General features: G+C 45.3%; 4 protein-coding genes across 10 annotated transcripts; 3 read left to right on the top strand and 1 right to left on the bottom strand.

The window, feature by feature from the left end:
- Nucleotides 1-9,650: 9,650 nt before the first annotated feature.
- Nucleotides 9,651-30,927, top strand: CPA5 (carboxypeptidase A5). The gene is made up of 11 exons (XM_036327036.1): nt 9,651-9,766; nt 10,932-11,013; nt 12,084-12,218; nt 21,862-21,960; nt 23,136-23,237; nt 24,662-24,763; nt 25,106-25,216; nt 25,597-25,687; nt 29,449-29,648; nt 29,935-30,019; nt 30,434-30,927. The coding sequence occupies exons 1-11, from the start codon at nt 9,651-9,653 to the stop codon at nt 30,619-30,621; spliced, it is 1,311 nt and encodes a 436-aa protein (XP_036182929.1). The 3' UTR covers nt 30,622-30,927.
- An 11,469-nt stretch (nt 30,928-42,396) lies between these two features.
- CPA1 (carboxypeptidase A1) lies at nt 42,397-48,810 on the top strand. 2 transcript variants are annotated; one of them, XM_036327035.1, is made up of 10 exons: nt 42,397-42,461; nt 42,887-42,968; nt 43,398-43,631; nt 43,834-43,935; nt 44,424-44,525; nt 44,736-44,846; nt 45,472-45,562; nt 46,048-46,247; nt 46,655-46,739; nt 48,598-48,810. In XM_036327035.1, the coding sequence occupies exons 1-10, from the start codon at nt 42,397-42,399 to the stop codon at nt 48,783-48,785; spliced, it is 1,260 nt and encodes a 419-aa protein (XP_036182928.1). In that variant the 3' UTR covers nt 48,786-48,810. The 2 variants fall into 2 exon arrangements, with proteins under 2 accessions (XP_036182928.1, XP_036182927.1); XM_036327034.1 differs by having other exon boundaries at nt 48,512-48,810.
- Nucleotides 48,811-51,125: 2,315 nt separating this feature from the next.
- On the top strand, nt 51,126-51,733 carry LOC118666406 (polyubiquitin). Its single transcript, XM_036328683.1, has one exon. It carries the CDS (start codon nt 51,183-51,185, stop codon nt 51,642-51,644), a length of 462 nt encoding a protein of 153 aa, XP_036184576.1. The 5' UTR covers nt 51,126-51,182; the 3' UTR covers nt 51,645-51,733.
- A 2,643-nt stretch (nt 51,734-54,376) lies between these two features.
- Nucleotides 54,377-95,435, bottom strand: CEP41 (centrosomal protein 41). Of its 6 annotated transcripts, XM_036328679.1 has the most exons (12): nt 95,315-95,433; nt 87,053-87,116; nt 76,447-76,494; nt 72,290-72,351; nt 70,948-71,017; nt 64,899-65,043; nt 63,074-63,225; nt 62,615-62,682; nt 61,204-61,318; nt 60,343-60,558; nt 55,428-55,515; nt 54,559-54,726 (listed from the first exon to the last, which is right to left on the bottom strand). In XM_036328679.1, exons 1-12 carry the CDS (start codon nt 95,345-95,347, stop codon nt 54,708-54,710), a joined length of 1,080 nt encoding a protein of 359 aa, XP_036184572.1. In that variant the 5' UTR covers nt 95,348-95,433; the 3' UTR covers nt 54,559-54,707. The 6 variants fall into 6 exon arrangements, with proteins under 6 accessions (XP_036184570.1, XP_036184573.1, XP_036184574.1 ...); XM_036328677.1 differs by lacking the exon at nt 55,428-55,515 and having other exon boundaries at nt 54,377-54,726; XM_036328678.1 differs by lacking the exons at nt 54,559-54,726; nt 55,428-55,515 and adding an exon at nt 59,358-59,723.
- Nucleotides 95,436-114,337: the final 18,902 nt, after the last annotated feature.

The raw sequence follows: 114,337 nt of genomic DNA, 5'->3' as shown, positions 1-114,337 counted from the left end.
CATAATACATTGTTTTCAAGGTTGGTAACATTCTCCAATAGCTGTCAACATTGGTTTAAATAAATTTTAATTTAAGAAGTCAGATGTTGTTACCCAACATTGTTTAAGAGAAGAGGCACCAGAATAGACGAAGGCATGATGGCGTTCAGCTTTCCAAAACCAATCAGTGGCAGATCATGAGGCCAGCATTCTTCACATTTTTTCATACTGCACCCCTACAATGAGAAAATTTAGCATGTCACACCTGACGCATGTGATTATATATTTATAAATTCTGTATAAATATCATTGTGCTCATATTGGCTATTTTATAAAACACAAACAAAAATGGAAATATAAAAGGATGAGATAAAAATAGATAGCAGCAGTCTTAAGAATTTCTTCCTTTATCCCTAATAGGAGTGAACGCCTCCTTCCCTGCACTGAGCATTCTGGAGATCTCGGGATTTGATTGAAGCGTGCTTCTAACCGGTCTCTGCCTTACCTTGAGCTCTCTAGTAGATTCTAATAGTTTCATTCACCTGCCTCTTCAACGAGACAGGGGTGGGCAAACTACAGCCTACAGGCCAAATCTAGTCTCCACCTATTTTTGTACAGCCTGAAAGCTAAGAATGATTTTTCTATTTCTCCCTGTAAGAAAGAGTATTCAGTGAGAATGCTTGCTCTATCTTACCTTATGGGCCCCCAAAGCCTAAACTAGTTACTGTTTGGCCCTTTCCAGAAAGAATTTGCTGGCCCCTGGGTCACCTTTGTGTCTGGGTCACCTTTGCCTCTCCTCCAAAAGGGGTTCACAGGAGCCTCCCAGAGCTGGGCAGGTGGCTCTCCCATCCACGGGGCTGGCCCTGGCTGCAGCTACATCATTTAGCCTAGAGCAGGGGTGGGCAACCCCTGGCACGTGTGCCAAACATGGCACGCCAGTAACTTTTGCTGGCACGCCAAACCCTCTCTTATAACCTTCCATTTACAATTGTGAATCTTTGTTCTCAGTGATGAATGTTGTTAAGTCTCATAATAGGAGTAGCCTGACGGATGAAAATAGTAGCTCATGCATATCTCTGAAGGTCACGAAATATAAACCTGATGTAAAATCTCTGTCATCAGTGAAGCAGCAGCAAAAGTCCCACTGATAATATCAAACGGAGTCATAAAGTTTTCTGTCGGACTATCAGTGTGCATGTATACATTAAAAAATAAATGTATTTTTCATCATCATATACTGTGTTTTTGTCGCTCGAATGAATTTTATTATTTCTTCAAGGTTCTTCACATACGTACACCTTAAGAGATAGCAAGTAGGCATAACAAGTTCTCAAAAAATTAGGGTTGGCACGCAGAAGAATTTTGAGTCAGAGATTTTGCTGGTTTTGGCACGCACTCACAAAAAGGTTGCCCACCCTTGGCCTATAGGCACCCTCCCTTCAAAGAGTAGGAAGTGGCCTCCTTGGTGGTGGCTACCAACCCTTTGCCTCTTGGACTGTGATTGGGACACTTCACCGAGTGGTGGTCCTCGGTAGCCAGATCCTTTGCCACAGGTTAGTGAGAGCTATAGGCTGAGGGCCAGGGCATGTCACCGGGCACACCCTCTTCTCCTCAGAGCCTGGGTGGAGGTGGGCTGGAGCTGGGGCTCCCTTAGGAGGTGGCTAGACCAGTGGGTCGGGGGGTGGTGTATTGCAATTGGAAGGAGGCCGGTTGGGTGCCCAGGTGGAGGTAGCCATGTGGCAGAGGCTGGCCTAACAGCCTGTCATCAATTGCTGGGACTAGGCTTGGGATTGGACACCTGTCCGTGGGAAGGGGAGGCAAGACCTTGGTGTTGGAGGACTGCACTTAAAGACGATGCTACGTGAGAGCTCTGGCTGTGGGTGGTGAGAATGAGGTCCCATAACTAAAAATGAGGAGAGGACAGAGCAAAGGTTCAGGAGCTCTGAGCTGACGGAGGCAGAGCTGGTGAAGCAGACAAGGGTGAAGGCCTAGGAAACAAGGATTTGGTCCCTAAGCTTTAGGCAGTCATTCAAATGAGTGGGTCAATCACTAAGTAGGTCCGGGGCAATGCCCTGGGCTGTACGCAGGGTTTATGGGGCCACATGGGTGAATATAACATAGTCCCAGGCCCTGAGGAGTTTATTTCATGTCAGACTGATGCTTGTGCAGACTTAAAATCTATATAATGTGTGTTGCTACGTAGAGGGAGGCACCAAATGTGATTAGTTGAGATGTGGCTAGTAGAGTTTCTTGCAGGGGTGGGGGTCGAGGGGAGGCTTTTGAATGATGATTTTAAATGATGAAGAACATCTAAAACTCTAGTCCAGAGCATCATTAGCCCACCTTCGGTTTTCATTACTTTATTTCCTTTGCAAGAACCTGTTTGGCATATTTCTGGAAGGTGGGATAGCCTGTATCTTTGTTAATTAAATCACATTTTGAATGGATTTGGGCACTGGCTATGTTAAGAGACCGGTAAGTCTCTGTTAATCAAGGAATCCTTTAGCACTGTGAGTGATGACACTCCTGTTTCTCTCAGTGTGTGCTTTATTTAAGATTACACTTGAAAAAAAAAAAAAAGATTACACTTGATATATTTATTTCCGTGAGCACCCAAAGGGGCCTTTTGGAAATTAAACGTAATTTAGTTTGGGAGTTTTATTTGCAAATATTGGAGCGCCTCATGCAATCTCTGGAGACCCTCGGGGTGGTTCCCCAGCAGCAGTGGGAATGAATCCCTTTAATAAAGAAGGCCGGTGAGAACAGAATCAGGTTTCCTCTCACCTCCTCACCCCGCGCCAGCTAATTCACTGCTTCCTACTTCACCTCACTCAGTTCAGATGCCACTCTCTTTTCTCGAGCTTTAATTTTTTTTGTATATATAACATCAACTTGACCACTTTGATCATTTTAAGGGTACCGTTTAGTGATGTTAAGCACATTCACATTATTGTACAGCCACCAGCACCGTTCATTTCCAGAACCTTTTCGTTTTCCCCGACTGAAACGCTGGCCCCGTTGAACACTCATCCTCTTCTGTGAAATGGCCTTTCATGGTTTCCCCGCCACCCCCCAGCCCCTGGCCACCTCCCAGGTATCAAATGCCGCTTTTTAAACTTCGCTTTTATTTTAACCAGTCAGACAGTTAAATGGTTTAAAGGGCCATCTATTTCTGCAAGGCGTTGTAGAAATCAGCAGCCCTGCTCCCCTTCCTTCTTCCCACGTCTCACTCTCCAGCAATAATCATATTGAGTTCTTTTAGCCTTGACATTCACATCCATAAACCTAGATAAGGTGTCTCCATTGCTACTTCTTGATTTTTTCCGGTTTCAAATCTATTGATTTTTCACTATGAAAAAGCAAGAATTTAGCTTTCTCCTATTTCCTTTAACATGTTTTATTGTGACATGCATCAAATACACAAGAGCCAGTGTAAGACTTCTATCCCTGTTAAAAATAAAATGAACACTCTTTATCCACCGTTCAGCTTATGAACAAGAACACAACACAACCTTACACGCCTGGCCCTCAATTGCACCTCCTTCCCTTCCCCAGATAAAACCACTGATGTGTGCTAATAATTTCCTTCCTTGTCCTCATATTTATCATGTGTGTACATATTCCTAAACAATATATTGTTTCATTTTACCTGTCTCTGCACACATATCAATGGAAACATACCATGTGTGTCCTGATTTTGTTTCCTTCACTCAACATCATGGTCTTGAGGTTCATCTACTGGATGCATGTAGCTGTGGTGGATTCATTTTCTCTACTCTGCTGTATTCGGTATGAATACAACCCCAGCTCCATTAATCCAGGCTTGTTCATGTATCTTAGTGCACATGCGCAAGAGTCCCAGTCTGGAACACAGAGCTGGGAGTGGGATTGTCGGGAGTGGGATTGTCAGGGGATAGGCTGTGTGGTCCATTTTTATCCTGACTAGGTCACAACTGTTTTCCAAAGTGATCTTGTCAATTTATCAAGCTCCACCAGGGGGGATGAGAAATTCTATTGCCCCCTGTTTTTGCCAACACTGGGTGTAGACTGACTTTTTAACTTTTGCCAATTTGGTGGTGAGATGTGGTAATTTCATTGTGGTTTTCATTTGTTCCCCCCCCCTTGATTATTAATTACTAATTTGCATATGTTTATAGATCATTTGTGAGTCCTCTTCTGTGAAACGGCCTTTCATGTTTGTTGCCCATTAAAAAAAAATGAATCCACAGATGTTCTTTGTATGTCATGCAAATTAATTGTTGACCGGTTTTATGTGTTGTAAATATGTCCTCTCAGCTTGAGGTTTGCTTTCTTCTCCCTGTCAAGGGTCTTAAGAACAGAAGTTCTTAATTTTAGTGTATTTGATTTCATCCATTTTTCCCTTTATGGGAAACTTCATGTTTTTTTTCTTTTGTGTCTTATTTAGAAAAATGATTCCCTATCCCAATGTCATAGAACTATTCTCTATTGTCTTCTAAGTGTGTTATAAATCTTTGCATTTTATATTTAAATATTTTAATCTACCTAGAATAAAATTTGGTATGTGGTGTGATAGCGATCTAATTCCATTTTTTCTATATAGATCTACAACTGTCCCAGCAACATTTATTGAATTAACTGCTCCATAACGATCTGCTGTGTCAAGTCTGCACAAAACAAAATTTCCAGTGTGCTTGGGTTTGTTTCTGTGCTATGTTCTATTTATCTGTGCCAGTCCTCTGCTGTCTAAATTACTATAACTTTATAATATGTCTTACTGCTCTGGCCAGTGGTGTTAAGTGGTTAGAGAATTGGCGTGGACACTGAAAGGTCTTGGGTTCTATTTCTAACATGAGCATCTACCTGGTTGGGGTGTGTGCAGGAGGCAACCAATAGATGTGTGTCTCTCACATGAGTGTTTCTCTCTCTCTCTTCCCCTTCCTCCCTCACTTCCACTCTCTCTAAAAACCAATGGAAAAAACATCCTTAGGTAAGGATTAACAAAAAACAAGACAAAATAAAAATGTCTTGCCCTAGTTAGTGTGGTTCAGTAGGTAGAGCGACAGCCTGCGGACTGATGGGTCCCAGGTTCGATTCTGGTCAAGGGCACATGGCTGGGTTTCGGGTTTGATCGCCAGTAGGGAGCATGCAGGAGGCAGCCAATCAATGATTCTCTGTCATCATTGGTGCTTTTATCTCTCTTTTTCTTCCTCTCTGAGATCAATAAAAATATATTAAAAAATATTACTGTCTGGTATAGGAAGCTCTCCCACTTAATTATTCTTCAGGATTGTCTTGACTCTTCTCAGGATCTTTATGTTTGCAGATATGTTTTTATCAACTTGTGAAGTTTTGTGGGATTGTTGGGCTTTTGAACTGGAATCACATTGAATCTCTAGATCTATTTGGGGAGAATGTATAATTTTATGATATTGAGTTTTCTTATCCAAAAATATAGTATATCTTTGGATTTGTTTAGAACCTTAGCATTTCTCAATAAAGTTTTATAATTGTCTTCTGGAAGGATTGCACATTATCTGTCAGAATTATTCTCGAACATTTTTCTATGTTAAATATTCTTGGGAAGTTGAAAGCAGTATCATTATGTAGTGACTCCCTTATTTTTTCTGATAATGCCTTTGCCTTAAAGTTCATTTTATATTAAAAAACTGACACCTGCTTTCTTTTGGTTAGCATTTACCTAGAATATCCATTTTCCGTATTTGACTTTAAGTTTCTCTTTGTTCTTATTCTTTAGGCATATCTCTTGTGAATACATATAGGTAGGTTTTATAAAACAAAATCTATTCTGATATTTTTTTGTCTTTCACCGGAGAGCTAAGCTCTTTTACATTTAGTACGATTGAAAATAGATTTAGGTGAGTTTCTTTTTTTTAAAAAAAATGTCCTTTCTACTTGTCTACTCTTAAAAATTCCTTCTTAAACCTTTCTTTTTCATTTTCATTTCCTTTATCCCCCCACCCGCTTTTCTCATTTCATCTTTATCCTTTCTACCTGTTTGTAGTCTTTTAGTTCTTATTCTAGCAAATTTGAACATAGCAAACTAATCAAAGTCTAGAAAATTATCAGTATCTGCCTTTTCTCCTAACAATTCACAGGACCTTAAAACACTAACTCTGATCACCCACTTGCAAATAATATGCTACCATTGTCCAGGATTTAAAACCTTGGTGTTAGGTGAGCAGGAAGAACATATCCCCTGAGACTTCACAATAACAAGTAGCCCGCCCCTGCCCCATGAGCTTGTGATCTAAATTTGCGCTGACTATGTGGTAACCCCCCCCCCCGCCCCGCCCCCAACTCGAGCAAATAATTTAATTTAGGCTGGTCTCAGGTTGGCAGTGCCTCCCAGGCAACTCACAAAAGTAAATGCAAATCCTCCCTGAAGAATTCCACTTCGATCCAAGCCTCAAGGCTTCCTATAGATAAAGGTCCAAAGAAAATGACTGGCTCACAGATGAATGGCGCCAGGAGACAAGGCAGCACGAGTAAGAACCAGCAGAAACAATATACCACAGAAATAGACTTGCAACGTCTTCAGATTTTGCAATTATCTGACATAGAATATAAAATAATTATCTTTTAAAAATTTAAGGCAACAAACAAGGAGCTCTAAAATAGATAAGAAATTTAAGTCATTTGGACTTGAAAAAAATCAAATAGAACTTGTGAAAATGAATACCATATTGTGTTGACTATAAAACACAATTGACTGTAAGATGCACCAGAATGTTATGTGCCATCAGAAACACTGCCAATTATTATTGCAAGATGCCACTCATTATAAGATACACCCTGATTTCAGAGGTATTAAAAAGTGTGTGTGGGGGAATTGTTTCAGAATTGATGAACTGAAGAAATTGGAATTTAAAATTCAGCAGATTGATTCAATTATAGATTAAACTCAGCTGATGGGAGAATCAGTTAACTGGAATAAAGAAACAGATATTTTAATAATAATAATAATAATAATGAAACAGATATTTGATACAAAGAAATTGTCCAGGAGGTAGCCTAGAGATACAATGAAGTGGAAATATAGCAGAATGATTAAGAGATTTGGATAGGATGAGAAGACCTAAGATAGCTAATAAAACGTTCCAGAAGGTAATAGAATGAAAAAGATTACGACTGAGAAATTTGTGAAAATAGTGGAAAGAGAGCCATCCCCAGATACAGGAGTCCAGATGAATCTCAAGCAGAATAAACTCAAGAAATCTATACCTGGACACACTGTGGTGTAGCTGAAGAATACACAAAAATAAAACTGCGTAACATCAATGACGAAGAGATCATCAAAACAACCAGGGATAAGAAAAGCTCACCTACTAAAGAGCAGTAAATGGACCAATGATGACCTTTTGGCAGCAAAACATGGGAGCCAGAAGACAGTGGGATGTTTTCAACACGCCGAGAGAAAAATAATAATCAACCTAGAATTGAAACCCAGCGAAATAAAGGATTTTCAGACAAATAAAAAAAGAGAACTTCACTCAAGGAATGTTTTAGAAGGTATCCTTCAAGCAGAAGGCAAATGATCCTAAATCCAAGGTATATTCTTCTAGGAGGAAAGGCTTCAGGGAACTCTTTTTTATATTTTCTCCTGCAGGTGGGTGGATTTTCTTGTTATATTTATTTTAAATTAATTTTCTACTTACCCCATTAGAAATCTAAGGGCCAGGTCTATACGACTATTTTATCCCCAGATTTTAGCAAGTGCCTGGCACAGAGTAGGTAGACATTTATTGAATAAATGATTAGATGAGTAATTAATTTTGAGGGAGACACCAATATTAGGTATTAGATCAAACACAGCTGTGTGTTTCTGCTTCAAATCCACCATTGGAGGCAGTGTTTTAGGGCTGTGAAGACGGCAGCCATTGCCACGTGTGGCTATTAAAATGAATTAAAATGAAAAATTCAGTTCTTCAGCTGCTAGTGGCTAGTGGCTATCCTATTGGACAGCGAAGACAGAGAACATTTCCATTATCACAGAAAGTTCTACTGGAAGTGCTGTCACAGAATTCTGGCGAATTCTTAACGGCTCCTGTCTCTCTCTCTTTCTCTCTTGCTCTTGATCTCTTTCTCTCCAGCCCCAAACCAAGCACAGAGATAGATGTCTTGTTTCTAGTGTCTTAAAGGGATGCGTTTGAACAAGAAGATGCTGGGTACTTTTGGTGACTAGCACCATCCCCACTTTTTCTTTTAAATCCCTGAGCTGCTGTTTACGAAGACATCCTTTTATTCCGGTTTTTACTAACGCCGAGTGTTACTTGGGTGGAAAGCGTAATTGCTTTCTTTTTTAGGCCCTTAAACCCTTCGCTAATGTTTCCGTCTGAGAGTTCCCAAAGCCAGGGTTCTAGGAGAGCTTGGCATGTCTGAGCAGCTGACCCACGAAATAATGGCGTAGGTCCAGCGGGGTGTGGGAGCAGGGCATTCTGTCAGGAAAAGAGCTCCCCTCTCTGCACACATGGCCAGTTAATTGGCCATTCGGGGAAGGTACAGATGGGGAGGGGGGCTGCTGAGAATGGCTGGTGACAGTTAAGTGGCCTTTTGTTGACATCCTTCGCTGAACAACTTTGTTGGATTTCGTCCGTCTCTGCCTGTCCTCTGCCTCCTGTGGCTTTTCTGTTAGATTCATCGTTTACCATTCAGGCATCATCTTTCAGGCTCTGCTTCCAATATGACTGCTGTGTGTGCTGGCCTCTGCTTTCTTCCTGCTATTGCCGGACCATAAAGGGGGCTGTGCCGGGCTTTAGCAGGACCGAGAAATTGACTCTGCTGTCTGTTGAGAACTATAATAATGACTGCAGGGACCTTCCTGTCCAGCAGAAAACTCACTGCCTACCCCAGCATAATGGGGACCACATGAAGGCAGAGAAAAGGGACTCTTCACTGAATTCCTTCTCATGCAATACGTTTCCTTGGTTCCCCTCTCCATTCTCTTCTCTTCCCCTTCTCCGTTGCAATGGGAGCACTGACCTAAGATGCAGTTGTGACTAAGAGTTAACGTCTTTGAAATAATAATACATTCCATTTTGAGGGCTTTGCCCAGCCAATTCACCCAAGCTGTCTCTGCTAATACGCCCCTCCCCCCCTGCCAACCCACCCCCAGAACCCCTGTGAGATAGGGAAGGGAGGTGTTATTAACCCCATTTGACTGATGAGTAAACTGAGATTTAGAGAGATGAAGTCCATTGCCCCAGCTCTTTTAGACAGGAAGTGAGCACCCGTCTTTGCCTCTAAACCCAGAGTTCTCTCAAAGGCGCCCACACCCTTATGTGTAAGGAGGATATGGCCCAGGGAAAGTGTGAGTGAATGGGGAGGGAGGAGAGCAAACAGGAAAGAACTAAGTGAGGAGGGAGGAAAGGAGTGATTTCCTTGGGTCTCTAGTTACTCTTATCTTTCTTTCAAGATGGTGGATTTGACGTTCACAACATGCTGGCCCAGTAACCTCCAGGGAAGAAAGAAAGCCAAGGGCCTTGTCTTCCTCTTTCCCTCTTTCCTCCCCCTTCTCCAGGAGAGGATTTGCCCAGAAGTGGGAAGGGGCGGCCTTAGCTCTCCCAACGCCAGTGTGTGGCTGGGCCTCCCCAGAGAGAGCCTCACGCCCATTCTCAGGCCGGGCTGCCGGCCTCTAGGTGCTGCCGGGCCTGAGACCTGGAGGAGGAAGCATGCAGGGCGCCCGGACAGGAGGCTGGGGCCCTGGGCTGCCCGCGGTGGACAGATGGACGCTCCTGGTCTGCAGCTTTATCCTGGCAGCAGCTTTGGGCCAAATGAATTTCACAGGGTGAGTGGCTGCTCCGTAGCAGAAGGGAGGACTGCCAGGCGCCCGAGGGCTGGGTGTCCCAGTGGGGAGGTGGCCGTCCGCTGGGACCTGGTCAAGGCACCCAGAGTCAGGACTTCGGTTCTCGCCCTGAACCCACTTCCAACTCCGCAGTCTCCCACTGCTATGCTCAAGGGTAGGACACACGGCTGTATTATTGTCCCGCCCCAAACCTAGAATTCTCAATCTGGGGCTCTTGGGTTAAGCTTTTAGGGCTCTAAGAACCCATGAAATCATACATAATTTTGGGGGTATGTATTTTTTTTCTGGGGGAGGGTGCATAGCTTTCCTCAGATTCTTAAAGAAGTTAGTAACCCCCAAAAACTATACCCCCTACCACAGATGGATGTAGGATTATACTCCTTTAAATAACACAAGCACCAGTATTCTACACCAGGCCAGTAAGGACACGATTTCCCAACCTCCCAAAGACCCCGCACTAGAGAGGAAGGTACAAGCTTAGAGAGCAGGTCCATTGTCCACGGTCTCAGAGCCAGTCAGGGAAAAAGCCAACACCATCCCAGGCCTCAGACCCTAGAGGTCACGCTGCAGGCTGCTCAGTCCCACCGCCTCCCACTCCCCCCAGGAAGACAGGGGGGAGCTCAGTTTCCCCAGAAGGCAGAGTGAGGCCGACCTCCCCTTCCATGTCCTCAAGCTCTTGGGAGAAAGAAGTTTGGGCACCAGGTGTAGACAGACCATGGCCTTGGGACAGCTGTATGCAGAGCACTTGGGCCATCGTTTGTCCCTGTAACCCCAGTATCCTATAACCCCACTCCTTTCTCCCTCAGTCCTCTTGTTCTTGCACCTTCCTCCACCCCCCTCATTCCTTCCCCATCTTTCTTTCCCTGTCTGGTCCTTGGGTTCATTAGTAGCACAGACGGGTTTATTTGGTCCACTGAGTGGTCTGTTCTTGGCAGAGATTGCTGGCCCCAGGATGAAGGACTTGCAGGCTTCCCAGAGCTACAAGCCCTTCTGCTCAGTCCTTCAGCCTTCATGTGGCCAAGTGCCCCCCAGCCTGCCTACCAGGCCCCCTCAGCCCGGTGTCTTCTCCATGCTGCCTCCTGTAAGCAGCACAGCCTTCCAGGAACCCCTCTCAGCCGCTCCCTCTGCCCCTCCCGTGTCTTTCCAGGGACCAGGTTCTTCGAATCCTGGCTCAAAATGAGATGCAGCTTTCCCTTCTCAGGGACCTGGAGGGCCTGAAGCCCCAGAAGGTGAGGACTGCTCAGGGCTCGGGGACATGCTCTCCCTTCTCTCACAGTGGCTTGCACCTTTGGCTCCCTGGTTCCCCTCCCCAGCCCCCCACCCCCCCATCCTCCGCCCCCTGCCCCAAACCTGCTCTCTGATGGCTCTGCCAAACATCACAGAACTATGGAAAAATCAACGGTGGCTCCTCTTCAGGAAAGGCTGGGAGCACTTGCCCAGAAGGCTGGGCAGCTCTTGTTGGCTTTCCCCTCTGTCCTGGATGGGCCGCTGAGGGGACCCTGTGGGGGCCGCTCTGGATCCAGCTAAAATGTCCTGAAGCCACACGGGGTGGGGGGCACATCTGTCTCTGGGTGGGATGCCATGCAGCACGCAGACTGGGCACATCTGTTTGCCAATTGAAAGAACTGGAAGGGCTTTGCTTGGCAAACCTGTGTTTTATTTGGGCTCGTCCCTGTCAGATGAGCATTGGTTTCCAAGAACATTTGTCCTCTGCGAGTATTCCACAATGGAAAACATTTCCGTCAACGACTGTAATAGAAGGACTCTGTTTGAGGGCTGTTGAAACAACCAGCTATTTCTGGATGTGGCCCAGAGCCCTCGTTCCGATTTGTATGAGTGCCCTTACCAGCCCCCTCTCGTGACGCCTTATAGTAATTCTGTCTATTTTATAAACTGAAAAATGGACGCAGCATTCGGATGACCTGGGACTCCGGGTGAGGCCTCTCCTACTTTTTTAGGTTTGGGGGCAGCGAGGTCTCTGTCTTCTGACCACGTTCTTGTCCATGTTCATGTCCCAGAGGAGGAGCTGTCTCTCTTGTAGCAGCTGCTTTGGGCTCTGGGACCGGGGCAACGTTGCCGTGTGAGCCTGGGCGATGAAAGGGCCCCGACTCAGGCACAGAAACTCAGTGACCGGGGGATCTTTTATTGTTGCACATCTTCCTGCTCGGCCTTCGGGCTTCATCAGGGAACGGGGCCCTTTCCTCTCTGTAGGAGATCACCTGGTTTTCCAGGGCGCCTACAGGGTCATGTGTAAGGACAGGGGACACAGGCCCCCGTTTTTCTTTCGTTTGTGAACAAGGTGGACTTCTGGCGTGGCCCGGCCAGGCCCAGCCTCCCTGTGGACATGAGAGTTCCTTTCTCTGAACTGAAAGACGTCAAAGATTATCTGGAGTCTCACGGCCTCGCTTACAGCGTCATGATCAAGGACATCCAGGTGAGGCCCGCCCAGCGCTGCCTTTCTGGTTCGGGCTCAACGTGGAGAAAGAAGACCAGGGCTCAGGTGGAGAAGGGAGCCGGAGGGAGTAGCTTGGGCTTCCGTGCGGCAGCTCTGGAGGCCCCCCTTGCTTCCCGACTGCCCCTCCGGGTCCCCGTGGTGTCCCAGCCATCCCCAGGGAGTCCCTTCATGCCAGAGGAGCCCCGTGTGAGCCCTGCTGTGGCTTCCCTGCCCCCCTCCACCGCAAGGCTCTCCGTCCGAGGCCCCTCTCCCGGGCAAGATTCTCCCAGGGCCATGGTTGGCAAACCGCGGCTCGAGAGCCACATGCGGCTCTTTGGCCCCTTGAGTGTGGCTCTTCCACAAAAAACCACGTGCGGGCGCACACGTACAGTGTGATTGAAACTTCTTGGCCCATGCGCAGAAGTCGGTTTTCAGCCTGGGCGAGTGTATTTTGAAGAAGTGGCCTTAGAAGAAGTGGGGGGTGTCGGTCTGTCCCAGGATGGGAGACACGGTGCAGGCGGGCCGGGGATACGCAGCGCAGGGGAGGGGGGTGGGGGGGTGGGGGGGGGCCGGGGGTGGGGGGGGTAGGGGGGGAGGTGTGTGCAATTGATTCATGCACGAGTTGAGTGAGCCAGTCAGTCAGCAGTCTCATTGTGCAGTGGTTAGTGCTAGTCGCGTCCACAAATTGCGCGCTGGTGACAAAAGTAAAGTTTATTAAGTTAATTTTAGGGAACGTTGTGGAGTGAAAGAAGATGTAGTGTTGAGGACTGAGAAAGGTATATTGAGATGGTTTGGACATATAGAGAGGATGAACGAAAGGAGACAGACGAAACAAGTATTCAAGACGAGTGTGGATGGGAGAGTTGGAAGGGGTCGACCTCAGCGAACGTACCTCAATCAGATTGAGGACGTTTTTAGCAAAGGCCAGCTTAGGAGTACCCTAATTAAGTTAATAACAATGTACCTACCTATATAGCTTAAGTTTAGAAAATTTGGCTCTCAAAAGAAATTTCAGTCGTCGTCCTGTTGATATTTGGCTCTGTTGACTAATGAGTGTGCCGACCACTGTCCCAGGGGAACAGCTTTGGGAGAAGTGGCTGCAGACGGGCCCTTGGGTAGGGCAAAGAGAGACTTCATCTTGGGCGCCCCTTCTCCCCAGGCCCCCCTAGTGGCTGCCCCTTCCAGTGTCTTTTCTGAACACTATGGAATTCTATTTCAATTGTTTTGTCTTCGAGGATATTCCCAGGGGCCCCCCTCCTCCAGCGATGTGTTGGGCACCCTCCGCAGAGGCTGTGGGGTACCTGTGGCATTGTGTCCCCGGAGGTTCGTTCCCAAACACGCGGTGCTGCAGCTAATCTCCTCTCCCCCGAGTGTGGGAACACAGAGTCTCCTGCGGCGCACACACTTGACACCACATGCCAGGGGATAAACGCATTAGGCGGCATTCCTTTCCCAGGCGAGCACAGGGCCGGGGCACTTAGGTCCATTCAAAGACTTTTATCCTCATCAGGCACATCTGTTTCCCGCTCCACATGTGGGGGGTGGGCTATTTCTCTAATTAAATCCCCACAAACAAAAATGGGGAAACTCCCACAGACAAGAGAGGCCACCACATCAAAAGAAATCGCGCTTAGTTCTCATTGTAGCCCATGCCTGCGTTTTGAAGTTTGCATTTCCCTGCTCCCTCTCCATCCTGGAAACCCCGCAGCATTTGGCAAACAGATATGAAAAGGTCTCTAAAAAGTTCCTGTTGGTTTCTGCACATCAGGAATAGCTCCAGAGGCACCTCTGAGCCCTGCCTCCCTCCCCCTTCCCCCTTTCCCCTCCCCCAGCTCCTTTGAAGCTGGTCCATCCTCTCTCTGTCAGCCTGTAACCTCCTCCTGCCGACCCCCTCCCCTCACTGTGGTCCCCAGCTCTGGAGTCCCTGGAGGTGGGCGGTTGGGGGGAATTTTTACTCATTTTCAGTAAAATGCCCTGGACTCTCAGCCCTAAGCCAGCCAGGCAGGATTTTCACCAACTCGCTCTGTCTGCAACACATCAAGCTCTGATTGTCAGATGTGAGATCCAGTTTTGGCTTAGAGGGAGCTGGGGTGGGGGAGGCTGCCGTGCCGAGTTGATTTGTGGCGATGAAGGGAAAAGGTGTCCAGGAGGAGGAAAGCTCAGAGGCGCTAACAGGAGGGGAAGGGCTTTGCACCACTCAGGTTTCTGGCCTCCGGTCTGCTGTTCCAGCGATTAACGCAGAGGCCTGATTTCTTCTGTCTTCTGGATCTTCTCAGCCCCGGTTTTTGGCACAGTGTTTCCTGCGTGGTGGGCCCTCAACAACTGTCTGCTGAATTGCTCTATTGGTAGGTTCTGGAAGAGCATGCCCAGAGGGACACACACCTCTTCCCCTGAGCCCCACAAGGCCTGGGACCATGCTCCGTATCCATCGTTATGCCCCAGAACCTACGCTAGGACCTGCCGCCTAGCTGGGGCTTAATAAATGCTGGCTGAATGAGTTGATGGGAGAAGGAAAGGAAAGAGGGCGAGCTTGCTTGATAGAACTAGGCCTTCGCTTTGGCCAGAGGCACTGGAGAGATTTGAAGAGGGACATGTCCCCCCACCCCACATCCCCATGGTCAGAGGGATGCTTGAGATAGAAGAGTTGGGTTCATTCATTCGGGTTCATTCATTCAACACACAGGTACAGCGGTGTGTACTCTGTGCTGGGTATCGGGCAAGGTGCTGGAAATACAAAGATGAGAACTGGTCTGTATCCAGGGAGCTGAGTGAGGTGGGGGCGGGGAGCGGAGGGAGTGAAGCAGTGATTACAATGGAGTGGATGAGTGCACGGAGGGAGTGGAGCAGGTTGCTATGGGAGCGACTACAAGAGGCCCCGCAAGTTGCTCTGAAAAGGCGGTAATTACGGTGTGGCTGAAGAGCAGAGAGGGGGGACTGGGAGGGGAAGGGGGCCCCAGATTGGCGATGAGGCCGGTCCAGATCACAAAGGGCATCCTCTGCGGGGTGAAGAGGTCAAGATTTTATCCCCCAAACGGCGAGGGAGCCCGTGGAGGTCTCTGACATGGTCAGATTTGCATTGAAGAAAAATCCCTCTGACAGTGACAATGTTGAGTTGGGGACAGGAGCAGGGAGGGGGGAAGGGTGGTGAGGAAATTGCAGTGGGCCAGGCAAGAAATTATCTGATGCTGAGTGAGCTCTATTTGCATTTAATTTTTCTTCACCTCCTCGTTCTTGTCAGCCCTTTGGTTGTTGTTGTTGTTTCCTGTAGATGAGTCACCGTGGAAAAGCTTCACTTGAGCAATCAGCTCTGTGGATTTTAATGGCTTTTTTTCTGATTACAAAATTAATAAATATTCATGTTAGGTAATTTGGAAAATAGGGAAAAGCATAAAGGAGACAACAAAAATCACCCATGCTCTGAGCATCTAGAGCAAAACACAATTTAGTGTCAATATTGCTTCACCAATTCCCCCTCTCAACTGAATTGCTCCCATCAGCTTACAAACACAGAGTTATTTATCCCACCTTAAAAAAAATCCTCCCTTGATCCGTTTCCCCCACCTCCAGCTATCACCCAGTCTCTGTGCGTCCTTAGGGCAAGACTGGAAGTCTGCACCCGCCTGGGTCGGGTCGCCGATCTTACCGGCTGCTCCTTTGTAGGGTGGTTTCCTGTTTCCCAGCTTTGTCCTTTGACCTCTTCTCTGTCCCCTCGAGGCCAAGGATCATGGCATTGAATACCATCAGCCTCCTGAATACTCCCATATTCACAGCCTCAGCCAGACTCATATACCTCCCCTGAACTCCAGACTCATATTCCTCACCTGAACTCCAGACTCATATACCTCCCCTGAACTCCAGACTCATATACCTCCCCTGAACTCCAGACTCATATTCCTCACCTGAACTCCAGACTCATATACCTCACCTGAACTCCAGACTCATATTCCTCACCTGAACTCCAGACTCATATTCCTCACCTGAACTCCAGACTCATATACCTCCCCTGAACTCCAGACTCATATATCTCCCCTGAACTCCAGACTCATATTCCTCACCTGAACTCCAGACTCATATTCCTCACCTGAACTCCAGACTCATATACCTCACCTGAACTCCAGACTCATATTCCTCACCTGAACTCCAGACTCATATTCCTCCCCTGAACTCCAGACTCATATACCTCCCCTGAACTCCAGACTCATATTCCTCACCTGAACTCCAGACTCATATTCCTCACCTGAACTCCAGACTCATATTCCTCACCTGAACTCCAGACTCATATACCTCCCCTGAACTCCAGACTCATATACCTCCCCTGAACTCCAGACTCATTTACCTTGCTGGCATCTCAAACTTCACTGGTCCCAACCGAGCTTCCAAGGCCCCCCAGAGAGCTCTCTGCGGCCTTTCTCATCTCAGTAAATTCTATTTCAATTGTTGGAGTCACGCTTGACTCCTTTCTCACATCCCATAGCCAATCCATCAGCAGATCCCTATGTATCACCTGGGCCAACACTCCTCCAGCTGTCTCCTGGATAGTTATCTAACTGGCCTCCCTGTCCCCTCCCTTATCTCCTTATTGCCTAGTCTTTTTTTTGTTTGTTTGTTTTTGTTAATTTTCACCTGAGAATATTTTCTTCATTGATCTTTTTAGAGAGAGTGGAAGGGAGAGATAGAAAGAGAGAAATATCAGTGTCAAAGAGACACATCGATTGGTTGCCTCTCCCACTGGTCTGGACCAGGGCCGACGATGGAGCCTGCAACTGAGGTATGTGCCCTTGTCTGGAATTGAACCCTTGACCCTTCAATCTGAGGGCTGACACTCTAATCATTGAGCAAACTGGCTAGGGCTTTATTGCCTGGTCTTAAAACAGCAACCACACGGGTCCTTTAAAAATATTCAAGTCTGATTATATCACTCCTCTGTTTAAAACCCTCAATGCCATCCCAACTCACAGTAAAGGCCAAAGTCCTTAAAATGGCTGTAAGGCTCGATCAGGGGTGGGGAACCTTTTTTGTGCCAAGGGCCATTGGATATTTATATTGGATATTTATATAACATCATTCGAACGAAATTATCAACTTAAAACGAAATTATCAACTTAAAAATTAGCCGACTTGCCTGGCCAGCATGGCTCAATGGTTGAGCATCGGCCTATGAACCAGGAGGTCATGGTTCGATTCCTGGTCAGAGCACATGCCCTGGTTGTGGGCTTGATTCCCAGTGTGGGGCCTGCAGGAGGCAGCCAATCAGTGATTCTCTCTCATCATTGATGTTTCTATCTCTCTCTCCCTCTCCCTTCCTCTCTGAAATCAATAAAAATATATTTTTTTAAAATTAGCCTGCTAGATTTGGTCAAACATTTAATTAACTCACCCCTAATGCCTAGGTAGGACCAGACCACATGATTTCTCTGCCTTACATGGCTCATGGGTCAGGTGTTCCTCCCACCCCACCCTCCTGTTCTTCATGATCTGAGTCCCACACTCTTCACTATTCCCCCTTGCTCACTCTGCTTCAGACACCTGGACCTCCTTGCTGTACCTCAAACTTGCCTGACCCTTTCCTGACTAGATTCACACCTCAGGGCCTTTGCACATGCTGGTCCTTATAATTGGAATGCTGTTTCTGCAGTTATCTGCCTGGCTTATTCCCTCACTGCTTTCAAAATCTTATTCACATGCCACCCTTTCACCTTATTTTAAAATGCACCCTTCTTCTCCATACTCCCCCAATTCCCTCACTCCTTCTCTCCTTGGCAGTTACCGCCTTTTATTATCCTGTGTAATTGACTTATTTATCTTGTCTATTGTCTGTATCCCCTACTAGACTACCATATCTTTAGTGTTCAGTGTGCTCAATAAACACTTGTTTGGAAGAGATTCAAAAGTAGAAATGCTGTTGACTGGGGTGGGGTGGGGGTGGGGGGGCAGCTCTAAAGAGGAGAGGAGGGACCTAGCTGGTTTGGCTCAGTGGATAGAGCATTGGCCTGTGGACTGAAGGGTCCCAAGTTCGATTCCGGTCAAGGGCATGTACCTTGGTTGCAGTCTCCTCCCCTAGTTCGGGGTGCCTGCAGGAGGCAACCAAGCGAAGTGTTTCTCTCACATTGATGTTTCTCTCTGTCTTTCCCTCTCTCTTTCCCTCTCTTTAAAAAATCAATGGAAAAATATTCTCAGGTGAGGCTTTAAAAAATTGATTAAAAAATAATAAATAAATAAAGAGAAGAGGAGGACAGGTAGGGATGAGTGCAGGAGAAGGCAAGGGAAGGAGGAGGCCATCAGGGGTAAGGCCCTGAGGGAGAGGCAGAGTCCGGCTGCACTAGGGGGCCATGGACAGAAGGACTAATCCTCGGCGGGAGCAGGTGCTCACTGACTCACACAAGCGACCATTCATGAGAGTGCTCTGCCTTCCCAAGCCCTACACACACCACTCCCCGCGGGAGGAATCCAGATTTCCTGGTCATGCCTCGCAATGATTGCTCTATCTCAGAGTCCTGGAGTCACCCCAAGAGCGACTCTTGTTGTCCTGTCATTGTCACGGTCATTAGCACAGCTAGGATTTTCTACATGTTAGGTGATGTGCTAAGCATTTTAGGCGTATTAACCCTTCTAATGTTCATGAGAACATCTGCTAAAGTATGTGATAACATGACTCCCATTTAATGGAGACACAGAGCAATTAGTCACTTGCCCAAGTCAGTGAGACGTCGGGATTTCATCCGAGACAGCTGCTCCAGGCCCGGCACCTTTCGCCCTTGTGCCATCTGCCTCCTCAGAGGTTGTCGTCGTTGTTTGTGTGGTGTTTTAAGCTGCCTTTTGGGCAGTTTAGCCTAGTTTAGCCTTGACCTGTCAGGGGGTCCATTCTAACACCCCCACTCTATTACCTTCCCCCCAACCCCCCATAGGCATGGACTGTAGTTACCGCCCGCCGTGTAGCTGCTATTGCAAACGTTAGGCCTGGAAGAGCAGGGCAGGGCCCTTGAGGAGAGGGACTGCTGTGGTCACAGCGCGGGGTCAGCACCCCTCCCCCCACCACTGATTCTATGAGCTGTGTCCATTTCCTGTCTGTGGTCCGAGCCCCGCTGCCCAGTGAGTTCCCTCCGCTGTCAACTTCACTTTTGGGGGCCCTCCGTCTCCTCCCCTCCCTCTTCCTGGAGGTGCTGTTCTCTGCTTAATGCCCCCCGTCCTTCCTCACTCCTGTCATAAATTAATTCACATGGAGGTATTACTTTCCCTGTCAGGTTTTGGCTTCCAGGGAGGCAAATGGCTGCCTTCTGAGGTTTTTCTCTCTCTCCCTTTCCTCTCAGAGCAGCCTGACAGGGCTGTAATTAGGCATTCCTGAGCCTGTGGCAAGGCTGCATTCTTAGCCCTCCCATCCCCTTCCCTGGGCCCTGTGAGGGGAGCAAACATCTGTGTCTCTTTCGGGCCAGGGTAGATTAATGTTCCTGGAATTGGGGCCCGGCTGAGCATTCCCAGTGTGTGAGCGGTGTCAGATCCATTCACAGGGCTGCGAGGGTATTTGGAAAGATATTTGCAGTTTGGTGCCGACTTCCCATTTGCCTCCAAGCTGTTGTGTGGAACAAAGCACAGCCTGTGGGAGCTGTCTTCCTGTGGGTGTCCCTGGGCTGTGTGGGAAGAGGGGGCCCCTGGCCTTTTCTTTCCAATTTCTCCTTCCTGTCCCGCTCCTTCCCCCACCGCTGGCCTCCACCAGTCCCCAGAAAGTTAGACTTATGGATTCTTTTTTTTGTTTGTTTGACTTACGCATTCTTTAACTTTATTCTGCTGGGGCCCGAGCAGGGGCGGATGGGCCCTGAGTCCGGTGACCTGGACAGGCCTGCTCTCTCCCCTGCAGCTGCTCCCACAGCTGGCAGTGCCCGGCTCAGTGCCCGGCACACATGGGTCATGGGGGGCTGCTGAGATGTCCGTTGATTTCCTGTGAAGAAGACAAATTCCTTTTGTTAGGGCTTCCCAGGGTGGTGCTGGTGCCAGCAAGGGTCAGGACCCCTCCCATCACCTCTCACTCAACCGGTAGCCCCGGCCTGGTCCAGCTGGCACCGTCCTCAGCCCAGCTAGTCCCGCCAGGAAGCACGGCAAGTACAATTGCCTCAAATGTAGTCGGTGCTCAATAAGCAATAAAATGAGCCCCAAACATGGGTTTCCAGTCCTAGCCTAACCTGTGAACCTGAGCGAGGTCGTGAGCGAGCCACTGGGGCCACAGTGCCCGGAGCGCAGCAGGTCCGGGGAGGGCTCTCTCCAGCCCTGGGCCTGAGGGCTCCGTGGCTGCCACGGTATTTTCATCGCTAGGGCTTTTTTGTTTTTGTTTTAGTATTATTTATTCACGTAGAAGATCTTACTTATTGGAGTGGTATAAGAATGTTGCCCAAATGCAAAAGCAGAGAAAAGAAAAAAATTGTGTCGAATCCTAATTCTTCTATCCTAACAGCCATTGTTAGCGTTTTCATATAATTTTTAGTATTTTAGTGTCTTGCTGTTCTTGGCTCATGATGTTGTTCTCTCATTAATTTAAAACGCTTTTTAATTGCAAGTATAATAGGATGGACTTTTCACCTGTTGTTTACATTTTACATATTTGTTTGCTCTTTCTGTGTATACACACACACAGACACAAAGAGATATCTATATACATACATGTATATCTACGTGTGCAGATCTGTATCTCTATATCTATCTCTATATCATCTGTATCTATCTATCTATCTATCTATCTATCTATCTATCTATCTATCTATCTTTTTTTAATCCTCACCCGAGGATATTTTTCGATTGATTTTTAGGGAGAGTAGAAGAGAGAGGGAAAGACAGAAACATCGATGTGAGAGAAACACATCCATTGGTTGCCTCCTGCATGAACCCTGACTAGGGCTGGGATGCGGGAGGAGCCTGCAACCAAGGTACGAGCCGTTTACCAAATCGAACCCGGGACCCTTTGGTCCTCAGGCTGATGCGCTATCCACTGAGCAAAACTGGCTAGGGCTATACCTATATTTATATCTATATCTAGATATAATTAAGGGGCAGTGAAGATGGTAAGTGAAAGTCTGTTGGCACTTTAATCATAATGCTTTGGACTGGCTTTCTAAATGGCTTGGACACCAATTGTCTAGGCCACTTCCTGAGGGTAGAGTGGATGTTGAGGAGCGCTCTGCTCCCCAGTGGTCAGTGTTCATGGCTCAGTGCAGGCCTTAACTCAACCGAATGTTCACAGAGGGCAAAGGTGATGCTGGCAGTACAACATGGGCATCTTTTCCAAAACACGTCCAGACCCATGGTTACATTTTATCCCATGAGATGGGCAAGGCAGGTGTTGCTGTCCCAGTGATCACGCTGAGGAAGCGAAGGCTAAGGTCCCACAGCAAGTGAGTAGCAGTGGCAGACTTAGAACACGGCTCTCTGCTCCGTGCCCTGTGCTTGTCTGGGAAATGGCATCGTGAACACCAGCTTGCCAAGCAGAAGGGTCTCCTAGAAACCCAGCGTCCCCTCTTATCTCGCAGCTCATGCTCATGGGGGCTCATTCTCCTGTGTTGATGCTGTCTTTGTGCGCAGCCACCTGAGGCCGGGCTCGGAAGGGACATGCCTGTCCCACCCCACCCCTTCCCTCCCGACATGTGTCCCCATCACCTAGGTGCTGCTGGACCAGGAGAGAGAGGCCATGGCGAAATCCCGCCGGCTGGAGCGCAGCACCAGCAGCTTCAGTTACTCCTCTTACCACACCCTGGAGGAGGTAGGTCTGCTAGGTCAAGCTCCGGCCTCTGTCTTCCCTTGGGGTCCTCAGGATCTCCAGCTTCTGGCAGAGGCTAGTGAAGGACTCTGGGGTCTATGGGAGACGGTGAACTGGCAGTTGGAGAGTGTGGGGCAGACATTGGGTGAAGGTCCGTTAGGTAGGCAGCTTCCGAGATCCAGAAGCCAGGATTTAGATCGAGGGGACCGCGGCTCAACAGTCAGCCCATGGCGGGTCCTGGACCAGAGTGATGGTCTCCTAGGTGGGACACTAAGGCAGGACCCGCCACTGGCCAGAATGGCGCAGGTAGAGGCACTTTCCTATCTAGCTCTGGCTAGGAGTCCAGGGGCCCTGACCTCACCACGACCACTCCTGGTGTTAAGTGGCCCCAGCAGTGGGAACTAGAGTGTAGAAAGGGCGGGAAGCCAGGCGTGTTGGAGAGCCATTTTGTAGAACAGAGCTGCCTTCATAAGCACAGTCACAGCCCGTTAGGGCAGGTGTGACTGATTGTGACTTGTCTATGAAGGAGAATCTGCAAGGAGAGCTCAGAGACACTAACTCAGGGCACAGCTCCCATTTCCATAGGAAGGGTGTGACATTATTGGCCCACTTCATTACCCTCTTCTTCACTCGTCCCATTTCACAAGGCCTGTAATGGAGAATCCACGTTCTTTCATACATTTGTTAATTCATGACATGTATTGAAAGACTAAGAGAACAAAGTAACATAGCGTATCAGTGTTTACTGATATCAGAGATAAATCACCCTGCTTTCAAGTGGCTTAGAATCCAAAAGGAGCAAGGAGGCCCAAAACGACATTGCCAGGTCTATGCGATCTGTCAAATGTGGTGAATGGAAGCAAAAGAAACTTCCATCCTGAGAGAGACTTGCAGGCCGGCCCTGGGGCACTGAGTAGGGTCAGCACATGCTGTTCTTCCAGGCAAAGTCTTCGCTCTGCCTGGTGGTGAGCAGCCCTAGAACCCAGGCCCACCACAGCCTTTTGCCTTCAGCCTGGAGGTTGTCTTCTTTTAGTTTTTGATGTGGGTTTGTTCAGAGCCTCACGAGAGGTGGAAAGTAGTAAGGAGGGTGGGATGGGAGAAGGAGACTATTCAGAGAGGTCCTGGGGTTCACCCTCGTCTTGCTTAACTGCCCATCTGATAAACTTCATTCCTTTCAGATATATAGCTGGATCGACAGCTTCGTCACTGAGCATGCGGATCTTGTCTCAAAAATTCAGATTGGCCACAGCTTTGAAAATCGATCCATTCTTGTCCTGAAGGTAAAAGCTAGCAGTGTTGACCACTAGACTCTACAGTGAGAGCCTCTGGCATAAGATTGAGCTCATGTGGGGTCGTGACTGGATAGGAGGTTGTTATTTATTTATTTTTTTAAATCCTCACCCAAGGATGGATGTGTTCATTGACTTCAGAGAGAGGGGGGGAGAGAGAGAGAGAGAGAAACATCAGTGTGAGAGACAAACATCAATCAGTTGCCTCCCGCATGAGGCCCGATTGGGAATCGAACATGAAACTCTTCGGTGCACAGGACGACACTCCAATGGGCTGAACCACACTGGCCAGGGCTGGGTGGAAGTTTTAGGGAAAGAGAAGATGTGTATACTCCTGTCTTGTCTTGAAGTGACCCATAAACTTTGGGTTTGCGGTAATCAGGGACCCGCCCTTGTAGGCATGGACAGGTGACAGTGTGGTGGCCTGGCATGTCCTGGGCCAGGCAGTAGGCGGGAGGGTTGCCACGAAGGTGGACTGGCAGAGTGGCAGGTCCCACCCTGGATGTGGGGGACGAGCGTGGGTGAGTCAGCCTTCTTCCTGTTTCCTCAGTTACTTCATCTAAATGGGAAGAGAGGTACGCACAGCGAGGCCTCATTTACAAATGACTGAGGTTGTCTGGCTCAGGCAGCCCCCCAGGTAGACCTGAGTCTGTGGGGGGACCTCCTAGCCCTTCACAAGGACCCTTGGCAACAGAGCTTGAGCAAACTTAGCGGCGGCAGTGTCCTTGGTCAGGAGGGAGGCAGAATAGAGTAGAGTGTGGAACCTGCCAGAAAGCATTTCTTAGCACGTGCCCCAAAGGGCCCTCAGGAGCATGGACCGTGCAGGGCATTTGACATCCAGCCGCAGAGCTCTGCAGTGCCCGGGGGGCTCTTCTGAGGCCAAGTGATCTCCCCAAACTTCAGACCTGCCTTTGTCTGTCTCTGCGGTGACTCACCCCAGGGCCTTCCGTGTTCTTTCTTTAGTTGTCAGAAACCTTGCTACTCAAAGTGTGGTCCTCACACCCGCACCCGTCGCCGCAGCACCCGCAGGAGCTTGTTAGACATGCCCCACTTCAGACCCCTCCCCCCAGACATACTGCATTAGAATCTGCATTTTTGTAAGATGCCCGGGGAGGTCTCATACCTTTAACGTTGGAGAAGCACCAGAAGTGTCTACGATACTTACAGGCGGGGGCAATTCTGTGCTTCTGGCCGGATCACTGCTCTCCCGGAGCAGTGCTGTGCTGCCAGGATTCAAGCACGTGTGCACTTCATGGGCTCATGCACAGGAACCTGCACACACAGCCCCCCATCTCGGGCTTCTAGGATCACCCCAGACAGTGAGGATACATCCGGGGCTTCCTTCCCGGCAGCCCAGGGACAGCCGTGTAGCTGCCTCCGTTCAAACTTGTATGGGTCCCGGTGCTTTCCTCCAGTTTAGCACCGGAGGTTCTGAGCGCCAGGCCATCTGGATCGACACTGGAATTCACTCCAGGGAGTGGATCACCCATGCCACCGGCATCTGGACTGCCAAGCAGGTCAGCACGGAGGATGGGGGCTGGGGCAGGGGGCGGGGGCTGCTTGACTATTTAAAGGCACCTCCAGATGAAATATCATACTTGGTTTTTTAAAACTCAGGGTGCTCTCTGCCCTTTGGAGCAGCTGCCAGCTGGTCTTTTGCAGCACAGATCTCCCATCTAGCCTCTGCCTTTTATTTGCTTAAAACCCAAGCCTTTGCTTCTGTACGAAGGATGTGCCTCATGGCCTGGTGTCCTCGCTGCCTGCAGCACTGGCTGTGCAAATGTCCTGCCCCACCTCGGAGGAGAGCCCAGCGGGGCCTTCCGCCCCTCACCCCGTCCCACTCTGTTTTTTTCTTGCAGATTGTCAGTGACTATGGCAGAGATTACATCCTGACAAGCCTATTGAACACCATGGACATCTTCCTGGAGATCGTCTCCAACCCTGACGGCTTTGCTTTTACCCACAGCATGGTGAGGGCACCTGGGAGGGAGGGGGTCAGGGGCTCTGGGGTGTGGGGAAAAGGTCACTTCTGCTTTGGGAAGCTGAGCTGAGGTTCCCTTGGGGCCTGCCTGCCCCTCGGGTTCCTTGCGGAGTCTCAACGAGGAAGGTGGGCCGCTCAGGGCTGAAGCCGCAGCCCTTGTCCTCTGACCTCCCGCTTGCATCCTGGCTTTAACCGCAAAGAGTCTGACCTGCAGCCTTGGTCCAGCCCCATGCCCCCTGCTCCTGCCCCAGAGATTCCTTCACTTTGTCCTCCCTGTCCCACCAGACCCTCCTTCCTAGGCCAGGATGCCAGGGGCTCCCACCCAGGGAATGGGCTCAGTAATGAGGTCATCGTCCTGGGCTTTCTCAGAACCGCTTGTGGCGGAAGAACAAGTCCAACCAACCCGGAATCGCCTGCATTGGTGTGGATCTGAACAGGAACTGGAGGTCAGGCTTTGGAGGTAGGCTACCTGCCGGACCTGCGGGCGGGCCCGGAGAAGAACTTGGTCCTTGATGCGTCTCCCACACAGTCAGATTATGGTGACCCTGGACTAGGGAGGCAATGTAGTTAGCTCATACAAGTGAGTCATGGCCAGGGACAGGCGAGCGCGTGCCTAGGGCTGGCTGTGAGATACGGGCACAGGTTGCACACGTGTGGGAAATGTACGCATGTGCTAAGCCCTCATGAGAAACATGGAAACAGCGTAACTGCAAAGGCCAAATCCGAAATACGCAGAGAAGGGCTTAAGGAGGTACCAGGTTATCCTGCTGGTTGTTTAAAATTCAGAGTTTATGATGCCCCTGAAATGCCTCGAGCCTTTCCTGAAGAGAGCAGGCCACAAGAAAATGCCTCCAAACTCATTTCCTGAGAGCTGCACCCTGAAATTTGCCCTCTGGGGAGACCGGAACAATACTTCAAATATAGAATAAGCCAATTCCTTATCATCAATACTACTTGAGCCTGTTTTTATTTCTTTATTTTTGACCCAATGACTTTGTAACCCTGAGCTGCTGGCGGGGTTTATCTGCCGGACTGTATGAGTCCAGGGAGGGGTGGGCAGCTTCCTCCCGGTTCCCTGGTATTCTTCCTGATTCTTCCCTTACCATGCCAGGTGCATGGGGACCAGATGAGGAAACTGAGGCCTCCAGAAAGCCCAGAGACGAGTATGTGGACCTGGGAACCCAGCACTTTAATGGGTGGGAGGCTGGTTCTAGCTAGGACAGTGTCCAGGGGAGAGGTTGCATGGCCACAGCCCTTGGCCCCCAGATGTGGCACCCGCACCGTGCTGGGGGGTTGGTTGGGGTTTGGCTCCACAGGAGACAGTGCCATTGCTGTTAAAAAGCAGATCCAGCCTTAACCGGTTTGGCTCAGTGGATAGGGCATCGGCCTGCAGACTGAAAGGTCCCAGGTTCAATTCCGGTCAAGGGCATGTACCTTGGTTGTGGGCACATCCCCAGTAGGAGGAGTGCAGGAGGCAGCTGATTGATGTTTCTCTCATCGATGTTTCTAACTCTCTATCCCTCTCCCATCCTCTCTTTAAAAAAATCAATAAAATATATATTTTTTTAAAAAAAGCACAGATCCACAGTTGGGTGGCTAAAGCAAAGAGATAGAACATTCTAGATCCGGGTGCCGGCCACTTTGAAAACCTGGCTTCTTTGAGTCGGCTCTCATTGAAAAGTAAGGGCAGCTCTGAAGCATCCAGGGAGAAGCCCCCCAGTCCACACTGTGGGGGTTTCCTGACATCTGAGGCTGTGTGTGTAACCGCCTGTGTAAGGGAACACAACTGTGTAAAATTGGGCATTTCCACCTCCAAATGGCCGGACACCTGCCCCAAGCAGTCATCCATGCTGTCCCTTAGAACCGGCTGAAGTGTGTACCCACAGACCCTGAGACGGACTGGCTAGAAAGACAAATTACTTCTTAAAAAAAATAATGTTTGTTGTTTCACCACAGGAAAAAAAAAAATCAATAAACACACAATGTTATATATATATATATATATATATATATATATATATATATATATACCCCGAGGGGACAAAAAGCTCCCATAATCCCACTACTCAAAGATTGCTGCTTTTAATAATTTACCAAGTCTTTCCAGAGATTTCCCCTTGCTACAAATTACATTTTTAGAGAAGGAAAAATAAATAGCTAATGAATCCATTAGCAGGTACTTGTGAAACAGGCAGGCGCAGAGGGCTTTGTGAGCGGCAGAGAGAGGCAGGCAGCTAATTCCCATTTGGTCAGGGGAAGATTAGTTTATTCTGCTCAGCTCAAACCAGAACTAATGGCCTGAAGTGTTCCTCCATATTTGGGCAAAGCCACCTGGTCGTTGGCAGGGGAACGGCTTTCCATGCGTGGGCTGCAAATGCAGACAAAGCTCTCAGCCTCCCCCGCTCTGCTCATCTGTTGCTATTTGTCATTCATCAAGTGTAGCAGGTGCAGAAGCTCCTGGGAGACACAACAATCGGGGCCCCTGTTAGCATGCGGACTCCAGCCTGGGGCTGCTCCTCACACCCTGGCTCCCTGCAAGCACATCCCTTCCAGCTTGGGTCCCCACCCCAGGTGAGGACCTGAAGACCAAGAGGGGATGCGCCAAGAGGGGATGCGCTTCCGGTGACAGAATTGCCTCTGGCCAGGAATAACAGTGTGTCTGGGTTGGTGACTCAGGCAGGAAGATTTTGTTTATGGTTTTATTATTACCTTAATTTAACTGCCGCATAATGAGTAATCTGTAGATCATCCCTCCCACACACACCGCCCTCACCTGCACTCTTGGGGAGGAGCGGTTTGCTGCAGTCTCAGAGCAGTATCTGAACTGGTCCATGGGCCAGCCCCTGGCTCTCCAGCCAGCCCTCGGCCCTGGGGGTCAAAAGAGGTGCTCTGGCACCCTCAGAACCCTCCAGATATTGGAGCGACCCTTGGCCTCTGGACCAGGCTTATGTGTAGTCATTTCAGGGGGGACGAACGAGAGGAGAAACTGTGATGGTTCTTTCCAAATGTGTTTGTAACCCACAAATCTTGACCAGCCCAGCCCAGCCCTCCACAACATAGCCCTTTGGGAGGGAGGAAAACAAAATAGGAGGGAAAGAGGTGGGGGGCAAAGAACCTAGGAGGAGATGGGGACAAATTGAATTTGTGAACAAAATAGAGGCACAGCTCCTCTGTGCCCTCTCCCCGAATTTAGGACCCCAAGAAGAAATTTCAAAGACTTGTTGTATCTGTGGTTCCCAGATTAGCCTCGGGTAACTATGGAGATCTGTTCTCTCTTTTTCTGGCCCCTAGTCCATGTGGCTCCTGGGGCTGTAGCTGTGGCACAGCTTGAGCAGACACTGAGTTCGAGCTTTCAACTGACCCAAGCCTTCCCCATGGCAATGGAAGGATGGCAATGAAGGGTCAGCTCAAAGGGGTCATTGCTCGTAGGGGAAGCTGGGGTTGGAGACCTAGAGTTTCCTCTGGAGGTGATGGCTGAGGCAGGCCCACCTCTTTAATGGAACCACAGTCAGGACTTACCCAAAAGACAAACCCACGGAACTCCTTACAGGAATTGCTGAGTCACAATGTGGTATTAGATTAGGGTGTGCAGCAGTAACAAATACCCCTCCAAATCCCAGTGGCTCAAGACAACAAAAGTTTGTTTTTCATGCACACAAAGTCCAATGTGGACAGTGGCTCTCCTTGGCAGGTCTCTTCCGATGGTGACAGAGGGATCCAGGACACTTCCTCCATCTAGGGCAGTGGTTCTCAACCTTCCTAATGCTGCGACCCTTTAATACAGTTCCTCATGTTGTGGTGACCCCCAATTTCATTGTTACAAATTGAACATAATTAAAGCATAGTGATTAATCACAAAAACAATATGTAATTATATATGTGTTTTCCGATGGTCTTAGGCGACCCCTGTGAAAGGGTCGTTCGACCCCCAAAGGGGTCGCAACCCACAGGTTGAGAACTGCTGATCTAGAGTTTTTTGCTTCCAACCACACAGCATCAGAAGTGAGTATGAAGAAGTCATGCCTACTCTTAACAGCCTCGAACTAGAAGTGACACATCATTACTGCACACATTGTCATGGTCAGGAGTAGTCACATGGTCTCAACCAAACTGCAAAGGAGGCTGGGAAATGTAGAGAATAGATGGGTATTTTGTGAGCACTCAGTGTCTTTCTGAAACCGAGGAGTCTGAACTCTTTGGGTGGTTTTGTTTGACTTCCAGGAAATGGTTCTAAGGACAACCCATGCTCAGAGACGTATCATGGGCCCTACCCGCACTCGGAGCCAGAGGTGTCTGCCGTTGCGAACTTCATCACCGCCCACGGGAACATCAAGGCTCTGATTTCCATCCACAGCTACTCTCAGATGCTCATGTACCCTTATGGCCACTCGCTGGAGCCTATTTCAAACCAGGAGGAGTTGGTGAGATTGGCCACTTAGGGCTTGGGGGAGGCATCTGGCAGACTCCCAGAGGGCTCAGGCCCTCACTCTGAAACAAGGGTCTGGACAAGTGACCTCATGGCAGGGAGGAGGAGGGATCTCAGTCTCATGTGTGATCACGTCCAAAGTTGGAGGGTCTGTGTTCCCTTCTCACAAGAGCCATCTACACATGCAACTTCCAGGACTCCCAACTCCCTGCTTCTCAGCAGCTGGTAAGGGTGTGCGGTGTGGGGAGCCCCAGCCTCACCCGCTGGATGTCATCCTGCAGTACAATCTTGCCAAGAGAGCAGTGCAGGCCCTGTACGAGGTCCACGGGATCAAGTACCTTTACGGCAGCATCAGCACCACCCTCTGTGAGTGAGCCTTCCCCTGGCCGCTTCTTCAGGCGCCACATCCACCCGGGGCGGGCAGGTGTAGGCTCTTGGCTGTCTGGCAGACCTGGCTGGTCACGGCAGTGCCATAGGTCTAGCTGGGCCAGAGCTGATTTCCTAACCACGGAGCTGTTTCTTTACTGCATTCACTAGCGCACAGCTCCCAATGCCTGGCTTTCTGTAGCATTCCTGGAGGGCAAAGATCCCATGCCTAGTAGCCTTAAGGTTTGCCGGGCAGAGAACGGGCTGGGTGAGCAGGGTGTGGTCCAAGTTAAGGCCTGGGTTGGGAGGTTGGTGGGTCTGAGGTGGGTTGGGGTTTGGCCTCCAGGCTCACTTTCCTTGTGGTCACACCCTGTTCTTCCATTCGGGGGCATTTCCTTGCCCTTTTGTATCCAGATATGGCCAGTGGGATCACCGTCGACTGGGCCTATGACAGTGGCATCAAGTACTCCTTCAGCTTTGAGCTCCGGGACACTGGGCGCTATGGTTTCCTGTTACCGGCCACACAGATCATCCCCACGGCCCAGGAGACGTGGATGGCAATTCGGACCATCTTGAAGCACATCCTGAGACACCCCTACTAGCAGCATGATCGAGGGCAGAGCAGGAGAGGTCACCCTCCTCCCCAAGGCCTGGGGCTCCTCCTGAACCCCAAATTATACACCCCTTCCTGCAAACCCTGCCACGACCCCTTAGAAAATAAACCAAGTTTAACAGGCTTGGTGGCCTCTTACACTGGCCACCACCCCGTTGGGACTCAGCATTGAGGAGGGGGCAGTGACAGCTCGAAAAGCCTCTTCTCTCCCCAGGTATTCAGGAGGATGAGGTCTTGCCTTTTCTTCTCTGGCAATGTTCTCAGGGCCCAGGACAGATACCTCACCCCCTAGGCCAGTGATGGCGAACCTATGACACGCGTGTCAGAGGTGACACGCGAATTCATTTTTTTGGGGTTGATTTTTCTTTGTTAAATGGCATTTAAATATATAAAATAAATATCAAAAATATAAGTCTTTGTTTTACTATGGTTGCAAATATCAGAAAATTTCTATATGTGACACGGCACCAGAGTTAAGTTAGGGTTTTTCAAAATGCTGACACGCCGAGCTCAAAAGGTTCGTCATCACTGCCCTAGGAGCTGCTAACAGACACATTGTCCTCTTAGTGGTATGTACATCTCAAGGTGACCCCGGAGGGGACAATGTTTGATCTAAGAGTGGATCTCCAGTGCTGGCATTTCCAGCATCTTGGGGGAGAGGTAGGCACAGAGAGGCAGCCTTCTTCTCTCCTGCTTCACTGCCCATGCTGGTTAGGGGCAGGGGCACATTTCAGAGGCCCCACTCAGAAGATTCCACTCACCCCGTAAGATCCCACTCACCTGGTAAATGAAACTGAGCGAGTCACTGGTGTGACCTGCTCCTCCTGGGCGCCCTCATAGGCTTCCCTAGTCTTGGGAACACAGAGTGAGAGCCTATCAGAGCCGGCACAGCAAAGCACTGCACATTCAGGGAGAAGAAGTCCCTTCTCCTCCTCTTCCCCGTTTCATCATGGTGGTCATGCACTTAGCAGTTAGTTCAGGCCAGGCCATGTGCTAAGTAAACACTTTATTAAGGGAGAGAAAGGGGTATAGACAAAATATCACCCCTTTCCCCCATCCTCAGGCTTCCTTATACCTTTTGATTTCCCCGCCGCCACCACTGGGGAGCAGAGTAATGGGTCTATGTGCCCTGCCTTCAGGTAAGGGCAGGTACCCCCAAGAAGCAAGAGGCCAGCTGGAGAGCTGGATGGATTTGGGTAAATCTGAAGCAGAAAGCAAGACATTTTATTCATAAGGGCCAGACTTTTGTTGTTGTTGTGGGTATCCCTGGATTGGCCCCTGCAAGATGCAAAACACAGGGTTTTACTATAAATCACCGACAAGGAAGAAAGTGGGGTGAAATCAGGACAAGTCCCTCTTTTCATCCAACCTGTCAAAGAACAGAGGTTGGACCAGTTAATGGAAGGAGGACATCAGTGATGATTAAAACTATAGGTCAGGCCCATTCCAACACGGCACGTGAGCGGTAGCTAAATAATCGTTGAGCAAGGGGTCTGGGCAAATGATTAGAGCCAGGGATTCGGCTGGGGACACCTCAGTGGCGCAGCTGTGGAGAGCTCTGAGCAAATAGACAAGAAGGGTTCAGGTAAGGAGGCCCAGGTAGAGGCAAGAAGGCCAAGCCCCGGGGAGAGGCCGGAGCCCAGGTCCAGAGGTGCCAGGTGGGAGGCCTGAGAAAGTCAGGGCAACGGACCCCTGAAGGACACAGAGCATCTCCAGGGGATGAGCCAGCAACAGAGGAGGAGAGAATCCCCATTCGGGCTGCAGTTTCCCAAAAGAGACGGAGGATTTTTCAAGCTGGAAGCTGTGTGAGCGATCTAGAATTTCAAAGCTGCAGTTTTCTGCTCTACGTGGAAATACGAGGTCATGGGCTAAGTGAATATAAACTGCAGATAAATAAAGCGAGTTATACCTGTGCACACTGGAGTCTGTGACTTTAACGTTTATGCCCTCTGCATAAATATTTGTATTTCATCCTCACGGGGAGGATATTATTGGTATTAATAAGCTCATTTTTCAGTTAAGGAAAGCACCATTTGGAGAGGTTTAAAAAAACCATTCAAGGCCACACGGCTGGAAAGTTGTTGAAGGACATTTGAACTTGGGTTTTCCTAAAAACAAGATCCCCGTCACAAAAACCACTCTTTGGCCACACCTGCAGCAGAGTTCGTGGGGAGTCATTTAACATGAATATTTTTGTGTTCCACCCCCAGGCTGAAACGGAATCTTTGGGGTGGACTCCTCAGTTCAGCATTTTTTTTCCATCTGCCCAGGAGATCAGAGGTCCCTTAAAAGCTGATCCCTGCTCGCCTGCCTCCCAGAGGAAACATGCTGGCATCTTCCAGGGGCGGTGGGGCTTTGGTCTCCCACCCCCGGCATGGCCCATTAGGGCTGAAGGTGGCTGCAACAGTGCGAGGCTGGTCATCCTCCTCCAAAATATTCCCAAAGGGCTGCATGGCCCTGGACTAAAGCAGTGTGGTCTGCAGACCACAGGCCGCAGCACCTGGAAGTTTGTGGGAAATGCAAATTCTTGGGCCACCCCAGACCTGCGGAGCCAGACTCTGTGGGGAGGGGACCCAGGTGACGCGGAGCTGGAGACGCACTGCCCTAGAGGCGGGAGTGTCTGGACCCTGGTGGATTTCCCAGGGACAGTGAGAACAACAAACCCGTTTCTAGCACTTACTATGTGCCAGGCATGGTTCCCAATGCACGACAGGATTCGACACATGGCCTCCTCTCAGCTCTAAGAGGCAGGGCTATTACCGTCCTCCTTTTCAGCGGAGGAAGCTCAGAGAGGATAGTGGCAAAAGGGCACACAGCCCCGAGTGCCAAGCCTGGGACTGGCCTTCAGGTGAGCCTGAGTCATATGCCCAAAGCCCCTTTGGACGATGGGCTGGGAGCCTTTCGTCCACAGCCATGTTGGCGTGATCTGTGCAGCCAAGAGCCCACCAAAGTTGGGGCTGAAACTGCTTTTCGGGTGGATACCTCCTTAGAATGCAACTTTCTCCTTAAAATCCTCCAGTGACTTAAAATACAACCTGCCCCAGGTGCGGCATGGCCGGCCCTGCCTGCCTCTCCCGTCTTGTTTCACTACCTCGCTCACCAGCTCCAAGTTCACAGGCTCCCTCTCAGTTCCTTCCACTCCTTCCCAGCCAGAGGCCTTTGCATGGGTGGGTCCTTCCTGTCTGGAATATTCTTCTCATTCTTTCTTCAAACAGCCACTTCTTAAGGTTTCCCCTTCAATATCCTTTCCTCACTAGTCCTAGGCCAGGGGTCCTCAAACTTTTTAAACCGGGGGCCAGTTCACTGTCCCTTAGACCATTAGAGGGCCGGACTATAGTTAAAAAAAAAAACTATGAACAAATTCCTATGCACACTGCACACATCTTATTATGAAGCAAAAAAAACCAAAAAACAAAAAAACACAAAACGGGAACAAATACAATATTTGTATTTGCATGTGGCCTGCGGGCCATAGTTTGAGGACCCCTATTCCAGGCCCACCCACTGGAAGCAGATCTATTATTCTATTTTCCAAGGCCTTATTTGTTTTCTCTGTAGCAATGATAATAATTAATGGGTGCCTTTGTCTATGTGTTATTGTTTGTCTCCACCACTGATTTGCGACTCTAGGAGAGCAGGGACCATGTCTGGGCTCTTCATCCTCACTCAGGGCCTCACCAGGCACATAGTAGAACTAAATATTTGCTGAAGGATTGCTGCTCCTCCTCCTCCTCGTACAAATGAGGACTAGAGTTAGCATTATGTGACAGAAAGCCGCTTCACGGTGGGTTAGCCAGACCAGGGGCTTCTTTCTATCACAGAACAAGAAGTCATCCGAAGTGGGCCGTTCCCTCTGGTTCAGCGGCGCCTTCATGCACTGGCGACCGGACGCCTGTGGCCTGATCTGTGTTGCCACTCTGCTGTCATTCTGACCCCTAGACTACCTCCATCATATAACTGAAGTCCAGGCAGGAGAGGCGAGGGGCAAAAAATGTGAGCCAGCTATGGATTTAAACTCACATCTTATTGGCTGGGACTGTGTCGGGTGGCCACGCCCAGGTGTAAGGGCACCTTGCTCCCCAAATGAAACTTGGGGTTCTGCTGGTCAGGAGGAAGGGGAGAATGGGTATGGGGAGGGCAGTCTGCCGCAGATGCTTTGAAGGGGCCTCCAAATCAGTCTCTTTCTCGTTTATCAAGTGTCTGATTTAATTATAAGCTGTGGAACTCGCCAGATCACCGGTTCTCAACCTGTGGGTCGCGACCCCTTTGGCGGTCAACGACCCTTTCACAGGGGTTGCCTAAGACCATCCTGCATATCAGATATTTACATGACGATTCATGACAGTAGCAACATTACAGTGATGAAGTAGCAACGAAAATAATTTTATGGCTGGGTCACAACATGAGGAACTGTATTTAAAGGGCCAGAAGGTTGAGAACCACTGCCCCAGATGAAAGGCTCCTTTAAATGCTGCTAGTCCAGCGCCCTTGCTTTGTAGTTATAAAAACAGGGAGCCTCTGGATCATCCAACTTACTCAAGGTCCCACACGCACCCCGGCAGGGTCTCCCTCCCAGGACGGGCCCCCCACAGCAAACCCAGGGAGGCGAGGGCTGGCGGTTAAGTTGATCAAATGAAAGCTCAAGACTTAGACACGTAAGTTTTAGAGATATTACAGAATAATCTCTTTTTCATAAAACCTTCACTTTCCAAAAAATTTATTTCCTACGTATAGAATGCTAAACAAGGCTCAGTTCTCGACATCCAGCTTCGTGTTTTTCTTTCCCCCCAACAAACTGCTCCTTTTCGGTATGTTTTTTCATCCTTTTCACCAGTAGAATTTATGAGCATTTATTTAAAGGAAAAAACCCTGGAAAACCGAAGAGAGAAAGAGCGAGTATACATACGGAAAGCCGTAAAGAACCACAGGGAATGCGCTGCGGTTACTGCTTTCTCACACACAAACCAGGCGGCGGTTTGGAATGTGAGAGAGTCCTGTGTGCGGGCAGGCGGGGGCCGGGCCGGGCCGTGCCGGGCTCCAGGAGGCCCGTGAGGGGCACCCAGCCTCTTCTGTCTCCCCTCTGACAGCCCCAGACAAAGCCAGACAGAAAATGACTTTACCAAAAAATTTTTAATTTAAAAAGGCTTCTTTATTTAAAAAAATCTGTAGAAACCTAAGAAGGCCCAGGCAGCCATTTAGTGCGAGCTGAGAGAGAATCCCCGCCACGGGCCTGTCAGTGCTCCCCAGACTGGGAGGCCACACCACAACGAGCGTGTGTGTGTGTGTGTGTGTGTGAGCATGTGTGAGTGTGTGTGAGCGTGTGTGAGCGTGTGTGTGTGAGCGTGTGTGAGCGTGTGTGTGTGAGTGTGTGTGTGTGTGTGAGCGTGTGTGTGTGTGTGTGTGTGAGCATGTGTGAGCGTGTGTGAGCGTGTGTGTGTGAGCGTGTGTGTGTGAGTGTGTGTGTGTGTGTGTGAGTGTGTGTGTGTGTGTGTGTGAGCATGTGTGAGTGTGTGTGAGTGTGTGTGAGCGTGTGTGAGCGTGTGTGTGTGAGCGTGTGTGTGTGTGTGTGAGCATGTGTGAGTGTGTGTGAGCGTGTGTGTGTGTGTGTGAGCGTGTGTGTGTGTGTGTGTGAGCATGTGTGAGTGTGTGTGAGCGTGTGTGAGCGTGTGTGTGTGAGCGTGTGTGTGTGAGCGTGTGTGTGTGTGTGTGAGTGTGTGTGTGTGTGTGTGAGCATGTGTGAGCGTGTGTGAGCGTGTGTGTGTGAGCGTGTGTGTGTGAGTGTGTGTGTGTGTGTGTGAGTGTGTGTGTGTGTGTGTGTGAGCATGTGTGAGTGTGTGTGAGTGTGTGTGAGCGTGTGTGAGCGTGTGTGTGTGAGCGTGTGTGTGTGTGTGTGAGCATGTGTGAGTGTGTGTGAGCGTGTGTGTGTGTGTGTGAGCGTGTGTGTGTGTGTGTGTGAGCATGTGTGAGTGTGTGTGAGCGTGTGTGAGCGTGTGTGTGAGCGTGTTGAGCGGTGTGTGTGAGCGTGTGTGTGTGAGTGTGTGTGTGTGTGTGAGTGTGTGTGTGTGTGTGTGTGAGCATGTGTGAGTGTGTGTGAGTGTGTGTGAGCGTGTGTGAGCGTGTGTGTGTGAGCGTTGTGTGTGTGTGTGTGAGCATGTGTGAGTGTGTGTGAGCGTGTGTGTGTGTGTGTGAGCGTGTGGTGTGTGTGTGTGAGCGTGTGTGTGTGTGTGTGTGAGCATGTGTGAGTGTGTGTGAGCGTGTGGGTGAGTGTGTGTGAGCATGTGTGTGAGAGCGTGTGTGTGTGCATGTGTGTGCATGTGTGTGAGTGTGTGTGCGCGTGTACATGTGTGTGAGCGTGTGTGTGTGAGCGTATGTGTGTAAATAATTGTCTTCGGGGAGGGGGTGGTGTCCTGAAGGGCAACCTTTGGAGGTTCTCCTTCCCTGAGTACCTGGGACAATCCTTGGGAACAAGGACATGTTTGCAAATCCATTTTTTGGCTTGTTTGGCCTCCCTCCTTCCCCCTGCCACCCTGAGGTCTGGAGTTGGCCTCCTGCTCTCCCCTACCCAGCTTCGCTAAGCTCTGTGGCTCTCCGTCCCCACTCCTGCCTCTCAGTTCACCTCCCCCAACTCCCCAAAGAAAGCTGAGACCACAGGGTAACATTTCACAAAATTCTACTTGGAATACAGAAGGGAAAGGCAGTGCAGAAAATAAAACCCTTCTCCCGGATGCTGGCGTCGGAGTTGGTCCCTGTCCTTTTGTGAGGCCCTCCCGACAGTGCTCGCTCCCCTCGACCCTCCGCCTGCTCCCCTATCCCAGGGGCAGCCCACTCTGCCCCCCAAGTCCAGGAACAGCCCTCCCCACTCTCTCTCTCAGGCAAAGTAAGAAGCGAACTCCCCTCCCCCATATCCCCTTTTCCACGGTGGCCACTCCTGCTTAGGTCCTCTTTCCAGATCTCTGTTCTGGGATGTGGGCTGCGACTTGACGTTCCCCTGGAGCACTTCTCTCTTCAGGTGACTCTTCCTCCAGAGCCTTCTGGTCCCTTCTGGAGACAAGCACCGCTGGCCACCTTACAGCGACGGTTCTGCAGCTTCAAAGAAAACAAGCAACAGGCTCTGGGCGCTCAGTTATGAAAGCAAAACTCAGAGGACCCTGTCAGAACCTCCTCCTTCCAGCCTGCCAGGCAGCCCCAGCCCCAGCCCCCCACTGAGCCTCAGCAGGATGTGGCCCCTCTTGACCGACACTGCCCTGGGAGCACTGATCTTGCAAGTTGGCCGCAGAGCCCCTGTGGCCCTATTCCAGGCTCCACACAAACCGGGAAAGCCTCTCTGCCCTGCCCCGAGCGGTCACCGCAGCTGCGACCAGAAATACAAACGCCCTAGAACCCAAGGGTCACAGCTGGAAGGGACCATGGAGATCACGGTGCCCAACTCCTCGTTTCATAACCGAGGAAACGGAGGCCCGGGGTGTGCAGGACCCCGCCCGAAATCACAGCCTGGCTTTGTGGCAATCTACTTTAGAAGGCGTGCCATCCTCCTTTCCTCTCTTCAGAAGCTGGAGGGTGTCTTGTGTTGCTGTGCATCTCTCCAGTCACATGGGACAGAAAACCAACTTGAAAATGCTTGAGAAAGAAAGGAATTTGCTGGCTCATTCCTAGAGCTGGGGCGGGTATGGCGGGGTCGGTCCTGAGTCATATGGCCTCAGCGTAGGGAAATGGAGGTGCTGTTACCCGAAGGAGGAGGATACCATAGGGCGAGAGTGGGGTGTCTGTTACAGTCCACCTCTTGGCTGCTCTAAATTCTCATCGACTTCTCTTCCCAGACACACAACTGCGCCACACACAACCTTAAACACACTGGCCAACGGAAGACAGCGGAAGTCTCCTGCTTAACTGGGTCCAGCCATTCTGACTGCGCCCATCTGTGCTCTCTGCGAGGATTTCCCTGGCCTACTGTCCCCTTTGCTCCCTCATCTAGACACGAGGGACTGGTTCTTCTGCCTCTTTAACAGCCTATTCTCTAGGTTTTGGTTTGAGGGTCTCTGAGCAGCGTCTTAGAGCCTCTGTTTACCACGCCTGGGCATTCTCTGGCCACCGGGCTGTCATGGGTACTTGTCCAGTTTGTGCACAGACAAAGGCATTCTGCTGGGAGGCTGAGGGACTGTGTCTGCCCAGAGGGGAGGGGGCCTTTCCCCATGTCACATAAAGGTTCCCTAGACTGAAAATTGTATTGTCTCCCAACAGTACAAGCACTTAAAGGTTTACTAAGTACAGCATTTGGAATGCTTTTCATTTTAATTGATTAACTAATGAATTTATTTAATCCTCACCCAAAGATATTTTTCCATTGATTTTTAGGGAGAGTGGAAGAGAGAGGGCAAGACAGAGAGAAGCACTGGACACATCAATTGCTTGCCTCCTGCATGAGCCCCCACCAAGGCGTGGGCCGGGGAGGACCCTGCAACCAAGGTACCTGCCCTTGACCGAATTGAACCCGGGACCTTTTAGTCCGCAGGCTGATGCTGTATCCACTGAACCAAACTGGCTAGGGCAGGAGTGTTTTTCACAAAAACAACAGAAACCCCAATTAGTGAAAAGGACAATATGCAGAGAAACGTGTGTCTTTTTCAAGAGTGAGGAAGTGTTTTCTAGAAACTTCTTTGCTGACCTCCCCCCCACATCTCATTGGCAAAACTGGGTCACATGCCCATCCCTAAACCAGTCACTTGACTGCTCTTCGACTTAGTCCCTGAGCTGGGAAGGGGGTGACTTCCCTGAGGGGTGATGGCTGCACATAATTCGGGTTTGTTCGGCCAGGAAGAAGGGAGGGACACCGTGAACACCAGTCCGTGGGCCTCCATCGGGCCTCCGTCTATTTGCATTCAGGCACTTGCCTGGCCACCTGTCCTTGAGCCTAGATGCCAGCCTAGTGGTTTCTTTCTCATGCTCAGAGGGCTTGGTTCTCTGCCTATTCCCCCAGCTTCCAGCCCAGTGGCCTTCCTCTCCGCCTTGCTTTGGACCCATGCGAGACCAGCCCGCGGAATGGGAAGGCAGAGCTGAGGCCCTCTGCCCCACGTCCCATTCTAGCAAACGTCTCTACCAAGAGGCACTTTTCAGCTTCCTGAGGTGCTTGGCAAAGACGTGGGGAATTAGGCTAGTCTTCACCTGGGACCCCATTCCTCAGCTTCCGGCCAGTGCGGGCCCTCATTTGTTTACAGCATTGAGTTAGTCTTTCCCAACTTTGCAAGAAAATAGATTCTATGACTCTTGGACACCTTAGATGGCTGGCTGGAGGCTGCAGGAGGCCCTCTCCGGAGGCTGTGCCCTTTCCCACCCCTCCTCCCTTTTCCCATGGGCTTGTCTTTTCTGGAATTCACAGAAGGCCTCAGCATTAGCCAACACCCTACACATGTGTAGTGTACATAAAACAGAGTCAAAATTATAGGACAGCTTTAGATTTAGACATAGAAAAAAATACATATATATTTTTTAAATAATGCAGACCAAGGAAGGCCTCCACAAGCCTTCTTTCCTGGAGGGGGCAGATTGGAGAGTTTGAGAAGACTGCAGGGCACTGAGATGAGACTGTGAGGACCAGGTAAGACGGGTCCTCATCTGAGCACATTTAGAGTCTGGCTGGGGAGATAGAAATAACACTCCAGCTACAAGGAAGGAGGAGTAAGTGTGAGTTCATGTGATAAGCATCCCTTCTCTTCCCGGCCTGGCAAAATCCTGTCATGAAGACGCAGATGAGATGTCCCCTTCTTGGTAAAGTCTTCCCTGGACCCTCCTACGTGGACCCATAGTGCTGAGTCCATAGCCCCCCTGGTGCTTTTCAGGCCACACCCCGGAGAACCCCCTGCTCAGGTCTCCCGCAGTGAGGGGAGCATCTCCGGGAAGTCTCTTGCGTGTCTAATTCTGTTTTGGCAACAGCTTCTTGTAAGACCTGTCGGAGAACCAGCATGTTAGTTGGTCACTTTCCCACCAGACCGAGAGCTCTGAGATCGGGGACCAGTCAGCAGGGGACATAGCTGAGATGAGGGCACACTTCCCACGGCTGTTCCCAGCTGGCGACAGCAAAGCGGGCACTAGGGCCAGCCTTCCTGAGGAATGCAGGACTCGCCCGATGACCATGTTGGCTCACAGATGGCACAACAGCCTGGCTGTCATGGTCTCAGCACTGTGCTGCCGTCTGAGCTCCTCCTGCCCACCCCTCCGTCCTTCCCCCTCCATCCTTTCCCCTCCCTCCTTCCCCCTCCGTCCCCAGGTGTCAGACCCCACATCTGGTGAAGGTGCTCCTGCCTTCTGATCCCTCCTCGTTATCCTTCCTGGGCATTTCTCCCCATGACTCCCTGGCACGTCTGGTCTAGTCTTGATGGCAGCTTCTTGGAGGACCTGAGAGTTGGTTATTCCTGTCTTCCCTGCTGGGCCCTGAGCTCCCTGAGATCGGGGACCAGGCGTCCTGGGCACCATCTCACAGTGGAGCACAGTGCCTGGCCCAGAAGGATGACGGCACGAAGGGATGCAACTTCAGAGAAGGGGCAGATGAGTGCGGGAGGAAGAAGCCAGAGGAAGCTTCAGGGAGGAAGCGAGCCTTGCCTGGGCCTGAAGGCTGTAGAGTGGAAAACAACAGTCTTCATGGAGGCGCAGGACCTGGGGTGGGGTGGTGGGGGGTTAGTATTTCATCGTCTGGGTTCAGGAGGAGGCCGTGGGCTACTAGAATGGGTCACTCTGCCTGGACACAGGAGGGTTGGCAGGTAGGGGTGGGGCAGAGAGGCAGAGGGAGCACATGGAAACCAGGAAGGGCAACTGAGGCTGTCGTCAGCACCCACGTTGGAGGCTCTGAGACAGAGCCGGGCCCCCAGATGGTGCCGGGAGCTGCTGGGGCCCCTGTGGATCCGGGTGGATTTTCCGTAGATGTCTCCATGATGAGATCAGAGTCCAGAGCCAGAGCCAGAGCCAATTCCCCTTTGTGAGTTCCAGGGCCCTCTGGGCTCTGTGCAGTCCCAACCGCCTGGCCCTGGCTCCCAGCACCACACCGTCCGCTCAGATGACATCTGTTTACAGTTCCCATCCAGGGCAGTCCTGCTCCCACAGCCCTGTGGTGGGGGTGGTGGAGGAGACGCTGGCAGGAATTGGGCTTCTGCCCCAGCTGATGCCCGACTCCCGCAGGGCCCCGAGGCTGATAGGAGTGGGGCTGGGAAGTGCCCTTCAAGGGGCTGTACCCCAGAGGGGGTGTGCCCTGCACAGGGGAGGCGGAGCCCTGGACAAAGCCAACGTGGTGAGGAGCAGCAGGTACAGCAACTGGGTGGGGTACGGGGTCCCGCCTGCTCTGTCACAAGAACAAACTAGCTGGTCTCAGGGAGCGCTTCACAAGAGGCCCCAGCTGGTGTGGCTCCTCCAAAGTTCTGGCTCCTTCTCCGCTGCCCAGGACAACTGTGGGTGCCTGGCTTGTGGGTGCAGCACCGTGGGCTGTGGGCGAGGCAGGGTCCCAGCTGGGGGGCCTTAAGCCCCAGTGACCTTCAGGCCCTTCATGGCCAAGGGATTGAGCCCCAGCTTATCTCTCCAGCTGCCCTGTTCCCTGCCACTTTATCAGGAAGGGTGAGAAGGTATCAGAGCTCGGATCTCCCACCGCTCCCTCCCCGTGGGACAGCACCCAGGTGCAAGGGGAGGCCAGCTCTCGGGCACAGGCAGGAAACCTCTGTCCTGGGAGAGTTTAAAAGGCCCCCAGATCCTCTCTTCTCAGTTGACCTTCCCTACTGGCTTCAACATGCAGGGGCTGCTGATTTTCAGTCTCCTGCTGGGGGCTGTCCTTGGCAAAGAGGACTTCGTGGGGTAAGAGGGGAGGTAGGGAGGGCTCAGCCTCCAGCCACCATCTGGAGGAGATGGACAGACAGACACACTCTGGGAGGCAGGCTGACCAGGGACCAGGGCTGAGAAGGGATCAGGGCTGCCCCCTGAGCCCTGGATACCTGAGCTCTGAGGAGGAATTTCCTGGAGAAGAGGCAGGAGGAGGCTTGGCTGGCTTTGGAGAGAGACACAGAGTCTACACTGGGACTGGGGACATCAGCAGTGTCCGGAAGGTTCGCAGGAGCCCAGACCATCTATTGCTGAGACCCCTTGTGCTTCCCCTTGCTCAGCCCAGAGGACTGAGGCCCAGCCTGGGTTTCTAGGCCGCCTGCTGCCCTCCTCCCACCGGGGAATGTGCATGGCCAGGAGGGGCTCTCGGACCCTCAGTCTCCCCCTTCTCCTCTGCCCAGGCACCAGGTGCTCCGAATCTCTGTGGCTGATGAAGCCCAGGTCCAGAAGGTGACGGAGCTGGAGGACCTGGAGCACCTGCAGGTCAGAGGACAGAGGAGCCTTCCCTGAGGCCCAGGGTGTCTCTCAGGCCACCTGGGCCCACCCTCAGCCCCCACCGACCCCTGGAGCCTGGGCTCTCTCCCCCAAGCCTTCTAGAAAGGAGCCATGGGACTGATCCCTGTTAGGAAGTGATTAAACCTCCTGCATCTTGGTGCCTTTGTGCACCTGAGCAAAGGGGGATCCCCGTTCTAGTCCTCCCCCCCGCCCGCCCTTGCTGTCTCCATGTCCTCACCCGACTCTGCTTCCTGGGCCATTTCTCTGATCATACTGGACTTCGTCCTGTGTCCAGGGGTTCCCTTCGTCCTCTGTCCCTGACATCCCCAATTGTATGGGAAATTCTGCCACCAAACCCTTTCCCAGGCTGGCCCCTCCCCAGCCCGCTGTGACAGTGCTGGCTCTTGTCCTTCCCAGCTGGACTTCTGGCGGGGCCCTGCCCAGCCTGGCTCCCCCATCGATGTCCGAGTGCCCTTCCCCAGCCTCCAAGCTGTCAAAGTCTTCCTGGAGGCCCATGGCATCGAGTACACGATCATGATTGAGGATGTGCAGTCGCTGCTGGACGAGGAGGAGGAGCAGATGTTCGCCTTCCAGGCCCGGGCCGCCTCCACCGACACCTTTAACTATGCCACCTACCACACCCTGGATGAGGTGAGGGACCTCTGGGCCACGCCCACAGGCACCAAGCTCTTGGTCAGGCAGGCAGAGCCTGGGTGTGTGTGGCACCTGCCCTGTCTCCATGTGGCCTGGTGGTCTGGGCCCTTCCACACTGCAGGGCTCACTGGAATGTTAAGGGAGGCATCCCGGAGCCTGGAAGCCATTAAAGCCGGCCTTCCCTCCTGTCCCTTCTCAGATCTATGGCTTCATGGACATGCTGGTGGCTGAGCACCCACAGCTTGTCAGCAAGCTCCAGATCGGCAAAACCTATGAAGGCCGTCCCATCTACGTGCTGAAGGTAATGAGCTCCTGCAGGTGGTGTACACGGCACATATGCAAGAATGGGCACCCACATTGTGTGTAGGGGGAGCCTGTGGTCACGGGGAACACCATGTTCACCGACTCCCCGTGCCAACAGTGGGAAGGTCTGGATTTCCATGCTGGCCTAGGTGTGCGCGCATCTGTATGCACAATTTTAACGTTTAAGTGACCTAAGCGTTTCCAATCAAGTCTCACATTGTGGGAAGTATCCTGGAGTTGGGGTGACCCAGACCAAATGTTTTGTGACCTCCAATGGTGAGGAGCAGGGTGGGGCCTGGAAGCTTGGGCTGAGGGCAGGAGGCCAACTTCTGTGGGGGTCTCTGTCCAGGCCGCGCCCCTATGCCCCACCTGAGTGGTAGCCCCACAAACAGAGTCTCCACCTGTGATACCCAGAGAGCAGCTGGCCTCTGACCCCGGGGCGAGACCAGGCCCCAGCCGGACCACCTCTCTGCTCTTCTCGTTTAGTTCAGCACTGGGGGAAACAACCGCCCCGCCATCTGGATCGACACGGGCATCCACTCCCGGGAGTGGGTCACTCAGGCCAGCGGGATCTGGTTTGCAAAGAAGGTAAGCCCGGGGAGCTGTGTGTGTGTGTGGGGGGGATGGGGGGGGGCTCTGGCCCCGTGAAGCACTGGTGCCCCAGGCCCATAGAATACTGGCCTCCTCTTCCCATCCAGAAACCGTGACTGCAGAGGCGGGGCGGGCAGGTGTCTACTGGTCTAGCATGGCAGACGCCTGACCCGGCCCCCTCACCTCTCTGCCTTCCAACCCTCACAGATCACACAGGACTATGGCCAAAACCCGGCCTTCACCGCCATTCTTGACAAGATGGACATCTTCCTAGAGATTGTCACCAACCCTGATGGCTTTGCCTTCACCCACAGCAAGGTATATGCCTTCTCCTGTTCTTGGGGAAAGCAGGGTGGGCCTCTGCCTCCTGAGACCAGGTTACTCACCCCTATTCTCAATCTCCAGGAGTCAAGGGAAGGGCAAACAGACCTGCCCCCAGGTCAGGGTTCTCAACCTCAGCGTTCTTGGCATCTTGGTCATGCTGAGTGGTTAGCACATCCTGACGAGTACTCATGAGATGCCAGTAGCAGCGCCCTAGCTGAGATCACCAAAAACGTTTTCAAACATTGCCAAATGTCCAGTTGTGGGGGGACAAAATTGTCCCCAGTGGAGACCCACTGCCCAGACCTTACTTCCTGGCTTTATTTCATTGTTATGGCAGGTACAGCATGCTACCAATCAGATGTGAATGGGGTGGGCACCTCAGGCCTTTTCACTTCCCACCAGAAGAAACTTCTGGCCACATGTCACCCATTGTCTCCTCCTCCATCCTCCTTCAACCAAGAGCCCCCTCTACTAGTATACATCTTCCTCCCGACAGCCAGTCGAGAGTGGTTTCCGGCCCCAGGCCTTGTCCACACCCAAGCTCCGGATCAGGGTGCTTTGAGTTGCACCCTGTGAGCGCCGGGGATGGTAACAGATTAGTGTCTGATTCCTTCCTCAGAACCGTTTGTGGCGCAAGACTCGATCCATCACGGCAGGCTCCTCCTGTGTTGGGGTGGACCCCAACCGGAACTGGGACGCTGGCTTTGGGAGTAAGGCCCAGGGTGATCTGGGAGCAGGGATGGGACAACTGGGAATGCCTTCTTACACTTCTGTCCTGTTGCCCCCCGTCCCTGTCCTGCCCCAGCAGCAAGGGCTTGGGGTGGGGGTGGTGGTACTGTCAGCCCCTCTTTGAGGCTCAGTGAGGGAGGTGGCATTCTGAGGCTTGCTTGTCCCTTGTCTGTAACGAGAAAGTTCCTCCCAATGGAACTGAGATCTGAAGCCTCCCTAGGGGTCTGCAGGCCGCCCCTTCATGCAGAAGTGGGTCTGGCTTGAGAGCTCTTCTCCCGTCCTGGGCGGGTCCATCATCTCTGCCCACGGCCTGGAGAGGCGGGCCCCCAGATTATAAAAGGCCTCTGGCCTTTCCTTCATCGGAGGGTGGGGGTGAGCCCTCCTACATCCACCTCACCCCGTACCCCATGCAGGGACACTTGGCTTCGCTGTAAGGAATGCCAACTACCCCCTCTCTCCTCCTCAGAGGCTGGAGCCAGCAGCAACCCCTGCTCTGAGACTTACCACGGCAAGTTTGCCAATTCTGAAACGGAGGTCAAGTCCATCGTGGACTTTGTGAAGAGCCATGGGAACATCAAGGCCTTCATCTCCATCCACAGCTACTCCCAGCTCCTCCTCTATCCCTATGGCTACACAACAGACCCCGCCCAGGACCAGGCTGAGCTGGTACGCGCTCACCCCGCTTGCCCTTCGATCCCAAAGGCAGCTCTGGGCAGCAGGCCTAGGGCTTCATCCATCAGATCTGCTTAAGGCGCGAGGGCCTACACCTGCCTGACACCCTGTTCCCCCCGGGCCCCTGACGGGGGAGACTGGCAAGACAGACCAGCCTTACTTTCAGTCTGGGAAACTGAGGCATCGAGTGGTTGAGTCACTTCTGTCACGTGGCAGACTGAGAGGAGGGGCTAGACTTGGAGCTTGAATCTCAAGTTCAGGTCCTGTGTTCTCTGCTCGGGACCTGCTTCTGCGGGGTGCGTGTTCCCTGGTCACCCTGCCACCCCTGGCTGCCCTGGCCCTGCTGTTCTGGGGGCTTGGTGTTGCTGGCCATGATGGGTTTTGTTTGGCATTTTCTCCAGGATGAGCTGGCCAAGTCTGCTGTGACGGCCCTGGCCTCCCTGTATGGGACCAAGTTCAAGTATGGCAGCATCATCAAAGCAATTTGTAAGTGGGTGCATGGTCTCTGTGTGTGACCCTGGGCGGGGGTGGGGGGAGCTCAGTTGGCCAAGGGTGCCCAGATCTGGAGACATGGGCAGGGAGAATGGTTCCTGACCCCGTCTAATAACTGCGGGCTCCGTGGGCAGTGCTGCCCTTTCTCTGCCTTCTTCGACACCTTCAAACAAACATGTCGGTTCCTCTGAGAACTCTTGTCCCCTTGTCTTGGGGTTAAGTCCAGCTTCGTGGAGAGTGAAGGTGGAGAGTTCTGCTGGCAGTCGTAGATCACCCAGAGATTCAACTTAAAAAATATCCCCTGCAATGCCCTTCAATTAGAGAATACATCTACTCTTTCCCCACTTGCTTATACAGTGACCGTGGTAGGAACACTGCTACCCAACAAATACTTATTGAGCACCTACTGTGCACTAGGCCTTGTTTTACTTGCTTGGAAATAAAATAAGCATAGATTAAAAAACAAAACAAAAACAGCCCTAACCGGTTTGGCTCAGTGGATAGAACGTCAGCCTGCGGACTCAAGGGTCCCAGGTTTGATTCCGGTCAAGGGCATGTACCTTGGTTGCGGGCACATACCCAGTGGGAGATGTGCAGGAGGCAGCTGATCAATCTTTCTCTCTCATCGATGTTTCTAACTCTCTATCCCTCTCCCTTCCTCGCTGTAAAAAAAATCAATAAAAATATATTAAAAAACAAACAAACAAAAGAAAAACCACAACAAAACGAAGCCTTACATTCTAGCCAGGGAGACTGACAATGACCAAGAGTAAATGGTACAGTATGTTAGGGAGTAAAAGGAAAACTAGAACAGATTGAGGGGACCCGGGAACCTGGGGGTGGGAGTGGGCGGGTGAATTGAAGGGAAGGCCTCAATGAGAGAGTGAAATTTGGACAAGTGTTGAAGGAAATAAGGGAGGAAGCCCAGAGGCTATCTATCTGGGGAAGAGCTTCCAGACAGAGGAACCTTCTAGAACAAAAGCCCTACCTGTGGTTTGGCCCCGTTGTAGGAATAGCAGGGATAGCACAGAGACCCTGGTGGCTGCAGCCGAGTGAGAACACAGAATTGTGGAGGCAGGTGGGGTGCAGGCAGATCTCTGGGGCCCAGAGGGAACGCACTGGGTTAACCAGCTGACCGGAGGCAGGAGCACTGAAAAGCAGGGCACAGGGACAGAGGTGGGAGGCGTGCAGGTCTCACATACGTCCCGCCCTCGGGCCCAGGTTTTGGTGGGTCACAACCTTCCCCAGGGCTGGCCTTGCTTTTGGGCTCCAGGCCTTCTTTGGCAACTGTCTCAACACCAAGTCTAAGGTTTTTGCTTTATTCAAGGCTGTCAAGTTAAATTCGGATACGCAGCCGCCTCCCTCCTTCCTGCCCAATTTGAAAGCAGCTTCCTAAGGGCTTGGTAACTGCAAATCTGGGCCAAGTTTCTCCTGAAAAGACAGACAAGGAAGTTTTGCTTTGACTCTGGCCCTTGCACTTTCCCCCTGCAGGCCACGGCCTCAGGGGTCAAATCCTGGCGACTCAAGTGGGTAGCTGGAGTAGTTGGAGGCCTGACCAAAACGGCTCCTGGGGGACGGAGCGGTTCTCAGTGGCGCTTTTGCGATCGTGGGAACTTTCCCGCATCCCCAGGGAGAGGAGAACCCTTGCCGGCCCCCCTCGGTGGGCCTCTTGGGCTGAGAACCTTCTGGGGAGTTACTAGGGAGGAAGCCAGGCTGCTTGGTCGACAGCAGGCACCGAGTAGATGGTGACCCCATCAGCGCTGCAGGGGCTCCGGGCTTTGGACCGTCAGCCTGGCCCTTGCAGTATTTCCAGGTGACTGACCATCGCTCTCCTGCTTCTGTTGCTGCCCAGACCGAGCCAGTGGAGGCACCATTGACTGGACCTACAACCAGGGCATCAAGTACTCCTACACCTTCGAGCTCCGCGACACCGGGCGCTACGGCTTCCTGCTGCCCGCCTCCCAGATCGTCCCCACGGCCCAGGAGACGTGGCTGGCGCTCCAGACCATCATGGACCACACCCTGAAGCACCCCTACTGAACTGGCCCTTCGCTCCCTCCTCTTTAGCCTCTCCGGCAACCGAATAAAGTTCGAGTGTGCATGGAACAGACTCTTGGGATGTGCATATGGGAACACATGTGGCGCGCCTGCTCTTTCAAGCTGGGGCAGGAGTGATTTAGTTCCTGCAGGCCTCGCTGCACATGTGTGAGTGGTTGGACTAGATGACCCCGAAATCCCCCCCGCATTCCAAGGTCCTGTGAGTTTGTATCCAAGTGGCATCTGTTTTAATTAGACCACCCCGAGCTCAGCTCGTCAGTGGGGTGATTTGTTCATACCTTAGTAGCAAGCTGCAGTCACAGCTGCTAACCAAATGCCTGGCACCCTGCTGTGGCGAGGAATTCCGCTCGCACAATAGTCTAGCTGGTTGGACCCATTCATCTACAACAGCAATAACTTCTAGTATGAAATAGAATGATCGGGTGGCCACTGCTGCCCCAAATAGATGTTGCAGCCAGGCAAAGCAAATTTCTGTAAAGCAAATATGGTCTCCCACTCCTGAATGAAATTGGGAGGGAGCAATTAGCTTAAACGGAATCATTTTCTGAAGATGAACACCAATCCCAGGACATTTAAAATATATATATATTTTTTTATTGATTTCAGAGCGGGAGAGGGAGAGAGAGATAGAAACAGCAACGATGAGAGCGTATCACTGGCCGGCTGCCTCCTGCACGCCCCACTCTGGGGATCGAGCCCTCAACCTGGGCATGTGCCCTGACCAGGAATTGAACTGTGACCTCCTGGTTTGTGGTTGATGCTCAACCACTGAGCCATGCCAGCCAGGCCCAGGACATTTTATTAATTGTGGTTTATCATGAAGACTGCCTTTAGGGACAGAAGTAGTTTCCCTTACATTTGCACAGCCTTTCCAGGATCTTTTGGTCCATGGTCTCCACACCCTTTCCTGTCCCACCCACCACCACTCCTGAACATTCATTCACAAACGTTCTCAAACATAAGGCTCTCCTCTGCATACCCTCCACAGAACCTAGAACTTGCCTTCCCTCGTTTGGCTTGCTGATTCTGATGGCTGTGATATCTCATTAGTGGCTAGCACAACAATATATAGGGTACCGCAATCTCTTTTTCAAAGCAAGAATCTACATTGTTTTCTTCAAATCTCTTACGATGTGACTGTGGAGCAGGGGGTTACTCCAACATCCCAAATGAAGCCCATGCTTTCACGTGGCCCTAGTTTCTATTCAACTAAGATGGCTTCCTACAGAAGTCACTGGGAAGTGGGTGGGATGGATTGGTAGCTCCCCAAACAGTGGGGGAGGGGGTGGGGGTGGCAGCCTCTTCCTGTATCAGCCGGGTTGGGTTGTCACAATGCTTACAGCTCCACTGACTTAACAGCCTTGTCTTTTCCCACATAACATGGCCTAAAGGTAAAATGCCTTTTTTTAAGGGACCCTTGGGGAATTTTCATCTTGAAGGTTGTTTTTTTTAAATATATGTGTTTGGGTTTTTTGCTGCCAAACAAATTAAAAAATAAAAAAGAATAAAACTGACCATATATACAATATACGTAAACTTATAGGAGGCAAGGTAAAATAGTGTTTTAGCCTTTATAGAAACATGACCTAAAGATTTTAAACACTTCCTTCAAGTTATCTTTTGGGAAACATTTTCCTTCAATCTATGAAGATAAGCTGAAACCCATTTTAATGGTTCAATTTGCACAAGTGAAAAGCTGATCTTTTTGTTTAATAAAGACATAAGTGAAAAAATACTGTCAGTAAGAAAATATGTCATTTTACAAAACTGGATTACTTAGATTTCAAGGGGTCAAATTGCTTAATTTAAAACTGTGCTCCCTGCCTGGCCTGTGTGGTTCAGTGGTTGAGTGTCAGCCTATGAACCAGGAGGTCACAGCTCAATTCCCGGTCAGGGCACATGCCCAGGTTGTGTGCTTGATCCCCAGTAGGGGGCACACAGAAGGTAGCTGATCAATGATTCTCCCTCATCATTGATGTTTCTATCTCTTTCTCCCTCTCCTTTCCTCTCTGAAATAAAAAAAATATATATTAAACACACACATACACACACACACACACACACACACACACACACACACACACTGTGCTTCCTAATAGTAGGAAACATTTTGACATTCAATTTCCAAAACCATCAATAGTATTTGATATACAGATGTCCAATATATATTTGTGGAATGAATGTTCTCCACTTTTTCTAATGAACTCATGAATTTTATAATCTGTCTAGTATAGGCTTGCAAGTTATTTTGAATTCTCCAAGGTGTAATTTAGAAAGTAAGGCTCTGAGCAAGAGTCAAGGAAAAGGAAAAGGTATTCCCGGTCGTCGGAACACAGTCGTCGTTCTCTTCGCTCGCAGCCTCCTTCACCGCCCTTGACAATGCAGATCTTCGTGAAGACCTTGACCGGCAAGACCATCACCCTCGAGGTCGAGCCCAGTGACACCATCGAGAATGTCAAGGCCAAGATCCAAGACAAAGAGGGCATCCCCCCTGACCAGCAGCGGCTGATCTTCGCCGGCAAGCAGCTGGAAGACGGGCGCACCCTGTCCGACTACAACATCCAGAAAGAGTCCACTCTGCACCTGGTCCTGCGCCTGAGAGGTGGGATGCAGATCTTCGTGAAGACCTTGACCGGCAAGACCATCACCCTCGAGGTCGAGCCCAGTGACACCATCGAGAATGTCAAGGCCAAGATCCAAGACAAAGAGGGCATCCCCCCAGACCAGCAGCGGCTGATCTTCGCCGGCAAGCAGCTGGAAGACGGGCGCACCCTGTCCGACTACAACATCCAGAAAGAGTCCACTCTGCACCTGGTCCTGCGCCTGAGAGGGGGTGTCTAAGTTAATCCCTTTTAAGCTTCCAACCAATTTAAATTGCACTTTTCTTTCAATAAAGTTGTTGCATTCCAAAAAAAAAAAAAAAAAAAAAAGGAAAAGGAAAAGACAAAGAATGAAGCACTAGAATGAAAATTCCATGAGGGCAGGGATTGCATTGTTCTTGTTAATACTTAATCCCTACTGGTTGGCCAAGTGCCTGGCACATAGTAGGGACTTAATAAATGCCTGTTAAATGGAGACACAGAAGTCATTAATACTTTTCTTTTATATCAGGGGTCCTCAATCTACGGCCCACGGGCCACATGCGGCCCGCCAAAAACATTTATCCGGCCCACCGGGTGTTTTGCCGCCGCTGTGTGCATGGGAATTTGTTCATAGTTTTTTTTTAAACTATCGTCCGGCCCTCCAACGGTCTGAGGGACAGTGAACTGCCCCCCTGTTTAAAAAGTTTGAGGACCCCTGTTTTATATTTTAAATGTAGGAAGAGCATTACATTTTGTTTGCAGATACATATTTTTAAAAATCTATTGGTGAAATTTTTTATTTTATAAATAAAAGCACAAAAGCTTAAAGAAGCAATAATTTTAGAAAGTATTGTACCACCTATGAAAAAGCATTAATAACCTTGAGGGGAAAAGAGCTCTTATAAGTAAAAGCAGTTCAAAAAATAGACTAATATTTCAAAAGAAAAATAGGCAATTCCCAAAAGAAGAAACACAAAAAGCCAATAAATGTATGAAAGATACTGATCCTCTGAGAAATCTTTTGGCCAATAAAGAAAAACAAATATATTATTTTCTCCCATGATTGACAAAGAATAAAAAGACCAACAAGGGTATGAAGAAATAAGACTGTCTTATCCTACTGGTGGGAGGATAAATTTACACTCCTTCCTGGAGGGCAAATTGGCAATGTGGGTAAAAGTTTTCAATGCATCGCCCCTTTGACCCAGAAGTCCACTTGGAATAATTTTATTAAAATATTCAGATAATTTCAAATACATGTATGTACATGGTTGCAATAATAAAAATTTAAATAAAAAGAAAAAGAACCTAAGTAGATAACAGTATTGATGCGCATGTGACAGGTTTATACACGGAGTATCGTGAAGCCACCGAGGTCTATGTTGATGTGGGAAAATGGTCACAACATCCCGAGTGGAAGAAGCCAGCCATGCCATGGAAATGTTCTAAAACAGGACTGCGTATGGTTGCACAACTCTGCAAATTTACTGTAACACTGAATTACATATTTTAAATGGGTAGTGGTGGTGGTTTTCCTCTTTAAACTTTTCTGACTTTCTTGCAATGAACTTTAATAATGGGGGTCAGGGGGGTGCTGTTTCAAACACACAATATAACCCACGGATAAAGTTCTCTAGTATCAACATCAAACATGTCAATAGCCATCTACATTTGAGCCCAGCCCTGACTGGTGTTGCTCAGTGGTTAGAGCGTTGGCCCATGGACCGAAGGGTCATGGGTTCGATTCCTGGTCAGGCACATGCTTGGGTTGCATGTTCAATCTCTCCCTTCTCTCCCCCTCCTTCCATCCCTTCCACCCTCTCTAAAAACCAATGGAAAAAATATCCTCAAGTGAGGATTAACAACAAAAAATAAGTAATACATTTGAGCCCAGATTCTTTTTTATAATTTGTCATTTCTTCTACTCTGGCATCATATTCCACCATCAATTGCCCGGAACAATGCAATTGTCTTATCTTTGGAAAAATTTACACTCCAGATAGAGCTGGAAGCAGCAGTTTTTAGGAAGAGAAAGGGTTACTCATGCCTCCAGTTGGGGACCATTCCCTGAAGCACTGCCGTAGCTCAGAGGAAAACCCCCAAGAGCTCCTCCTGCTCAGATTCTGTTCCCCTAGCTTCTGGGGAACTGACGAGGGCAATTGATTATGCTTAGTCTCTAAAACTTTTCACAATTCCTTATTTTTCAATGAACTCATTTTACTTTTTTCTTAGCCCATTATATATGGCCAGTGAGTCACTGGTGGTCCGTGAGAACCCTTCGGGTGGTCTCTGAACTAACACTCACACACACACACACACACACGTCTAGCTTTCTGGCTTTGGCCTGAAGTTAAAATTGAAATGCCACTGAATGCAATCCAGAAATGACCTCACTGGTCCCTCGTCCAGTGCCGGCTATTCATCATCTCAGCAATTGTTTTGCAAGGGTGAGTGGGACTAGGTGGATTTGAAGATGCAAATGGGCTCTTGCTCTCAGGACTCAAAGGACAGAAACATCCTTCTGTGAACACACTAAGACCCAGATGCTACTTTCAGGAAGCTGATATGACCAACTGCAACATTTAGATGGGCCGGCTGAAGGAGGAGCTCTGAGAAAAAAAGCACAGGACACCCGTGAACTCTGAGCAACTGTCAAAGGGTAAGGAATGCTCCCCAAAGCTTTCAGGATCCGCATTAAACTGGGAACGCAAACCGCGAGCATCATTTAACAGCCCCAGAGACGGACGCTGCCCGATGTTTCTTGCCAAACTGAAAGAAGAAAACGAAAAGTCTTCTGCTTAGCCCGGGCAGCGGCTCAGCTGCATTTCGGGAGAGTGCAGTGAACGTCTCTGCTAACACCCTTCAGGGGGCACAGAGCGCTGCTGCTGCTTCCTCCCGCCCAGGCCTCAGGCCCTGAGCCAGTTCACATCATTTCTGTCTCAACCTCAATCAGAAACATCACCACAAAGGAGAGAAAAGACCAGGCACAAATCGTATCAATATGGTTTATTGAATGAACAGTTGGACTTCTTGGGAAAACGGCCTATTTTCTGCCTACAATCTAATGAAAAGTTTGTAACTCATTCCTTAAGTGACACCTCAGTAGGTGTTCACTAAGAAACTAAACAAACCCCAGAAAGGTTGGAACACCTGTCTTCAGGACGGGTCCCCAGACACCGATGGCGGAAATGCAGAGACACAGAGTCCAGGGAGCAGATGTCGGTTCCTGAACTTCCCTCGCCTTTGGCGCCGCGGAGGAGGGTTGCTTCCTGTGGAGTCCCAGGTGAGGCGGGGAAGCCAGCAGCCAGGGGAGGTTACATTCTCATCGGTAAATCGGAGGCCTGGCGAGGAGAGTGTGATTGTGCCCAGCTGATGGACCTGCTCTGGAGCCACAGTCCTCCAGCTGGGTCCTGTCCTCCCCACCTTCTAGCTCAGTGAGGCGGGGCGAGTTGCTTCGTTTCCACGCCACCCTCAGTCTCCTACCTGAAAATGACAGTGCCTACCTCGCGGGACTGCTGTGAGAACTAAATGAGCCAAAACATAAAACAAAGGCTCTGGAAACACTGCCCGACACAGAGTCAGCTCTCCATCAGTGTCTGCTAGGATGACTGTCTGGACATCTTCAAGATTTGAAATAAGAGAGAGAACATAGCTCACTCTCAGCTGGGGATGGAGTGGGACCCACATTCGGTGAATGCTGAAGGCAGACTGCAGACAGCAGGGAATAATGAGGCCCTCACAGCTCTCCGGGGCCTCCTGCAGAGGGTAATCTAAAAACCTCAGGGTTGTGAATGCCTCTCCCACAAAAGCAGGACGTGCACAAGGGGATGAAAGAGAAAGCGCTTCCCGGATGTCCAGAATGGCGGGCCAGCATTGAGTCGCCCCACAATGGGCCTCACATCCCAGACTTCAGACTTGACAGGTTCCATTCACTTGGTCACACACCCTGATTAAGGGCCACTGTCATCTAGTTGGTGATTTTCACCCTCTAGGAGCTTATAGTCAAAATAAAATTTCAAATAATTAAAAAAATGTAGCCCACCAGGTAACAGCATCTGGTAAATGACCTCTGTTTGCCCCACATTTTACCAAGCGCCTGGGGATGTTGCACACGTGAGAAGAATCTGCTGCTGCATTTGGAACAAAGAGGATCAGCATCAGAGAGGGAGGCCATCGGGATGGTGGCGTGACCAACAGAGTTTTGTAAACACATAAAACCATGCACTGAATCCTGTTCTGCCAGAATTCAATGCTGAGAAATTTCCGTTACATATTTTATGCTATAATTGACCTGTGTACCAATTTAAGAACACCACAATAGACAATTTCAATAATTACTACAATTGTGGGAAAGAATTGCTAGCAAAATGTATTTTGAATACTTTGCAAGCACAGCCTGTTTTATTTACTGTTTTTATGAGGAAAATATATTTGCTAATCAAAAAAGTAATTGAACTGCATGTAAGCATGTCATCATGCTCACATAACCAAACTGATGAATTAGAATCCATGTTTCTGATGTTCCTTGGGAAAAAAAAGAAAGTATTATGGAGTTACATCTTGGAAAAGAATTGTGAAGAAAACAAAGGCACACAAAATACACTGAGAACATTCTGGAACTGGGAAAAGAAAGGTTCTTCATGATTATCTTCAGAGTAGAGCAAGAAGGGAGCCACGGATTTAAATCCAGGTGGACAGAAATTAATTATCTCCCTTAAAAAAGTCAGATAACACAAAAGACAGAATCTATAACCCATAAATAACATGACAGGAGCCAAAACCAAACAAGAAAAATTACCTCCATATTTCTTCCTAGTCTAGGACTCTGATTCCCCTTATATTCTAGAAGGGAATTTGAGAAAAGGAGGCTTTGTTTTGGACTGTGTTCTTGGTGAGTAGCCTAAAGTCTAAAGAATTTTTTTCTGGTCTCAATAGCACCATAGGAAAAATCCCTCAGCAACTAATGAGCATTGTTTGTCCTCTTTTCATTCTGATTTACACCAAGTCCAATATGATTGTGCTGGTTCTGGCTTTCCACTCAAGGGAAAAAATAAAATGACTTTAAGGATATTTGAATCATTCTTTACCTTTCACTAGATTAAATCTGACATTATTACAGCCCAAGATTGTTCTTTTTGTTTTTGAATGAGTAACGCAGCTTTTCCCTCCCGCCCCACTTCTTGCCTCCTTGCCTCTCCCCTTCCTTCCCCTCTTTCTTTCTTAAATACATAACCCTTTAGAGCAGTAGTTCTCAACCTTCCTCATGCCGTGACCCTTTAATACAGTTCCTCATGTTGTGGTGACCCCCAACCATAAAATTATTTTTGTTGCTACTTCATAACTGTAATTTTGCTACTGTTATGAATCGTAATGTAAATATCTGATATGCAGGATGTATTTTCATTGTTACAGATTGAACATAATTAAAGCATACCGATTAATCACAAAAACAATATGTAATTATATATGTGTTTTCCGATGGTCTTAGGCGACCCCTGTGAAAGGGTCGTTCGACCCCCAAAGGGGTTGCGACCCACAGGTTGAGAACCGCTGCTTTATAGCATTGAACGTATTATTTAGACTTGGGCCCTCACTGCTGCGCAGATGGACTGTAGCTGTGCACTGATAAAGCACCCTCCATTTAGGGGGTCGCGAGCCCAGGGCATCTCGTCAACCCCTGAAACACTGCAGTAAAGCCCTGCTGTCATGTGTTTAAGGTGGCCATTAGTCCCTGTCTGAGCATGACACCCAGGCCTCTGACTGGAGAGCTGACGTCCCCTGCCCTCACCGGAATGGTTCCTGATTTATTTATACAAATATCCCCAGTCTCACATGGCTCCCCAAAATCATCTCACCAGAGAGGAAGGGAGAATTTGGCAGAGGTCAGCATATCAATAGCAAACAACAGATTAATAACTACGCACTTTAATATTCAACATCCATCATTGCACAGAGTATCACTGATCACTTAAATAATACATGTCGGTTAACCTAACGCAGAACGAGTAAAGTCAGACATTCAAAGCAACACCTGGAGCATGGAAAGGCTGCGAGTGCCGCTTAACACCCGCAGTGCAGCGCCAGAACGGGTCTTTAGGAACAGCGACTCGCAATCCTTACCAACAGGGCAAAGCACTGTAGGGAGCGACACACACACACACAGCCTGTCAGACAGCTCGGCGAAACGCACAGCAGTTCTGACGGGTTTGGCTAACCTGACTTTCCACGTATATACAGTAGTTTCCAACACTCGAGTGTCGTCGGGTGCTGGGGATGCAGAATAGGAAGACAGGGGGGCTACCATTTACTCTAAAATAGAATCGAGTGGGGAAACCTAAACTCCTGACTAGTCACCTTTAAAATGGCATAACCAGAACTTTGTCACAGAGAAAACAGTGGTTTTTTTTTTTCTTCTTAAAAATGTATGTGTGTCAAAAAGGCTGAAAATCTTGTCCGTGCTAGGGGAAAGTTGAGTGTGGAAAAATTTGCATTAAAAAAAATGTATGTTGTAAAGAAAATAAGAAGCCAGAGCATTTTGGCATTAGCAACAGGCCGCACTAGTTCTCAGGCAATAAATTTATGGGGAAACATGACAGGCTCCTCATTAAAGCTATGTGTACGTTGGCTGGATTTTATACAAGATTCTTGACTCTTGTGGAAAACTGGGCACGGCTTGACATCTGAACAATGTCGCTGGTTTGTTTGATTTCTAAAGCATTGGAAAATGTTATACTTTGGAATCAAGTAGAGAGGAATAAACATCCTGCAACAGAACTGGGCTGAATCGGAAAGTTCCTTTTCCATGTGAATCTATGCGATATTTATTACCTTTACTTCTCTTACAAACACAGCCCCCTTGCTAGAAATACTGTGGTACTTTTTTCTTTTTCTTTTTTTTTTTTTGATGGCGAGAAAATAGTGCCGTTAAGGCGAATCTTACCCAGCAGCAGTAACCACCTAAGGATAGGCAATTTTCAGCTGGCTTTTCAGAAGCTGGTTGCCATGACAAAAAGCACAATTTATTCCTCAGTTCCTTATCGCAGCTACAGATCACAGACCATAAAAATTAACAAGGCTCTTTTCCTTTTCCTGATGATTTCAGAGTTCCTCATCCTTACCTGAGGTCTTTTGTTCCCCCAATTAAATGGAATGAATGTCAGTCATCTAGCAATTCAATTAATGCTGATTCAAAATTCTGGCCCAAACCAGAATCTATAATCACAACCTCCTAATCACAGCTCAGCCATGAGAATGAAAAGTAAGTAGGAAATTGCACTAATTACTCAATTAGACTAATACTGTATTTTAAGCGAGGGCTTAAGGGGCTGTCAGCTCTGACAAAGGACCATGGAGGCGCCTTCACCTGTGTGCCCTCGGCGGCCCGCTCAGGGCTGATGTGCACAAGTGGCCATGATTTCTGCCCATCTAAGGCGGGATGGGCCCGAGCTGGGTGATGGAAATTCCTAACAGAGACACCAGCGAGGGGCAGCCCTGCACACAGACAGCCGGGCTTTCTGGGAGGCCGTGTCCGGTGAAGGCACTGAGCACACACCACCACCGGCGCTGGCTCTGGGAAGCGTGCCTCGAGGAGGAACGTCCAGGAAGTGTGAGAGCTGCTGCACTGAACCTTAAAATGGAGCGATGCTGGCGGAACCAGCCTCCAAACTCATCACAGAGCCCGTATCTGCGCTGGGAAGAGCGCCTCGACCTGCGGCCCTCCCCTGGGGGCTCTGGGGAGGCTGGGAGCCAAGAGTCACCCGCACCCCAGGGCCAGCTTCTCAGGCAGCACGGCCTCTCTGGACAGCCTCCACGAAACCAGGAACGTGAGTGGAAAAGAACTGGGTGGGAAGAACACCCCAGATATGACTGAAGTATTTACACAACAGCACGGGATACACACCCAAACAAGCTGGGTCCTATTACAAACACGACAGCCCCCCTCCCCCGCCCCACCCCTACCCCCAGAGACCCTTTCTTCCTACTCAGTTCCAGAGACGTGAATATGGTGTGGATGACGGGTGGACACGAGCCTGTGCTGCCTCTGGTTCGTGTACAAACCCTTCTGGAGCTGGAGAGGAAGAGGGCAGGGGCCTATCACGCGTGTCCTGGTCTGAAAAGGACCAGCTGGGGAACTGCTCAGGGGTCCGCAAGCAGAGAAAACATTTATTTGAGTGGGACAGACAGAGTCTTTACTTCCAGGGTTTGCCTTGCAGGTGGCCGCTGCCTTGAGAGCGGGGGTTCGCGTGGCTGGCAGGGCCCCCACTGGACAGGTTCTGAGCACTGCGGGTGCCGGGGACCTTGGAGTCTCTTGCGGAGGCGTTAGCGTGGCTCAGCCGGCCTGAGGGAGCAAGGAAGCAAGGAGAGAGCTGCAAGCATGGTCCCAGGGACAATTTGCCAAGTACACTTTGAAACGAATGAAGTCTTACGCTACAACCACTTTGAAGCTAATCAAGTCCTATTCAGCATTCACTTAAGGCTAAAACCTACTGTTTATCCTTGTGACCAACTTAACGGTGGGGAAAAGGGCAGGGATGAAAGGCAACCCAGCCAAGCTAGCCTGTGCCACCTTCCTTCTCGGCAGAGAAGTTTGGAGGCTGGTTCCTGAGCAGGAGCGATGAGAGGACAGAGAAGAGGAAGCAGTGTGCAGAGGAAAGGCCTGAAGTGGTCTGTGTGCCTAGAAGCAACAGAAGGACATGGAGACTTTCCAAGAAGGAATCTGGATGCTTCAGGTTGGCCTCTCAACTCTGCCTGAGACACACATGTCGATAAAGTCTCTTCTCTCTTCTCTGTGCACAGTGCCCAATTCTTGCCACAATCTCGCATCACCTCCACTTGCCCCCCTCCCTGCATCGCTCCTGTACCCTTCCAAAATATTGGAAGACTCTGAATATATTACAAGGGATCACAAATCTCAAGCTCGACAGAAAGTGTTATCTCTAAAGGTCAAAAGATCTTACTGAGGTTGTCTGTCGGACCCTGCTCCTCTTCCAGGTAATATTCTATCTGTTTTAGGTCTTCTGGGGTAAATCTCCACTTATTCTCAGCCGGTGCGGGTGGCACTTTGGGGCTGGGTCGTTTCCGGGCAGAACCAGGAGGAAGGGCTTGCTGGCAAGATGCAGGCAGGGAACCCGTAATCAGTCCTTCTGGGAATTTCTGAGCTAAGACTTTGAGACCTGGGTGTGGGAGATCAGAGAGGAAGCAGCGTCACCACTGTGAGGCCAAGGCGAAACCTGCCAAGGAGCCTGCATGGCTCCTCATCCCTGGCTTCCAAGTCGAGCCCGGCACCAGGACGCGAAATCTCTCTCCACTGCTTCACCATTACGAAAATTACACCAGAAAATGTCGCTTGTTATGTGGGATTCTGAGAATTCCCCCAGAAATCCTTCTGCGTAAGTGCTCAGCATCAAAGCTTTCTCGCAGAGCCCTGATGCAATGTCAGTATTTCAGGAATTTAAAACATGCGCCGATAAAGTGCAGGGAGGTTTCACAGAACTGCCTCCTTTCAGCCGCACGGCTCTCTCTTTCCAAAGCACAGGCAGCCCTGGGTCTATTGCGCTGCGCTTCACTGCACTTCACAGATGTATTTTTATTTATTTTTATTTTTTACAAACTGAAGGCAAGACCCTCTACCAGCAAAAAGGTTATGACTCGCTTTGCTGGGATACTTGCTTGGTAGTGGTGATCTGCGTGTGTCCGAGGAACGCCTGTGCTAAATCCTGACCTCTCCCAGGAAAGAGGGGCTGACGTGGGGGTGAAGGACTGCGAGCCCCGATTTCAGCCTTTAAAGCCCAGAGCAGAACACAGCCCCGCTCGCTCACCTCCGGAAAGCATGAAGAGGTTTTCGAACCCCCGCTCGCACATGGTGGTGGCCGCCTGGCTGGCCAGCCTCTCGTCGTCGTCATACAGAATGATGATCTTGCCGTGAGCATTTTTCTAAGAGTCGGACGAGTTAAGGTTTGACCACACTGAGTTAATGCTTCTAGACTACAAGAAACCCCCAAGGAACAGAGAGCTGTTTAAGTTCACCTTTCTGAACTCAGGGGAATGCCAGACGGGCCCTCTCTTTACCCATCACACTGGCAGTTACTAGATTCTTCCTGTCATGGAACCCGCTCGAGCCGGTATTCTCTTCTCTTATAAACTAACAGTGCCCTGGTCCAAGGCGCACTAGGTACACTACACACCCTTTAGCTCTGTTATCATCACAACCCTGGAGAATAAGTATTACATGTCCATTCTATAGGCAAGGAAGTAGAAAAACTTTTATGTTCAATATACTCTAATGCAGCCTTGTTTATAATAGTAAAAAAAAAAGTACAATAAAGCGGAACATTTTAGTAAATTATAGTACATCTGAAGACATTTACACTATATCAAAAATGGAGTTTATAAAGACCGTGTGTTAGTGTGACAAAGTAACTGTAATATCAAGTGCGGAAAAAGCAAGACACTAAATTATATATACAGTATGATTTCCACTTTGTTAAAACATACATAGAAGACAGTCTGGAGTAAAATATACAAAAAATGTAATAAGAGTTGTTCAAATGGGTGATTATCAAAGATTTCAATTTTTTCTCACATATTTTAATATTTAAATTATTTTCTACTTGTATGATTTTTAGGAGCAAAAATATTAAAATTTTAAGAAGAAAAAAGTTAAAATAGAAGGAAGAAAATTTACTTCATAAGTTTTACCTGGGAAAGCTTTCTGGGGGGAAAAACGTCTTAGGACTCTTTTGTGAGAGAAGGAGAGAGAGAGAGAGAGAGAGAGAGAGAGAAACATCAATGTGAGAGCAAAACAACCATTGGCTAACTACTGCTTGCTCCCGCCAGGGAACAAGCTCACAACTGGGGATATGCCCTGACTGGGAATCGAACCTGGAACCTTTCGGTGCACAGGACAATGCCCAACCAACTGAGCCACACCCGCCAGGACAGCTAACTCTTAATGGATCATAGACTTTAACCTGATGTTCTTCAGCCCAGTGCAGTATGGCTTGGAACCATCTGCAATCATAGTCAGCATATTCAGTAACAGCTAAGAATCCAAATTCTAAAATATGCCAAAATAAGCTAATTACTATAAAAAGTCATTGACGCATTGCTTCCCGGCCTTTTGGCTAAGATCAAGTGGTGTATCAAAAGTCCTTCACAGAGTTTTCCTGGTAAGTTTGATTATTACAAACCTCATCCTCACCCAACTCCTTAAAATGCAACAAAGGATACATATTCAAGAATATCATTTGAATAAGGGTTCATTGTTCTAGACAGAGTTGCAATTGGGTAACTGTAAGCTGTAAAGAAAGGAAAATTAGGAAGTTTGTAGCTTTCCTAGTACAACTTGACCCCGCCCCCCAGTGGGTCTAAAGTCTCACTAAGAGCTTAAAGAAATATATTTTCAAAATCAACAAGCCATAAACCTAAAAACTTTTGTGAAAGAAAAGAAACAGGACACTATAAACAAAATATGAAGCTTTACTTGACTGTATCTGACGTTAGCCCTGGGCCCTGAGCCCCGGGAGCACGTCATTGGCCTGTCTCAGAGCATTTTGGGAAAGCCAACTCACCATGGACGGGGCTAGCATATGGTCCCTTAACTGTTGACCGTGGGATGTGGTCAGGGGGCCCGGATGCACGAATGGGCGGCGCTGTGGGAGGAGGCACTGTGGGCCGCCCCTCTCTTACCTCCGACGATGTGGCACTGCCGGTACGAGTCTCTGTCACGCACATCCAGCAGCAGGAAGGGGCAGTCGGGGTACGGCGTGTCTCTGCTGCTGGGCTCTGCTTTCTTCGCCAGCCCTTTGTCTAGGTCCAGTTCTCCAACACCACTGATGACGCTGCAAGTGGAAAAGTAGGTCAGCAGCAACTAGTCTTAAAGGTCAGATGCTTTTCTTCAGAACAGCGAGAGAGAGCTCAGTGTCTTTTCAAAAGACACTGCAAAGCAAAAGGAAAATGGGTATAGTGTCTCAGTCCTGCTTCTGAATACAAGATCCTGTGGTTCCTATTTTATCTCACTGGGCCCCAAGGCGAGGACCCACAGGTCCCCACTTACCTCCCGACAGTGTGCGCTAGGCCATTAGCCTGGCTGAGGGGGAGAAGCTGCAGGGTGCGTGCCGCCTCCAGCAATCAGGGCCGCATTCAGGGAAAGGGGCGGCGAACAATCAATCCAATGGAATTTTGAGGGGCGTAAGAGAGCAGAGCAAAAGGGGAAAGAATGAGGCTGATGGGGCAGGTTAAACGAAGGCCTCTCTACATGTAACGGAAAGTAACAGCAACGCTTTAATTTATTCATTGAGTCTATCCAATCTGGATTTTGAACCTGACTGTTTTTAGTAGTTATGCGGACTTACTTCCATTTTATAGTTTATGATGTTGAGGTTGAAGAGGCTTTTAGATTTGGTGACACTCATAGAATCAGACACAGGAAAAGCTAAGATTAAAATGAGTTCACCACTGACAGTTCTATTTTAAGGTCATAAAATCACTAAAATTGGTCACCATATTAATATTTTAGGCAAAATGGGGTTAAAGCATGGATCAAAGGAATAAGAGCAGTAGGTGTTATGAACAAAATGGCAAGGAGTGGAGCGTCGCTATGAGAAGATGATTATTTTCCTGGCAAATATGAAGACATGTATGCCAAACCACAGACTGACATGCAGTATATAGTTCCTCCCCATCACAGCAAGTCCAATTCTGCATTTAAATCTGATAAGCATTATAACTTATGCCATGTAGAGCATATTTTGTTGAACCACAGGAGAAGAAATTCTATCCTCAATGGTAGTCTCGTTGGTCTATTTTGTTTTGAAAGCAATTTGAGTCCTTGCACAAAAGTAGTTAATAAAAATAATAATAGTGGTATAGATGATAGCAATTCTTTCACTAGTTGGACTATTTTACCAGTAGGAGGGATGAGTATGTGCCAAAAATTAGCACTGTCTTATAATCAACAGTTAATATTTGTGGGAAAGTGAGGCGTCACAGTGTATGGAAGAAGGACCAGCCACGTGCAGCTGGAGGATCGACACCGAGGGCTGCTCTCACTCCTCTTTGCACCTACGTGATAGCAGAGCCCTGGGTGTGCCTCTCCACTTTCCTTCTGATTCGAGTCAGGGTACTTATAAGGGGCAACAGGCAGAAAAGGCAAAGGGAAGCATGCTCTCTGAGTCAAAAGACAGTAGTTGTAAAGCCAGGTCCTGATAGCAAACGTGCATGCGGAGGGCCGAGAAGAGTGGAAGCAAGGTGTGAAAATTAATGCTCACCCAACAACATAGTCTGACACTCACCGACAGAGGATGCTGTGGGAAGACTCAGGGGGAGGCATTCATCTCACTGGGCCCCAAGGCGAGGACCCACAGGTCTCACCCAGAGAGAAAGTAGAGGGCTGGGTGAGAATGTGGGGCTTCACCATTGCCAGTCTGTTCCTGAGGTAATTAAGCCACTGAAATCGGTCTCTCGCCTGATAGGAAGGCAAGATGCAGGGGAAGCACGGATCCGATTGGAGTACCTCTGGAGTGTCGAGCGACTGGAGTCCCCCGCTCCCACGCTATTTATGAACTGGACAGGGCTCGGCGGCTGCTCATCGGGGCTCCCCTTCCCATTGGTCCTGGCAGTGACTTCAGCATCAGGGTCTGAAGTCGCAGAATCATTGTCTAAAACATGCAAATAAAGAAATAAGTACATTTAATCGTAGAATCTGTATTTACTTATCAGGCAGGGCCACTGAAATTAGGTCAAGAAAAGGAGCGCACATCACCTTATTTAAATTGTTCTATAAATTCTCAAATTAGGTATATAGGTTCTCAAAATGCCACCTGTGGACCCCAGGAGTCCCCAAGGCCCTTTCAGGGGATCTACAAGGTAAAGATTGTTTTCATAATGATGCTGAGATGTTATTTATCTTTTTTACTGTGTTATTTGCCCTGGTGGTGCAAATAAAATGGTGGATAACACTGCTAGTGCCTTAGCAAGAGCCAGGGTCATGGTGCTAAGTTTTATTAGCAATCATCCTGTTTGCACCAACCTGCAATCACAGTTAATATGGCAATCTCACTTAAAAATCGTCCCTGGTGACGCACTAATAATGAACAACTTTATTAAATTTTACCCTCACGTACACGCCTTTTTCATATTCTGTGTGATGAAATGGGGAATTGCATACGGACAGTTTGCTACATACCCAAGTCCCATGGTTGTCTCAAGGAAAAGCATTAGTCTCATTGTTGCTGCTTTTGCCATGAACACCATTTTTACTTGGAAGAAAATCTGAGAAAAACTGGTTACTTAGATGTGTGCATTTGGCAGACATTAAAAAAAATGATCTAAGTGAAAAGTGAACTTGTCATTTCAAGGAAAACAACTGATGGCATTTGTTGCAATGATTACATTTTAAATAAAAATCACAATTTTGGAAGCCATGTACCATCGGGAGCTTGACTGTTTCTCCATACTTAATGCCTTTTCTGATAAGATAGGCGGTGAGATTGATGAATGTGTTTGTTTGTTTTTATGCTGTGTAATGAAATTTGTCAACATTGGGAAGATCTTCATAACTCAGTGAACCAATAATTTTCGCACGACCAAGGCATGATGTTATAAAATCATACACGGATAAAAGATTCATTCAAAGCGCAAGACAGACCGATGGCTTTTAATGTAACAGAGTGTGAAAAATTCATTAATATGGTTTCAGATTCTACATTACAACTAACCTTTAGGAAACTATCGGTGGTTGTTTTGGTGTTGTATCAAAGAAAAATATCCACAATAATGGAAAGGGCTATTAAAACACTCTACTGTTTATATCTACAGGTCTGTGTGATGCCAGATTTTCTTCAGATGCTTCAACCCAAATAGCATATTGCAACACATTGAATACAGAAGATAGGAGAATCACCTGTTTTCTATTAAATCAGACATTAATGAGATTTACCCAAAAAAGTAAGTAATTCCATTCTCAGAAAATTTTTTATTTTAGAAATATAGCTATTTTGCATAAAAATATGTTATTTATGTTTATAATGGGTGAAATAGTGAGTCAATATTTTTAAGTCCTGTTTAAAATTGTAATACTCTAAATATTAATAGGTATAATTTACATAAACCAAAACTTTCTGAGGTCCTCAATAATTGTTATAGTGTGGAGGGAGATTATTACCAAAAAGTCTGAGAATTTACTGTTCTAACCAGCATAATTAGAGAAGAAATAGAAATGAGATCTTAATTTGGATATGATATAATTTACTGAGCAACTTCAAGGGATTCCTATAAGCATAAGGAAAATAATTAGGTGGTTAGATAAAAACATAAATACTAACAAAATATTTTTCCTATATACCAATTAGAAAATAATATGAAGATCTCATTTACAGTAACAATTACAGATATACAACATACTCACCTAGAAAATAAACCTAATTAAGAAATGTAAAGATCTGGTAAAAACTTGTAAGTCCTTTATAGGCCTTATAAAAATTAACTTAGGGACATTAACCTAAATAAAGAGAGTGGCATACATTGAATAGTCCTGACTGGGTGACTAAAAGTTAAATGATTTAATCCTTTCTGGATTTATTTTTTGGCCTTAATACAAATCCCAATGGGACAAAAAAAGTTTAAAAGGATTTTACCTATAAGAAGAAAAAAAAATTATACATACATATATAAAAATTTAGAGAACCTGATTCATCAAATAGTAACATATATTGAAAAGGTAAATGATAAAAGCAATGCTGAAGTACAACCAGAACAATAGAATACAATAAAGAACACAGAAACAAACCCTAGAATATATATAAGAAGCTAATATATGTTCAAGGTGGCATCACAAATCAGTTGATAAAGGAAAACTACTGAATAAATGCTGCTGAAATCATCTGTCAACTATCTAGAAAAATCAAGTTTAGCTGACCTTTCACATCATATACCAAAATACAGGGTGTCTCCTCCAAAAAAGTATACACATTTTGAATGATCATAAAGTCAGTGTTTATTAACATATAGTTCATTTAAAAAATTTAAAGAAAGTTACAGAAATGAATACTTTTTTGTGTGTCAATGCCTGTTTTCAAACTGATGACCATTTTGGTCGAGACACCGCTGATAACATGAAGCAATAAAATCACAAATATTAAGAATCATTTTGTTCAGTATTTGTGTGCCCTCAATTTGTCAACTATTGCCGGCTTTGTACCGTAAACTTTCTTTTATGTATCCCCATAAAAAAAGTCTAGTGGCACTTTAGGATATATTTTCTTTGTTCAAAGCTTAGTCTGGCTTCACCCATTATTTCAAATCAGTTAAACCTGAAAAGAAGTGAAAATTAAGTGATGATCAGCTGGTAAAGTGTGCATACACTTTTTTGGAACACCCTATATATGTAACAGATAGATTGATATTAAAACAAAAACAAAACTAACAAGCAAGCTGGTAGGAGAAAATAGAGGTAAATAATTTATCTTATTTTAGAATTTGTGAATCTAAAGCAATAAAACAAAACATAACATGAATGGCTGATTTAATCATGTAAAAATGCAAATCTCATATATGTCAAAATCAACACAAAGAAAATTAAAAGGTGAATAACAAATTAGGAAAAATACCTGTAACATATATGGATGAGAAAAGGTTAATATACTTAATTTACAGAGTTTAAAAAAATTAACTAGCTCCTCAATTGAAAAAAAGGCTCATGTGTATAAGGTAAAAATGCAAACGACATAAATTTATGTGGAAAGGAAGCCTTCTTCCGATTCCAGATGCACGGCCATCGGGCCTCCTCCCCCAAGGGAACCAGCTTCACATATTTATGTCTCCTTCCAGAAATAAAACAACTACATACTTCTGCATATATTTTATTTCCTCCCCTTTTTACATGTCCAGGAGAACACTATTTATACTGCTCTACACCTTGGCTTTCGTTTTGTTGTTTTATTTTTACTTGATAATACAGCTTGGAAATTGTTCCAAATCATCAAATAAAGATTTTTCTCCTTTATTTCCAAGGATGTATTGGTTTCCAAAGTAAAAAGATATCATAATTACATAACGCTTTCATAAAACAGTAAGTAAAAGATGAACATTCCATTAGAAAAAAATGGGAAAGGATTTGTAATATCCTCGAAAGAAATATGTATGACCAATAAACACACACACACACACACACACACACACACACACACACACACCCCACACAGCTCACTGTCACTATCAGAGACATTCAAAATAAAACCATGCTAACACTGGCTCGGATGGGGAGAAACATGTCTTCTCCTGCACTCGGTGGGCTGCAGAGGTAGAACCTTCCGGAGAGGCTGTGGAATCAGCATTGAGCGCCTCCAAAACAGGTCTACCCTTTGTTCATCTGTAGCGATTCATCTCCAGGAAATAATCAGAACCACACAAGCACTTATGTATTTACACCACAGCATTATTTTATAAAAGTGAAAAATTAGAAAAACTGTACTGCCCCAGGAATAGGAGAATAATTAAATAAATTATGGTATGTCCAAAGGATAGGCATTATATGACCACACGACCTTTACACTGAAGCTCTGTGAGTCTATGTAATGACACGGGAAAGTATGCATGACAAAATGTTAATGGGAAACAGCATAATACAAAACTATATATGAAGAGTATGGATTTGGGTGGGAGTTAGATGGGGGGGGAAATAGACAACAAAATTTAAAACAGGGATTATTCGTTATTTTAATTTTCTTTGTATATTTTTTGCAGTTTTCTAATTTTCTAAAAATATACTTTTAAGTCAGGAAAAAATAAACATTACAAAAGGAGATCTTGTAATCCTTCAAAGATAGTCAATATGCAAACAGATACAATCTGTCCTACAGGCATTCCTGAGTGAGTTATTATTCTGTGTGGAGCACTAGAAAAACACTAATATTACTCACACATTATGGTGTCCTATTTTACAAGAGCCTATTTTGCTGTGCAAATTCATCTCAGAAGAGAAAATTGCATGAGCCCATATGTCCTGGTGCTGCAATCTCTATAATGAATTAAAAGACCCAATCCAGGTACTTATATAACCAGGTTAAAATTGGGTGTATTTGTATGAGGAGACTCAATTATCTCTATTACAAAGAGCCCTTCTTTCTCTGCGGTGTGAGAGGCATCTGTCAAAGATAAATTCCTGGCTTTTTCAGATTCCCTTTATCCTCGCTAACAAAAACAAGCCCAGGGAAATGACAGTTGAGTTGCACAAACCCAGTGTTCAGACTTCCTGAGAAACTTGTCTTGAAATCAGAAGTCAAATTCCTGGCCTACATCAACCTTAACAAAACACGTTCTCCGTCAATAAACAGCCACACATTGATTGCTGAGCGCTTCAGGATAAAATAAAGACCTTAGCTCTGTGTGTGCCTTTCATGAGAGGACAACGAAGAGGTTTTATTTCGTTCGACTCGGCATTTAAGAAAGGAAACCTGGAGCCTACCTATCTTTCTGGCCGTATCTCCTACCAGGCACCTATTCCTCCCTCCGACCACAGCCAGACTGGATTCGTGCCTCCCCAGGCACGCCGGGACCTTTCTCCTCTCCGGGCCTGTGTTCAGCCTTTTCTTCTCGGTGCCTCTCCTCGGCCAGCCACAGCCTCACCTGGAAGGGCTGGTTCAGAAGCCTTAAGTCTACCTGTTTTCTAACTGGAAACTACCTCCCCTCCCCCGGCACTCCCACAGCAGACACTGGCTGCCATGGGAGACACACTGGCTGTACCACCGTCAGCAAGTCACTGCACCTCTGGGCTTGGCTTCTCATCGGTAAAGGGTACCTTCTTTCAGAGCAGTGGTTCTCAGCCTTCTGGCCCTTTAAATACAGCTCCTCATGTTGTGACCCAACCATACAATTATTTTCGTTGCTACTTCGTAACTGTAATGTTGCTACCGTTTGAATCGTAATCTAAATATCTGATATGCACGATGGTCTTAGGCGACCCCTGTGAAAGGGTCGTTCGACCGCCAAAGGGGTTGCGACCCTCAGGTTGAGAACTGCTGTTATAGAGTTTTTGCAATAAATTAAATAAGAAAACATGAGGTGAAGTATCTAGCAATATACATGAATTCAACAAACGATAGCTTCCTTTCAGTCCTCCATTACAAATTTCTGCCCTGTTAGTGATTCGGTGTTTCTGCTATTACTCTCCTCACCCAACATGCAAACACATGTGCACCCATGATTACAAACTCCACGTATGTAGAGCTGGGTTTTATTCATCTTTGTAGTCTCATAGCACCTAAATCTGTGGCTTGTACATACATAGAAAACACTAAAAATACCTGCTGAAAAAAAGTAATTAGTATATCAAACACATCTAAAACATTTAAAACTACAAATGCTAGAGCCAGAAAACCAGATGGCTTTTTTTTAAGAGGTAAGAATTAACAATTAAAGCAGCAGATAGCATTTCTCAGAGAGCAACAATCTAATTACAAACAGGTACATCAAAGCCCCAAGTCGCTGCGAACGCAGCTGCAGAGGGCGAGCGCTTCAGTCAAACGGTCAATCCGTGACTTTCCCGCAGCCTCAATTCTCATTACCTTCCAGTCTTTGAATCTCCTCAGCTGTCACTTCCAGTGTTTGATCTGACAAGGAAGCAACCTGGATGACCTGAGAGAAAAAGGAATGAAATGTGGAGATGGGTCTATGTTTGTTTGTCTTTAAACAGAGGCAAGCCTGTCTTTTACAAAAGACAGGGAACATCAAAGATCTCTTGTTTTAAGAAACTGTCAGTGTCCTCAACTAGAGACTAACATTCGGGTCTCCTTACTCCGGGAGTGGTCATTACACTGCAGAGGACCATTCCAGAAGAAAAGGGTTCATTTAAGACACTGCACAATAAACTTCAAAGGCCAAAAGGGTAACTTAGGACAAGAAATATGAATAAGAGTACCTAGCAATATACATGAAACTACGCCCATATATATTCTGGTCCCAACATAACATGTTATTACTTTTTTTTAAAAAAAATCTTTATTGTTGAAAGTATTACATATGTTATACTTTTTTAACATGTTATTTCTTAAAAATACAATACTTATAATAACAAATTGTATCAGCAATTCTTCATGCAAGGAAGAAATAAATGTAATTATGAGTACATTGATTATAGCATTGTATACCTATATAGATTTTTTTTTTTATCCTCACCTGAGGGTATTTTTCCATTGTTTTTTTTTTATTTCATTTTAGAGAGAGTGGAAGGGAGAGGGAGAGACAGACAGACAGAAACGTCAATGTAAGAAGAGACGACTCAATTGGTTGCCAACCCCGGACGCTTCAGTCCGCAGGCTCTGTCCACTGAGCCAAACTGGCTAGGGCCTTACATATAGATTTTGAAGCAGTTTTAAAAATTTAGCTCATAAGACCCAAGATCCATCTTGAGTTACATCAATGGAACTCTTGTTTGGGTACCAGAGAGACACTTGGTCCGTAATTTTCAAATGAAAGGATAAAGTGACTTTCCCAAAGTAAAAAAATAGCCCAAGAAAGGCTTGGAAAAAGAACTTAGTCATCGAAGGGCGATCACCTGGTTTACACAGAGAAAAATGTCCAAACAATCCAGAGTCCAGAACTCTAGATTCTAAATATTAAATTAAATGGACAAGGAAAAAAAACAAAACCTAAACCACAAATTTGATGATTTAAAAGTAGAATGTACATTTTACTTTATAAAATTCTTATCAAAGAAGAGAGAAAAATTTCACACCATCCTCCAATGAATATACACATCATATACCAATTAATTCTCTCACAGGTAAAATATAAATAATCAAGAAGAAACCCCACTGCAAATATTACCTAGAATCAAATTTAGAGATACTCACATAAAGCAGCACAAATTAGACAAGTTTTACTCCAGTGGGAGATTATTAAACTTACCAGCTGGGCAAAGGTGGTAACTTTTAGTCTCTTGAAAAGCTCATCTTTTTTGTATCTGTAATCTGAAAAGCACAAATATTTTTCTAGGTTTATTTTGCTTCCTCAGAGTTATTCATTCTTTCTAATCACCAAGTTATATGGTATATTTCTCAAGTTATTTATGTGCTTTTACATACCTTACCTCATTTAGTCCTCATGATATCCTCAAAATTAACAGTGGTCAGTATTATATAATTTCTTCATCCCCCGCCCCCCCCCCCCCCTTTGCTTGGGCCAGTAGAAAGCCTATAATTGAATAGCCACCACTTTGTGTCTAGAGACTTTATCCCTTGCCTTTATGTTATTAGTCTACCATTTTTCTGTTACCATGCTATGGCTGTACTTTGGCCATATTGTACCACATTTTTGTAAACTGCTTTAAACTATTTTCAGAACAAAAGGAAACAAATCTGCATTTTATAAACAGGACACAGACCCTTAAGCGGAGTGGCCCCAGGTCAACCCTGCCCTGAAAAGAGGAGTTCCATTCAGGAGGTGACAAACTATGCTGGAGACACCGGACAACACTTTCTCCCCAACCCCAGGCACAATGCTGGGCACAGAGAGCTGATGGCTCGTGACCATCTTTTGTGTCAGTTTCTCTTCACCTCCACTTCAATAAAAAGCAACCTGTTCAACAGGTTTGCAAGATGAAAAAGGTCTGGAGATCTACTGTACAACAAAGCGAATATACTTAGCACTACTGAACTGTACACTTAACAATGGTTAAGACAGTACATTTTATGGTATGTGCTTTTTACAATTAAAGTAAAAAATCAACCTAAAACATCAACATGTACTCAGTGCTATCTGTACAGTCTGAGACATAACTCCTCCAATGAGGGTACCCCTGGAATTGTGATAATAATCCCATGTAGCACATTAAACAGTTTTTAAAAAATTTCAGCCAGTATCACTTTATCCAATCTCTGCCCCAGAGAGGCATGTTAACAGTTAGCTTCCTTAAACTTTTCTGAAAATGACTGCCCATTCTGAAGTTCTCAGCATTGACCTCTCTCCCACTCTTACCCTTTACTCCTCTCCTCTTTTAGGTGTTTATATTGGAGCCCCGGGCTCCTTAAAGACTATGTCATTACTTCAGAATTACTAAAGGTCACTTAGCTGGGTAATTACTGTGCCCTTCATTGCACAAAGGCTCGTAAGCCAAGACTCCTAGCAACAAAGGAAAGGATTAAGATATTTAAGACTGTTTACCTGGTGTACTAATCATTTCTATGAATTTTCTAAAAAACCAGCACAGACCGGATAGTTATTTCGGAGGATAATGTTTGCTTGATATATCCAACACCTTATGACTCAGAGTCAGGAAATATTACCTTAAAAACTACATCAAGATTCTTGTCTTACAGGGAATTAAAGTTTTGCTGTTCTAAAATGTCTTAAAGAGAGCAATTTGGCTTATAACTGACCATTATTTCTAGAAAATTCTTAGAACAACTTCTTCTGGATACAAGGTAACAAACCTAGATGCAAACCAGCTTCTAAGACCCACCAGGATGTAGACTCACATAGGCTGACCACAAGCAAAAATAAGTGCAACTGAATCGCCACCAACCCGTCCACCAAAAGTCACTTATTTAAATCAAAATGGTGATACATCAGACAATGAAAATAGTCAATTGCTTTCAAGCAGTTTGCACTGTGCCATTTATCTACCGATATTCTTTCTGTATAGTCCCATAGTTTGAAATACTCTCCAATTCTTCACATTCTAAGTACATTAAAACCCCCTTTAACTTTGTTGAATTACCTCAAACAAAACACCGGTCCCGCTGACTTCTAATGATTGCCATTTCTAGTGCCCTCTCACACGCACTAGAAATCCCACTGCACATGTGAGCCTCAACTCTACATACCTGGTTCTGGTTTAGAAGAACAGCCATCACTCGGACTTTCTGACATTATTACTCAGAGATAAAAAGATCAAACTAGACGTTGTACAGTAAGTTTTAAAGTTTATAAAAAGGATGGCTTGGAAAGCTCTGCCAGCCTGTCCTCGCGAACAGAGCTTTAAGAATGGAGCTTCTGCTACTGGTAGCTTCTCCCAACTCCGCGATGGAGACAATGAACCTGAGTTTCAGATATGCTATCAAGTTTTGCTTCTCCAGTAAGTCTGGAGGCTCAGCCTGTCTCTCTCGAGTTACTGGAAGGACAGAGACCTAACTATCTAGGATGTTTCACACTGGGTCCAACTAGTGTCATCTAACCACCAGAAGCCAAGAATACGCTTTGTAAGTGGTCAATAGACACAGAGTGTCTGTTCTCCCCAGGCAGAGTTGAAAGAATATTCAGATTACAAAGGAATTCTGCGTTTTCAGAGTTTTGTTAAAACACGTTATTAGCAAAGGGAAGTTGGGCTCACAGTGGAAGACAAATCAAAGGAAGTAACAGAACAAGGTTTGTGATTTCACAGAAAGACATGGCATCTGAGGTAATCCGAGAAAAGTGATGGGGCTAGGGTGTCACGAAACAAGGCAATATTCTCCTCCCTTTGACCCAAAAGAACATCTACAACAGAAAATGGGATAAGAGAAGGAAATATCGTTCAAAATGTAGATCCCAAACCAGAATCTGAAGTAATTCTAGTCAGGGAATCAGCACAAAGTGTGTGAAACCAGGTGAGAGGAACCTCCTGTTTTACTAAAAGGAAGCCCACAACTTCTAAAGAGAAAAGCATTTCCAAGGACTCCATTCCAGAGGCATTTCTTTGGGGAGAAAAGCTCCATTTAAAGTTTAGATATTAAAGAAACCACACTGTGTTTTTTAAGAAATGTTTTAAACCGGGTTTCCGCAATCTGGGTGGAACAAGACATTTTTAGGGGACAAATTCTGGCGTGGACATGTGAGCTTTTCTACTCAGCTGCAAATGGATAGGAGGTGAAAGAGACTACACACCGAATTCGAAGCAGGCCAGCCGGACTGTCCTGCCATGGATGAACTAAGGGCGACAATAATGCAGCCCAGGTGAGTAAACAAGATTTTTTTCATAGTTTAAAATTTTAATATATCCTTAAAATATATGCGTATACAATATAAAGTGCAAAATAATGTATAAGCTATAATACAGAATGTATAAGAAGAAAATAAAAGGCCACTGGGACATTACACATCAGGAAACAAATGTCTCCAGCAGGAGTCCTATAGCTCACGCAGGCAAACAGCAGAGTCAGCAGAAAGCTGCTCCAGAGTCCACATCTATTATCTGGGGTTTCTCAGCAATTCAAAAGGAACAGAAACATTATCATTTAAATTAAAAGGCCTGCTGTGTAAAAACAAAGTTCTCTGAATTCTGGATTTGTAGTAATCTCTTCCCAGAAGATGTATGTTACCGGAGCCAACTTCTGAACTGTTATCTGAGCGAGTCCCTCTTCCCTCACATTAGCTAAATACTCCCCTCGCACTGTGTTCCACTGGAGATAGGCGCAAATCCGTCTTAGGACGTAGATGTTTCTGCTTCTTCTTTAATTCTGGCCTTGATGTGTACATTTTACATCTGTTTTGGACACAGACTGAAAAATTATGATTTTGTACAAGAGCAAAACACTCAGTGACTAGTGGCATATCTTTGCAGAAGATTAGTTTTTAAAAAGAATGTGTATGAAATATGATTTTTAATTAAAAGAAAGCAGACGGCAATGAATTTATAATGTATAACATCACTTTAAGAATAAGCTCTTTCTCATATCTTCCAGGCTTTCATGAGTACTAATTTATACTCAAAAGAGTGTTATGAAATACGACATTATTACTCCTATCTCAGGTATTGAGAAAGGAGGAAAGATTAAGTACCTTGAAAAAGACTAAGAAGACCGTAGAACAATGAAACTAAAGTGCAGGTTCTCGCTGCTCACGCTACATTCCTACATTAACACCTCCTCTGAGGTCTAAGTCAGGCACAACTCGACCCACAAGCCACGATCCTAGCAGCTAAGCAGGAAGGTACTGTGTTTCCCACGTCTCCCCAGCCACCTGCCAGGGGACTCCCCTAGCTCTCCGTGCGTGTCAGTTATAGAGTACGATTAGGGTTGTTAATAACCAACTTATAGAACTACTGCAGGGTCCCATTATGCCAGCCCATCAATAATAGTGCTACTTACTTTTTTTGATCTCTTCTAGCTTCTCAATGTATTTAGTCATACTGTTACCTAAAACGAGAATAAAGATTTTAGATATGTTTTTAATGGAAGGAAATTAGTAACACTGTGAAAACAAAATGGAGTACAAGTATTCCCTAAGCCTTCCTATCCTGTTCTTGCAGAATAACAAGAGGCAAATGGGCCACGCATAGTAATAATCTTTTTTGAATTATACAGCATCATTAAAAGATGATGAATCATGGGAAATGTTTGGTCAAATGTGTTAAGTTGGGGTGCACACCCAACAAACATTAAGAAGTCCCTGGCAGTAAAGATGACCATTTTATGTAATTTTTTTCCTTTTTGAGTCAAGGCTTTCCTCCTTTTACTCCCTCCATAATCTTTATGTGGAAGAAAGAAAGAAGGAGAAAGAGAGGCAATGATCTTCAAATATCCAAAATGTGCCGTTGTGGCTACCCAAGCAACCCTTTCCTCCCCACTTAAGTCTTGTGGTTTCCCTCTTTCCTGAACTTGGCCTTCCTCTATTCATGCTGATGTTGCAGCCTGAACTAGACCACACAGTCTGTACACTGGAATTCACGGTGGATTTGATTTGTTGAGAAATAACAGCAGATTCCCACAGTGTGGAGAGACCCCGGCCCTCACGTTTTATAGCCTGGTTCTATAATACTAACTTCCAGCCAAGGTGGGCTGGAGAGTTTTCGTACATTAAAACTGGGCCAGGATCATTCTGGTTTCTGAATGAACTACAGTCTGGTTCTCAAGCCAGAGGTGATTTTCACTGGACATGCTTTCATTTGATTCGAGTCAATAGAGCAAGCTCTATCTGGCACCTAAAAGGTATAGCAAAGGGGAAAACATGCAAAATAATTTATTTCTAAAATTGTGCTCCTAACTTTTAAACCTTGAGAGGAGCCCAACTTCAGATAACAAAATGCTTTTCAATTAATGGCAAGAACTACTGTTTTTAAGGATTATTCTGAATTTTTCTTCATGGTTAAGTCAGAAGCAGAGAAAGAAAAGTCTTGCTCTGAAACCCAAAATTCATTTTCAAAAATAACTTATGTCATTTGTTATCATTCATCATGGAATTAAATTCCACTGAACTAAATTTTTTTTTTTTCCATCTGAAGACACACACTCTCTGGGATCTGGACTCGGTGTGCAGTCTTAGAGCCGGAGTCTCTCCTTCAAAGCTCAGAGACAGAATTGCCGGCGCCTTCTCAAGAGACGCAGAAGAGACTCACATGGCACCAAAGAGCAGGATTAGAATCAAACAAGATCTTTTCTAGGTTCTTCAGGCTTGGACTGACTCGAGACGTGACCAGCTTTCCAGAGTGGAAACCATGATTCGCCCCAGACACATATCCCTCCCTCTCCCTGCGACTCTGAACTCAGGTGGGAGCCGGTGTGGTCAATGCAGTGGGGGAAGACGACAGGGCAAACAGTGTGCTGCTCAGCACCCCACAATCTCATTCTTGAACTATTTTACATAACAGCTTTTGGTTCTGTGTCCCCAAGTCCCCAGGAGTCGCATGTTGCTGGCATGCAGGTTTTTTTGGCCAGGGCAGCTTCAGACGGTCTCAGCAGAATACCAAGGCACAAAGGAAGAGTCTTGACTTGTCCTGACACAGCAAGTGAATGACTAGATTAACGAAGTGGCCCTTTGTTCACCTAATATGGCTCACTAAAACACATTGCTTCTCTAGCTGTAATGTTTTAAAAACACGATTTAACTGTGAGGTAAATACGTAGGAAGTGTTACTTCCTTAACAGAAGCAGGTGGGAAGCATTTCATGCTCTAAATCCCCCAAGGCATGCTATGCATGGAAAATAATAGCCAACCTTATTCTATAGTCTTCATTATTAAAACATTGCATTTCCTGCCCTAGCTGGTTTGGATAGAGCATCGCCTGTGGACTGAAGGGTCCCGGGTTCGATTTCGGTCACGGGCACATAGCTGGGTTGCAGGCTCCATCGGGGCACATGCGGGAGGCAACCAATCTATTGTCTCTCTCACATCAGTGTTTCTCTCTCTGTCTTTCTCCCTCCCTTCCACTCACTCTAAATATCAATGGAAAAATATCCTTGGGTGAGGATTAACAAACAAAACAAAACAAAACAAGCCACACTGCATTTTCACTAACAGTCAATTATCAACATTTTCAGAGTATTTACACAGCAATTCATCTTTGTACCAGCAGTGCCTCACAACAAGCTGTCACTCCCACTGTTTGTTTCTCCCAGTAAAGGAAAAGGCAGGGAAACAAAGTCTTTCGCTCAGGTAAACAAATGTTTGGCAAAATTAAGAACAAATCTAAGAGGGCCATTGAGAAGAAGCTGTTTTCACTAAAGATATTCATTCTATCCACGTAGGAAGAAAAAAAAAGAAAATGGTGGATTTCTGCATTGTCCCAGTTGGAGAACTGAGACAGCAGGATGGCTGACTGATCGACACAAAGTTCCCTCACAGCGACTTCAGAAGGTATGGAAAGTAGTATTCTATCCCTCTTCATATGAAGCCCAACTAATTAGCTTATCTTACCAGATCTTATTTCATCTGAAAATAGTTTTTTGACTACCCTTTAAAGAGACTAGAAATAAAACAATTCTATAATTGATTAACTTGTAAACATCTTTGTTTTATCCAAGAGTAAGGAGCCTAAAGGAATATCAGCAAACCAGTTTTTAAAAGAATTGAAATTACAATTATTGCACGATAAATTTTCTTAGACAAGATTTTGATTTAAGAAAAAAAAAGTCAGTGGCTCCCCATTGCTTACTGGCTAAAATTTAAACTCCTTGTTCTAGTGCTGAAGGCACCAATATCTTGCCAACCACTTCAATCTTGTCTTAATTCCAAACTTGACAAAAATCTCTGTTAGTCTTGGATTCTTGAACATGTCACCTTGTCCATGTAATCATAACAGCTCACCAGGCTGGGAGGGACCTTTCCATCCTCCGCACTTGGCTTTCCACTCACAGGCATTTATCATTTCACTGACTTATTTGTGTGCAAGTCTTATCTACCTTATTACTGGGGAAGCCAAGGACTATTTACACACACACACACACACACACACACACACACACACACACACACACACACGAAGAGAATATCTCTCTCTCCCATTGTTTAGCACAGGAGGCACTAAAAGATATCTGAAGAAGCCTCACGAGTTATTTTTATAATGCAAATAATCATACCACAATCTGGCTTGAGTTTTGTATACCCGCTTTTCTTTAAATGTACAACCTGATTTATACGCAGTGTCTATACGACCCATACTGTTTCAGGAGTCAGGTAATCTAGAAATGTATAAGGTGGTATTTAGTTTCTACTTACTTTACAACTTAAGTAACAACAAAAGATATATTTATAAACTTTTTCAATTTGAACCAAGAGAAAGAGACAACCCAACTATATCAACAGCGTTATGCAAAGATAGAGCGGAGTCGATGAACTAAGCGACTCATTCAGTATATTTTTTCCTTTCTTTTCCGATAATTTAATAACATTATTTGCACTAAGCCAGTAAGAAAAGCAAGTGATTTTGAGCAGCAGTAATCTAAAGTAAGATTTATAAGGCAGACCCGGTTGCTAAGAGACAATTCCATTGCTTTATTTTTCTTCAATATTCCCCTCCTCTATGGAGAAGTTCTTTTGGCTCAGAAGGAGCAGAAAGCGTGAAAAGAGGCACAGTGGTCCTTTGTTAATCTCAATAAGTTATACGAGTGTATAGTGCTTTCTGGTTTGTAAAAGGCTTTCACATACATTTCTTCCTTTGACATAAGAAACAGAATTAAAAACTGAAAAAGATGAAGAGTACCTAGACTGTAATGAGTTTGACTGCTACAGATCAAGGCTATTAGCAAAACTTCAGGAAAAGTAGACTAAAGAAAAAAAGAAAATACTAGTTTGTGCAGAGATAATAAAAGTAAGGTGAATAAAAAAAAATAAGGCTAGGAAACACTGAGTGGAGAAGGCTACAGAATTTTAGAGAGCTCAAGAAATTTGAAATTAGACCGAAAATGGAGTGAAATGAGGGGATAATACAAGCAATGAAAGAGTGTAGGAGACTAACAAAGGGGGAGCCCTGTGGCTTGGAAAGTGTTCCTTAATCAGCCTGCGGTGCTGCAGAGCAGAAACACAGAGAGGGTGCTTGAGAATAAACGAGAACCCTGCAGTGGAAACTGAACAAAACGCCGCCAGGGATTTCATCGGAAGCATAATCCATTCATGGTACAGTCTGGCAATGCTGGGGAGCTGGTAAGATACACCCAGGCACCTATGGAACAAAAGAAATATTTGAAGTTCAAAATAATTCTGATATCCCCAGCCATGGCTATACACTGGTGTTTGAGTTTATAAGAGAAGTAGAATCAGGAGTATAGACATAAAAAACAATCTTTACCAAGGAAGAAGGCATCAGTCTTTGAAGAACTCAGTAGCCAACGATTTGGGTGAAGACAGGAGATATCAGGAAATCCTTGATTTCTTGTGATTATCTCTGAATTACTCATTGTTTGGTAAGGAAAGATGAAAGACCTACCTATTTAGCCTAGAAATGAGAAATGCTCACTCATTCCTGTGCCTGTTTCTATGGCTCTGATGGCAGAGCTTAAAAACATACCACAGATGGGAACTCTGTACTCTCACTTGGGCTATAAGGTCACTCTCGTGTTTTCTTACCCAGGTCTCCTCACCCTTTTCACCTTATGGCATACAGATAAGTGATAATATCTGGACAGAACACAGGTTTGCATGGTCTCAGGCTCTGATGGCTACCAAGAGGGCTAAAGGGATCTGTAGTATAACTTGGCATATAATACACAGGCCACTATGCTGAATACACAGGGAGGTAAGTCATAAAAACGCATAGAAAAAAATTAAAACCTTTTCCCTAAATTGTCTTTAAAACAATTTAATTTGAAACAACAAAAGAAATTGAACACTAGAATAAAATGACTCTCCCACACTAAGTTAAACTAAACTTTGAGTTTTAAGCAATGAAGCACACTTTGGTCCTTCCAAAGCCATTAAAAATGAGTTTGGGAGACATTTACTTATAGGAAGATGAGGTGGATGTATTTTTCTCTACTCCTCTAGCTAAATACAACAAAAACCCTGGATGACCCACTAAAAAGGAGACAATATTTGCAAATCCTATTTCTGATTAGGGTCCAGAATCCAGAGAATACAAAATAATGCTTATAACTCAACAATTAAGAGAAAAATAACCCACAATTTAAAAAATGGGCAAATGGTTTGAATAGCCCCGTTTCCACAGGAGATATACAAATGCTAATAAGCACATAAAAAGGTGCTCAACATCACTAGTCATTAGGGAAATGCAAATCAAAACCACAATGAGATAACACTTCACACCTACAACCATGACTGTGATCAAAATGGTGGACAATAAAACATGTTTGAGGATGTGGAGAAAATAGAGCCCTCCTGCATTGCAGCTGCTTTGGAAAACAGTTTGGCAGTTCCTAAAAGAAGTAAACACAGAGGTAACATAGGACCCACTATTCAACTCCTCAGTATGTAACCTAGAGAACTGAAAGCATGTGTTCACACAAAAACTTGTATCCTAATGTTCATAGCAGCATTGTGGCCAAAAAGTCTAAATGAACCGAATGTCCACTAACTGATGAGTGGATAAGCAAAATGTGGAATCGCTACACAAAACACTATTTGGCCATAGGAAGGAATAAGGCACTGACACATGCTACAACAATACTGACCCTTGAAACACTAATGCTAAGCGAGAGAAGCCAGGTATAAAAGACCACATATTGTTGAGCTGGTGTGGCTCAGTGGTTGAACGTCGATCCATGAATCAGGAGGTCACAGTTTGATTTGCGATGAGGGCACATACCCGGGGTTGCTGGCTCGATCCCCATTACAGGGAGTGCAGGAGGCAGCTGATCAATAATTCTTTCTCATCACTGATGTTTCTATCCTTCTCTCCCTCTCCCTGATATCAGTAGAAAGAATATATGCACCCCTATGTTCATAGCAGCACAATTTTCAATAGCTAAGACCTGGAAACAGCCCAAGTGCCCATCAGTGGACAAGTGGGTAAAAAAGCTGTAGTACATGTATACCATGGAATACTATGCAGCAGTAAAAAAGAAGAATCTCTCACCCTTTTAGACAGCATGGAGGGACCTGGAGAGTATGACTGAGCGAAATAAGTCAGTCAGAGAAAGACAGGTATCACATGATCTCACTCATGTGTGGAATCTAATTAACAAAATAAACTGATGAATGGAGTGTTTCTAAAGACATGAAAGCATGGAACAGAGTGTGGAATCTCAGAGGGAAGGCGGGGAGGGTAGATGGGTGTAAGGTAATCAACCAAAGACCTTGTATACATATATGCATAACCCATGGACACAGACAATAGGGTGCTGTAGGCCTGGAGTGGGGAGTGGGGGTGATCTGGAGGGAGTCTATGGGGGGAAGAAAAGGGACATATGTAATATTTGCAACAATAAATATTAAAAAAGAAAAAGAATTATACACTATGACTACGTGAGATTTATCCCATGGATACAAAACTAGTATAATATTGAAAATCCACTATATTAACAAGTTAAAGGGAAAAAAATCACATGATTATATTAATTGATGCAGTAAAAGCATTTAGAAAATTCAACAGTCATTCATGATAGAAACTCTCAGAAAAACAGCCATAGGAGGCAATTTCCTTGACCTAATATAGCTAATGATGAAAGAGTAAATACTTTTCCCCTAAGGCTGGAAAAGACAAGGATGTCTACTCTTTTCACTTTTATGCGACATAGTGCTGTTACTTCTAGCCAGTGTGATAAGGCAGCAATAGAAAATGAAAAGTGTACAGACTGGAAAGGAAGAAATAAAACTGTTCCTTTAGTAGACGACATGATTGTCTACACAGGAAAGCCCAAGGAATCTACAACCTTCCCAGTTTCCCCCCAAAAAACTTATACCGAAATGCCTCCTGTACCTAATAAATGTGAGTTCTGCAAGGTTCCGGATACAAAATAAATATACAAAATAAACATAATAAACACTTAGACACCAGAATTTAAAATATAGGGCCATTTACAATTGTTCAAAAAATTACATACTTAGGTGTAAATGTAACAGACCATGTACAGGATTTATATCCTGAAAACTATTTAATGCTGATGAATTAAATCAAAGAAGGTGTAAGTAAATGGAGAGACATAGTATATTAATGAACTGGAAGATTTCAACATACCAAGATGTCAATTCTCCCCAAATGAATATACATAGGTTTAATGCAACTACTATTAAAATCATAGTAATATTATTGTAGGTGTAAATAAGATTATTCTAAAATTTACATGGAAAAGCAAAGGAATTAAGATAGCTACAATAATTTTGTAAAGAAAAGTAAAGTGGGAGTAATCAGCAACCAAGTTTAAGTATCTAATTTACGATGTAGCTACAGTAATCAGGACTGTGTGGTGCTGGCAGAGGAATAGACATATAGGTCAATGGAACAGAACGGAGAAATCAGAAATAGATCCATATAAATATGCCCAACTGGTTTTTGACAAAGATGAACATGCAATTCAATGGAGGAAAGGTCATCTTTTTAACAAATGGTGCTAGAGCAACTGAGCATCCAGAGCAAAACGTTAATCTCACTCTAAGCCACATATCTCACACAGAAATTACCTGAAAATGTATCATGGACTTAAATGTAAAACTTAAAGCTATATAACTTTTAGAAAAAAAGCATAATAGAAGCTCTCTGGGATCTAGGCTAGGCAAAAAGTTCTTAGACTTGACAGCAAAGCATGACCCAAAAAGGAAACATTAAAACTGCACTTTCCCCAAATTAAAAACTTTAGCTTTTTGAAAGACCCTGTTAGGAGGATGAAAAGACAGACTACAGGGTGGGAGGAAGTATTTGCAAAGCATGTATCCAACAAAGGACTGGCCAGGATACATAAGGAACCCTCAAAAACTCAACAATTAAAAAGCAAACAATTCAGTTAGAACATAGGCAAAAGCCAGGAACAGACATTTCACTGAAGAAGATAGACCGATGGTAAATCAGTGCATGAAGAGATGCACAACATCATTAGCCATCAGGGAAATGCAAATCACAGCTATAATGATATGCCCCTGCATGTCTATCAGAATGGCTAAAGTAAAAAACCAAATAAATGCTGGTAAGGATGTGGAGAAATTGGATCACTCAGACATTGCTGGTGGGAATATAAAATGGTCCAGCCACTCTGGAAAATAGTTTGGCAGTTTCTTAAAAAAAACACAACGGCAACTACCATACAACCCAGCAATTGTACTTCTGGGCATTTATCCCAGAGAAATGAAGACTTATATTCACACAAAAATCTGTTCACAAATGTATACAGCAACTTTATTTGTAATAGTCAAAAGGTGGAGACGATCCAAACCTCCTTCAACAAGCAACGGTTATACTGTAGTATACCATGGTATAACTACTCAGTAACAAGAAGGAACAAACTACTAATAAATGCAAAAACTTGGATAGACCACCAAAGAATTATGCTGAGCGAAAAAGGCAATCCGAAAAGTTGCATATTGTATGATTCCATTTATACAGCATTTGTGAAAGGACAAAATTCTAGAAATGGAGAACAGATTAGTGGTTGCCATGGTTAGGGAGGAGGTGAGGGTGGAAAGCAGAAGTGGCTTTAAAAGAGCAGCATGAAGGATCCTTGTGGTGATGGATATGTTCTGTATCTAGTCTATAAACATCAATGTCAATATCATGGTTGTGATTTTGCAGTATCATTTCCCAAGATGTTACCATGGGAAACTGAGTCAAGGATACATGGAATCTCTCTAAATCATTTCTTATAATTCCATATGACTCTATAAATTACCTCAAAATGGAAAGTTTAATTAGCAAAACACTAGCTTAAAATGTCAGGATAGCCTTGGCCGGTGTGGGTCAGTGTTTAGACCATTGGCCCACCCACCAAAGGGTCTCGGGTTCGATTTCCAGTCAAGGGTACATAACGGGGTTGCAGGTTCAATCTAAGGCCCTGGTTGGGGTGTGTGTGGGAGGCAACCAATCAATGTGTCTCTCTCATCTCTCTCTCTCTCTTTCTCTCTCTCTCTCTCTCCCTTCCTTCCACTCTCTCTAGAAATCAATGGAAAAATATCCTCAGGTGAGGATCAACAACAACAACAACAACAACAACAACAACAACAACAATCTCAGAATATAAAAGGATATAGGTAATCACTATGTGTTATAAAAAAGATATTTAAAAAACTGAAATTAATTTCAGGTATCATTATACTGAGTCAAATTTTGGTTATGAATTGAGAAACTGAAGAGAAAGAAATGGATTTTCATTGGAATTTCAGTTCAATTTCTAAGAGACAAAGATATAAAGCTATACACAAATATATATTTTTTGAGGGAAAAAACCCTCAGCTCTGGGGAAACATTAGGACAGTACACAGGACTGAAATAATACACAGGATTTTGCACCAGTTCTCCAACATCCACTTCCTCATCCTGCATACAAATCCCTGTCCTAGCTTCTTTACTGAACTTCATGTAAATCACACGATCTCTGTGCCACAATTTCCTGCTTCTCAATAACAGATAATATTTTTTTTTACCTCCCATCAAACAGGATATTTGCAAGGAAATATCTGTACAGCACGGAAATGTTTGAAAGAAAAATCCCCAGAAATTGTATCTGCAAATGGGTTCATTTAAAGCATTTAACTCTATTTTATATGAGGAAACATGTACAGTGTGAGATAATGATTTTGAAGGAGACTGGAAAAAGACAAAGACAAAATGAATGAGATTTAAACAAAGTTGACATCCCAATTTATTTTCTCAGTTGTCTTCAGGTTACTGGTGGAATGTTCAGTATTCTAAAGGCATGCAGTACCCCAATCTACTAGCGAAACCATCTTAATAGGATGGATTTTCCACAGCAGGCTTTAAAAGTTTGAAAAAAAACTAAACAAATAAACAACAAAAATCTCACAAGGCTGCAAATCCACAAGGGGCCTAGTGAAAAATGTTAACAGCATGGAAATAAGCAGTAATACACTCAAATTTCATTTTACCTGAATTGCAGCACTAATTTAATTTTGTCTGGTATTTCAGTTACTCATTCAAGTCTGTCTGCCTCCACTTGAATCTAAGCTCTTTGATTGCAAAAAATCACGATTCACACTCATCTTTCTAGTCCCATAGGCCATAATTTTGCATGGAGCCGGAACTCTGCAAATACCAAATTGATCAAAGGTACACAAGTATAATCTATTACTCCCAGTCTAAAGAAACATACTTGAGGTGTCCCCAAATAGAAGCTGACCATCTGATATTTATTAGCCTCAGCCCTGCAACTTATTGAACAATGTTTTCATCAATTTCTCAATTTATAATAAGCTAATCCTGTGAATGGAATTGTGGCTGACAATCTGAAAAACAGGTATCAAAAACAAGTCCCTGAGCCCAGAAAGACATCAAACAAGACAGTGGGAAACTTTTAGCTGCTTCTTGTCAATAATTAGCTTTTGAATTTTTAAAGTTTTAATTTTTTAATCTTTACTCACCGGTGTCCAGTCTTGACTTGACATGCTGATACTTTGGGTTTTGTGGTATCCTTTTGGTCAGATACTAAAAAAAAATTTAAAAATTCACAATACATTGGGTTAATGTACTGTAAAGATAAGGGTGGCAAAGTTAGGAAAGAGTCAGTTACTTAAAAAATAGAACAAATACTACAATTTCATCGAATTTATAGGTAGAAAGAGGTCCAACAATCTCTTCAAGGTAGGACTGATGTGCTATAGCATCTCTACAGGTGAAGATGGCTGTCTTGTTTCTATCAAAACATTTGCATATTTTGCCAAAATAATCTCATAGCAGTATGTAAAAAAGGGACTCGCGAAAAAGGCTCTTAAAATCATTCCTGACACTGAGCCAAAATTGGTCCCTAATTTCCATCCAGTCCACTGTTGCAACCCAGGATAAGCCACCGCCTCCGCCTCAAGAAATCAGTTAAACCAACTCAAGGCAGCTCTCCTGTTCTTTTTCATTTTACTCTTGGTATGATGACTTGTAGGCCATCTCCTCTGGAGACCCTCTTATATCCACATCTCTCCTGAAAAGGGGGCACGTGGACCCAGACCTGAGCACAGCGCCCAGGTGTTGTCGGGCCGGGACCGGGTTGGCAGGCCTCTCCCGCCGCCTGCCTGGAGTCCGCGGCTCCACAGATGTCACTACGATGGCAGCTGCTCGCGGTGCAGCTGGGGCACATCCGGGCTCGGGGTAAGTTTATGGCCAGCAAAGATGCCTATCATGGGTCTCCCTTGTCCTGTACTCTGGCAGTGAACTCTGAATCCAAGCTCAGGACACTGACCCACATTAAATTTTAGTGACATTTTCAAAAGCCATGGACTGAGGAAAGGCTGATGAATAAGGACATTACAGAATATAGCTTGCTTGATCAGGCTTTTTTTCTGGCCTGCAAGTATGAAAACCGTATGTTCAATCACAGGTAACTGTGGAATATGAAGTTAAACCGGGTAATATACCTTTCCAGCTTCATCTTCCGCCACACCCACATGTTGCCAAGTTAAAGTTGCCTGAGTGTTCCCCAAAATGTGCCACATTCATTTGGGTCTCCAGTCTCAGCAAATGTCCGCCTAGGATGCCTTTTCTCAGACAAAACTTCTCTTCCTCCATAAGCTGTCCCAGGTGGAATTAGGCACTTTCTTTTCTCCCTCCGTCCCAGAATATGGACACCCTGTACCACTGTTTACAACTCGGCCTTCTTCTCTAGGCTAGGATTTCCTTGAAGGCAGGGACAATAACTAACTCAAAGTTGTATTCACCCAGGACTTAATCAATAAATGAATATATAGAATGAGGACTGTATTATCACAACTACCTGGTGGTTCCTTAGATGAGAACATCAAACTTTAAAACCTGTATCACTTGCCCTTGAAAATGTAGGTAACTACAGCATTTAGTTAATGACTCAAAACTACCATCTGCTATTTTAACACTTGAAAAGAAAGAAAAAAAACCCTCAAAATAAAGATTGGTCCTTTACTATTATTAAAAAACTCACTGACATTACCTGTTTTTCATTTCACCCTAGGTAAGTAAAACCTTCGCCATGGATGTGTTTGTGGGACCCCTGAACTATTTTACCCTGAAAGGTTTCTCCAGTTGACCAGTCACCTGCTGTCTAGAAGAAAAAGGGACTCTAATGCCAATTTCACCTCCTTTCTAGATGAAGATGGAGAAGATTCTTTCTTTCCTTTTTTTTTTTTTTTTTGAGAAAACTTTTAAGTGAAAGAAAATATTCAAAGACTAAAAAGAGGGACTTTAGGACAAGTTCCCAGAGGCAGACAATACCACAGCAAAACAAAACAAAAAACCCAAAAGCAAACAAACAAACAAAAAAACCAGAAAACATGTGCCTGGTAAATTGAGTCAAGAAAAGCTAATACTTGCCCTGCTAATTTGGTTCAGTGGATAGAGCATCGGCCTGGGGACTGAAAGGTCCTGGGTTTGATTCTGGTCAAGGGCACATGCCCAGGTTGCGGGCTTGATTCCCAGTGGCGACATGCAGGAGGCAGCCGATCTATGGATTCTCTCTCATCGTTGGTGTTTCTATCTCCCTCTCCCTTCCCCTCTGAAATCGATAAAAAAAAACGTATTTTTTTTTAAAAAAAAGAAAAGCTAATACTGGAACTCAGTTATCTTAGGCTAGAAATTTTCTTTTTTTCTATTTTGCTCTCCGTATTTTTATAATTTCTATATGCTATTTCCTGTTTTTACTTTTGTTTTGTTTTTTCCCTAGTTGCCTAGCAAAGCTTCTTTTGAAAAATTCCAGGCTCGTCTCTGCTGAACTAAGGGGATTTGTCCATACCTAAGCCAACATAGCTAAGAAGTGAGGGTGCCTCTGGGGACCAGGTGTGGTGGCAGCAGAATGATGGGGGGAGTGCGGACAGCTGCAGTCACGGAGCCCCCCGCCCCCGGTTTCCCTTTACACAGCCTAATGAGAAATCCATATGCTGCAGCAGGAAAATGTAGTATTTCTTCTCATTTTCCTATTTTGGTCCAACTCCTTGTTCCTGACTTTCTAGCACCAATCGCAACGTAAAAGCATTTGTGCTCCACTCTAAGCAGAGCGCCGTGGGTTTTATGGAGCTGCCATACTTTTTTCATTAAAATTCTTGCTTTGGGGTGACTGTTTCTTGACCTACTGACCAACTGGCTTTTTTTCAATTACATAAACAGGATGGGATGGCGGAAAGTGAAAGAACTGAAAAAGAAGCTGTTTCAAGGAAAACCATTCATTCAAAAAAGCCGTATTGGGTGCCAACCATTCATTCAGTCGACATTTACTGGGTGCCTTCTAGGAGTAAACCACTGTGCCGAGGACACAGAGGTAAAAAACACATTCTCAGCCATCCAGCTCTGCCTGATGCTGGGAAGGAAGGCGGGTGAACGGATGCCACACGGCACGAAAAACAAGGAGAGAGAAGCTGAGGGTGCGACAGGAGCACGTAAAATTAGCCCCTAAACCAGACCAAGAGCAAAGAACTGTTTCCTGAGGGTGAAATCTGAGGGCTGAGTCCATTAGCTAAACCCAAGGAGTAGTGGGTGGGAGCGGCAGGGGAGACAGAGAGGCTGAGAAGGTTCATGTCTGTGGTATTATAACAGGCTCTTTGAGGGCAGCCATAGGGGGCAACATGGGGACAGATGCGGTTGGAGAGACACAGGGACAGATCACAAAGGACTTGTATCCACGCTAGGAAACCCGGATGTTACCCTATAGGTAACTGGTTCTCAGACAAGTGCCCTTTTCTCCCCCCACCCCAGGGACAACTGTCAATGTTTAGAAACATTTTAGGGTGTCAGACTGGGTGGTGGGTGGGTTACAGTTGCTTACTGGCTGTGCACTCCTGAGCAACTTACTGAGACTCAGTTTCTCCATCTTTATTTTCTATTTTTTAAAAAATATATTTTTATTGATTTCAGAGAGGAAAAGAGAAGAAGAGAGAGAGAGAAACATCAATGATGAGGGAGAATTATTGATTGGCTGCCTCTTGCATTCCCCCTACTGGGGATTGAGCCTGCCACCTGGGCATGTGCCCTGACTGGGAATCGAACCGTGACCTCCTGGTTCATGGATTGACTCTCACCCACTGAGCTACACTGGCTGGGCACCAATCACATTTTTAATTTTGTGTTGTTATTGTCAATTCTCACCTGAGAATATTTTTTCCATTGTTTTTTGGAGAAAGTGCAAGAGAGGGAGAGAGACACATTGGCTGGTTGCCTCCCACATGCGGGTGGGAGCGAATGGGAAACCCAGGTACATGCCTTTGACCAGGAATCGAACCTGGACCCTTCAGTGTGCAGCCTGTCTCTAACCACTGAGCTTACCAGCCAGGGTCCAATCACATTTTAAGTTTCCTACACGAAAACATAAATTAACAATGTAGGGATAAAAGAAGACTGAAAACATTGATACAGACTGAATTGTGTCCCCCAAAATTCATACATTGAAATCCCAATCCCCAATATAACTGTATTTGGAGATAGAGCCTTTAGGAAGTAAAGTTAAATGAGGTCATAAGGGTGGACATGTTCTTATAAAGAAGAAACACCAAAGAACCTGCTCCTTTCCCATCCCTGCACACAGAAAGAAGAGGTCATGTGAGCACATCTGCAAGCCAGAAGAGAGCTCTCACCAGAAACTACATTGGCTAGCACTTTGATCTTAACCTTCCCAGCCTCCCAAACTATGAGGAAAAAATTTCTGTTGTATAAGCCACTGGATGTGTGGTATTCTGTTGTGGCAGCTCAAGCTTACTAATACAAACATCTCCAAGAAAACAAAAAGAAAATAGCAATATGGAGGAAACTGGGGCTATGAAGGGGAAAAATATTTAAAAACACTATTAGAGGAATGAAAACACATCCGCACATGAACTTGTACAGTCATGTGCCACTTAGCAATGAGGATACATTCTGAGAAATACACAGGCGATTTTGTCATTGTGAAATCTAGATGAACAGCCTACTACATACCTAGGCTATATAGTATGTAGTATATACCATCGTTGTATATACTCAGTATGTAAGCTTACATACAACCCAAGAACTGTACTCCTAGGCACCTATCCCAGAGAAATGAAAATTAACATCACACAAAGAACTATACCGAAAAGTTCATATCTTTATTTGTAATAGCCCCAAACTGAAAGCAGCCAAATATCCCACAATAGCTGAATGGTTAAATAAACTGTTATACATCCAAACCACAGAATACTAATCAGCAATAAAAAGGAATGACATTGCTACAAGCAACAACTTGGATGCATCTCAAGGGCATTATTCTAGTGGGGAAAAGCCAATCTCAAAAGGTCACATACTACTTGATTCCATTTATGCAATACTCTTAAAATTACAAATTGAAGAAGTGGAGAACACATTAGTGGTTGACAGGGGTTAGGATAATGAGGGGGGAGAAAGTGGATGTGACGAGGAAGGGGTAGTATAAGGGAGATATTGTAGTGATAGGATAGTTCTGTATCTTGATTGCAAAATCTACACACGTGCAAATCTTGATTACTAGTATATTAAATCTACAATGTGATAAAAAGACTAGAACTATACACACATAGTACAAACACCAATTTTCTGGTTTAATATTGTACTATATTTATGTAAAATATAATCATTGGGGGAAACTGGGTGAAGGGCATATGGGATTACTTGGTACTATTTCTGCAAATTCCTGTGAATCTGCATTTATATAAAAACAAGTTTTTATAACGGATATCAGAGTCCAAAACAGAGCTCTTAAGGATTAAAAACTCAATAGAAGGATTGGAAGGCAAAGTTAAGCAAAAAGACAAAGATGTGGTTAGCCAAAGAACATATATGCACAGCAAATGGACAAGACAACAGTGTGGTGAAGGCCAGGGTGGGGAGGGTGGGGTGGTAGTAGTGGTGGTAGGGGGCTGGGTGGTGGTGGGCAAAGAGGGGGAAAATGGAGGGGGGGGGCATCTGTAATAATGCCATCAACAACAAAGGAGATACAATTTTTAAAAATCTGAGAACCAGTCATATAGAAGCAGCAACAAAATAATGAATTCAAGAAAGAGAGGATGGAGAAAACAGGAGGGAGAAAGTCAACAACAAAATAATTCAAGAAAACTTTATGGAACAGAAAGACACACGTTTCTGGTACCTAACAAAATGGGTGAAAACAGAGCAAGGAATACCTTTGTGAAAGATCATAACCCTGTAGAAGATTCTACAAGTTTCCAGAGAGGAAAAATCAAGTCCCATGCAAAGGAACAGAACGGCTTTGGACTTCTCCCACAGCAACACTGGAAGCTAGAAGATCACAATGCAATGTTTTCAAATGCGGATGGAGTTCCAACCAACAATTCTATACTCAACCAGACGTTCAGGCAAGTACATGTGGAGGTAGAGGACTAACATTTTTAGACAGGCCCAACATCTTAGGCATAAATAAAAAATATATATTTATTTCTTACGCACTCCCAAGAAACTACAGGAAACGGTGCTCCGCTAAAACAAGAGAGGAAGCTGGACGTCTTCCTTCAGGACACAAATGTATCATCACACATCCCCGCTCCTCCCGCCGTCCTTTCACCACATTCCTGATCCCGTTAGCACAGCATCGGCACCAATGAGGAGCCCAAGCTGGGAGCCTACCGTCCATCCCTCTCTCGTTTCTCAAAACGAATGATGAGGTCTTGATGATTTTACCCCTAAATATTCCTCTCAATTCTGTCCCTCGCGCTGTGGCCTTTCAGGGGCTCTCAACCTTCCTGATGCCGCGACCCTTTCATACAGTCCCTCATGTTGTGGTGACCCCCAACCATAAAATTATTTTCGTTGCTACTTCATCACTGTAATTTTGCTACTGTTATGAATCGTCATGTAAAAATCTGATACGCAGGATGTATTTTCATTGTTCGCGACCCACAGGTTGAGAACCGCTGCTTAGGTTTATAACATCATAACCACCCAACCCGTTTCCTCAGGCCCAGACCTGGGCTCCTCAGATCCATTCTCCACAAGGTGTCCCAACCACGGCCTGGAATGCAAATCAGATCACGTCACTCTTTACTTTAAAAGGCTTCCTGGATTCTGGCCGGCAGACAAGAGAAACATATGGCAGCCTGACTGCCGCTCTCCACACCTCCCTCCCGCACCTCCGTGGTAGCGATCATACAGCAGTGATGGCGAACCTTTGGAGCTCGGCGTGTCAGCATTTTGAAAAACCCTAACTTAACTCTGGTGCCGTGTCACATATAGAAATTTTTTGATATTTGCAACCATAGTAAAACAAAGACTTATATTTTTGATATTTATTTTATATATTTAAATGCCATTTAACAAAGAAAACTCAACCCAAAAACATGAGTTCGCGTGTCACCTCTGACACGCGTGTCACAGGTCCGCCATCACTGTCATACAGAATCCATCCTGGCACTCTCCTGCAGAGCCTGAGCTCAGCCTCACACCTTTGTCAACATCGCTCATGAGATGAAAATAAAATAAAATAAATTGCAACGCCTGGACAGTAAGAAAGGCCAGGAAGTTTAGCAAGGCACAGAAGGCCCTTCCGGACTTGCCGCCTGGGCTCTGCAGGGACCTGCCCACTGCCTGTTTCACACCTTCTGCCAAGCGCACGCTGTCCCACCTGCAGTGCTTCTTCGCCTGGCGCATCCCCTGGCCGGTTCCGGCCACTCCAGCGCCCTTCTGTCCCTCCGTGCGGGCCTCTCCCCCCTTGGGCTCTCTTACATGTTGTTCCCGAACCACATGGCATCCAATTCTGTTTACAAGTCTCCCTCGCTCGACTGAACTCATTACAGGACCAAGGCCTTGACTTACTGTCTTTGCATTTCTAGCTCCTACTCCAAGGTGGGAGTCCAGTGAACACGAGTGGAGATTAAATAGACAAATGCAGCAGGGCAGTAGGGGCGGAACAGACAAGAAAGTAAAAGGTGCTGTGGGGTGGGGGCAAGACGAATGTCATAGTTTGCGCCCTTTCCAGAAGGCTTGGCCTGCTTATGGCTGCTCTTTCTGTATCCCCATAAGGCAGTGGTTCTCAACCTTCCTGATGCCGCGACCCTTTCATACAGTTCTTCATGTTGTGGTGACCCCCAACCATAAAATTATTGTCGTTGCTACTTCATAACTGTAATCTTGCTACTGTTATGAATCGTCATGTAAAGATCTGATATGCAGGATGTATTTTCATTGTTACAAATTGAACATAATTAAAGCATAGCGATTAATCACAAAAACAATATGTAATGATATATGTGTTTTCCGATGGTCTTAGGCGACCCCTGTGAAAGGGTTGTTCCACTCCCAAAGGGGTCGCGACCCACAGGTTGAGAACCGCTGCCATAATGAGCTGTGATAGCTGCTTTTGATGGTGTTCCTTAGTGTTCGGGCTGCAGTGGCACGTTCCTCATGTTTTGTATCTGCCGCTCCTAGATTGCAAGCCCTTTGCGGGAAGGGGCTGTGTCTTTCGTTATGCACTTCGCTCCTCTCGGCGACAAATACCGGAGTGCAGAGAGCAAGGGGTGAGCAAGGGCGGGATGGGGGCCCAGCACGGGAGGAAGGCCTGGGCTCCGCGCCCCCGGCCGCCCCGCCTCCTTTCCCCCTCCAGACCCCTCCTCACGCCGGCCGCTTCCCGCCTTGCGGGCGGCGGAAGTCGCCGGCTGCTCTTCCCTGCCCACGTGGAGCCTTTTCCGGTGCGCCCGCCCCCTCCGCCTCTCCGATCCGGACCTGGCCCTCACCTCAGGATTCCCAATGTGCCTCCGGACAGACATATTGGCGCCAACCGACCACGATCAGGGTTCTAGCCTCACCGGTTGCCTCTAACCCTAACTTCCTACCCCTACAATCTCCGCTCAGCCGCCTCCCTACAAACTCTTCTCCGATTGGCTTGCCTTCCTCGGCCAGCCAATGGAGGCCCCGTTTACTACCTCCTTGCAGGGTCTAGGCAGGAGATGCTACTCCAATGGTTGCCATGGGCAACGCGGGACGCCGGCTGCCAAGTCCTTTTGTGCTCTCTGCTGGGCCCCACGGGCTGGAGCGGTAGCGCGGGAAGAGGGGCGCGGGGGAGGGGCTGGCTGGCGCCTGCACGGGGGCGACTGCGCAGATGCGGGGGCGGAGGGTTTGAGGAGAAGGGGAGCAGGGGCTGGAAAGTGGGGAGGGAGATGGTGTTGGTAAGGGAAACAAGCGTTCTAGCAAATGTGGAAGAACAAATACGGTTTAAGACACACACACCACCACCCTTAAGGCCATTTCAAGCATCTGGGCTACTTCCACCATAGGGAACAGACAAGGGACAGGACTGTTCAGCAGGGGTGGAAATCTGTAGCTTATTATTTTCAGGTTAAGTTAATATGCAAATTATGCAAAATATCGTGTAAATACAGTAATTAGTGTTGCTTTAAAAGCTTTTAGCTAGCTAGAGAACGGCAGCCTTAATTGCAAAGTACACACACCATTCTGTGATTCATGATTCATTTAACAAATATTTAATAAGCACCTTATGAGAAAAGCTGCAGAAGGTTTTGTGGAGGATGGGAGGATGACTAAAACCCAATCCCGTTGTCATGGAAACCATTGTGACTCCTGCCATCAGCCACCACCTGTTCTTATTCCAGATCTGAAAATTAAGTCCTAGCACCTTTATAAAACAATCACACACAGTTTGACTTGGCTCCCCAATGTCCCACCAAATCCATCAAAATTATTGTTTCCTTTTACATGGGAGGAACAACACAGTAACTCTTTGTTCTTTGCTCTAAGTTGTTTTTTCAGGGACGGGAGAAATGTTACTCTGAACTGTTCATATTCCTGGCTCTCTGTGAATAACAGCATCCATGTGAGCTATTTTAGGATCTGTGTAGATGACCCATTCAACAGTATGGCCTCATATGCCCTGTCTTCTCAGACACTTGGGCATGCCACCCTGAGGGCCACACCTTGAATCGTGTTGTCACAGGTGGGTGACCCTAGGAGCTTACACTGCCTGTAGCTGTCTCTTGCCTTTTCAAGCTTCTTACTGAGTTTTGTCAGAACTTCTCTAGTGTTCTCCAGTCCTCCAACTAGAATAAGGAAGAGTTCAAGGGTTGCAAAAAATTGGAAGGGGAGCAGTGGGGAGGATATTTATCTAGAACCTTTTGCATAATAAGTAGAAACTTGTGGACACATTACTAAGAATGTATGCTTATCCTTACCCAGAGTACTGTAAGGGTAGGGTAGAATAAATAGTAGAAGGGAAAGAAGAGAGGGCGATCATAAGGAACAAAACTAAGAGGTGGTGAGAAGGAGCAGAAAATAAATTTAAAGACATTTGTTGGTAAAATTATTGTATACATGAGAAGAGGTAAGGGATGCAAGGAATGGGATAGCTGTAATTTTTCTAACTTGGAGGACTGAATAGATGAGTGATAATTCATTAATCGAGTTCAAGAAAAATTGAACATGCCTGGAATTTATAGAAATGTGGGTTCTTGGGCCCAACTGTCAGAGATGCCGACTGTGTGTGTCTGCAGTGGGGTTTAGGAATCTGTGATTTAAATACATGCGGCCGCTCTCTCTCACTCCTTGGTTCTGATGCATAGAGTCCAAGGGCCACACCTTGAGAGACTGTGCTCTAGAAAAACCTCCAATTTCCTTTACATTTTGCCTCGGAATCCTTGGAAAGCTTAAAGCTATAAATCAAAAGGCCTTTAGCTTCATGAGTTTCTTTTTAGGATCCCCTTTGGATTTGCTACAGCAAAATTGCATCAAAATTAAAGCAAGTTGCTTACCCCAAATATAAAAAAACAGTAAATGGCACAAAAAGATGGTTCATAGAAGAAAAACATTCGATAAACATATGAAAGACAAACCCAAACAGCTAGATCCCATTTTTCAACTAACAAGCAGATTTTTTGTTTTCTCTCTCTCTCTCTTTTTTAATGATAGCGCTCAGTGCCATGCTCACACATTGTTAAGGCGAGTAAAAAGAAGTGAGACCATTTTGAAAAGTAATTTGAAAGTGAGTATGGAGAAGCTCTCAAATCTTAATAGTCTGAGAATTCCTCCTAAGGAAATAATCAGAGAGATGCACAAAGATTACAGCCACGGATATTTACTGGAATTGTATTTTAAAGGTTAAAAAATTGAAATAACCTAATTGATCATCAGTTAAAAATGATTAAAATAAATGGTGGCATATCCATAACATGTAACATTATGGAATAATATTTAAAAGTATGTTTTAGCTGAGACTGGTTTGGCTCAGTGGATAGAGCGTCGGCCTGCGGACTGAAAGGTCCCAGGTTCGATTCCGGTCAGGGGCATGTACCCGGGTTGCGGGCACATCCCCAGTGGGGAGTGTGCAGGAGGCAGCTGATCGATGTTTCTCTCTCATCGATGTTTCTAACTCTCTATCTCTCTCCCTTTCTCTCTGTAAAAAATCAATAAAAATATATTAAAAAAAAAATAAAAGTATGTTTTAAGGAATAATTAAGGCAATGGAAAATTGTTCCTGATGGAGTAAATGGAAATAGCTGGAAACAATTTTTATTTTTATTTTTTATTTTTTAAAATATATTTTATTGATTTTTTTACTGAGAGAAAGGGAGAGGGATAGAGAGTTAGAAACATCGATGAGAGAGAAATATCGATCAGCTGCCTCCTGCACACTCCCCACTGGGGTTGTGCCCGCAACCAAGGTACATGCCCTTGACCAGAATCGAACCCGGGACCCTTGAGTCTGCAGGCCGACGCTCTATCCACCGAGCCAAACCGGTTAGAGTTGGAAACAATTTTTAATTTAATATAACCTGATTTGTGAGGGGCCGGGGGAAGCAGTACCTACAAAAATATTGTTTTGAAAATATTTAAAATGTAAATCATCTCTGGATTATGCATATTTGTTTTCTTTTTTACACTTTTCTGTAGTTTGCAGATTTTCGTAAGTGACTATGAATTACTTGCATACCTTAACAAAAACATCCACCCCCTAAGAAACCAAAAACCGCATTCTTATTTCAGTCTGAAAATGGTCTATGACATTTATCTGGGCCCATTTAGACCTGAGCTGAATTCTGTGTAATTCCACTATTTGAAGTGCGGTTCGCTCGTTCTTGGCAGTAAAAAGACTCTTCAAGCACTTGAGTAAGATCCTTGCAATCAGAGTTGTAATTGCTAAGAGGTTCGAGCTTTGTTTGTAAGAGAAGAAGTTCTGATTCTTTTCTTTAAAAGTTCCTACTTCCACTGATTAATCTCATTTTTCATGAAGTTGGAAGGGCTCTTGTGAACTTGCATTTGCGTGATGTCTTCTTTTTAACCCTGTATGTGTTCCAAATGCTTTAAGTTTCTGCAGAGTTGGTGGGAGTCCCAGTTGGGTAAGTGTGGCTGGTTTAAGGATAGCTAGTGTTTTAGACTACTGTGATTGGTCAGTGAATGTTTGCGTGTCAAGCAGTCTGGCCCTCTTCTGAGCCTAGAAACCTTTGGACCCTCTTCATCCTGAATCCATCTTCTTCTCCAGCGCACACCATCCCATTAGCTCCTTATCGCCTCACGCTCAGCTCTCAGCCTGGTTTCCTGGTCAGAGCCCAGGAGCCGCCCCTCAGACCTGTCTCAAGCTGTTGCTTCTCAAAGGTGGGCCTCGGCTCCCTTCCTTGGCTTCGTTTACCTTCATTTCCTAAGTGACACAAACTCAGATGCTTAAGCAAACAATTCTGCCCAATTCAGTCCAGTCCTGGGGTCCTTCCTCTGCACCCCAGAAATGGAAGAGCAGCTGAGGCAGTGAACCCACAGATCCCCAGGCTCCACTCTGGGATAAAGTCCCTGTGGCTCTGGTAACAATTTGGTGTCATTCTACCTGGTGGTTGAATGTGTCCAAGGGAGGAGCACACTAACCTCTAGCCCAGTGAGGGCGAACCTTTTGAGCTCGGCGTGTCAGCATTTTGAAAAACCCTAACTTAACTCTGGTGCCGTGTCACATATAGAAATTTTTTGATATTTGCAACCATAGTAAAACAAAGACTTATATTTTTGATATTTATTTTATATATTTAAATGCCATTTAACAAAGAAAAATCAACCAAAAAAATGAGTTCGCGTGTCACCTCTGACACACATGTCATAGGTTCGCCATCACTGCTCCAGCCTAAGCATGAGGTCTGACCTTTTTCTGCCTCCCGCTTAGGCTAGAGTTGAAGTACATGGCTTGAGCCCAAAGTCTCAACCATCCTGCAGCCTCTCCAGGTATGTGCCCTTGACCGGGAATTGAACTTGGGACCTTTTGGTGTGTGTGTGTGTGTGTGTGTGTGTGTGTGTGTGTGTGTGTGTATGGGGGGCGGGGAGGGGGGGGGCTGATGCTCTAACCACTGTGAAACACAGGCCAGGGTGTAAATATCGTTTTTTTTTTTTTTAAATATATTTTATTGATTTTTTTACAGAGAGGAAGGGAGAGAGATAGAGAGTTAGAAACATCGATGAGAGAGGAACATCGATCAGCTGCCTCCTGCACACCTTCCACTGGGGATGTGCCCGCAACCCAGGTACATGCCCTTGACCGGAATCGAACCTGGGACCCTTCAGTCCGCAAGCCGACGCTCTATCCACTGAGCCAAACCGGTTCCGGCGTAAATATCGTTTTAAAATTATCATTATATAGACTTTTCCAGACAAACAAAAGCTGAAGGAATTCATGGCCAATAAACTCATATTACACAAAATGGTAAACTAAGTTTTTTGGCAGAAAGAGTATGATATTAGTTGGAGTTTTGACATACACAAATGAAGAGCAATGGAAATGATTAAATGAGGGCAAATATAAAGGACATTTTCTTTTGATTTTTATTCTCTTTAAAAGAAAATTTACTGTCTCAGTACAAATAATAATAATGTATTATGGAATTTATAACACGTAGAATTGAGACACATGATAATAACACAAAGCTTAGGAGACAAAATTGATTCTTAAACTATACATGAAGTGGGAAATTATTTCAAGGTAGACTATAATAAATTTAGTATTTATATTATACTAGTAAATCCTAGAGCAACTACTTAAAAAAATAGTCATAACTAATAAGCGAATAGTAGGGATAAAATGAGTTAATAAAAATACTCTGTTATTCCAAAGAAGTCACACAAAAAAGAATAAAGACTAAATAGGACAAATAGAAAAGAATAGCCAGATGTTCAGATTAAATTAAACCATATAAATAGTTAAGTAAAAATGGTCTAAACCAGGGGCATAAATTATGGTTCTCAGCTCAAATCTAGCTTGCAGTCTGTTTTTGTAAAATACGTTTTATTGGATTCGAATCATTATGTATATACATCAAACTAAGATAATGTTATATATCAATTATGTCTCAATTTTAGAAAATGAAGAATAAAAAAACAACAACAAATAAGTGAAAAGCATCCAGTTGAGTCTCAATCAATTGAAAGAATTGTGAAAAATAATGAGATAGTTATTTTAAGCTAAAAGAAATGTTTTGTTGGAACATAGCACGCCCATTGATTAATGTATTGTCTATGGCTTTTTTCTGACTCCAATGGCAGAATTGAGCAGTTACAACAGAGACTGGATGGCTTACAAAGCCTAAAATATTTACTATCTGTCCCTTTACAAAAAACATTTGCCAACTTCTGGTGTAAACACCTCAGTTAAGAGGCAAAAGGAAGGGGAGGACATATGTAATACTCTCAACAATAATGATAAAAAAAGGGCAAAGCTTGTTAGATTGGATAAAGAAAACCAACTATTTGTTATCTATAAGAAATATACTTTAAATATAAAAATACTGATTGGGTAAACGTAAATGAATGTCGAAAACTGCAAACACTAAATGAAAGAAAGCTGGAGAGAGAGTAAAGTCGATTCAACAAATGGTGTTGGGAAAACTAGCTATACACATACGAAATAATGAAGTTGAACCTTACACCATATACAAAAATGATCTCAACGTAGATAAGAAACCTAAATGTAAGAGATAAAACTCTTAGAAGAAACCTAGGGAGAAATCTTCATGACACTGGAATTGGCTATTATTTTTCTTAAAATTATCAAGGCAATTTATTAATAATATGATCTTTCAAGAAAAGCTCATTGTCCAATGCAAATTAGAAAAACAATTACAACATTCAAATCTCTCTACAGTCCCAAAGAGCAGTAATTCTAATTCATGTGTTTATGCCTCATTTATTCCAGAGTTCTGTACTCATCAGCTGGGTCTCTCCCCATACAATCTGTTTGCTTCCTTTCGATTGTTTTAGAAAACCTGGTGTTTTATAGTTGCTTTTGCTGACCAAACACCATCTTAAAAAAATGTGTGTGCGTTTCTTACTCACGATCAGAACTGAGAGGAGAGATGACAAGTACCTTGACAACTAAGTATAAACATAAACTCTCCATGATTACATTATAAATCACTTTAATTTTAAGTCTAAGCTCCAACTTTTGATGCAGCCCATGGGAAGGTTGGAGAGAAAGGAAACTAGGAAACTGAAATCATGTGGCTTGTATAAATAATACATGACGGTTTACATTTGGCAATTCATTATACCACTCCTCAGGGATTGACTCTTGGGTTCTAGTATACAGCAAACCGGCTGTCTGGAAACACGCACTGACCTGCGCTGAAAGGCCATTGCCAATGGCCGCGTTCATGGGGGTTGGAGGGCCCGGGCCGAGGCACAAAGCTGTCTGTGTAGCTGGAAAATCCCTGCCTGGTGCTGGGGGAGACAGTGGGCAGAATTGCTGCCCAGGTTTGAAGGAAGAGTGCCTTGGTGTACAGTGTTTGGGGGGGGGGGGGTAGGTAGGAGGGCAGCGGCTGGGGTCCAGGAACAGTGCTACCGGGATCTGACACAGCTGCAGTGAACAAGATAATCAGCCATCACGTTCCTCTGTAGACCAACACAGAAAGTTCAGTGCAAAAGTTCAGTCACCAAGCCACCAAGAGCACCTACTGCCAGACCCAATGTTCATTTCCAACTGCATTTCTGAGCATATGACTATCTCCGCACCTGTGTGCAAGTTCATAAGTTATTTATATACTCTCGTGGCAAACTCACCCAGAATAGGAATTCCGAAGTCACGCTAACAATGCTAACAAGTCAATTTGGGTAGTGAATGTTATTAATCAACATAAGAATTAAGTGACGTAAGAGTTGCAGGTCTCAAATTTCTTGCAAATACACTTTCAGAGCATCTAAGTATGAGTGCGATAGTAAGGTTTCAAACACCTGGAATGCGATCTTTTATAATCCAAAGTAATTTTGTCTTATTTACCCCATTCACCTCTCTGTGCCAGCAAACAGTGACTTTATCAAAGCTCATCTTCCCTCAGTTACCCCTGCACCTAGTACCCATCATAGAGCGTCAGTCACTTTTCCACTGGAGTACAAAGGCAGAGGTAACATTTTTAACTAAAGCAAAGCAAATCGCATTATTTTAAAAGAAAGGTTGTTTGGTGTCATTGTTTTGCTTTCAAATACTAAAATAGGATCATGTTACAACACAATTTATCTGGAGAGATTTAGATTATGCCCCAGAACAAACTCTGTTTCTGAAATGTGTCTGGTACATTCAGGACAACCTGACATAATGTCATTAACGTACAAACAGCAACAGTGTCATCGCGTCTTCCTTAGAATCAGCAGCAGGGAAAGCTATCGGGAGATACGCTTTGACTCCTTTCCTCCAAACCTTGTGGAATAGCGGTGGGCTGGTACCAGGTCTCCCACAGCCGGCATGTCGGCAAGGTGGGCAGGGAAGTGGAGGGGACCTCCTCCTCCCCCATGAGGCGGTTGAAAGCCATCAGTTGACTGACCCCCAGCTTGCTCCTTGCGTCTTGCACAGCAGTTGCTAAACCAGACCTGTGCCCAGGCCTCCGTGAGCTTTGCTCCCTGTGCCCATTCTCTCCTGGGGCACATCTCAGGGCAGTGGGTTCTCTCAACACTGCGCTCCAGTTCTTCAAGCTGTTCTGCTGTAAAGGTGGTTCGGCTCCTGCGCTGTTTCCTCTTTAGTGGCAAATCGGGGTCAGAGTCAATGTCAGAGCCTTCATCCAACTGGGGTGCTGAGGCTTTAATGAAGAAAGGGCAGAGCAGGCTGTCCTGGAATTTGTTGACGGTGTGAAAAAATAATAACATGGCAGCCTTTTCAGAGCCTGCTGCCACTTCTCCAAAGAACCAGCCTGGAGTATGTCAACTAAAGGGACTGGAAGGAAAAGAAAATGTGATCTAAACAACCCTTAGGAGCAGGCCTCCTGCTCGGCAATTATTTCTTAAATGTAACACCCAACGCTCAGGCGGCAGCAACAGAAATAATAAATTGGACTTCAATCAAAATTAAAAACGTGTGTGTTTTGAAGGGCCTTATCAAGAGAGTGAAAAGATAACCTGCAGAATGAGGGAAAATATTTGCAAATCACACATCTGATACGGAATTGTTACCCAGAATGTATAAAGAACTCCTAAGACTCAACAACAACAAAAACCCAATTCAAATAATTTGCAAAGGACTTGAATAGTAATTTTTCTAAAGAAGATATACAAATGGCCAATAAGCCCATGAATAGATGTTCATTAGAGAAACGCAAGTCAAAACTACAATGTGCCACCGCTTCATGCACAGTAGGATGGCTGTTATGGAAATACAGTAATCACCACCGCCAGAAACAGCGTTGGTGAAGACGGAGAGAAATTGGAACCTTGGCATTGCTGGTAGGAATGTAAAGGGTGCCCATGCTATGGAAAACAGTTAGTGGTTTCTCAAAAGCATAAACATAGAATTACTATATATATATATATATATATATATATATATATATCCATGAAAATTGAAAACAGGAGCTCAAACAGATACTTATATACCAATATTCATAGCATTATTTACACTAACTAAAATGTGGGAATAACCCCAGTGTTCATCAACTGATGAATGGATAAACAAAGTATGGTATATACATACTTAGAAACATTTATAATGGTAAACTTCATGTTACGTATATTTTACCCCACCATAAGAACAAAGCAAAAGCTAGACTGGCTATATTTAATTGTAGACAAAGTAGACTTTAGAACTTTTCAGTGCTTCTCTGTAGTCTTGTGGTCAAAGCCTAAATTCTTCAGCATGACACACAAAACCTTTGACATTCTGTTCTCTGCCTACCACTTCAGCTCAGTCTCTCAACATAGCATGGCAAGTGCTCTAGCCGTTCTGAAGTGCAGAATGGCAAGCCATCTTGTCTCTTGCCTGTGAGTCTCTGTGCCTGTGAGGAAAAGTAGTTTTCCCACTCTTCACCTGGCTGCCTTTACTCTCATCCTTTGAGATAACGATGACAATCACCTCTTTCTGGCGGCCTTCCTCAAGTAACCCCTACCCCATTCCAGACTTCTGCTCTTTTAAAAGTCTCCATGGCACCCTGTGTCTACCACACTGTACTGTGATGGGTGGTTTCTTTGTCTGCTTCCTTCACTGCCATGCTCACCCTTTTTATATTCCCAGAGCCTAGGACGGTGCCTGCCATATGGTAGGTACACAGTACATGTTTGTCAAATGAGTCCAGTCCTGTGACAGTGCTCACGAAGGCACGAGGAAGACCAAAACAACGGAAATTGACCCCTTTATCACACTGGTCACTGCGACTTTTTTCCCCCTGCTGTCTAGCATATCAGAACATAGGGTAGAATGGTGAGGTATCCACCAAACGGATAAATAAATATTATCCTGTGATTATGAAACTAGTGAAATCTACATAATAGATGTGATTAAATGTCTGCAAATGTCATCCTAAGCAACAGGATGTAGCGTTGCCTGGAAATTTAATCAAGGCATGACGGAGTGTGGAGGAAAGCTGTAACCCAATCAATGGCCCTAACAGCTGAAGAAAGAATATATGAGCAGAAGGGGGAGGGGAGTGGTCTGTAGGGAGTGCTGAAAAGTGGAGCCAAGGAACAAACATTTGTCATTGTGTCTCCAGCCCTGTCAAGGAAAAGAGTTTTTTGACCATTGACACGAATACGCAGTCCACCCTCTGTCCCTATGGGTGCACAGAGCCCCTCCGGTTCGCCCCTCTGTTCTGATTTCATGCTCACAAACAACCACTTGATTATAATTTGGCTTCCCATGTAGGTTTTTCCAACAGGAGAAAATACGCTGACCAGTCAGCATGAACATCTGGTCCATTTGGCAAGGGGTGGCCTTTTTGTATATGAATGCATGTGTGTTCTGGTTTATACATCAGTCAGTTCGTACACCCCAGGGGCGGCCGAGGTGCTCATTCTCCCAGCTCCCGCCAAGCCTGCACGCAGTTCTGTTCCTCTTTGTTTGCACCTCCCTCAGCAGGGGCTGAGGACAAAGTTTCACGAGGCAGCCATAGCCCTCCAGCCTTGAGTCCATCTTATAGAGAAAAGGACCTTGGGCCCACCGTTGGTGCTGTTGTGCAGGTCTTTCCCCCGGACTTACCTTCCTTTTCAGAAATCTGGCCTCTGCTATTGGTGTAGTTCTCATATTCCCATACCTTGCTGATTCCTTGCTGATGTGTTTATTTTCCTTAGTAACCATGTCCAAACGTCGCAGATTAGGAACAATGCTTTCGGAGAATGAGGTGGGAGTTGAGATGAGTCTGGGAAGGGCTCAGCCTCAAGTAGAACAGAAGGAGGAGACCAGCCTCTACCTGGTTCAGTTGGTCTTTGAAATGGTTGTTTAGACAAATTTCTGTAGGTCCTAAGGCCTCAACTAATGATGTGGGTAGTCCTATGAGTATTGTGTGGGGTGTTTGGTCTTAATAGGCTGTTTTGAGTTCTAGGAAAAGTTAGGGGCTAAGTCAGGGGTGGGCAAACTTTTTGACTCGAGGGCCACAATGGGTTCTTAAACTGGACCGGAGGGCTGGAACAAAAGCATGGATGGAGTGTTTGTGTGAACTAATATAAATTCAAAGTAAACATCATTACATAAAAGGGTACGGTCTTTTTTTTTTTAGTTTTATTCATTTCAAACGGGTGGATCCGGCCCGTGGGCCGTAGTTTGCCCACGGCTGGGCTAAGTTAATGGGAATGAATCAATGCTGGACTGGAGAAAAGCCTTGAATGCATTTTCAGGTGGAAATGAAGAGCCATAGAAAATACAGGGAAGGAAGATGGGGTTGGTGAACCCTACTTTAATTTTTTTAAAAAAACCCTGAAAATTTGTAATTAAATAAAAGGAATTAAGCTTTTATCCTTCCTTTCTAGTAGGAACTGTATTTCAGGGTAAGCAAATAGCCCTCGCTGATGAGGAAAAGCTCTGCCAGAAGGCCTGCAAATAAATAAATGTAGAAAGAATCAGACAATGAGAAAAACAATCATTTGGAAACTAATGAAAATATTTCTGCAGACAAGGTGCTTCAGTTTGTTAAAAGCTGTTTGCTGAGTGATGGTTGGGGAGCTGATACTTGCAGAGTGTTAAAGCAACACAGCACGGATAGCTTTCCAGGGGCCAGGTGCAAAACAAACCCGGGGCCAGGCTGATAGGTCTCATATCCTGGGATCAATCATGGTGTTGCTAAGAGAGAGTCAACCAGATGTTATGTGTCCTCTGATGTGACCCAGGATAGTGTGTACAGGAAAGCCTACAATATGCTCTAGTCAAATATGCTTAACTCAGATATATAGTTTAGATATCACTTGTATTTTATAGGAAAAACAGGAGGTAGAGGAAGCAATCAAACAAATTCAGAGGGTAGCATATTCTGCAAGACAACGGACCTGGCCTTCTTCAACAGCCAGTGTTATGAAAAAGAGAAAAACAAACAAACAAACAAACAAAACAAAACAAAAACAGGCCCATAGAAGCAGAGACCAAAGGGATGGTTGCCAGAGAGGAGGGGGATAAGGGTGGTGGAAAGATGAAGGGGAATATGGTCAATGATATTATATAGATAAATTTGCACGGTGATAAATGATTATGAGAATTAGTGATCGCATTGTAAGGTATAAAAAAGTTGAATCACTATATTGTACACTTGAAATTAATATAAGACTGTATGCCAACTATACTTAAATTAGAAAAGAGACATAAGCCCTGGCTGGGTAGCTGAGTTGGTTAGAGCATCATCCTGATAACCCAAGGTTATGGGTTTGATCCCCAGTCAGGGCACATACAAGAATCAACTAATGAATGCATATATAAGCGGAACAAAAAAATGGATATTTTCCTCTCTCTCTCAAATCTATCAATCAATAAAAATTTTAAAAAGAGACTTAAGGTACATCAAAACAAGATGTACATTAGACTTACTGTGGTGATCACATGTTAAGGATATAAATGTCATCTAAAACTAATATATTACTGTATGTCAGCTATACTTTAAAAAAAAGAAAGAAAGAAAAAACCCCCCAATAACAACAACAACAACAACAGGAAAGAAGATGTAATGTATGATCCTGGACTGGATACTGATTTGAGCAAAATAGCTCTAAAGAACATTTTTCAAACAAATGGAGACATTTGAATATGGATTGAGTATTAGATGAAATGAAACTTACAGAAATGGCAAGATGACTGAGAAAGAAGGTTTCAAAAAGCACATTTAGTGATATGTCATTTTGGTTAAAACATTACATATAAACATAGAAAGATCCAAAGAGGCATGAATATATTATCAGGAGTGGTTCTCTTTTTTGAGATATTATTCACATACCATAAAATTCATCCTTTTAGAGTGTACAATTCAGAGGATTTTATTATAGTCACAAGGTTGTGCCACTATCATCTCTATATACTTCCATTTTCATCACCTCAAAAAGAAGCTCATATCCATCACTGGTCACTCCCTAAATCCCCCTTTCCCCACACCTGGCAAGCAATAATCTACCTTCTGTCTCTATGAATTTGCCTATTACGAATACTGCATATACATGGAGTCATACCATATGTGGCCTTTGGTGTCTAGCTTCATCCACTTAACATAATGTTTTTAAAGTTCATCCATATTGTGACATGCATCAGTGCTTCATCTCTCTTTTTTTTATTATTATTATTAGTTAAGGCATTACAAATGTGTCCCCATCCCCCCCATTAACCCCCAACCTCCCCCCCACACACAAACTCATGCTCCCATCCCCCTGTTGTCCATGTCCATTGGTTTGGCTTATATACATGTATACAAGTCCTTCGGTTGATCTCTTCCCCTTACCCCCGCCCTCCCCTACTTTCCTTCTGGGGATTGATAGCCTGATTGCTGTTTCTCAGTCTTTGGGTCTGTCCCTTTTCATCAGTCTATGTTGTTCTCTATAATCCACAAATGAGTGAGATCATGTGGTATTTATCTTTCTCTGACTGGCTTATTTCACTTAGCATAATGCTCTCCAGTTCCATCCATGCTGTTGCAAAAGGCAAGAGTTCCTTTTTTTTTTTTTTTTTTTTTTTACCACAGCATAGTATTCCATTGTGTATATGTACCACAGTTTTCTAATCCACTCATCTGCTGAAGTGCTTCATCTCTTTTTATGGCTGAATAGTATTCCATTTTTGGGTATACCACATTTTGCTTATGTATTCATCAGTTGAAGAATACTTGGGTTGCTATAGCCTTTTGGCTATTATGAACATTGGTGTGCAAGTTTTTGTGTGAACATGTTTCCAATGCTTTTTCATATATACCTAGGGACAGAATTGTTGGTCACATGGTAACTTCATGTTTATCTTTTTGAGGAACTACTGAACTGTTTTCCAAAGGGGCTGTACCATTTTACATGACCACCAGCAATGTAGGAGGGTTCTAACTTCTCCATATCTTTGCCAATGCTAGTTACTGTGCACGTTTTTTTTAAGTTGTTTTAATATATTTTTATTGATTTCAGAGAGGAAGGGAGAGGGAGAAAGAGACAGAAACATCAATGATGAGAGAGAATCATTGATCGGCTGCCTCCTACATGACCTACACAGGGGATTGAACCCACAACCCGGGCATGTGCCCTGATCTGGAATTGAACTGTGACCTCCTGGTTCATAGGTCGACGCTCAACCACTGAGCCGTGCTAGCTGGGCTGCATGGTTTAAAAAAAATTTTTTTTCAAAATTAGAGTTATTCTACTGTGTGTGAAGTGGTATCTGATTGTGGTTTTGATTGCATTTCCCTGATAGCTAATGATGTTGAGCCTCTTTTCATGTACTTATTTATTGGTTATTTGTAAATCTTCATAGAAATGTCTATTCAAATCCCTTGCCAATTTAAAAATTCGGTTATTTGTCATTTTATTGCTGATCTGTAGGAGTTATTTTATATAGTCTGGATACTAGACCCTTGTCACACATGTGATTTGCAAATACAGGATGTCCCCCCAAAATGTATACATACTTTAACAGTGGATAGCACAATTTTGAAAATGAAATGTATTTGAATAAACACTGCCTTTGTAAATGTTTATATGGATGAACTTTGAAAACATTATGTTAAGTGAATGAAGTTAGACACAAAAGGCCACATATGGTATGATTCCATGTATATGCAATATTCATAATAGGCAAAGTGTGTGTATACATTTTGGGGGTGATACCCTATATTTTCCCGCATTCTGTGGGTTTTGTCTTTTTTTTTACTTTCTTAAAAAAATGTGCTTTGAAGCACAAACGTTTTTAATTTTGATGAAGTTCAACTTTTATATTTTTTCATTTTGCAGCTTTTGCCTGTGGTGTCACATCTAAGAAAGCATGCCTAATCTAAATTCATGAAATTTATTTCTATACTTTCTTCTAAGCGTTTTAGTTCATACAGTTAGGCCTTTGATCCATTTTGTATATGGTATGTGATATGTATGTGAGTAGGTATTATGTATATAGTATGAGTAAGGACCCAATTTCATTATTTTGCAGGTGGGTAACCAGTTGCCCCAGAAACATTTGTTGAAAGGACTAATTTTTCTCCACTGAATTGCCTTGGCACCCTTCTCAAAAATCAGTTGATCACAATAGATTGTTCTGTACTCTCAATTCTATTCTATTCATCTATATGTATTTCCTTTTGGCAGAATCGCACAGTCTTGAAAATAGTAGCTTGGTAGTAAGTTTTGAAATTAGGAAGTGTGAGACCTCCAACTTTGTTCTCCTTTTCCAAATTGGTTCTTCTGAGCTCCTTGCATTTCTATTCGAATTTTAGGATCACTTTGTCAATTTGTGCAAAATATGGTATTTTGGGATTTTGATAGGGATTGCGCTGAATCTGTAGATCAATTTGGGGTGTGTTGCCATCTTAACAACAATAAATCTTCCAACCCATTAACACAAGATGTCCCTCTATTTACTTAAGTCTTCTTTAATTTGTTTCAACAATGTTTTTAAAGTTTTCACTGTACAGGTCTTGCACTTCTTTTGTTAAATTCATTCTTAAGTATTTTTTGATGCTATCTACGTATATAAAAACCCTGGGTGTATCATCACAGCCAGAACCGCGACCAACTGGGAGGAAGTCAGTCCTGCAGGGGTCGTCTTGGAAACGGCTGCGCCCTCCCCCAGCTGTTTCCTGGAGGGTGAGGTTTCAGGCAGGAACCCGCCCACGAAGCGGAGCGTGGAAGTGAAATGATTTGTAATGGATCTATTATTGAAGCTACCTTTGGAAATACTATATCTATAGATCAGTGGTTCTCAACCTTGGCTTCACATTAGAATCACCTGGGAATCTTTTTAAAACCCTGATTTTGGGCCTCATCCTCCAGAAATTCTGTTTCTTTGTTACTAATGTTGTGGTCCCACCCCATAACAAAGAAACAATTTCTGGAGGATGAGGCCCAGGAATCAGGATTTTTAAAAGATTCCCAGGTGATTCTAATGTGCAGCCAAGGTTGAGAACCACTGCTATAGATAATATTAAAAATATATCTAAACGTGCAATTCTTTGTCCAAAAAATGAGCATGTTCAAAAATTAAATGAAGAAAATTTGGATATACTCGATGGAGATTTTCACACATATTTGAGTGATGATTCCATTGATTCCACAGATGATGCTGAAAAGGAAAATTTTCCCATCAAATTTCTTAATAGTATTACTCCTTCGGGAATGCCATGTCATAAATTAAAATTGAAAGTGGGTGCAATCATCATGCTATTGAGAAATCTCAATAGTAAGTGGGGTCTTTGTAATGGTACCAGATTTATTATCAAAAGATTACGACCTAACATTATCAAAGTTGAAGTATTAACAGGATCTGCAGAGGGAGAGGTTGTTCTGATTCCAAGAATTAATTTGTCCCCATCTGACACTGGCCTCCCATTTAAATTGATTCGATGACAGTTTCCCGTGATGCCAGCATTTGTGATGACTATTAATAAATCACAAGGACAAACTCTAGACAAAGTAGGCATATTCCTTCCTGAACCCATTTTCACACATGGTCAGTTATATGTTGCTTTCTCTCGAGTTTGAAGAGCATGTGACGTTACAGTTAAAGTTCTAAATACTTCATCACAAGGGAAATTAGTCAAGCATTCTGAAAGTGTTTTCATTCTTAAAGTGGTGTCCAGGGAGATATTAGAATAAGTTTAATTAATTTATTAGTCATTGTTTGCATCACTGTTGTTTTTATATCATGTTTCTGTTGTTTTCATATCATGTTTTTGTTGTTTTCATATCATGTTTTTGTCATTTTTATATCATGCCTCTGTTGTTGTTATATCCTTTTGTTACTGTTTATTTATTAATAAATTTATATATTATTTTCATATATGTTTTACTAATTTCCTTTCATTTCTCACACTTCTATTATAGAGAAAGGGCAAATAGCAATATTAAAATATCTCTGCTAATTAATTCCCTTTTTTTAAAAAAATATATTTTATTGATTTTTTCAGAGAGGAAGGGAGAGGGATAGAGAGTTAGAAACATCGATGAGAGAGAAACATCGATCAGCTGCATCCTGCACACTCCCCACTGGGGATGTGCCCACAACCAAGGTACATGCCCTTGACTGGAATCCAACCTGGGACCCTTGAGTCCGCAGGCTGATGCTCTATCCACTGAGCCAAACCGGTTAGGGCAATTAATTCCCTTTTAATGTGCATGAATTTCAGGCACCGGGCTACTAGTTATAAATAAAATTGTTTCCTTAATTTTATTTTTGAATTGTTCATCACTAGTATATTTTCCCTATTGTTTTCCTATTTTCTATCTCATTTATTTCAGCTCTAATCTTTACTGTTTCTGTCTTTGTGTTTGCTTTGGGTCAGATTGCTCTTCTTTTCTAGTTTCTTAGCATGTAGGGTTATATTATTTACATGAAACTTTTTTTCTTTTTAAATATACCTATTTAAAGCTGTACCTTTGCATATGAGCACTGCTTTTGAGGCATCTCATAAGGTTCAGTATGTTGTGTTTTCATTCATCTCAAGGTATTTTTGAATTTCCCTTGGGACAGTTTTTTTGACCTGGTAGATATTTAGGAGTAAATTGTTTAATTTCCATAAATTTGTGAATTGCCCAAATTTTCTTCCATTGGTGATTTATAATATCAGTCCATTTTGGTTAGAGAACATATTTTGTATGATTTCAATCCTTTTAAATTTATTGACTTATTTTATGGCCTAATGTATATTTATTATGGAAAATGTTCCATGTACATTTGAGAAGGATGTGTAACATGATGTTGGGTGGAGTGTTCTATACATGTCTGCTAGATCTAGTTGGTTAATAGTGTTGTCTTCTCTTTCCTTGCTGATCTGTTTGGTTGTTTTACCCATTATGGAAAGTGGGCTATGGAAGTTTCCAGCTATTGTTGAATTGTTAATGGCCCCTCAGGTCTCTGAGATTCGTTTCATTTTTCTTTTTTTTTTCTTTCTATTCTCCAACTGAGTAAGCTCAAACTGTGTGCTGATTATGCACACAGCCCTGGCCATGAGCACAATTTTCAAGTTTGCAAATTCTTTCCACCCTGGCCCAGTAACTCAATTGGTTAGAGCATCTTCCCCATAGGTCATGGCTGTGGGTTTGATCTCCTGTCAGGGCACATACAAGAAGCAACCAATGAATGCATACACAAGTGGAACAACAAATCAATGTTTCTCTGTCTCTCTCTCTCTTTCTCTCCCCTCACCCGTTCCTCTCTCTCTCTAAAAAATCAGTAATAAAAATTTAAAAAAAATTTTTTTGCCTGCTCAAATTTATTTTAGAGCCCCTCTCATGAATTTTAAATTTTCATTACAGTACTTTTCAACTACAGAATTCTTGTTTAGTTCCTTTAAAAAAATATAATGTCTACCTCTTTATGAATATTTTCTATTTGACGAGACATTGTTCTCATACTTTCCTATAGTTTTTTTTAAGACATGGTTTTCTTTTAATCCTTGAGCATATTTATAATAGGGAATTTATATCTTTGTCCTTGTAGTGCAACATCTTGGCTTCCTAGAGAGTTTCTATTGATTACTCCCCTCCCCTCCCCATATTGACCATATACCTTATTTCTTTTCATGTGTTACAATATGTTTTGCTGAAAACGGAATATTTTAATAATATAATATTGTAATCTAGAATTCAGATTGGCCATCTGGAATATAACCTATAAGTCAGATTCTCTCTCCTCCCCAGGGTTTGCCATTACTATTGCTGTTTGTTTAGTGACTTTTCTGAACAAATGCTGTAAAGTCTGAACTCTGTTTATGTGACCATTGAAGTCTCTGTTCTGATAGCTTAGTGGTCAGCTAATAATAGGACAGAGATTTCCTTAAATGCTCGGAACCAATCAGTCTCCCAGTGTTTGCAGAGCAGTTCAGTATGTACGTTGGGGCACAACTTCCACACTCGGCCACGTGGTTGAAAATTCC

Source organism: Myotis myotis, unplaced genomic scaffold (genome assembly GCF_014108235.1).
Source record: "Myotis myotis isolate mMyoMyo1 unplaced genomic scaffold, mMyoMyo1.p scaffold_m19_p_11, whole genome shotgun sequence".
In the NCBI taxonomy this organism is placed as follows: Eukaryota; Metazoa; Chordata; class Mammalia; order Chiroptera; family Vespertilionidae; genus Myotis; species Myotis myotis.
The sequence above is the reverse complement of the archived record's forward strand: the minus strand, read 5'-3'. Positions and strand labels throughout refer to the sequence as shown.

Excerpts from the sequence above, each read along its gene's own strand:
- CEP41 (XM_036328677.1), bottom strand. The coding sequence starts at position 95,347 with ATGTCTGTCCGGAGGCACATTGGGAATCCTGAG. Across the intron at positions 76,495-87,052 it reads CAAGTCAAGACTGGACACCG|GTAACAGTATGACTAAATAC; the intron begins GTGAGTAAAGAT and ends TTCTCGTTTTAG. Across the intron at positions 71,018-72,289 it reads TTACCACCTTTGCCCAGCTG|GTCATCCAGGTTGCTTCCTT; the intron begins GTAAGTTTAATA and ends TTTTTCTCTCAG.
- LOC118666406 (XM_036328683.1), top strand. The coding sequence starts at position 51,183 with ATGCAGATCTTCGTGAAGACCTTGACCGGCAAGACCATCACCCTCGAG.
- CPA1 (XM_036327034.1), top strand. The coding sequence starts at position 42,397 with ATGCAGGGGCTGCTGATTTTCAGTCTCCTGCTGGGGGCTGTCCTTGGC. Across the intron at positions 44,526-44,735 it reads GGATCTGGTTTGCAAAGAAG|ATCACACAGGACTATGGCCA; the intron begins GTAAGCCCGGGG and ends CAACCCTCACAG. Across the intron at positions 44,847-45,471 it reads TTGCCTTCACCCACAGCAAG|AACCGTTTGTGGCGCAAGAC; the intron begins GTATATGCCTTC and ends TTCCTTCCTCAG.
- CPA5 (XM_036327036.1), top strand. The coding sequence starts at position 9,651 with ATGCAGGGCGCCCGGACAGGAGGCTGGGGCCCTGGGCTGCCCGCGGTG. Across the intron at positions 25,217-25,596 it reads TTGCTTTTACCCACAGCATG|AACCGCTTGTGGCGGAAGAA; the intron begins GTGAGGGCACCT and ends GGGCTTTCTCAG. Across the intron at positions 25,688-29,448 it reads CTGGAGGTCAGGCTTTGGAG|GAAATGGTTCTAAGGACAAC; the intron begins GTAGGCTACCTG and ends TTTGACTTCCAG.